General features: G+C 40.2%; 13 protein-coding genes and 1 long non-coding RNA gene across 28 annotated transcripts in view; 7 read left to right on the forward strand and 7 right to left on the reverse strand.

Annotated features, from left to right (window-relative positions):
• Positions 1–382: 382 nt before the first annotated feature.
• On the forward strand, positions 383–14,379 carry dna2 (DNA replication helicase/nuclease 2). Its single transcript, XM_077519968.1, has 25 exons — positions 383–668; positions 885–938; positions 1,521–2,178; positions 2,241–2,349; positions 2,681–2,830; positions 2,930–3,113; positions 4,414–4,562; positions 4,694–4,816; positions 4,942–5,185; positions 5,471–5,585; positions 6,918–7,074; positions 7,168–7,347; positions 8,164–8,400; positions 8,470–8,583; positions 8,658–8,767; positions 9,851–9,960; positions 10,043–10,171; positions 10,261–10,353; positions 10,432–10,625; positions 11,653–11,742; positions 11,883–12,096; positions 12,188–12,277; positions 12,358–12,543; positions 12,633–12,779; positions 13,965–14,379. The coding sequence occupies exons 1-25, from the start codon at positions 639–641 to the stop codon at positions 14,016–14,018; spliced, it is 3,921 nt and encodes a 1,306-aa protein (XP_077376094.1). The 5' UTR covers positions 383–638; the 3' UTR covers positions 14,019–14,379.
• LOC144017956 (phenazine biosynthesis-like domain-containing protein 1) lies at positions 14,083–17,038 on the reverse strand. Of its 2 annotated transcripts, none has more exons than XM_077519969.1 (10): positions 16,837–17,038; positions 16,516–16,615; positions 16,027–16,125; positions 15,803–15,912; positions 15,599–15,628; positions 15,429–15,517; positions 15,161–15,252; positions 14,955–15,038; positions 14,756–14,818; positions 14,083–14,645 (listed from the first exon to the last, which is right to left on the reverse strand). In XM_077519969.1, the coding sequence occupies exons 1-10, from the start codon at positions 16,918–16,920 to the stop codon at positions 14,533–14,535; spliced, it is 864 nt and encodes a 287-aa protein (XP_077376095.1). In that variant the 5' UTR covers positions 16,921–17,038; the 3' UTR covers positions 14,083–14,532. The 2 variants fall into 2 exon arrangements, with proteins under 2 accessions (XP_077376095.1, XP_077376096.1); XM_077519970.1 differs by having other exon boundaries at positions 16,821–16,938.
• A 1,365-nt stretch (positions 17,039–18,403) lies between these two features.
• On the forward strand, positions 18,404–24,418 carry hnrnph3 (heterogeneous nuclear ribonucleoprotein H3 (2H9)). Of its 3 annotated transcripts, none has more exons than XM_077519979.1 (11): positions 18,404–18,496; positions 19,208–19,300; positions 19,699–19,854; positions 20,011–20,154; positions 21,185–21,323; positions 21,727–21,926; positions 22,911–23,009; positions 23,187–23,293; positions 23,376–23,511; positions 23,693–23,746; positions 23,826–24,418. In XM_077519979.1, the coding sequence occupies exons 2-11, from the start codon at positions 19,213–19,215 to the stop codon at positions 23,894–23,896; spliced, it is 1,194 nt and encodes a 397-aa protein (XP_077376105.1). In that variant the 5' UTR covers positions 18,404–18,496; positions 19,208–19,212; the 3' UTR covers positions 23,897–24,418. The 3 variants fall into 3 exon arrangements, with proteins under 3 accessions (XP_077376105.1, XP_077376104.1, XP_077376106.1); XM_077519978.1 differs by lacking the exon at positions 18,404–18,496 and adding an exon at positions 18,503–18,991; XM_077519980.1 differs by lacking the exon at positions 18,404–18,496 and adding an exon at positions 18,978–19,126.
• Positions 24,419–24,463: 45 nt separating this feature from the next.
• rufy2 (RUN and FYVE domain containing 2) lies at positions 24,464–43,029 on the reverse strand. 6 transcript variants are annotated; one of them, XM_077519975.1, is made up of 20 exons: positions 42,881–43,029; positions 40,887–41,056; positions 38,429–38,602; positions 38,208–38,325; positions 37,991–38,092; positions 37,754–37,877; positions 37,550–37,614; positions 37,405–37,470; positions 37,247–37,316; positions 37,059–37,160; positions 35,758–35,874; positions 35,583–35,675; positions 35,423–35,497; positions 35,246–35,343; positions 30,212–30,331; positions 30,000–30,129; positions 29,428–29,522; positions 26,739–26,787; positions 26,595–26,675; positions 24,464–26,515 (listed from the first exon to the last, which is right to left on the reverse strand). In XM_077519975.1, exons 2-20 carry the CDS (start codon positions 40,960–40,962, stop codon positions 26,372–26,374), a joined length of 1,899 nt encoding a protein of 632 aa, XP_077376101.1. In that variant the 5' UTR covers positions 40,963–41,056; positions 42,881–43,029; the 3' UTR covers positions 24,464–26,371. The 6 variants fall into 6 exon arrangements, with proteins under 6 accessions (XP_077376101.1, XP_077376102.1, XP_077376099.1 ...); XM_077519976.1 differs by lacking the exon at positions 42,881–43,029 and adding an exon at positions 41,273–41,433; XM_077519973.1 differs by lacking the exon at positions 42,881–43,029 and adding an exon at positions 39,148–39,528 and having other exon boundaries at positions 40,887–41,037.
• A 4,145-nt stretch (positions 43,030–47,174) lies between these two features.
• Positions 47,175–70,998, reverse strand: fam120b (family with sequence similarity 120 member B). Of its 4 annotated transcripts, XR_013283296.1 has the most exons (16): positions 70,862–70,998; positions 66,350–66,469; positions 65,161–65,351; positions 64,629–64,762; positions 64,433–64,555; positions 63,691–63,882; positions 63,340–63,604; positions 63,064–63,247; positions 62,887–62,988; positions 62,098–62,270; positions 60,711–60,803; positions 57,581–57,787; positions 56,313–56,451; positions 53,966–54,224; positions 53,803–53,896; positions 47,175–47,370 (listed from the first exon to the last, which is right to left on the reverse strand). XR_013283296.1 is itself a non-coding variant. In XM_077519983.1 (15 exons), exons 1-15 carry the CDS (start codon positions 70,989–70,991, stop codon positions 53,866–53,868), a joined length of 2,343 nt encoding a protein of 780 aa, XP_077376109.1. In that variant the 5' UTR covers positions 70,992–70,997; the 3' UTR covers positions 53,085–53,865. The 4 variants fall into 4 exon arrangements, 3 of the variants coding, with proteins under 3 accessions (XP_077376109.1, XP_077376110.1, XP_077376111.1); XM_077519983.1 differs by lacking the exon at positions 47,175–47,370 and having other exon boundaries at positions 53,085–53,896; positions 70,862–70,997; XM_077519984.1 differs by lacking the exons at positions 47,175–47,370; positions 70,862–70,998 and adding an exon at positions 66,711–66,807 and having other exon boundaries at positions 53,085–53,896.
• A 2,736-nt stretch (positions 70,999–73,734) lies between these two features.
• dldh (dihydrolipoamide dehydrogenase) lies at positions 73,735–82,577 on the forward strand. The gene is made up of 12 exons (XM_077519982.1): positions 73,735–74,167; positions 74,325–74,630; positions 75,235–75,295; positions 75,783–76,040; positions 77,276–77,336; positions 77,456–77,586; positions 78,011–78,180; positions 78,263–78,479; positions 78,567–78,743; positions 79,209–79,923; positions 80,014–80,275; positions 81,140–82,577. Exons 1-12 carry the CDS (start codon positions 74,114–74,116, stop codon positions 81,143–81,145), a joined length of 2,418 nt encoding a protein of 805 aa, XP_077376108.1. The 5' UTR covers positions 73,735–74,113; the 3' UTR covers positions 81,146–82,577.
• Positions 80,538–96,145, reverse strand: LOC144017961 (uncharacterized). Its single transcript, XR_013283297.1, has 4 exons — positions 96,012–96,145; positions 95,846–95,884; positions 92,872–92,992; positions 80,538–81,539 (listed from the first exon to the last, which is right to left on the reverse strand). It is a non-coding gene; the product is annotated as an uncharacterized LOC144017961 (long non-coding RNA).
• A 2,168-nt stretch (positions 96,146–98,313) lies between these two features.
• Positions 98,314–99,501, reverse strand: mis12 (MIS12 kinetochore complex component). Its single transcript, XM_077518286.1, has 2 exons — positions 99,065–99,501; positions 98,314–98,717 (listed from the first exon to the last, which is right to left on the reverse strand). Exons 1-2 carry the CDS (start codon positions 99,452–99,454, stop codon positions 98,466–98,468), a joined length of 642 nt encoding a protein of 213 aa, XP_077374412.1. The 5' UTR covers positions 99,455–99,501; the 3' UTR covers positions 98,314–98,465.
• Positions 99,502–100,863: 1,362 nt separating this feature from the next.
• ppm1g (protein phosphatase, Mg2+/Mn2+ dependent, 1G) lies at positions 100,864–108,896 on the forward strand. 2 transcript variants are annotated; one of them, XM_077519986.1, is made up of 14 exons: positions 100,864–101,029; positions 101,313–101,449; positions 101,632–101,701; positions 102,045–102,130; positions 102,768–102,897; positions 103,017–103,128; positions 103,562–103,767; positions 103,858–104,042; positions 104,115–104,246; positions 104,878–104,980; positions 105,732–105,863; positions 106,228–106,357; positions 106,436–106,535; positions 107,601–108,896. In XM_077519986.1, exons 2-14 carry the CDS (start codon positions 101,339–101,341, stop codon positions 107,835–107,837), a joined length of 1,734 nt encoding a protein of 577 aa, XP_077376112.1. In that variant the 5' UTR covers positions 100,864–101,029; positions 101,313–101,338; the 3' UTR covers positions 107,838–108,896. The 2 variants fall into 2 exon arrangements, with proteins under 2 accessions (XP_077376112.1, XP_077376113.1); XM_077519987.1 differs by having other exon boundaries at positions 103,861–104,042.
• Positions 108,897–118,516: 9,620 nt separating this feature from the next.
• On the reverse strand, positions 118,517–125,916 carry rhoua (ras homolog family member Ua). The gene is made up of 4 exons (XM_077519988.1): positions 125,375–125,916; positions 125,042–125,100; positions 124,167–124,355; positions 118,517–122,866 (listed from the first exon to the last, which is right to left on the reverse strand). The coding sequence occupies exons 1-4, from the start codon at positions 125,625–125,627 to the stop codon at positions 122,582–122,584; spliced, it is 786 nt and encodes a 261-aa protein (XP_077376114.1). The 5' UTR covers positions 125,628–125,916; the 3' UTR covers positions 118,517–122,581.
• A 1,038-nt stretch (positions 125,917–126,954) lies between these two features.
• Positions 126,955–129,440, forward strand: pdcd2 (programmed cell death 2). Its single transcript, XM_077518204.1, has 7 exons — positions 126,955–127,251; positions 127,341–127,449; positions 127,529–127,585; positions 127,924–128,259; positions 128,855–128,955; positions 129,048–129,161; positions 129,252–129,440. Exons 1-7 carry the CDS (start codon positions 127,072–127,074, stop codon positions 129,429–129,431), a joined length of 1,077 nt encoding a protein of 358 aa, XP_077374330.1. The 5' UTR covers positions 126,955–127,071; the 3' UTR covers positions 129,432–129,440.
• Positions 129,441–130,115: 675 nt separating this feature from the next.
• Positions 130,116–133,453, reverse strand: tbp (TATA box binding protein). Of its 3 annotated transcripts, none has more exons than XM_077519993.1 (9): positions 133,287–133,453; positions 132,752–132,886; positions 132,469–132,628; positions 132,175–132,349; positions 131,999–132,086; positions 131,736–131,827; positions 131,491–131,658; positions 131,214–131,308; positions 130,116–131,031 (listed from the first exon to the last, which is right to left on the reverse strand). In XM_077519993.1, exons 2-9 carry the CDS (start codon positions 132,800–132,802, stop codon positions 130,952–130,954), a joined length of 909 nt encoding a protein of 302 aa, XP_077376119.1. In that variant the 5' UTR covers positions 132,803–132,886; positions 133,287–133,453; the 3' UTR covers positions 130,116–130,951. The 3 variants fall into 3 exon arrangements, with proteins under 3 accessions (XP_077376119.1, XP_077376117.1, XP_077376118.1); XM_077519991.1 differs by having other exon boundaries at positions 132,752–132,973; positions 133,287–133,451; XM_077519992.1 differs by having other exon boundaries at positions 132,752–132,973; positions 133,163–133,451.
• Positions 133,390–135,514, forward strand: psmc3 (proteasome 26S subunit, ATPase 3). The gene is made up of 2 exons (XM_077519990.1): positions 133,390–134,387; positions 135,060–135,514. Exons 1-2 carry the CDS (start codon positions 133,443–133,445, stop codon positions 135,396–135,398), a joined length of 1,284 nt encoding a protein of 427 aa, XP_077376116.1. The 5' UTR covers positions 133,390–133,442; the 3' UTR covers positions 135,399–135,514.
• Positions 135,515–136,393: 879 nt separating this feature from the next.
• Positions 136,394–138,896, forward strand: part of ddx21 (DEAD (Asp-Glu-Ala-Asp) box helicase 21) — a 7,780-nt gene continuing 5,277 nt past the window's right edge. The window contains exons 1-6 of the mRNA XM_077519994.1: positions 136,394–136,559; positions 137,314–137,544; positions 137,664–137,798; positions 137,974–138,049; positions 138,528–138,706; positions 138,810–138,896. The exon at positions 138,810–138,896 is cut by the window's right edge and continues 31 nt beyond it. Coding sequence (XP_077376120.1) covers positions 136,479–136,559; positions 137,314–137,544; positions 137,664–137,798; positions 137,974–138,049; positions 138,528–138,706; positions 138,810–138,896 — 789 coding nt within the window. The 5' untranslated portion in view covers positions 136,394–136,478. The remainder of the gene's footprint in view (positions 136,560–137,313; positions 137,545–137,663; positions 137,799–137,973; positions 138,050–138,527; positions 138,707–138,809) is intronic.

Raw genomic sequence — 138,896 nt, forward strand, 5'->3', positions numbered from 1 at the left:
ATGATAATAATGATAATAATAATAATAATAATAATAATAATAATAATAATAGTGGGCGACACGGTGTATGTTAGCACGACCGCCTCCCAGTACTGAGGACTCGGGTTTGAGTCCAGGCTCGGGCCTTCCTGGGTGGAGTTTGCATGTTCTCCCCGTGCGTGAGTCTTCTCCGGTCTCCTCCCACATTCCAAAGACATGCATGGCAGGTTGATTGAACACTCTGATATTATTATTATTATTATTATTATTATTATTATTATTATTATTATTATTATTATTATTATTATTATTATTATTACTATTATTATTGTTGTTGTTGTTGTATGTATCATCATCCGTCTTTAAAAATACAGTTGCGGGAAGTTGATGTGACGTAATTTCCGTTGCGCAAAACTTGCAGTATGTGGCGCGCCAAAGCAAACGCAAGATGAAAAATATGGACGTAACACCGAAACTAATTCCCGTTAATAAGATTTAGTTTTGTCGGATTGCGTTGTCAGTAAAAGTACAACTTTCAATCGCGTCGACTAGAGTCAGCGCACGTTCCTGATGTTGGCTAACTTAGCATGGAAATAGCCATTTCTGGTTTATTGCGTACTCACTAGGAAGGCAGCCCGCATTTGACGACTTTGGACAATATGAACAGAACCAAACTGAAGATCTCCAAGGTGAGTTCACGTCGCTGCTATTGACTACAACTCCAAACTTCTAATCGTCCTATTATATTCGTGTTTTTGTAATGAAAGGCGACGTGTTACGAGGCAGTCGCTTGCAAGATGGGTTCTACTGCTACTATCCAGGCTTTTGCGTGTTCTGCTTTAACCTGCTTTAGTGATGGGAAAACAACATGTACAATCGAAAACACAACCTTACTTTTTCCTCAGGTGACACCAGCGGGCCATAGAGACATCTCTACTTTCTTTACGTCTGGAAACAAGGTGCATATACTTGTAGCTGTTTTTATACTGATATATCCTCCCTGGATGCCTCTCTCAATGATTTGACAGATCTGTTTACCATTCACATTCTGTTGACATGTTTTGTGTTTTTTTGTTTTTTGTTTTGCTGAATATCTGTTTGTATTTGGATGTGTGTTAGTTCTGTGTGTCTCATGGTTCATGTTACTTCTGTCAGAAGTCACATCTTTCATAAATACTGGTTAGACTATTAGCAGTTTTACATGTACATTATTTTTTTACACACATGATGTGGTGCACTTTGGATGAAGAACGCTTCCTTTCCTTGTCTCTATGGGGTATATGCCACGGAAGAGGGCGGGACTGTTTTTGCACATCAGTTTGGTTCCGGTTCGGTTTGCGACGTGTGGGCTGCGTCAAAAATACTTGAGCTTCTGACTTTGTGCCACTCGGTTACGCGTTCGCAACCCGGACCGGAACCAAACTGATGTGCAAAAACAGTCCCGTCTCTTCCGTGGCATATACCTCATTCTCCATATTTGAACAGAGACTTTTATTGATTTATTTCATTAGCAATATTAAAATCCATTTGCTTGATTTCAGGTTTTGCCTCCCAAGTCACCAGGAACAAGTTCTGTGCTCTGCAAGAAGGACCTCCAGGTCCAAGATGGCGGTGCCCTCCCAATCGAAGCGTACTCTCCCATAAAGAGGAGCATCCTTGGGGATATTGAGAACTTTCTTCCCTCTTCTTCGGAGGTCCTGCTGGTTCCCGAGACTCCAAGTAGTCAGATGTTACTTTCATCCTTCCAAGGTCACAAAGACCTGAGCCTTGAGCCCAGGGGAGAAACGGCTACTGTGTGGAAACCTGTCCACTTGTCCCCTGTCTGTCCAAGTCCTCGCTCCAAAGGGCAGAGTGTAATGTCAGACAGTGAAAGGGGAAGCTGTGCCTCCTTCAAAAGACTCTTCAGTCCCTCCGAAGAACTCCATGAAGCAAAGAGGCCAAGAACCGATTGCGCATTGGAACACGGTCCTGTGAAAGAACACAAACATGAGGGAGAGACTGTCTTTACAGCCATAATTGAGGAGAAGACGACAGAAAGCAAAAGCGAAGTAGTCCATGTGCACGCACCCGATGGGCAAGCTGATAGACCTGCAGAACAGACGCATGTAGAGCAAAGAGAGGTCGATTTAAAAACAGCCTTGGAATCTTCAGACGGGATTGAACACAAACTTAAATCACCGGATGAAAAGCCCGCAGCAGGTGCTCCCTGTTACTTAAATCATCGGCCGTGTTGTTTTAAGATACTCATTACTTTCTTCTAGGGGATGCTGGGACTACATCAGCACTTCCCGCGGAAGAGGATTTGGAGGCGAGCTGGTTCACAGAGCAGATGGAGCCGAGTGAATGTCTCGTCCCCAAGGAGAAACCCTGGTAATGCTACGTTTACATTTAAGGTCTGTCTGGTTCACCCGAAATGTAGCGCACGGTGAAAATTTAGCCAGTTTTTATCTTTGTTTTCAAGACTTGTTACTGTGTATATATAGAATAATACATATATTATATATACTTACAGGAGAACTACTTTTTCATCAAATAGTGTCCTCTGCCCTAAAAGATTTTATGCCAAAATGATTAAATAAATTAATAAACACAACACCTCAAATAGACAAAATAATATATATATTGTCACTATTCACTAGGTGCTATTTATAAGAAATACATTTAAAAATGCTGTATGTGTTTTGTTTTGTTTTCTCTGCAGTAAGTTACCCGACCACGTGATCCTCAGTGGCGGTCCAAACAACCGCTACTGGGTCTTAAACGTGGAGGAGAGGCCTAATGAAAAAGTCCTGACCATCACACACTTCAGATCTCTGCAAGCCACCGAGACGTGCCTGCTGAAAGACGGATGGTTAGGGCGTCGTCTGCCGTGCTCACACATAAACTTTCATATCTCTTTACCGACATGATGACGATTGTTCCACCCGCCCTGTTTTTTTTTTTTTTTCAGGGAGATGACGCCTGTTGGTCGCGGCGACGTGGTCCATCTGGAGGGCCGCGTTGACGCCGGATCCTGGCTGGTGGACCAAGAACAAGGCCTGCTGGTTTTACTTCCCGACCGTCTGGTTTCAGGCACCAGCATCTCCAGCTCCATCCGCTGTATGAGACGGGCGGTGCTTGGGGAGATGTTTAAGGTCAAAGTTTATTTCACCTTTGGAAGCAAAATTTATAATTGGAAAATATCCTCCCGCAAACTCATATTTTCACGTTTTAGCCAACCGTATATTGATATGGTTGCCCTCAGATGGACAGTGGTTATTTTGATACTGTATTTTGAAATATATTTTTTGTCACTAGATTCTTAATACAGTGTTCCCTTGTTTATCACGGGTGTTACGTTCCAAAAACTTCCCGCAATAATGGAAATCCGCGTTAATTTAATTAATTTTTTAAAATCCTGTTAATTATGTATTTTTTTTCTTTTATTACATGTTTTTTTCGTTTTGGTATGATTTTTTGTTTATTATGAATGCTTTTTATTTCAGCATTTTTTTTTTTAATTTACAGTCATTTTTTTCCATTGAAAATATTTTTTTAATTTACTTACAGCACAGTATATATTTTTTATCTATGGAATACAATGTGGAGACACCGTTGGAGAGGTCTCGTCGAGATGAATCCGTGGATGCCCGTATATTCCCGGTCAGACGTAGGGTTTGGGAGATACGGCCTCGCAAAGACCAACAAAAATGAACAAACCAAAAAGCACGCTGTAAAAAAAAATAAAAATCAAAGCACGCTGTAAATAATCTGCGAAGCAGCGAGGCTGTGAAAGATGAGCCCGCGGAGCCGTGATAAACGAGGGAACACTGTATATAATATTATTAATATTTCCTGATTGCATTTGATTATTCTTGAATTTGGCATTAGTGAATAGATACTTTTGCTATTTATTGGCATTGATGGAAATACACTATTGAGGACATTTGTTTTATAATTTTACCGAAACTTTTAGTACTTTGGATATGTAACATTTTATTTTTACACAGTGACATAAAATTGTGATCTCTCTGACGTAGATTATGATTCGCCGATATATCAAACTGCCACAGTGTAGCGCCATCTACTGCTGAGGAGGACTTGATGTCAGATTTTTATTTTTTTTCGCCTGAAGTTTTTGTGGCTTATATCAACAGCTTTTTCGACTACACTGTACCTTAAAATAAGGCCTGTATTGGCCCTATATTGATACCTGGTATTGGTACTCGACCATTCCTATTAAGTACACTAGACCCCCATTATTTGAGCTGGCCTGTGAATAGCGAAAATCCATGTAAAATCCCATTAAAATGGTTTGGTGCAAAACAAACAAACAAAAAAACGCTTTTTGTTGACTGCATAAAATCATGTCAAATTACGTTGGTGGCCCACAAGTTTGACTTTTTGATTCAACATCACATTCTTTTGCTCTCGACTTCTATTTTCTTCTGGTAGAGTTTTGACGGCGGCTCCAAGCAGATGCTGAACGGCACCATCATCCACGAAGTGTTCCAAAGAGCGGCCACAGCCAAAGATTTCTCTCTGGGCACTTTGTCCAACATGGCAGACGAGGCTCTGCACAGTCCCCAGCACCTTGGGGGCATGTAAGTTATTTTTTTTTATTTTTTTATTTTTTTCTTTTTTTTTCTTTACCCACCTCAGCCAGCAGAAGTGTGAAATTAGATGAAAGAGAAATAGTCTTACTTTGTTGTTTTTTGTGTGCGTGTGTGTCTAGGTACAGTTTGGGTGTAACTCAGGATGAGATGAAGCAGGAGCTGCATGATTATCTGCCCTCGTTGGAGCTCTGGGCAAAGGAATACCTCAGCTCGCCAACATCCAAAGCCATCAGCCTCAAAATGTGATTATGCAACACTGCAGATTCACATTTTCTCTCAGTGTGCATGAATTTTTTAAATGCTTGATTTCCCCTTATTGTAAATGAGAGTCTTGTTTTTTTTTTTTTTTTTTCGGTTGTGATTTCAGCCCGAGCAATGACGGCGTGGCAGACGTGGCGCGGGATTCCGCCACCGCTACCATTGCAGAGCTGGCCGACATCGAAGAGAACGTGTGGTCGCCAAGATTCGGTCTCAAAGGGAAGATCGACTTGACGGCACGGGTTCGAATCCAACGGAGCAGAAATGTCAGCCACAAATCCTCTGAAGTGATGACCATCCCCATGGAGCTGAAAACTGGGAGGGAGTCCAACTCGATAGAACATCGCAGTCAGGTTGGTAAAGTGATGCGTGCCACGTGCTGCAATGGTTGTGGGAAAGAACTTTGCGTATCTGGTAATTGTCTAGTGGCACAGTCGCTGATGAAGACAGAGTAGCCAATAACAATCACCCCTGCTAGGGTTACATACAGTAAGTTATGGTTTGTCTGAGTATTTATTACCTAGAAACGATTACCACTACAAACAGGTGTGACAATACTTTTGTACCGGTGATAGTTGACATGATTGTATTGAGGGTTTCAAACAATAGTGGTTCCACGTTGTCTTGTCTGTGTGAAGGTGATTCTATACACTCTGATGACGTTGGAGAGATACAATCCTGCCGCCGGTTTCTTGCTTTACCTGAAGACTGGAAACCTGCATCCTGTTGTGGCCAGCCACATGGACCGCAGAGGTATGTGATGCTCTACCAAAGTGCCAATTTTGCATACAAGTCGGCATTTATATGAAGTGCCTTTGAGAGTTCCCTATTTTACAAAAAAGTTAAACATTTTTCCTTGATCATATTCATGGGTTAAGTAGCTGTTAGAAATGCAAAATTGGTCCTACACTTTACTTATTTAATCTATTTATTTATTTATTTATTTTTAATTGTAAGCAGATCAGGCGATGTAGAGTACATGCAAACAGCCAAATATGTGAGCCTGTTGACAGGGTGGACATTTTTGGCTAATGTTAGCATTTAATTAGCATATTGTGGACGTTCACTTAACAATGTGACTCATTCAGCAGACTGACTGTCCAGTGCCGTTTAAAATATATATATATTAAACATTTCTGGAATGTTTTTATGTCAATAGTTCGCTAATAGGAATGTTAAGCTTGATGAGATCCAACTGCACATGTAATTTGAGGAAAATTATGAAACATACAGGTAAGTGTAAATATTTAAATTGCAGCTAGTCACTGATTTGGCCTCCATTGAAGAAATAAACAAAATACTGATAGTAATGTGACTGAAAACATCAACGTGTTTCCTAATGGGCAGTTGGCCCATAACGACAGGGTGGACAGCAATTTCAGGGACTGTAAAACCATGTTGAAAAAAATAATTTAGTATTATTTATCTACTTATTATCCACACTGTAGTGAACAGAGCAGTGGTGTGGGCCATGCCAACATCCAATTAATAAAAAGGAATCAAAGAAAAGTCATTTAAAGAGACCCACGAAATGTGTGCAATTGTTAAGACACTTGTAATAAGACCTCATTAGTCCGCTACATGTGATTCTGGTTACTTTATAGTGATATTGATCTATACAGTTTGTTTTTAACTGGACACCTCCTTTGATACTTTGATGCATCTTGTGTTTCAGAGTGACAGAATCATCTTTACTGTTATGAATAGATGCACATACATGATCATTCACCTTAACCCACACATATAGTGTCTTTACTGCTGCTTATAGTATGTTCTGCTCAATGATACCACATCTGTGGGTCTGGGACATGTTGGGGCTGGATGGTCCATTTGCTGCATCCTCCCTAACATTGTCCACACTTGACAAAGCTGACATTTTATGCCCGCATTCTTCTGCCAGTTAATGACTTGAACCGAGATCACTCACTGAGCAAGCGGTACGCATAACCACTTGGCCTTATGGCTGCCTGACTGGGTTGAATGCTTTAGAGTTCTAAAATGTCTGCTGCAGCTAAAATTGCATGATTATATATAGGTAAGCCATTTTTATTTTAGCCATTCTTGAAATGGTTTCATTCACTATAGAACTGCTGAAGCTGAGGAACACCATGGTTCATTACGTCCACAACGCCGTGCACAAGGGCACGGAGGGAAGTCGCCTGACCAGACTTCCTGATATGGTGACGGACAAAAAGACCTGCCATTATTGCCCTCAAAGAAGAAACTGTGCTCTGTATGAAAGGTACTTTACATACTTGCAAAATGATACAATAGTAACAAGTTCCTCTCCGTCAATCTTGGATGGGCTCGTTATCTTCTGTTGTCTGTTCGTCAGGGTGTTGGGCGGCACATCCACAGATATCAGTGATGACTTTTTGCAACTGGAGACGGGTCACTTGACCGCTACTCACTTGGACTATTTTGCACACTGGCTGCTACTCTGCAGCCTCGAGGCCGCCAGCATGGAAGCCAGGAATGGCCGAAAGCGTGTGTGGCTCCAGACGCCTGAGGAAAGGTAACAAGCCTCATGTTGTCAAGCCCAATTTCGAATGGCAATGTTCCATCACTGATGGATGGATGGATGGATGGATGGATATAGATGGATGGATGGATGGATATAGATGGATGGATATAGATGGATGGATATAGATGGATGGATATAGATGGATGGATATGGATGGATGGATGGATGGATGGATGGATAGTCGGATGGATGGATGGATGGATAGTCGGATGGATGGATGGATGGATGGATAGTCGGATGGATGGATGGATGGCTAGTCGGATGGATGGATGGATGGTCAAATGGATGATGGATGGATAGTCAAATGGATGGATGGATGGATGGATAGTCAAATGGATGGATAGACGATAGCCAAATAGCTAGCTAGCTATATAGCCAAATAGCTAGCTAGCTATATAGCCAAATAGCTAGCTAGCTATATAGCCAAATAGCTAGCTAGCTATATAGCCAAATAGCTAGCTAGCTATATAGCCAAATAGCTGGCTAGCTATATAGCCAAATAGCTGGCTAGCTATATAGCCAAATTGCTGGCTAGCCAGATAGCTAGCTAGCCGAATAGCCAGAAGCCCAAATAGCTAGCTAGCTATTTGGCTGGCTAGCTTGATAGATAGATAGATAGATAGATAGATAGATAGCTATCTATCTATGTAGGAAGTTGCAATTAGTAATATCAAAATTCAATCACGTCTCTTAGAGAGAGAGAGAAAAAAAAAGTTGTTCCAAAGAAAGATATATTGCGCCATCTGCTGGATGGCTATGAGTTGACAGTGACTGCCATTTTGGATAAAACTTCTAACTTGCACTTAGCGAGAAGAAAGGAAATTGCGTTGGGAACCTGCGGCTGAAGGGCTCTGTGAGCGCCCAGTCAGAGGGCGTCTTCCTTCATCACTTCCAGAGGACGAATGAGTCACACGATTCAAGCGCTTGCGGCCTAGCCAGCGGGGATCGCATTGTCCTTAGTGACCAGAGAGGTCGTTTCATCGCCCTGGCAACAGGCTACCTCTGTGACGTAAGCAGGACATCCATCAGTTGTACCTTGGACAGGTGAGTATCTATCTAATCTATCTAATCTATCTATCTAATCCATCTAATCTATATAACTATTTATCGTAGGGATGTGTCTAAGCTCAGTGGGGAATTGTTTCGATTGGATGCAGATGACGGAGTGATGGGCCTCAGCTCACACTTTTCTAATCTCTCCAGGCTGATGGAAAGCAGTCAAGACAGGTCGATTTTGCCATTCATACGTTTTGTCCTTCTGACTTGTTTCCTGAAACTCAAACTGTGTTCACTTTGTGCAGCAATCGACTGAGAGAGTTGGTTGTGGATCATCGTTCGCCGGAGTTTATTTCCAATCTCAGTGACGTTCTACCCAGAGAGGCCAAAGACACAGTGGCAAACATCCTCAAAGGTTTTTCTTTTTTCTCCTCATAGCTGGACTCCTCTCATATTCACTTATGCGTGGGCCAATTTCTGGTTTGACGCTTTACCGTGTCTTTAAATTTTTTTTAAAGTTTCAATTATCGCTAAAACTGTCCATATTGCGCTTTTCTTGCCTTTTTTTGCCATAAAATTGGCCGCTCATGGAAATCACTAAACAAGCCACCCCTTTGAATATGATTGGAGAGGCTAGCGCAGAGATGGACAACGTCGGTCCTCGAGGGCCGCAGCCCTGCAGGTTTCCAATCGTTATCAGTCTAATGCAGAGCTTGCTGATGAACGGATCATATATCAGCTGTGTTGGAGAAGGGCAGCATCCTAAACCTGCAGGGCTGTGGCCCTCGAGGACCGAGATTGCCCATCCCTGGGCTAGCGGGTACTAGTTAGCTCCAAGGAAAACATAGGCAGCCTCTGGATCTATTCTAATATAAATAGCTCACCAGTGAATGGGACACTGTGACTTACTAAGAAGAATTAAAACAGAAGGAGAATTTTAACATTTCATTTTTTTTCATTCTTTTTGTTCTTTTTTTGTCTTTTTTTCCTTTTATTTCTTTTTCTTTTTTCTTTCTGTGTTTCTTTCATTGTCTTTCTTTGTGTATTTTTCATTCTTTAAAAATAAAAATAGTGTTCAATGGAAAAAGATTGTTCTGATTTACCCCTATTTATTTTTTTTATTTTTTTTATTTAATACCATGATACCGCAATATTTTTGCTCACGGATATTATACCGTAATAGAATGAATGTCATTGGGCAAAGTTCATAATACGATGCATTATCTCATGACCTGTGAAGTCAACTTTGCAACATAGAGCACAATGCATATAATATTTAACCCTTTAAACATGTCTGCCATAGATATCTAAATAAGGTCATCAGAATGTTCAATATAGGTATCAGTATGGAGTTATGCATTTCTATTCCACTGTAAATCACACTAACAATCATAAACACATTAAATGAAATCTAAGCAGATCATTCAATTTGAACATTTCTGCTACGTTTCCTCTGTATGATGTAATAATGTGATTTTAACCATGCATGTATCTGCAGGTCTCAACAAGCCCCAGAAGCAGGCCATGAAGAAGGTGTTGTTGTCGAAAGACTACACGCTGATTGTTGGCATGCCCGGCACAGGCAAAACCACCACCATCTGCACCCTGGTAAACTTCAGGAACCTACTGAAAAATAAAAACCAACAACGCACAAACGGTGTCACAATCTCGTGACTTCTCTTCCTTGCAGGTTCGCATCTTACATGCGTGTGGCTTCAGCGTGTTGCTGACCAGCTACACGCACTCTGCTGTCGACAACATCCTGTTGAAGCTTAAGCGCTTCAAAGTTGGCTTCCTGCGTCTTGGCCCAGGACAGAAGGTTGGCTAGGCGGCTGTACAAAAAAAAGTCCAAGTCATTGACCAAAATATTTGTCAGAAAAATAAAAACTTTTTTTCCCCTCTCTGCAGGTCCATCCAGACATTCTTCCATACACGGAGGAAAGTGTCAGGAAGAAAGGTGTTCACACACTGTCCGAACTGGAACAGCTTTATAACAAAGAGGTGAGATTTATGCTTCATTCGCACTAGCTGACCTGTTATAAGCTTATATTTTTGTTTTGTGTTTTTTTTCCCTGTTAGCTGGTCGTAGGAACGACGTGCATGGGCATCAAGCATCCCATTTTCACAAGACGGCGCTTCAACTTCTGCATCGTGGATGAAGCGTCGCAGATCAGCCAGCCCGTCTGCCTGGGCCCGCTCTTCTACGCCAACAGATTTGTTCTGGTTGGCGACCACCAACAGTTGCCCCCAATCGTGCATCATCAGGAAGCCAGGTGCCAATTTTACAACAGCCACCTTTGTTTGATGATTTATTCTTAATAAAGTACAAGATAGAAAAGTTAATTTATATCAGTAGTTCGTTTCAAAAAGTAAAGCTCACGCATAGGAATGAATATTTTCAAAACCCGGTGGACAACTTCTTAAACAGGACGTCAACCCCCATTTTTTTTTTTTTTTTTTGTAATATGTTCTCTGCACCCCCCCACAAGTCTAACCACAGTGCAGCAAAATCCAACCATCTCAGGGGGCGGCCATTTTGCTTCTTGCTGTTGACTGAAAATGACATCACAGATGCTCAGATCATAACTTACCTGTTTTCTGCGTTTGGCCATATGATGTTGGCAAGCTGAGCCGTGGTTGTTTGTGAGCCCTGAGCAATTGTGATGTCATTTTCATTTGACAGCAAGTGGCAAAATGGCCGCCCTCTGAAATGGATAAGAAATGGGTGGATTTTGCTGCTTATATGATGAAGTCAATCTAAAACAATTTTTGATGATGTTATATGTGACCTGACTAGTCCAAATACAACCTTCTGATTAATATTACATTTGTGGAATATGAGTTATGCAGCAAAATCCAGCCATTTTTATCCACCTAAGGGGGCGGCCATTTTGCTACTTGCTGTTGACTGAAAATGACATCAGTGTTGGTCAGGCCTGTTTTCTGAAGCTGCGCTGTGATTGATTGTTACCTGAGCGCTGAGCATCTGTGATGTCATCTTCAGTCGACAGCAAGTGGCAAAATGGCCGCCCCCTGAGATGGATTAAAAATGGCTGGATTTTGCTGCATAACTCGTATTCCACTTACGCAATATTAACCAGAATACCATATTTAGACTAGTGGGGCTGCATCAAATTGGGTGGCGTTGACTTCCACTTTACTTCATATTCCACAAACGCACTATTAATCAGAATTTACACCATTAGGGTTGTATAGAACATATAATTGTCATGATATTGGGGTTGACTTCCCCTTTATGATCAGAAAAAGCAGTTTTTAATGATTGAAGTTTTTCAACAGGTCACTTGGGATGGATGAGAGTCTGTTTAAGCGACTAGAGTGCCACAGTGAAGCAGTGGTCCACCTCAACGTCCAGTACCGCATGAACAGGTGCACCTTATCGCTTGCTTGCATTAAAAACTCAGCATTGCTTAGATCTGTTGTCTTCACAGCAGCTCTAAAAACGCAAATGAAATAACCGTTAACAAAGATAAAATGTTCTTCTTCACACTGACTATGTCTCCTTCCAGGCAGATCATGTCCCTGAGCAACTGCCTGATGTATGACGGCCGCTTGGAGTGCGGCTCGGAGAAGACTGCGTCGGCTCTCCTCGCGCTGCCCTCGTTGACGTCTGTCCAGTCGGAGCTCAGTTCCCTCCCTGACTCGGATCCTCAGCAGGATCTGGCGTGGATACAGGCTGTTTTGTTACCAAGCAAACCTGTTTGCTTCCTGGATTGCTCAGTGGTATGTAGCAAGGAAATGCACCTACCATACCAGAAACTACCATTATGTTGTAAACAAGAAGTGCGTTCAAAGATGGCCTCTCTCCCGGAAGGTGCCAGCTTTGGAGTCAGTGGCACAAGGAGGCATAAGCAATCGCACCGAGGCGGCCATCATCCACCTCCTTCTGTCACTGTTGATCAAGGTATGCCTGCGGGTCACGTGACACCAAGGCTCAATTCCTCCTCGTCTCTGCCAAAGCTGGGTTCCATTTCCGTCTCTTAGGCCGGCTGTAAGGCCTCCGACGTCGGCGTCATCGCCCCATACAGACAACAAGTGAAAAGTGTCTCCGCTCTGCTGCAGTCGTCGGCGTTTAGCGGCATGGAGGTGAACACGGTAGACAAATACCAAGGACGGGACAAGAGTGTCATCGTGCTCTCTTTCGTCAGGAGTACCGCAGAAGAAGAAAATGTACGTTTTTTTTAATTTATTTTTATTTTTTTTATGGTTACGCCCCTCGTAGACCTTGCGAGCTGACCTGTTTGTTGCTTGCTTCCCAGCTAGGAGAGCTGTTGAAGGATTGGCGCCGCCTGAATGTTGCCATCACCAGGGCCAAACATAAACTGCTCATGGTGGGCTCCGCGTCCACGCTCAGACGATACACCCCCGTGGAGAAACTTCTCGGTCATCTGGAGCAGGAGAACATGATATCCTTTGGCCTCGCTCTGAGAACATTTCTTGCTTTTAAGTTGTTTGTTTGCGCCATCTGCCAGAGTTGGCAGAACACTTGTCATAGTTTTGTAATTGGACTGAAGATCTCAACATGGGTCCTCAATAATTTATGATCCAAGTCCTGATGAATGTGCTATTGCCGCCCCAAAAAGCATTAGTGTTCTAATTTATATGGGCATAAACGATACCAATAAGAAACATTAGGTTTTTGTATAGTTGCTTTTGTATTAATGGTAATCTTAAGTCCACTTTTTATTTTTTTAGAGACTTAAAATTCCCTCATTTGGCGTTTATAAAAGTACTTGAGATCAAATTTTTCCATTACAATCTGTTAGTAGGGAATTCATTGTTGATTAATAGTGAATCAAAAAAACGTCATTCATTATCATTATCATTATGAAGGGCTCACCCACACTCTGAAAAGAGATCTCTTCAACCCACTTAAGTCTAAATAGAATTGTTGAACAACTTAATTGAAATGCTAACACAATTGAATTACCGTAAATTAACTCATTCAATCCCAAAAACGTATAAAAACGTTTTTTAATACTTTGTCCTTCTCTCCCAAAAATTTGTTTACACGTTTGCTTTTTTTTTTATGCAAAAGCAGACAGAAGGCGTTGATGTAGCTTCTGACATGAAGAGGTGGCTCAAAACAATGGTAGTTGTTACAAAAAAATGACCAGCGGGTGGCAGCAGAGTATAAGAGATCAGCCAGGGCCATGTTGTAACAAGCTCATTTTGCCCGTTTGACCCGGAATGTGAATATTGATTGAACTTGGCTATATTCTAATGCTAATTTTTGCGTAACAGAAAATGCTATAATGGGCTAAATAAGTGAAGTATCCCTTTCAGTTGCCCAACTATTTTCTTTTTAGACTTAAGCTGGTTCAACAATTCTCTTTTTAGAATGCAAGGCACATACACGACTCACAAAAGGTTTACCATTATCAGCTTTCGGGTGAAATTTCAGGATGAATCGAAACTGCACTATAATCTTAATTTGATCTTCTCGAACATTTTGAATGCACATGCTCAACATTTAATGTTTCAGTACTTTGTGCACAACTTGCTCTTCCAAAAAGGACTTGAACTGCAAAATAATAATTGAAAAAACCCCCAAAACAAAACTGTTTCTTACCCTCCTTAACCAGCCTCACATAATCCAGCTCCCACCGTCAGCCCACACAGCCTTACCCATGATGCTCCTGTGATCACGTCAGCAGCGATTGAACGTCGTCTGTCACAGTGCAGTCATCCAGATGTCTTTATCGGCTTCATTTATTAAGTTGAAATGAACACACACTGCTTTAGCAATTACTGTATATTTATCCTCACAATGGTGAATCTTTGTGGGTTTTTAGTCATCTAATTTAAGTGGGTAATTTAATTATTTTTCTTATCTTTAACTAAGCTGTACAGTACATGTTAACATGTCATACATTAATTTCATACTTGATTTGAGTGAGATGTAATCGGGCAATAAGAACTGACACACTTTGGATTCAACTGGAAAGAAAATGAGATGGTAAACTAAGCTGACTGACCAAATATAATTAAACTTGTTTTTGACCATTTTTGTGTTGCTGTGATTTTACAGTATATGTGCTATTTTCCTCTTGTTTCTTTAGCCGATTTGAATAATAAAACTTTGCCATTTGTATGAACTCTGACTGCAGTGTTGTGAATAAACATGCATGGAAGTACAATTCAGTTTAAAAGCGTTCTCTACAGCGTGATTGTTCCCTGCAGTACGGTGACGCTCTTTCCCACGATGTTGATTCTTGAGTCTTCTCTCACCTCCAGCTGCAATTCTCCACCTCGCTCGGAACACTGGAACGCTACACACACACACACACATCAGAAACATCAACATGGTGAGTTGATTGTGACTTTTCTGTGCAGGCAAGAATTGGCGAATATATAAAATAACTTTTGTTAAATGACTGACCATGCATTTTCTTCTTTCCCAGTTCTTTCGACCAGTAGCTAGCAAGGACAGTGTGTGCAGAACCTGCCAGTGCAAAAGTAGGTTACTCGAACAATGTTCATCTTTGTGTTGTGAAATACATATAAAGCCATTACTTTCATAGACGAGCATTTTGGCAATCATCATGACAACTGCACATTATAGTAGTGAGAATCCGAACCAGTGACAGGATCCTCCGAAATTCCATTCCAAGGGGCAAAATATCTGGAGTAGAAGTCATATCCTGGCTGGCAATCAGGAGATCCTTAAATCAAGCATACATGCATTTATTTACAATAGAGAGGATGGCCATGTTATGCTTTGGAGGGGTGTGCATTCCTCTATTCTATTTACATAAGTGGCCAGGTTTTGGGATGTAAAAAATACCTTTCATGGTGACTATCAAGCCTTTGACTCGTCCACTCTTTTCACTGCTTAGCAGGGCTTCAGGGTTGACTCTAAGACTGCTGAGCACTGACCTGGAAGCACATACTCTACTTGGTTGGTGGCTTTTTAATGGACAGTGCCATGTAAACATTGATAGTTCAGTAATACCAGTAGGAGGCGATGTTTGGCCTCTTTGTATTATTTACTCCAAATTCAATTGGTATATTTCAGTGACTGTGCTTGCATGGCTGTGTGTGTGGATTGGAACCTGTCACAGGTGTCTGCCAGTCGGAGCAGTAGTTTCTTCGTGTTGGAGCTAAGATAAACATCCTGGACTGGATGGTCTCCTACTGCGGCCTGGTGTACACATCACGTGACATGAACACACGGGGTTGGAGGAGGGCAACTACACTTGTGAGCTGTGTTTATTTTGCTCACCTTGATGAGGTCTCTAAAATGTTCAGGAGACTAAAGTAAAGAGAAACCATGTTAGTGTTTGTATTAGCATTTTAGTGTTTATGAAAAATCCTGTCAGCTTTTCATAGTGTATGACGTTATGGACTAGTACGTTTTTTGTTTTTGTTTTTCATGTTAATTGCATTGAACATCCATTCTCTAAAATTACCCCCCCTAATAGTGTACCTGCTTGGTGGGCGGGTTGAGGGGAAAATCCATCACCAAATCCTCCCCCTGCTGTACAACAGTCAGATCTCCACTCCTGGTTTCAAACACTACAGCAGAGTTCACATTTTCTGAAAGGTAAAAACAACCTAAATATGAACACATTCATTCTAAAAGAATGAAATGTTGCTGTTATTGGATGTTTGTTTTTTTAAATAACCATTTTTAAGACCAGAAAGTCTTACGCTTGTGTTTGAAGAGCACGGCAGCAGAGGCCAGAGTAGCGTGACCGCACAGGTTGACCTCCGTGGTCGGTGTGAACCAACGCAGACGGAACCTCGAATCTGTCCAAAAAGAAAGGAAATCATTGAATTCAGTAAAAGAGTCTTACTGGTAATAGAATAACACATTTTTGGATTTTTTTTTTTTAATGAATACAAGCCGAACTAATTCATTAAGTTTACATTATAGACTAGATTAATTTATGTGGTCTTTTGACAGTTCATGCACAAATAATACATGTTTTACTATGTTTTATACTGACTGACTTAATTCATAATGCAGAACTGTGCAATTGATTTTACAATGGCTTATTTAACAAAATCACATGGCTAACAGCAATCTTGAATCATGATTCTTACTCGTTTTAATTCTTGTGAAATGCTAACATTTTCCCAGCAGTCATTCATTAGTGTTTTGTTTTTCGAGCGCAATGAAATGATTTTTGCATTGACCTTTTGTAAAATCCTCAGAAGGCTTGACTGTGGTGATGAAGACAGTTTCTGATAAGTTCATCTCCGCCGCTACCTTCTGATACAATTCATCACACAGCTCCTAACAGAAACAAAATGCAGAAATAGCACAATTGTGGCACAAAATCAAAATTCATCATAAACAGTATGCTGGTTTGCTCGCACATGTTCTATGAAAATGAAATTGAAATGAAATTGTCTTTTTATGAAATCAAATTTTGTAGTATCCATTTAACTCAAGCTGAGCTACTGTACAACCTTTAATCACGTGGAAACAACTGTTTTACCAGTATTGCTGCTTACATGTTTTAAAAGACAAACAGCTGCTGGGTTCCCCTTAAATGGTAAATTGGTAAAGGCATCCACTATAAAAATGGGAATCTCCATTGTAAATGTGCAAAGCCGATCCAACAAAGCTTTTATATGCTTTTTGGACTTTGACCCAGGCTGTTTGGTCTCATTAGTCAGGGTGCAATACGCACAAAGTGCACCCGAGCCAAAGACTGACTGAGAACAAAAATAAGCCAGGGAATTATGGAAGCCCAAAAGTGACAAAATTCAATAAATAAAAAGGCCTTTTTGAAATAACTATCAATTAATGTAATCAGACAATTATGTAATATGGCCATTAAATTGTAAAAATGAGGCATTAGTATTATTATGAAAAGTGTTCATACTTTTCGTTAATATGTAAAAAAAAATATTTTATTCGTATTTTATTACAAAGTCGGGTTTTACTTCATAATGTCCTTTTCAACAATGGTCTTCTTTTAGATAATGGTGTTTTACAGCCGAATGACTTGGTCTGGGACCTCCACTGGGCGGCCGCCGACATATGCCAAATTGCTGATTATTATTCATAGACACGAGGTGGAAGCCTTCAGGATACTCCCAATGGCCACCTTACCCTTGATCCTAGCTATTTAATAATTTGATCATGGTCTTGTATGACAGTGTTTCTAAAACTTTGTTTTACATTATTTAAAATCTTGGCCTGTTAAGTTGAACATAAAGCTGGTATACTAGCAGGAAACTTTGACTTATTCTGTTGCATGAACGTCAACGGGTGATTACACAGATTTATTGTCCCTTCTTTCATAAAGTGGAAGAGGATTTGTTCTGCCTGTCACAGTCAAGTCACTGGCATAGACATATGAACAAAGATACATTTTGGACTAAATAACTGGTTAGAAAATTATTAAATTGAAATAGGATCATTTTCCCATGCTACACCTGATGATATCTCATGACAGTCGTGTTCAATTTATGTCTATAGCACTAAAGATCTTTACAGTTAGTACAGCCACACATAAAATACAGAAAAATATTACATTTGAAAAAATAAAAATAAAAAATAGTCAAACAAATGAACTCAAGCTAAATAAATATCAAAACAATCTAGTTTTGCTGGGAATGCCTAACCAATTGAATGTTACAACTCTTTTTTTTAAATACTCTTTTATATTTTTTAAGTTTAATTAGAATTGTTTAAGAGCAAAAATATTCTTTATTTCAGGTATTTATTTTTTGATTTTATTATACATTTCTATGAACATACGCTCGTAGAAGATGCAACGCCTGAACATGGCAACAATATAAAAACAAAAATAAACATGAAATGGAAAAAAAATTAACAAACTGGGGATTCTCACACATCACGTCATTTAAAATAAAAATGGAGCGTATACATAAAAAAAACATCAAGACAATAAATACCGCTTAGTATTGGCACTAATTTTCCTTGCACATTTGTTCCTTTCCCACTTTTTCCATTTGATTTCAGGTATGTGCTCAGTAGTACGCACATAGTCGTCTAGAAGTAACGCGAGAGAAACAGTGGAATAATGTAGTCTTCAAACCCAAGTCTCGCGAGACCATAACGTGAGCTTGTGATTACAGGAAGTGTTACCTGAGGCTTGCTGCTGTTATAAGACGCAAAACACCGGCGGCACAAATCGCGATTGTGAGACAATTTCGCGCTTTTTCAAACTTATACGCGGGCGTGCGGTTCGCATTTTTAGTCAGTGATGATTTGCGATATACAATAACGACGCATTAGTGGGATAACAATATGCTAGCTCGCGTTGTACATTTGACCGCTGTGTTAGCCGAAGCTAATTGCTAACGTTCTCGAGCTAACTAACGTTAGCCCATCAGATAAGCGCAAGCCGAGTGAGCTGACTCCAAATGTTATCAAAGTGTAGTCATCAACTATTAAAGTGACGTTTCGCTTCAGGCGACTGGAGAAGCTTTCTCTACGACGTCAGCCTTACAGAGAAATAAGTGTACTATAGACTTTTAGGCAGTTGGTTTGCTTGTTGTCGAGGTTTCCATAGGAACTATTTGGATTTGCTGGAAATTGACAAGTTTGTCACGAGGAGTAACTCATATCCAATATCTATAACCACCTGCAATTCTTCGCTTATGTGTCAACTTGATCCTACACAGCCAGTTAATAGTTAGGCATTTGGAATGATTATTGTACCTGTCAATGTTAACACATGTTCTACAGTTTACATTTGCTTTTTAAGTACTGTAACTTGAATGTGATTTGTGGTGCTCAAGACGAATTAATAAGTGGCTGCTGTTAATGGTATTTGTTTTTTAAAAAACAAACAAACATAGCAGCAATGTTGAAAATCCAACAACTTGTTACTGTTGTGCTTCCTGCCAGTGAGAATGTCGTCCAGCGAAGAGGGTTACGTGGTCAGAGTAAGAGGCCTTCCTTGGGCCTGCACCCAGAGGGAAGTGGCCAGCTTCTTCGCAGGTGAGAGCGAGCATACACATCTCTCGGCCGGAGACTTGAAAATGCATCCGATTGCAATCCAGTCGAAACTGTATTTAAATAGCACAAATTCCTAACAGAAGTTATGTCAAGGTACTTGTACATATGGAACAGGTCTAGTACTGCACACCTCACGAGGATGATGATGACGGCCAGTTCTTGTTTGTTAAAAAAAAAAAATGCACAAAATTGTGCATTTGTCCTACTGAGGGGTAATAAATTGCTACTAAGTCATTTTTCAAAATGATGCAACATTGATAAAAATTGTTAAATATTTTTTTTAATATTTTTTCTTCTTTTTTTTCAAGAACAGATCTTTTTTTTTTTCTCAAAAAAAATCTAATGAAATAAAATAAAAAATGTAAATGTCTTGTCCGCAGACTGTGACATCACAGGCAAAGTCAACGGAGTGTGTTTCACGTACTCCAAAGAAGGCCGGCCCAGCGGTGAGGCGTTTATTGAGCTCAACACGTCGGAGGGTCTCACCAACGCTCTGAGTAAAGATCGCAAATACATGGGACACCGATACATTGAGGGTAAGGAATAGTTGTGCATGACTTCAGGCTGTTTGAATTCAGATGTTGCACTGTATCGCTGTTTTTTGTTTTTTTTTTGTTCTCAATTATTTCCAGTTATTTCTCTGTTTGAATAACCCTTTGACTTTCTCCTGTGTCTGCCGGTGTGCACGTCAGTGTTCAAGTCGAACCGTAGCGAGATGGACTGGGTGCTGAAGCGTTGCGGCCCTGCTGACTACGACAGCTCCAGCGGCTGCATGCTGAGACTCCGAGGTTTGCCCTTTGGCTGCAGCAAGGAGGAAATTGTTCAGTTCTTTTCAGGTAACGTCAACATCATGCACTCTCATTAGATTATTATTATTCCTCAAACGCGTTCAGATGTTGCTTTATTATTATTTTTTTTCATATATTTTCTACGGAACCAAAGCCCAACGATTCAAATGAAAGATGTATTTTGTAGTCAACTAAATATATTTTCAACTATTGTTCTGTCTGTGATATATTAAGATTCCAGATAACGTTTCAGATAAGCAAGTAGACGTTAACGCATGTTGATTGCATGTCTTCTTATGTCTGTTTGTTCTTGTAGTATGTTGACCTTGTTCTAATATGTTACTATGTTGTTGATAAATGATTGAATGTATTTTTTGTTGTTGTATGATCTATATTAAGGAGGTAAAACAATGGAATAGGCCGGGCTTGTTTGGGTCAGGGGAGAGGAACGATGCATGACATTGACCTGGGGTCAACTCGAGCACTTATATGTGATGTGCTGTAAAGTTAAGACTTTAGTAGTCAGTTGTTTTATGCAACTCGTGTTAAAATAGTCTACAACTGGGAGATTAAGCCACATTGATTCATTTGAGAACTGCCAATGTATTTATATTTTTTTTATAGACATGTGTTATTGGGTCAGGGCTGGGCGATATGGCCCAAAAAATTTATTTATTTATTTATTTATTTATTTATTTATTTATTTATTTATTTTACCATCCCCAGTCATTTAAGACAATTACAATTTGAATGAATTTCAATCTAAAAAACTCAACAAAAGTTTATTATTTGGCCAGGTGTACCTAATGATGTGGCTAGCGAGTATCCGCCAGTCCCACAGCACACCAAATTGTCTCTTTTTGGTATTGGCTGACCTCAGGCCAGTTCTCGTGTCACTCTCCCCTTCCTCTTAGGCCTATTCCATCCAGCACATTCATGTCCAATTCTTGCTTTGAATACGGCCACGTTAAAGCTGCGACGGCTTGTGGCCCCTCATGACTTGTCTTCTTCCACTTGAACGCTCCCAATGGGTGTTTGTCTACCTACCGACTTATGTATTTGTGTGCTTGGGTTGAAGGGTTGAGAATCGTGCCGAATGGGATTACTCTGCCAGTGGACTACCAGGGGAGGAGCACAGGGGAAGCCTTCGTGCAGTTTGCCTCAAAGGAGATAACAGACAAGGCTCGGGGGAAACACAAGGAAAGGATAGGGCACAGGTGGGACGGACGGCAAGACTGGGTTGGGCTTCTTCTACTCTAGTCCATACTATACTTGGGGGGATGTTCTACATTTACTTTCTGTTGCCAATAAGGGGGTGGGGTTTGGGACTGTTAGAATAATGACACTTTTAATTGGCGCTTTCATACAATCAAATGTGTACAAGTAAAAATGTGTGCTGATTGTCTAATTTTCTACATGTAGTGTAATTGGGGGCATTGGGCTTGTAGAGGCTGAGGTAGACCAAGTGCATTTTTTTTTTTTGTCCAGGTTGTTCCCAGCTAGACAAACTGTTAGGCATATCTGTCTTTTCTGTCTGCATCTTTCTGTGTCTGTGTGCTGGCCAAGTCAGCCGTTTCCGACCCTCGCTCAACTCGCCGCGGACGGCCTCTCTCCTCGCAGGTACATCGAGATCTTTCGGACCAGTCGCGAAGAGGTCCGAGACTATCTGGACGAACCCCGGCGGGTGGTCGGGGCCCAGAGACCGGGGCCCTATGACAGACCCGTGATGGAGGGCCCCAGGGGGGGATACTTTGGCTCTGGTCAAAGTCGCAGCGGCGCCCTCATGGATTCCATGAGAGGCGGTGGGGGGTATGGGGGAGGTAAGTAGGTTGGAGGTTGCTCGCTGAGCTGTAGTCGCACAAGATTTGCTGATGAATGGTGGCTTCGACTCACAAGTGTTCAATAAAAACAGGACAATGTAAAGAATAATAACAATAGTTTGAAAGTTAACACTGAACTTCATTATTATCCTGTATTTGATGCAGTGACTCTTGCTCGTTTATCGCGGGTGCATCTTTCGCGGCCTTGCTGTTTTGCAGATTTTTTACAGTGCAAATTATTTTTTAAATATGCCTTTTGGTTTGTTTATTTTTTTTGTCTTTGTGTGGCCGTATCTCTCGAACCCTACGTCCGACCGGAGACATACGGGCATCCGCGTATCCGTCTCGATGAGACCTTTCCAACGGTGTCTGTCCCGTCGTTCCACGGCATTGCATTCCGGAGATAGAAAATATATACTGTGCTGTATAATAAGTACATTTTAAAAACATACTTTTAATGGAAAAAAAATGACTAAATGAAAAAAAAACATAAATGATGAATGAAAAAGAATTCATAATAAACTAAAAATCATACCAAAACATAACAAATGGAAAAAATATATACTGTGCTGTGTACTATAATTAAAAAAAACATACTTTCAATGGAAAAAAAATGAATGTAAATTAAAAAAAAAAAAAAAAAACGAATGAAAAAGCATTTCTAATTAAGTAAAAATTATACCACAAAAAAAAAGAAGAAAAAAATAGGGGATTTTTGTTGTTGTTGTTGTTTTCTTTAATAATAAGTAACGCAGATTTACATTATTGCGGGTAGTTTTTGGAACGTAACATCCGCGATAAACGATAAATGACAAAAAAAAAATACTTTGGCAGTGACCACTAGAGGGAGCTCATGCACAACTAATCATCTGTTGGATTGATAGTGAGGTCTGAGCTTGTCTTTTGTGCTGTGCATGAGGCAAAATAAAAGTTATTTATTTTTATTTTTTTCATTTTTCAAATTGTTGTTCTGCGTGTGTCCAGGTTATGGACATAGTTATGACGGCTACAATGGATTAAGCAACTATGGATTTGGAAACTGCATGTTTGATGAGCGCATAAGAGAAGAGCGAGGAGGAAGAGGTAATTTTTTTTTTTTTTTTTTTTTTTTTTTTTTTTTTTTAAGATGTTTTTCCCTAAAATCGCGGTCAATCATGACCTCAATCACAGATGAGGTTTTTATTTTTTATAAATAAATAGAAGTGGTTGTCAACAGTTTGTATCCTCGTCGTTCTAGTGTATGTTTGTATTTGTCACTAGGCAGCAGTTACAGTCGGCACTCTGACGGAGGCTCAAACTACCACGGCGGCCATTTTGTCCACATGAGGGGTTTGCCTTTTCGCACCAGCGAGATGGACATCACTAAAGTGAGACTACGGCGCCCAAACGCTTCATTGGCGTTGTTTTTGATTGCTGCGTCCCTGACACTTTTTTTTGCTTCCTTTCCAGTTCTTCTCACCTTTGAACCCGCTGAGAGTCCACATCGACGTCGCTCTCAACGGCAAGCTGACAGGAGAGGCTGACGTGGAGTTTCGCTCCCACGAGGACGCCGTGGCCGCTATGTCCAAAGACAAGAACCACATGCGTATGCCGTCGTCTTTTTCTTTTTTTGTATGGCAGATTTTTCCAAGCATCCTCCACATAGTGCCAGTTAAAACTGTGTACCGCTAAATGCCATTGGAATTAAAACCTTGCCTATTTTTGTGATTAAAAATGTTGCAGTGTTATGAGAAAGAGTCATCTTGGATTTTCCATTTTCTCCACAGAACACCGCTACATTGAGCTCTTTCTCAACTCGACAGCCAGCGGAGCCGAATCAAGTGCGTGTTGGTCAAATCTCTTTCTGTTCAGTTGTCATTTAAAAACAAAATATATTTATCGTTTTTGTACATTTCATAGGTCGTGGCGGTGGTTACTATAGCAACTCAGGAGGCGGATCACGGAGCAGTGCAGTGCGAGGCGCATACTGATGATGTCATTACCCGGCTTCCTTTTATTTTCCTCAAGGGCCACGTTTTGTCTCCAAGCTTGATCCGAAACTCTTCTTCCTTTCGCGCATATTTAAAAATGACTAGTACATTGTATTATTCCATTTTGTTGGCCAGACTGAAGGTAGAAGCTGCACGTTTATGGTCACATTTTGTAGGAAACCTTATGTAATTCGTTAGGGGGGTAATCTTAATTGCACAAACAAAAACAAAAAAAAGTTTTCCTTTGTAAGAAATATTTGGCAGGATTTCATACTAGTACCACATGTACCAATGTTAAAAAAAACCAAAAAAAAAAAAAAAAAACCTTAACAACTTCTGAAAGTCTTCTATTACATGATTGGAGGCCCAACCCCACATACATTTTGTTTTAAAATTGAGCAATTGGGAGCTTGTGTGTGTGTTTGAATTTCAGTTCAATATTGTTTGTCCTGTTACAACTGATGTCTACCATTTGCAGCTGTTGTACATTTTTTGCCCAATACATTTTTTTTTATTAGAAAACAGCCTATTGTTTTTTTTGTGTACATTGACATAATGACAACATGATCAGGTTTATAATTCCATTTAATCAAAACTGCTAACAGTCAAGGCAGCATACTGTTGGCAATCAACAATATGATAAAGTTTAAATCTGATAAACAAAAAAAACAGTACACATTCCCTTGAGGACTGGGACTCCTGTACATTATATATAAAATGAGGCCCAGGTGCTAATCTGAATTAGATTGTATGAAGTGTTATTAACACAGGAATAAATTAGAAGGCAAACCAAGACAGTTAACTTCCAGGTTGTCAGCATAAATACAAAACCACAGTGTGCAGATGAGCATGTAGACTTGGAAAAGAATGGTCTGTTGCAAGAGTTTTTTTTGTTGTTTTTTTAAACCAGTCAACAGTTTTATATCTATCAATTTCTGAACTGCTTGTCTCACTAGGACTCATATTCAAGAAAGGGGGAAAAAAATGTTTTAATGACTCGGGAACTTCGAGCAGGTCAGTTACGTGAACAAACAGAACAAAACGTCAGAATACAAACTTCTCGGTCCTTGAAGCAGCATCCACTGCAATTTGTGCCGCGAACCTACAACATGCCGTTCTTACTGTTAACTACAATGAACCTCAAAATGTTAATACTGTACCTGCTTCATTTTGGCAATACCAGTATTTGCACCAACACCGACATGAGCAGCAGCCTGGGCGACACAACATTAAACTTGTTTTTTTGTCTTTGTGCGCATCTTCAGAGACTGTTAGTACTTTCTTGTGGCACTTAACTCCTGATTTTGGTACAAACAATGTTACACAGTCATTTCGTCTTTAGTGCTTTTGTTTACTGTGAAGTCCTGTCTTTTTTTTTTTTTTTTTTTTTTTTTTTACAACCGAGAAGGGGAAGTCCATCTTCTTTTAGTGGCCTAAGTGCCTTTCCATGAGTTCTGAATGCACACTTAACAGGGCACTTGACAAGAGTTTCGAATATTTGAACACAACAGCAGCGACATCCAGTTAAGGAGACGTAAACAAACATCTGTGAACGTTTGACCCTGCGGAGCAGACAAATGTGCACTGCCACAGACGACCACAAGGTGTCATCACACATCATGTGAATTTGTAATGCACAAGTGGATAAAAAGCTCAACGTGTAGCTATCCACCTCGTAGGAAAAATAAATGACATAATTGCCGAAAGTCATTTTTTACATGTTACGACGGCGTATCAAGGCCACGTAGAAATATATATATTTTTTAGAGGGCGGGGGCAATATGATGAGAAAAAAAAAGTGGCAAATTTGCCACTTTTTTTCTCGTCGCGTGGCTGTTTGTGTCAAGTGTAGTGCCGGCAGAAAGGAACCGCTACACAAAGTCACAGTTTGCAAAGTGTCTAATGGTGGAAGAACTCATTAAAATGTACTTTTCGGTCGGGTTTTCAAACAAGGAGATACTAATTTCTTTAGCAGAGATAAACAATATCATTGTTGCCAGTTTATAAAGTGGCAAATTTGACACTTTTTTTTCCTTGTCATATTGCCCCCGCCTTCTAAATAAATATATATTTCTACATGGCCCTAATACGCCGTCGTACATTTTTAACTTAGTCACAGTATCAGTAAAAAATATTATGTGGTTGCTCAAAAAAACAACATATAGATTCTCGATCATAATTGTCAGAGTAATTTGCAAAAGTTTTTCAAAAACCTAAAATGATTTGGGCAATTATGATATTAGATTAATTGTGATAACAGACTAACAAAATATTATACACTACGTATAGCATACAGTATTTCAGGAGCCTGCTGAACAGTTTTCCTAGATTTGAAAGAAGACGATAATGTCACTTTGAACGTCTCAACTTCCAAATCCATCCAGCACAAGCCCAAGCGAGAGCGTCCAATGTGCATGCGAGCTTTAGAGAGATGGATGGACCTTGCGGAGGGACGACGAGGTAGCTGGTCACGCTTCAGGTGGGGTTGGACGAGCATCTCTGGAGGAGCAGCGCGTGGCAGGTGTCGCACACTCGCACCGGTTTGGGGGAGGCGGGCAGCGGAAGCTCGTTGTCCGAGCAGCCGTTGCAGAAGATCTCGCCGCAGTTCCGGCAGTGGTGCTGCACACACGCGACAACGATGCGGCAGACCGACGCGTGCGAAAGCTCCCGTCGGTGATCGCATGAGTCGGAGGCTCACCTTGCGTCTTGAGATGGAGAACTCCTTCTCACACAGCTTGCAGTGGCTGGCTTCCTTGTCTTTTAACCACACCTGCCCACCCTGCGACACACGTGGGAATCTTAATCCACGTCAGTGAAGCGACGCAACAGCGTATAATTTTACCTGAAGTGCTTTGTTGGCTTCTTTGATGTCCTCAATCTTCATTTTGGATCTGGATGTCAAAATGGTGAGGAAATTGTATTACAGTTAGAAAGCAAACTGATGACAAGCGCTACATATTTGTGGTTCAGTATTCAGACTTTATTTTTTTTTTATTTTTTTTTTAGCCTTACTATATACATGGTCGTTATAAAAAACAACAACAACGCCTTACTATAATGGTTGTTTAAAAAAAAAAAGCCTTACTATAGATAGTAATAAAAAAAAAAACCTAAAAAAAAAAAAAACGCCTTACTATAATGGTCGTTTAAAAAAAATTTTTTTTTTTACTATACATAGTAATAAAAAAAACGCCTTACTATAATGGTCGTTTAATAAATAAATACAAAAAAAATAAAGCCTTACTATACATGGTCGTTATAAAAAAACAAAAAACAAAAAAACGCCTTACTATAATGGTCGTTTAAAAAAAAAAAAGCCTTACTATACACGGTCATTACAAAAAAAAAAAGCCTTACTATACATAGTAATTAAAAATAAAAAACACCGCCTTACTATAATGGTCGTTTAAAAAAAAGCCTTACTATACATGGTCGTTTGAAAAAGAAAAAAAACAGCCGTACTATACATGGTCGTTAAAAAAAAAACCCAAAAAAACACACTTTACTATAATGGTCGTTTAAAAAAAAAAGCCTTACTATACATAGTAATTAAAAAAAAAACAAAAAAAAAACGCTTTACGATAATGGTCGTTTAAAAAAAAAAGCCTTACTATACATGGTCGTTAAAAAAAAATAAAAAAGCCTTACTATAGATAGTAATTAATAAAAAAAAAAAAAAAAACGCCTTACTATAATGGTCATTTAAAAAAAAAAAAGCCTTATTATACATGGTCGTTAAAAATTTAAAAAAAAAGCCTTACCATAGATAGTAATAAAAAAAAAACTATTAAAAAAAACGCCTTACTATAATGGTCGTAAAAAAAAAAAAAAAAGCCTTACTATACCTAGTAATAAAAAAAAAAAAAAAAACGCCTTACCATAATGGTCGTTTAAAAAAAAGCCTTACTATACATGGTCGTTTAAAAAAGAAAAAAAAAAAGCCTTACTATACATGGTCGTAAAAAAAAAAAAAAAAAAAAAAAAAAACACACTTTACTATAATGGTCGTTTAAAAAAAAAGCCTTACTATACATAGTAATTAAAAAAACAAACAAACAAAAAACGCTTTACTATAATGGTCGTTTAAAAAAAAAAGCCTTACTATACATGGTTGTTAAAAAAAAATAAAAAAAGCCTTACTATAGATAGTAATTAATAAAAACAAAAACAAAAAACGCCTTACTATAATGGTCGTTTAAAAAAAAAAAAGCCTTACTATACATGGTCGTTAAAAAAAAAAAAAAAAGCCTTACTATAGATAGTAATTAATAAAAAAAACAAAAAAAACGCCTTACTATAATGGTCGTTTAAAAAAAAAAATAGCCTTACTATACATGGTCGTTAACAAAATAAAAAAAAGCCTTACTATAGATAGTAATAAAAAAACAACAACAAAAAAAACACCTTACTATAATGGTCGTTTAAAAAAAAAAGAAGAAAAAGCCTTACTATACATGGTCGTTAAAAAAAAAAGCGCCTTACTATACATAGTAATTAAAAAAAAAACAACGCCTTACTATAATGGTCATTTAAAATTTAAAAAAAAAAGCCTTACTTTATGGTCGTTTAAAAAAAAAAAAAGTCTTACTATACATAGTAATAAAAAAAAAACGCCTTACTATAATGGTCGTTTAATAAATAAATAAATAAAAAATAAAGCCTTACTATACATGGTCGTTCTAAAAAAAAAAAAAAAAAAAAAAAAAAAAAAACGCCTTACTATAATGGTCGTTTAAAAAAAAAAAAGCCTGGTCGTTACAAAAAAAAAAATGCCTTACTATACATAGTAATTAAAAAAATAAAAAAGCCTTACTATAGATAGTAATAAAAAAAAAACCTAAAAAAAAAAAACGCCTTACTATAATGGTCGTAAAAAAAAAAAAAAAAAAAAGCCTTACTATACCTAGTACTAAAAAAAACAAAACGCCTTACTATAATGATCGTTTAAAAAAAAGCCTTACTATACATGGTCGTTAAAAAAACAAAACAAAACAACACACTTTACTATAACGGTCGTTGAAAAAAAAAAAGCCTTAATAGTAATTAAAAAAAAACAACAAAAAAAAAAAACGCTTTACTATAATGGTCGTTTAAAAAAAAAAAAAAGCCTTACTATACATGGTCGTTAAAAAAAAAAAAAAAAAAAAGCCTTACTATAGATAGTAATTAATAAAAAAATAATCAGCCTTACAGGTTTATTATTATTATTATTTTTAAAGGAATACAAAAACAACACACCTGACTCAGTGAATTTGAGATGGTCAATTGTCATTGCTGCACTGCTAATGTGAAGGATATGCGGTTTGTGTCAAATCTGCTGCCCCTGCCTTGCCTAATGGCAAACTATGTTTCTGATTACGTGTCGGCCTATAATAGATTCAAATAAAGATTGTATTTAATAATTTAACTACTGCCTAGTCATTTGTGTGACATGGGTTCATGAGTGATAGACAAATTAACCTCGGCAGAAAAAAAACAAACCTCAAATGTTGGCCTTGAGCTCAAACATATTAATTAAATAGTGCACATACTCGCTCAATTTTGAGCCAAGTTCCTCAAGAGCTTGTTCTTGATCTTCACAGATGCTCTTCAGCTGGAAGTTCTCGTCCTGGAGGCGATGGAACTCCTGGCAAATTTATATAAAATAAAAAAAACATGGTTTGCAATGCATTCAATTACACTCACTTCATTAAGTATACTAACGTGATTAGCAATATTATGTGCGAGACCTACGGCTGTGCTGCAGGAAATTATCTTATTCCAATTTCACCTAATTTGTCTGAAAATTCTTAAAACCTCCATGAGACTTTCTTCAATTGCTGCAAAGATATCGACTTTGAACATAAAGCTAAAACACAAATACACAGGCCCATATTTCCTTCCTTTGGTCCTTCCTCTGGTCTCCTGACAACTTCACGATTCTGGTGGAACTCTGAAGTATCCGGTGAAGGGTCTTGGATTTATAACACGTTTCAGGTGAATTAAAGAGCACAAAATCACACGCGCACAAAAAAAAAAAAAAAAAAAAAAAAAATGCTTCGGTTACCAGTAAATTTCAAACGTACGTGGCAATGACAATTTGAACTGATTTTTTTTTGGTTACCATCTTGAGGCCGTTGATCTGCAGCGCCTGCGTGCTGAGCTGCGCCACCGCTTCCCTCTCCCGGTGCAGATCGTTCTGCAGCGTTTGCCTCCACTCCCGCTCGATCTTCAGGTCCGTCTCCAGCTGTTGCCTGCCAAACGGCACGCCGCACGGACATCAGCGCAAAACATGAAGCAGACGGGGTTTTTTCCCGTGGCGTTTGCTGGGCTTACAGTTGCTTCTCTCTGTGGTCGATCTGCCGCTGCAGGCTGTCGGCCTTGTTGACGAAGTCCATCTTGAAGCGCCTGGTGCCCTCCTCGGCCGTGGTGCGGTGGCTCTCGGCCTCCTGTAATCTGCGCCATTACAACCAGCGACAAACTCAGGACCATGGAGAGGAAAAAAAAAAAAAAAAACTGGCGTAGGAGGTGGGGAGAGGACGATGGCAAAGGAGAAAAGAACCAGGATGCCTTCAACAGATGATGGAAGGGGAAAAACTTCAAACGCGCAACCAAGGCAGAATGAAATGTGGCGAGGATTGTGCGATCAACAAGTGAGCTTCCTACACAGACACTCCCAAGCACTTTCAAAACGTCACATTTTATTGATCAAGATGGTAAAAGACAGTGCTGTTATGGTAAGTTTCTATAAACATGGATTTAGTACATCCCAATCTATCACTACAGTCAATAAATAGCACGCCAAGCCCTGACATTATATAACATTCAGGGTCATCCGTTAAACATTTTAATTTTACAGTGGTGTAACCAGTGGCTATTTTGTATATGAGGGCAAGAGGAGAAGTGATCCACCTGATCCAGCAGATGGCGCTACAGCGGAAATGTGTCTTAAAGGCAGGGTCTTCCGTTTTCACTAAGGAAAATGCACTTTATAAATACAGGATGTATAGCCATTAATTCCTTCTCAATCGACACCTCTGGGCTTCTGTTAATGTGCGGTGGTGATTTTTCCTAAACCCCCACAAGCCTGCGGGAGTGACGTCATGCAGCCGACAAATTCGCCCGGCCCCGTCTGGCGATAGTGAGTGACACACCCCTTGCTCTTCGATTGGCTGGAGGGGTAAACAAATGTCTGTCCACAGAAACGTCCCACTGTTGACAAAACAAAACACGAAATGGCAAAATACAGGCTTTAGGAAAAAATCACCACCACACATTAACAGAAGCCCAGAGGTGTCGATTGAGAAGGAATCCATGGCTATACATCCTGTATTTATAAAGTGCATTTTCCTGAGTGAAAACGGAAGACCCTGCCTTTAACCTTTATGTGACTAAGTTTCCAACTCATTTTCTTTGTGTGTCTGACTGTAGCACAATGAGTATAATGGGATTACATCACTTTTTGTTGGTTGAAGGTGTGGGAACAAAAAATAGATCCCAATATGTAAAGATGAAAGAAACAAAATTGATTTATCAATTAATATAACAAGCAAAATGCTCACCGGATAGTCAACATGGTGCACGTCACAACAAACAAACTGAAATATTTTGGGAACACAACAAATCCTATGGACCTTTTCTATCCAGGGATTAATAAATAACAGAATTAAAATATACCTGTAGTTTCATTTAATAGTGTAAATACGGATCTTACAATTATTTGAAAAGTATTACGTAGTCAAACGGTAACAAAACAATAGCAAAGAAGAAAATCATCAATTCAAGACCAATAATCATTAAACATTTCTTTTCTTTTTTTTTTTTTTTTAAATGCACCATATATTTTTCTTCATGTGACTACAAGATAGCATTTTTTTGTTGATGGTTTAAATGTACACTACCAGGAATAATAATAACTCGAATTACACAATTAAAAAAAAAATTATATGTTCATATATGTAGCCTACCTATTGTAAGTGTTTGGTGCCCCACCATTTTGTGTTGTGTAAGTTTATTGCTCTGAGATGGGAGCTCTTCCGTATACATCAGAGCCTCAACTTTAATATCAGCGTCAATCGTCTTAAATTCAGCACGCTTGCCTGTTGACAATTTTGCTAACTTCCCTCTTTGCACCGACAGCTTCTCTCTAAGGTCTTCACGACATGCTACAATGACAAAAGGTGACGTGACGATAATGAGAGAAAAAATGACATCACAATCCTGATCATCACAAATGAATTTCCCCAAACTGCACAGTCCACAACAACATGTGGGAAAAGGAGTAAAATATTAAAGTCAATCTGGGTTAATTGATCCCGTCAGTTCCCGTGTGATAACGTTTGTGCTCAGAAGGAGATGTCCTTGACGAGCTTGTACTGGTGCTCGGTGTCTGTGCTGGCGCACTTGACAAACGACATGGCCAGAGTTCTGGTCTGGCTTAACAGATCTTTATCGCTGCGCGCAGGAAGAGGAACCAATTGCAAAGCAATGTGGGTAGAAAAAATAATCAATGGATGATTTCATGGCATAAAAGAGATAAACAGGCGGGAAGAAGGAAAAAGGAAAAAGAAGATCAGAAAGAAAAGGAAGGAAGAAAGGATGTCAATACATCAATATCGTAATTGGCGCCCCGTTACACTCAAGGACGTCATCAGTCAGGCAAAAAGTGACATTTTCATTGTGGTTCTTTTTTTTCACTGTATGAGCAATGCGAAGCAGGAAAATGAATACAATTACAGCACAGTTTGATGCCTGCACAATACATAAAGGCATTCATGAAAACTAGCAAAAATAAGCATGTCAGTGCAAAGGAACCATTCACAGAGAGGATGGAGCACATTTAAATAGATGGGTGGGTGACTTGGTTTTGGGGGAGGAGTTATGGGAGGTTCTCACTGGTGCAGTGAGGATGATTCGTCAGGAATCATCTTAGACAGGATGCATCAATAACTCAACTTGTCATGCGTGGAACCTTAACTACACATTGGTGGATATCTCCCAGGATAATGTTAAGATTACTAAGAATTCTCAATGAATATTAATCCAATTAGTATTTTATGTGTTCATAACAACTTTTGGTTGTTATGTTATGGTTGTTATGTTGCTTTTGGCCAGTTGATTTTCGGACAAGAAACACAGGCGAGCGACTGAGGGAGTGTATTCGCATGAGGCAAAACTTGTTAACTGACTCGCTATTTTACCATAAATATACTTAAAAGACGTAATATGGTTACAACAAACCTCTGCTGCTTTGGTGTCTGCCTCTATATGATTGGCGATGGTGTAACCGGGATCGAATGAAGGGTGTTTCCAGAGGGATGTCTATGTACGAATAAACGGCAGTGATTTACGGGAAAAATGTCACCGATGTGCTCTCTACATTTCGACGTCCGAAATGGGCCAGCAGCTGAAAATCCAGACCCACAATATGAGCGACTGCAGGTATGTTTATCGTCTGCTTTCTCAGCGTTAGCCTTGCTAGCTGCCTGCTACAACATGCTAGCTACTAAATATACAAATACATCATGATGAATTATAAATACACCAAAAATACCCTGAGGCCACTGCTGTTTTGATGTGAAAATTAATATGGAGTATCAGCGCTATAGAACCCTATGCCTACAAAAACATGCGATTTGATCAGTGTCACTCAGATGTGAGCGGTCACTGTGTCACCACGCCAAAGCAACGAGACAGAAGTAACCAAAGGTAAGCTTAAAATCTTCAAATGAAAATCATGACTTCAATGCATTTCGTATTTGTGAAAATTATCGACCACACCGGAGTGCCAGCAACGATCATACAATAAATCTGACCTTTCTACGAAAACTGGTTTATTTACGCCTACTTTTGAGGTCTCCACATGTCAACCACCGTTTACGCTGTTCCAAAGTGTGTTTGTCGATTGAACCATGTTGGAATTTCATGCCTGGGACGTCGCTCTCTTCCAAAATGGTGTGTACGCACGTCCTACTCTATTTTGTCCGACTCCTGCATAGCAATGAGGAAAATATGACGTCAATTGAGATCAACCCTATTGTTGCATTTTGTAGAACTGCACTGCATTAGAGTGAGAGCTGGTTTTAATCTATACTGACCTTATTTGACTACATAAATGAATGAGAATCAATATTTTCTATGACATACTATACTTTAAATTAGGGGTGTTAAAAAAAATCGATTCGGCGATATATCGCGATACTACATCGCGCGATTCTCGAATCGATTCAATAATCAGCAAAATCGATTTTTTTTTTTATTTTTTTTTTTTATTTTTTTTTTTTTTTTAGGATTCACACCTTGAGCATGGAAGAATGTTATATGAACGGCACATTAAGCCTTAATATTTTTATTTTAATGCTGTTCAAACATGAAACAGATTACAACCTCTATAAGACTGAAATTTCAGATAAATAAATAATACATTTTCATATAAATCTTACACTCTACAAGCTTACTGATTAGTATTTTCTAAATATGAATGAAAAAAAATCGCAACAATCGACTTATAAATTCGTATTGGGATTAATCGGTATCGAATCGTGACCATTCGTATCGGGATTAATCGGTATCGAATCGAATCGTGACCTGTGAATCGTGATACGAATCGAATCGTCAGGTACTAGGCAATTCACACCCCTACTTTAAATATACTCTCGCATAAGTGTGTAATGATTTTTTTTCTCATTCACAAAAATTCAACCACAGGTTAGTTATTTATTTAAGTTAGTTATTCAATAATTGTCCTCAAAATTCAGAACATTATTCTTTTTTTTTTTCTTTTTTTTTAATCATTTTGTTACATAAAGGCACCAGGCAACTAACAAAATTCTTCTCAACTCACTGTTTTCGCACATGACAAAGTTCATATAATTAATCATTAACTGGATATCTCCAGTCATAACTTTCAGTAGAGAGTAAAGAGATGACGAAACTGGAGATGCCATCGGGTTCTGCATCACTTTGAAGACAAGACTTAATTGTGCATCATGTTGCCATGACAATGAGTTTAATGGCGGGGAATGTTCTGTTGAAGGCTAATGACTGATTTCCTTGGGAGAAACCTTGACACTCGTGACTGGAGTGAACAACAAAATCATTTTCCTCTATTACTCCTCTGCAAGGTTGCAGTCAGGGGTTCCATCACTTCAGACTTTTTAAAGTAACACTAAATGTGATAAATGTAGTGTCATCAACTAATCGCCGATGATGTTGTTTATATTTTTGCACTACAGTAATATAAAAAAAATAAACAAAAATGTAACTACGGCACATCGGACTTGCATGACTTGAGGAGATCAAAGAGGAAAAATGATTTTCTTGTGCTTCTTTAGTTTGTGTTAGTCGACCGAGACATTCTGCGTTGCTCACCTCTGCTCCAGCTGCTTCATGGTGGCAGTGATCTGATTGGTCTTCTCCTCAAGACGACTGATCATGTTGTTCTTCTTCTTCATTTCGTCATCAGATGACTACAAGACGAGAATGTGGGGCTCAACAGCTGTTGGCTATTATCGATCATAATAACAAGCAGTGCGTGTTTGCGTTTACCTGCATCTTCTGGTACATCTCGACATTGATGGCTTTGACTTCATCCAGTTGATGTCTGAGACCGATCAATGTGTCCTGTTTGTAGATAACAGTTGCACAAATTAGTGAGGATTTATGTGGTGTATACTATAATGGACTTTTTGCCGGACATATTTTGCACCTGTTTTTCATGAATGTCTTTTTCGAGAAGTTTCATGGCCAGCTCCATTTCCTGCTTCATTGACACTTGGACCACCAACTCGTTCTCCACATCCTGATCACAAGGCATGCAATGTGCGCTGGTGTCGTCACACGTCACAAGACGGTGCATGTGTAAAACGGAGTTGCTGTCTCACCTGTCTGAGCTGACACTCCTCCTTCAGCTGTCTTTGCGCCTCGTTGTACATTTCATCCAAGCCTTGACGAGACTGCTTGTATGTGTCCCTCTCCACTGACATGTCACCTTGAGACACCTGCAGAAACAATTAACAAGAATTGTGTTGTGTTGTTTTGGTCAATAATGGAATGGAATTCCATTGCTGTTGTAATTTTGTGGTCTATTAACTACTTCTCAGGCATTAAAAGTCATAGGGGGATTGCATTGCAGTACATTTGAATAGTTGTGAAAAAACTTTAAAAAGGCAAAAGGTGAAACTCCTCCTGCACAGAGTAAATATTTTAAGATTTTTATTTTGTGATTTAAAAAATAATAATTTTATGATAATTGCACGCAAAATCCCAAAATTCACCAGCTCAAGAAATATGATTACATAATTAATCAAAAATGATTTTTATATAGAAGACTAAAAATGTATTTTGTCTTACTTATTTTTTAGGGATGCACGATAATGCTATTGCCCTGTGATTGGCTGGCAACCAGTTCAGGGTGTCCCTCGCCTGCTGCCCAAAGCCAGCTGAGATAGGCTCCAGCACCCCCCGCGAGGTCAAGAAAATGGCTGGATCGATAATGCTATTTTAATTTAGAAGTGCCGATGTCGATAACTGATAAGTAAGCCGATAATTGTTTGCAAAATTAACTTGAATACAAATATACTTTTGAGTCCTACTATAAGTCTAACAAATACAATGAATCATTGTTTGCTCCCAAAAATGTATAAATTTTTTTAGTTTTTTTTATGCTTTGATTCAGCCTCTCAACTGCAAAGAACGGTTGAAGAAATGGCAGTTATAACACAAACGGCCAGCAGGTGGCAGCAGAGTATGAGATCAACTCGAGCCATGTTGAAAAAAAAGCTCAATTACTCACAATTCTAAATAGATTTGTAAATTTTGTAAATAATTATTAAACTTAGTTATATTCTAATGCTAAGTGCCGCAAAACTGAAACAGATAGAAATATACTTTTTTTTTTCCTGATGAAAGAAGAGACTTTAATCTTTCTCTCGGTAGGTTCAATTTTTTTATAGCAATATTCTGTGGGCCTTGCAAAATCAGTGAAAATCCAGTAAAACAGCCGGGAGTGAAGGGGGTTGCTTCTGTGAAAATAGCTGGGAGTCAATTAGGTAAATGTGATCCAAATAAAAAGATCACTTGTGCAAAATAAAAAAAAAAAAAAAAAAATCTGCAGCAGATTCCGACAGTGAGGCCAACAATAATAATAATAAGCATATTGTGCAGCGCCAGTGTGTGTAAGTACCTCTAAATGTTGCTGTGCCTTGAGAAGACTGAGGCTGTTTTCACTCCGTAGTTGCTGGTTCTCTTCCTGCAGTTTGATGATGTTGTTTTTGGCTATAGCTAACTATACAAAATGTTGACAGAGACGGACAAAGTTAAGTGGGGTCTTTTTTATTTTCACAATTACCACCAACGATTTCCAAATCTCACCTCCTCTATGAGTTTCGAGTTGGACTTTTCCAGAGAGTCCACTCTGCCCTGAAGTCCATGAACTGTAGAACTGGACGCAACATTGCGTTAAAACAAAAGCATAATCTTCTTGAATATCTATAAAATTCCATACTTGAAGGTCAAAAGTAAAATCTTACTTCAGTTGCCGATTAAGCTCCTCTACGTAGTTTTTCTGATCCAAGATGGTTGCTATCTGGCTGTTTCTGTTGTCATGGAAACAAACATTCACATTGAAATGGTACTGTGTGGAAAAAAATGGAATAAACAATAAGGAAAACTCACCTTTCTTCGCTCCTGTAATCATCAATGTCATTCTTTAAGTACATGGAGAAATCAATCACCCCCACCTAAAAACAGATCAAACAAGATGATATGCAGCGAGTGACCTCTAGTGTTAGCAGAAAATAGTAAGCCCTTTTATAAATGTATACAGACAAGTTAGCAATGTGTGGAGAGGAGTGGGTGTGTGTCTGAGGTTGCGGTTACCTGAGAGTCCAGGTCTTCACCTTTGACACACAGGTTGGCGTCAATCACGTTCAGGCCGACCAGCAGGCCCACGATCACGGCGCCTTCCTCCTCCAGCATCAGCGCCGAATTCTCATAGAAATCACTGCACATGAATAAAAAAAAAAAAAGGCCTCTCATAAGCAGCCCAACTAATTCCGCCTTCACTCACATACGCTTTGGACAACCAATTGTAATATTTATTATGAAAACTATTACCTTAGTAAGTCTTTTCTGGTGATGAGAAGTCGCAGATAGTCGGCCAGCCGCTTCTGCATCAGGGCCAGTCGCAACCACGCTCTGGCCCGACCTAAAGGAGTCCTAGATGCAAAGAAAAGGTTACTTGATTATTTCATCAGACTTTATTCATTAAGTAAATGAAAATATATTTATTTTTTGGTTGAATTTCTCATCATGGGCTGAGTTTACTCCTTACTTGAGTCCCGGCAGATCTCGTACAGAGGCTGAGATCTCTCCTGCTTCCGGACACAGTTTTTCCACGAGCTCCAGAGGACCCCAAAGAGACTTGTTAAATCCCAGAAAGGACTTCTTCACTGGAAAATTTATTATGAGAGACAAGAAGACACTTTCAGACACACAGAATGTAATGGACGGAAGTTGCGACATGTACAGTACACGAAGCTGCAGTTATCTGACCTCGTAGCCCATGTTTGAGGCAGTGCTCCATGACAACGAAGAACTGCTGCAGAGGCGGGTAGTCCGAGTCCAGAGTTCTTCCAAAGCTCAGTGCTGACTCGATTAGGCCTTTAATACTCAACTTGGCCATGTTGAGCAGGTTGGCTCGCTCCATGGACATGGGATCCCGTAAAGCTGCCAGACACACATACACAAATGGCATCATTAAAATTTTTAGGCAACGACTTTTAGTGAAGTTAAGACAATTCAAATAGATCTAATCGGCATATTTCCCCTCCATTATCACCAGTGCAACATGTGATGCTTCAGTCTGTCAACTGTTATACCAGCAAAAGACAGCAGATGCTACAGCACCCAGATGTGAACAATTAATTTGCTGCACATTTGAGGATATGAGGTCATGTCAGCCATGATAAAAGGAGGGCAGGACATCCTCATAACCATGCGAGTTGTGTTGTGTAGAAAATGGTCACCTGGGTGATACACCCTGCATCTCATGATCACAATACAATATTTAATCTTTTATGAATTTCATGATTCTCTGCCCGACAGTTCAGTGGCATAGTTCTCCATACTCCAGAAACATACATGGTAGGTTAATTGAAAGATCTAAATTTAACATACAGTATGCGACCGTTCTATGTATCCTCCGACTGCCTGACAGCCAGTCTCGGTTGTACGAAGCTGAGCACAAAAACGTACGGATGGAGACACTCTACCTTGAGCGGTCCACTCGCCTGGCACGGATGCTCTGTTCTCCGACACTTTAGGCAGGACGTGAATGCTCCCTGAAATGGTTTCGGAGGCTTTCCTGGCGAACGCGAAGATGGGAGCCTGCCATCGTCCGTCTCCTCCTCCTCCACCCCCGCCTCCCCTCACGGTGGGGATACATTTCTCGCCGACGTTACATTTCTCCTCTTGTAACCTCAATATCCCGAACAAATGAGATTTGTCCTTGCTGCTGTCGGCCTCGGAAAGAGCCAGGTCGTGCTCGGCGGCCGATGCCATGTTTGGCTACGTCTCTGGACCTCAGCAACCGCTGGCCTGGCCCCGTACGCTCGGTGGCGGTGGGTTAGCTTGACGCTTAGATACCCAGAGACCTTTAATAACCGTAGTTTAGAAACAACAGCAATTGTATCAGGGAAACAATGGCAATAATGGCAGGTGCAGTACGAATTCACAATAAACGAGGAGGTGACGTGAGGCTCGCCGACCGTCGCTAGGCGTCGTTCGCTCGTCTACATGCTGAACGTCCGTAACACCGGCGGATGCATAAAACAGAGGTGCCGCTCCTCGGAGACGCTTTCATTTCCGTACATGGTGTCGCCGTGGAGATTATTTACAGCGAGCAGAAGTGAGCCGCAGTCGGCTTGTGATAGTGCCGCCAGTCTTGCGCCCTCTCTCCAGAGGGGCGGTGTCAACAACACACTCACGAGACACACAAAAGGAAACACTACGTCATTGCTGTCGCTCTGCCGCCCCCTGTAGGCTAGGCGCGAGAACTGCAAAAAAAAGCCAGTTGTCGCGAGAATGTACGAGGACGAAAAACAATGCTGTAATTATTACACATATTACGTAATTTCAGGGATAATAAAATAATTAATGGATTTAGAATACTATTTTAGCAATAATAATTTCATTTATTTTTATTTATTTGTAATGTTTTTTATTTTTTTTTATTTCAAGATTGGCTATTGACATTCACCCATCCATTTTCTTGACCGCTTATTCCTCACAAGGGTCGCGGGGGGTGCTGGCGCCTATCTCAGCTGGCTCTGGGCAGTAGGCGGGGGACACCCTGGACTGGTTGCCAGCCAATCGCAGTATTGACATTCAATACATTTAAAAAAAGTATTTTATTTTGTCCTGATTTTTCATAATACATTTCTGCTGCAGGGCAGCACGGTGGAGAAGGTTAATGGTTAAGCACATCCGCATCAACAGTTTGTGGTTCCTCCCACACTCCAAAATATGCACGCTATATTAAATTAAAACTAACATTTAAAGCAATGAATATCAATGTAGTGTAATGAATGTAGCAATTATGAAGCCACACAATTTCCAGCATGCTTGTAAAAATAGTTGTATATTGTCGTATTAGGTTAAAAGCTCTTTTATTTGCTTTGTCATAAGTGTGTCTATGGTATCTTTGAGGTGGAACACCAAAGGAAGAAAGGATGAAAGGAACATTTCAGACACAGTCAGTATGTGGTGTGACTCAACACCTATAGAAAGATTTTCTAGGATCTCCGTTTTCCAATGCCGCACAGAAAGAACGTGCAAAATTGATGATAAACACTGAGGCTGTGATAGTTATTGTGATGATTTCATTAGATTATACAGGTGTAGCTAACATGGTTGTGAATCTATAATGTGGGTCAATGAATAGACTGTATGAATTGAAGTAGTGTATATTGTTGTCAGGTAATAGTGAGAGCTCATTGCAGTGGCCGCTTACCTTGGCTGTACGCTAGCCGCTCCATACTCTCGCTGTGAGTGATGCCCCAGCGATGGAGGCTCTGAGGGGAATACATGGCCGGAGGGAGCCTGCTTGACCTGGTGCCTCGGTGCCAATGTGATACTGAGTCACGCCGATTCCAGAGTCTCCGAATGGCTCACAGTGGTGTGCTTGAGAAAAGAATGTGCAGATTTTATCAGCAGAATGTAAGACCAACATATTCGGAGGTGTGTGCTTAAGAACCTACATTGCAACATATCACAGCATTTCATCAAAAATGACATCAGATGTAAAACAATATTCTCTCGCAGACCTTCACTTATCACACAAGACCTTTTGGACTCATGAAAAATCTGTAAGATATTCCTTATCAAATCAAAGTTTACCTTGAAGCTGCAGCTTTGGCATCCATGAGCAGAATATGGAAGCTAACACCCTATTACATCCGTTACAACACAATCTATGACCGGAGGCAATAGTAAACAATGTATTGACCTTTTCCTCCTCATTTGAGTTTTTAACTGTGCACTAAGCGCTCTCTCCCTTCTCCCTCTCTCGCCCTAATAGCTTATGGCTGACCGCAGATCATATGACTGGTTTACTTCCAGATCCTTTTTCAATGTGTTAAGCAAAGAAAAACGTTCCTCATGACTCAATGTTGACTCCCTGTGGTCCTTTGGCTACTTCTGCTTCTTACCGTCTAAAATCCTCCTGCTTGTTTTGGGCTGGATTTTTTTTTTTTTTTTTTTAACTTCTTTTTGTCATGTAGGTAATATAAGAGTCAAAATGTGAGCTGAGCAGTTTAGTGTGTGTATTGTCTTGACAAATTGTCAATCTTCTTGTCAACAGACAGTATATCAAAGAAAAAAATAGTACGTACGAAAGACTATTGTATGTTTGGGCATTTATGTTACAGTTAGTTCATATTATACAGCAGTTTCTGCCACAGTAGGCCAAATAGGAAGACAAGTGCACTGATAACCAAAGAGCAAAGAACTAGCACTTACTGCGACATAGCACGGTTGCTCAGCATAAAATGAGCAATACAACTGAGTAGTTATCAATTATGTATAGTAAAAAACAACAACAACAACATACAACTACTTCAACATCTAATTTGTAACAACAAAACCCAAGATTTGTTCTTGTACTCATATAATTACCACAAAACCAAGATGTGTTCTTGTGGACACATTTTTTTTTTTTTAAATAAGACAAATCATTACTTTGTTATTTATTTAATTTCTCAATTGATGGATGGTGCGGTGCGCCACGCCAGAGACCCAATCCTTTGCATACAAAGAATTTCCCATATTATGTTAAGTGTCTATCAGCAGTCTTCAAAGGGCGTATTATCTTTACATTATTGTAGTTCTCTTTAATGTGACATTGCCTGTACATTTGCCTAAGGTTTTATGGTGACAACATTTGGACCTGAAATTAATTACTTCACTTTACATCTGATTTAAGTGTGAGGAAAAAAACAAAACAAAACTGAACGTGAACCGCCCATTGGACAGTGTTCGACTTTGTAGATTCCACTGTATTTATTTTTGGTCAATACAGTAGTTGTCAAAAGCATTGTCATCTTCACCACCACCATTCTCCACCTCAAAGCTCATCTTCACCGAAACCCTCCTGAACCCTACATGTACAAGAATGTGCTAGTACCCATGAGCATGACACAGCCTTCAACAACACGTGGCTCAACCAGCCGATCAATACTGCTAACATTGCTCAGTGAAAGCTCTGTTCTCCAACAGGGACAGGAAGCTGTTTTTATAGCCTGCCTTTCTGCAGCACTGATGGGATGCAACTTAACTGTATGTTGTGGACAAATATTGAAAAAAAAAAAAAAAAACTGAAGGATAATGTGTATATTTGTATAAGCACAACTTGAACAGCTGTATTGACAGTACACATGCAAAAAATAGAGGCTACACTATGTATCATGCCATCATCCCATACAAAATATCACGTTACATTTATCTTACCTCAGCTCAGCAGTTATCTCTGTGTTCCACTCCTGCAATGTGGAAAATCTATCTATCTATCTATCTATCTAGTTGTTTTAGGGCAGTCCTTCCACGCTGTGGCAGAGACATCACGGACAGAATCCACAACCATCACCCCACACAGCACCCAATGAGAGAGGGGGGTGGGGTCAGTCAGGGAGGGATGCGACAGGATGCGAGAGGATGGAGGGAGGGAGACCACAAGATCCATCCACTCAAGGAGGCAAGGGGTGGATAGGTTTACTTTGCATGTGCTATAAATACATGAAGATGTGAATGAGTGCATAATGCATGTTGCTGAACGGTACTTGAGTAGTGCTGAATCCGATCCCCGACTGATTGGACAGAAAGGAAAATGCTTGTATGAATGACTTGCTGCTTGCAAAATGCCAAAATAAAGGATGCCGTACAGGGATGTTGTTTATATAATTTAGCTACAAATATATTTGAACTAGTGCTCACAGTGCAGTTGTACACCACAATTCATTACATAACGTTTCAGTCCCAACCATGTTACACGAAAACATTAAAGTACATATTTGATCATCAAAATAAAAAGTTTGCCACTACCTTTAGTCAGGAAATATAGTGACAACTCACTAATTATGAACTTGTTTACTTAATTAGCTGATGGCATTCGGAGGTATGATCCATTGATAAATGAATTGCTACCGCAAATCAATGTGGGGTTTCTGCAAAACAAACGCTAGATGGCAGACTTACTCTATTTGTCAACGCTGTACACTGGCAGTACTGCAGTATTGAAAAGTGGTGTAAAGCACACATTGGGGACTTGATACAACTCAAATTGCCGTATACGCGTTAGCGTTTGTTTGTTTTCTTTTGTTTTTTTTCCCCTTTATGTATTATGCCATTAAATGGAAGAGAAAAAAAGAAGATACAATTGCGTTCCAATGTGCAACTGTGACAAACATGATACAACATTTAAAACTGGGATGGCATAATCAAAGGCGAGTACTGTATTGAAATGTGGAGTGATTTGAATAGTTTCTAAAATTGTGACCACAAAAAGACTCCAAACGGGTGTGAAGAGTGCATGAAACAATTTACATGTGAAGGCCGAGGCCCAAGGTGACACATCAAACGCCGTTTTGTGGTGGAGGTACTCGCGGATGCTCCCCCTGTTTGGGACAAAACATACACGGAGGGCAGACGAGGACAACTTTTATCAGCTCTCATCATGAGGACGTGACGTGCACCTTCAGCTATAGCTACAAAATTACAATTATATGTGGTAAAAAAAACAAAACAAAAAAACACTTTTTTTCTGGTTTCCAAAGGCTTAAGACATCAATTAAGAGGCAATTAAGATTATATTGACAAGTGATTCTCAAAATGTGGCACACGGTCTTTCCTTTAGTGGTAGAATCACTGAATGGCCCCGAAGAACGGCAACAAATTATGCATTTCTGGTGGAAAGGTGTGGATGCTTACTGTATATTTCTGGTGTGTTTTTTTTGTTTGTTTTGTTTTTAAACTACTGGGATAGCATCTGGAAGAAAAATAACCTCACTCTTTAAATATGTGATATCTTGGGCTTGTATGTCCAATCATATGGGGCTGGTACTTTTCAAGGTGGAAATGTCATCAAAGGTTGTGACTTTTTAAAACGAAGAGATAAAATTAATTTTCACTTTATACATAAGTACATTTCAGAATATTTAAGTACTTATTTTACTTTCACTAAAGTAAAGGTTTCTACACAATACCTCTTGTTAAACACAAGGATATGTACGTAAGTATGGAGTGTCAGTACTTTTGACACTCGTGCAAGCTTTTGAAGTTTCACGTCAAAATGGCAACGTTGTCAATGCAATGCTCATTCACACAGATCTGCAAAAACAAAAACGACTGAAATCTCAGCCCTTAAAAGTCAATTTGGGGCCTTGATAGAACCAGATGTTTGCGCTAACGTGGGTAACCCAAGATCCCCCACCACACACAGACAAACACATATCTCTAGTGTGGGTGACATATTTATCTGTAAAGGGAAATGAGGAGGAAGAGCAGGGCAAGACACGCTTCCTAAAAACAGACACCCATTAGCTAGTGATAAATGCTCAGTGAATGTATGAATCTCAGTTCAGAACTACCGCAAATCAGATTATTAGTAGGTGCTAAAAGTGATGATGTGTTAGAAGACATCTTTAGTTATTTCTTACTTTCTGTACAAGTTTTTTTTATTTTTTTAAATTTAAATCAGATACGAGAAGAGGAGACATTTCCCAGCAGACTCATCATTTGCTATTTGTGTGTGTGCGTGCACTCGCACGTTGCTGCAGGGAATCTCTTTCTCACCCCAGTGAAAAGTGTCACCTCAGTGGGGGCTTTGACACCTGCTCTGGTGTAAAAAGGGGAGTTGGGAGGGGTGGAGGAGGACATGAAAAATCCAGGCTTCACACCTCAATGACAGTAGGAGATGATCCTTTCACTAACCTTCTAATACACACGCAAACACACCGTCTCGAGGGAAATAATGGCTACTTGGATTAACAATACTGAATGTTATTCCTTTTGAAGAGTTCAATATCAATGAGGTCACCCCAAAAGATTTCCTTTCCTTTCAGAATCAATATTTTTGATGCACACTAGAGAACAAAATACTCCCACAAATGTGTGCTGTTCATTTCTAATTATAACTATAGTGTGTCACATGACTATTTACTGTATTGTTAAGGTTACCAAATATGGATCAAAATTCAAATTATTTTTATTCTTCTAACAATTGTCAGCTCAACACTCAAATTGGAAATTTGGTTCATCTCTTGTAAACTAAATGTACTAAAATATATACAGTACCTTTGGCAATTGGCAAGCAAATAAATTTGACCTTTTGTGTGCCAACCCTACGTTGGGGAAACATTGTCTCAAATGCACTTAGACACTCAGCATTGTAGTGCAGCAAATATTTAATATTTTACTAAACCATTGCTTTTTGATATACTTGCTTTTTATGCATGCACATTTTAAATGAATATTTTCTGTAGGTACAGTATAGGAGTCAATGAAGTCTGAATTGTGAGCTCCCTCTTCTCATGCATCCTGTTCCTTTTTTGACAGTTACATGCTAAATAGACACCAGGACTCATTTGTACTATTTAAGGCTTCTGTGTCAAGTCCTGCTTCCTCCTGTGAATATCTTAATTGATCGACTTCAGGACGTTTATACGATTACAAATCCCCAAACTATGTTGCCTTCTTTCTCCTGTGTGGTCGCTGATTCCAAACCAAACGCCATCTAATCTGGCATTTCAATCACGCTATTTCAAGCCTGACTTGTTACAAACACAAGTTATTTTACGAAAGCACCAAAGAGAACGCGGCTTTTGTGTGTGTATTTGTCGGTCCTATGCTAAAGGGAAGTGTCTGTGCAAATCAAAGAGCAGGATGAGGTGACATGTACCTGCTGAAGTACTATCACCTCTTTTACAAGGATGTGACCCCCTACCTTGCACTAATGTGTGTGGAGGTCAAATAACTTACCAGGCTCTGCAGAAGAATTTCCCCGGGCCCTCACAGAAATCAGTTGGCGGAGGCCTGTCTAAGGTCGTAAAAGAACCAACAAGTTAATGTTTCCATCTGCTTCCTTATGAAAACATACACTCTCAGTGGCCACACCTGCATCTAGCCCCAGACAACCTCATGATGTGGCGACTTAGTATTTTAAAGTACTTGAGGATGTTTAATAACAAAAGAGCTGCTCACAATAAGGAATTGTGGGTATATAATGTAAAAAGTCTGTGGTCCAATAGATGGAAATACCAACCTGAGGTGCTCCTCATAAATGAAACGTCTTTCATTTTTCTGTCCTCGGTGATCAAAGCATTTCAGTCAGACATTTATAGCCGTGACACTGATTTATTTACAACCATGCAGAAGAAGATGCCACCGTTTTGCGATTGAACTCACACTGGCTATTTTTCCAATTATGCACTTCAAAGTGATTTATGGAGACCAGTCTCTCGAACACTGCACACACACGATTGTGGCATGCCTCAGGAGGCGCTGCTGTTTTGATTAGCAACATAATTAAAATGGGCTAAGATGTCTTGTAAAATTGAAAGTAACAGAAACTGATTCGTGCAAATGTGAAAGGCCTGATTTGAGGAAATATAGTGAATGAGGCCAATCATGAGTAAGTGGAATTTCAGTCAGCAGACAACATAAAGATGTTCATGTGGACAAGATCCAAATAGCTCCTCAAAAAAAAAAAAAAAAAAAAAAAAAAAAAAAAAAAAAAAGTCACCTCATAAGGAAGATAAGTGGCTCCATGCGTCCAGCTCTGGGATTTCCCTATTATCCCGACCTTTGACCATGACCCTCTTTAACCACCTCCCCAATCTGTCTGTCTGTTAACCTGGATCTTCATGCATGTGACACATCGAGCACTTCAGAGACAGAAGCAGCAGAAACACATCTGCGCAGCCTTAAGAGACATGAACCGGGGCCTGAAGGAGAGGAAGAAAGAGACACACACAAAAGTGTCATGATTCATGCATTAACACAGGAATGCCGGTGAGAGGTGGCACGCAGGCAGCACTATCGTCTGGGCGTGTGCAACTGATGATCTGGTCAAAAGGAAGAATCCATAGGAAAACATGATCCACGTGTGTCGTCCTTATAGAAACGTCTATTCTATACTTTGTGGCGCCCACTCAACAAATCAAGATGGCGATCATGGGCGGCACACTTCTTACGGTGGCTGCTTATTTGTGATGACACTTTAGTACAAGTTTGTATTTCACTAGCCTATTGTCTTCGGTGACTTGCATATATATTGAAAGTCACGTTTACAATACATGGTATCATTTGTTTTTAATACGAGAGGCTGTCAAACACATTTCAAAGGCCACAGTGCCAACAAATTGGTGTTCTCTTACTAGAGTCGAATGCAGATCACTTTCACACGTTTACGCATGACCACAGTGGGAGCTTAAACTCAAAGACATCTGTGAGGATGCCGCTGGACGCTTGTTTGTTTACTTGAAAGGAAGAGCACACATTTGTGGCAAATGGCAAATGTTTGTGTGCATGCAAACTGTGGTTGTTTACACAACATCCACCCCACAAAAAAAAAAAAAGATGGAGTGGCTGCTTAAGTGAAATCAAAGATGTGGAAAGAATGAGGATTAGAAAAAGGCGTGTTATGCGGGGTCAGGGCCATATTGGTGTCTACCAAACCGCACACGAAACAGAAAAAAAAAATTAAACAACACCTCTTAACCTGGACTTTCCTCTTTGCTTAAGACAATTTGGAAAATTCTTCCAGCTTTGTGGGAGCAGCTTGCAAAAAGCCATTTTCAATTCCCAGTGTAAAAAAGCAAGGTCACCAAAAGGCATGTGTTCTTTAATGAGTTTGGTTAGGAAGAAGTCCAACACAAATTTGAAATGATTTATAACAGTGATTGGGGGCTTTAAGGTGAGGTCCAACATGAGAGGCCTCACAGATGTTGTATAAATATGATCAAAAACTTTCCCAGAAGAATAGAATTTTGACACCATCTTATGTTGGAGAAACTCCATACTTAAATTGTAATGGTCAGGTTTCTCAATATTTTTGTCTATATGATCTTTTAAAACTGTTGCAGTGCAGCGCTTGCATATTTTCCGATGCATTCAACTAAATCACACTTCAAAGCAAGGTCCATAAAATGTCCAAAAACCTTCATGATGAGGCTAGCAGAAGTTTTTAATGCAGCCTAGAGGCATTAAAAAAAAGGCAAGTCACTCAATTTTCAACAGCAAGTTAGATGTCAATAAAATAACAACAAATGTGCACTTTCGGGCCAAATCTGTGTGCGATCTGCCGGTCTGTGTTGCCAGATAGTGGAGACAGTGGTGAGAAAGGCTGACAAAATGGGAAAGAATTTAACTTGGTTGACCCTAAAACCAAGATCATAACAGGACTTGAAAACAAAACACCACAATATGGAATGGGCCGCTGTCTGCCAAGCACTGGGGATGATCCAATCAGAACTCTCTATTCTTCACAAGGACATACAGGAAAGTTCTCTTGGAGTGACAATTTAATACAAATTTTCATTTAATACTGTGGATTACTGGTCCGTATGTCTGCATTAACAGCTTCGTATCCGCCTGACTACCAGCAATTCAAATTTGTCCTCGGTAGTGGACCTTTTTAAACCTGAATATCTCCCACCCAGCGCATACGATTGAATTAACGACTAATCACAGCTCACCTATTTTCTGAAGCTGAGCTGTGATTGGTTGTTACCTACCTGAGACCTGAGCAACTGTGATGTCATTATCACTCAACAGAAAATGGCAAAATGGCCGCCTTCTGATTTTGATAAAAACTGCTCGATATTGCTGCTTAACTCATATTCCACTAATGTAATATTAAACAGAATATCGTATAGAATAGTGGGGCTGCATAGAACATATTGTCAACAATTTTTTGGCTTCCCTTTTAACATTACCTGTGCAGTTAAATGTTTTATGAAGTTGACAGTTTTACAGTGTTTGGAAGTGATTAATCATATTTAAATGATTCTTTATAGGAAAACTGTATCCACATGTGAATTCATTAGAGGTCAGCCAGCATCCTGGAACCAATTATGTTCAACATTTGAAATACTACCATATTTTACTGATAACCCTGCAAGGTCGACCAACACATCTGAACACCGGTAAATAGTGTTCATCCTGTTTGGCAATTAGACAAGTATTGGTTGTATGCAGATGTGGTGCGGTCAGTTGCACGCAAACACTTGGTAGATGACAGCGGTTTGGTTTTCGAGATGGATCGCGAGCAAAGATGGCAAACACATTAGTGCTCGCATGCACGCACACATGCACGCACACAAAAGAGGGCTCGGGGTCTCAGGAGAGGTGTCTCACAAGAGATGGGCTGACATATGGCCAGCAGACCCCGGACCACTGGGTGGAGCAGGGTGTGTGTGTGTGTGTGTGTGTCGTGTGTAATGGGTAAAAGCGGGGCTTGTGTGTGTAAGGGTGGGGCCGCTGAATGGTCTGAGGGTGCAGATGAATAGACCAGCGATTTGAGACAGTTGAAACTCAATATTCATTTCATTGTTGCACTGATGCTGTTTGTTTCTTTATTGACAAATGATTAGTATCATAATTGAGCTATACTTCAAATATTTTTATTAAATCGTATGACCATTTAACAAGTCAATTTAACACAATTTTTTTTCTACTAAAGGTTTAAACTGACAAGAGATGAAATGACAGAAGAATGTAAACACACTCCTATTAAAAGGGAAGTCAACCCCCAAATTTTATTTACAATATGTTGTATGTGCTCCCACTAGTCTAAAGATGGTATTCTGATTAATATTACATTTATGAAATAAGAGTTAAGCGGTAAAATCCACCCGCTTTTGTCCATCTCAAGGGGAAGCCATTTTGTCACTTGCAGTTGACACAAAATGACATCACAGCTACTCAGGGCTCAGGTACCGACCAATCACGGCTCAGCTTCAGAGCACAGGTGAGCGATGATTCGTCAATACCTGAGCAACTGCCATATCATTTTCAGGTGGCAGCCAGTGGCAAAATGGCCGCCACTTGATATGGATCCTTTTTTTTTTTTTTAGATGGATACCTTTTGCTTTAATGACATCATCAGTGTTTTGGGGGAGGAGTTTATCAGACATCTTGACTTGCCCAATCTGCCTTACAAAAGAACTCAAGCCCCCCTTTTCAACCCCACCCACAAAAAAGGAACACAGGTATTTTCACTTTCTATTATGGTAAAATCAACAACAGCTGATTAATTAAACGAACAAAATATGGCTGAAAGTTCTCAGCGAACAAAGTTGCTAGTAGGTTAGTAGTAAACAATCTAGTGGCGTTCCAACACGCGTCCTTAGCCTGCTTTCACCAACACGTGGGAATTCCTCCACTCGGCCAGTCAATTCCATTCCTCAACATAAACATAAATACACACAAACACACAAAACAGCCAGGGGTGGCTTGATGGTGCCATTTGACTGAATGGCCTATCTCCATGGTTACAGCAGTACTCCATCAGTCCATTCAAGGAACAGATGGCCGATGTGCAACAGGAGGCACGTTTCAATGAACACGCACACGCACACACACACACACACCAATCGTTCCCTCTCTCTCTCTTGCTCGCTCACACACGCACACCCATGGATGTGCTCCTGCTCAGAGGGAGGGTATTGAACAACCAGCAGCATATGTTCCACTAGTCAAAGTGCATTCATTCAAAGACACAGGGAGGAGGAAAAAAAGGGAGAGGGGGTAGAATGGACACAGGTAAGAGAAGAGGCGTTCGTTATTCAACACACGTCAGCAATCCATCACAAGCTGACTTATTTATTTTTGACATATTCGTGCATTATATATTATATAAGGCTGTAGGGATTAGATCACGTCAATTCCACGCATACCATGGGAGTCGCTCCCTCAGTTTTGGCCTGTGCAAAAGAAAGAACTTTGTACTTATGCTGTAAATACAGAAGGGTTCTGCTTGGTCACTTAACCTCTGCACATTTTTAGATGCCTGTGTCACTGTTGTGCATGTGTCTGAAGAAGAATCAATGATGTTTATACGCGTTTGTAATGTTTTGAATAGGTTGTCTTGGCTCTAAAATCTTTGGAATATTTAGACAACAGTGAGAATGTGTTCATATGATGCACAGTAGCTGAAACTAATTGAATAGCCCCCGAAGGAGGGGAAACAGTCAAATTAAGCAATCCCAGAGAGACCGGAGGAGTCGAATTGGGTTTGACTGCGTGTTTGTGTCCCCCGCTGCTGGAGGAACCACACCCACTCATACACATATAGAAAGAGGAAGCCAACAGGGTTTTCCTGTGGTTGAAACAACACAACAGACCATCAACTCAAAACCTGTCACTTTTCTCCTCCCAACTTGGCCTCTTTTCTTCCATCGCTTCCTGTTTTTTGTTAGTCTGACTCTGTCTATTCTTAGTACAGTAGTTTCTCCAATTCCACCTTCTCCCCATACCTAAAACTTGACCCCTCTCCGACAGGCCTAAATTTCCTTTCCTCTGTTGTTTTTTCCCCCCCTTCTTCTTGGTTCAGCCTTCTCTCATTTACTTCACCACAGAATACATCCTGCCTCTTCGTATTAGTGTCTAAACATGGCCACTTTGCTTTAGTTATGTAGCCTACCCCACCCAAAGACCCCTCCTCTGTCTCTCTCACGAAGTCACTTTTTGCATAAGTATTGTATTTATGTTAAGAAGAAACACCACATTTACGCCATCACACTGACCTACATTTGCCTTTTTTTTTTTTTTTTTTTATCTATTTTTGCTTTGATGGACTTCTGCCTTGGTTGCTGTCACATGACTCTAATTCACCAATCCAACAAAAACTAGTGACATTGGACTCCATCCCACTATTCAAACAGAGCCAGGCAGTCACATGGCTGTACACAAAGTCTCCGCAGCCCCACAAGAAGCGTTTTTTGTTTCTATTTACTTCCACCTGAAGAGACAACACTCCTCGACCTTGTAGTTAATCTATAATTACCTTACAGACTATGAAAAAGAATAGCTATGTCTGCCTTATTATTTTATGCAATCTTTAGGCCCATTGAGCCGAATGTACTTTCACCCATGTCAACAAAGAAAGTTATTTTTAATATAATTTCTTGGGGTTGAATTTGCCTGAATTTATGTTAATTTTATTAAGATGCAATGTATTATTGGTTGGCAATATCTAAATTTGCACATTCCAATTTGATATTTTTGCCAATTTGATGGCCGTGCTGATTGAAAAAAATTATACATCCGAAGTTAATCACCAGTTGAGTAGCTTCTTCGCTGAATACTTTAATTATTTGGAGGACTACTTTTTACTTTTACTTGAGTCACATTATTGTACATTAATAATCTTATTTGAGCACAATTCATGTTCATTCGACGCAATTCTGCTCATGAAGATGCAGCAGAAAAACATCAAAAGTTACATATACCGAGTTCATAAGTTGACCAATCATCAGCATCATTGCTCCCACTTGAAAACAAAGTCAAGTCCTACAAACCTCACAAACGGGAAGACATGGTGGGCTATAGTCTATATACTGTATTGTAGTACAAAACAATCCTACAATCATGGAAAACCCTCACAAAACACATATCAATCATTGCCAACGCAAAGAACTGAGCTCCAGAATGCCCGTAAGGTTCAGTTACTGTATTTCTATTTCCAATGTTTTATTATTTCACATACAAAAGATGATTCGAAATTTAAATAAGTTGTCAATTTAACAAGAAGGATTTTGTTTACACCTTAGGTTCCATGGTTATGCCAAACTAGAGCAGTTTTGTAATTCTATCGCATTTTTACATGACATCAATCTTTGCAAAAGAACATCATTGTTTATTTTTTTTGACTATCAATTCACTACACAAGTGATGTATTTTCCCTTCAGCGACAACATGACATTTTTCAAGTCTTTATATAGTATGAATTTAAAGCTGTGTGTGTTTCAGACTTGGAAATAGGGAACATAGTAGGACAGTGGAAGTTAGTGGATTGTATATATATATGCCACAAAAAGTAAAAAATCGGTTTGAGAATTAAGAACTAATCCTCTTTTCAGCGTATGTTTAAAAATAATCTTAAAATTGGGAAAAAAATAATCAAATGGCTGTATTTGCTGCCTTGAGATGTTATTTTTTGTCACAGCTAGTTTAAATCGTGGCAGAAGATACCACTGGATATGTTTCTTCTTCTTCAAAAAGAGACAAATTTCAGTGTTCTTAACCTCTCAATTCTTCTCTGCTTAATCCCCCTATTTTCTACTACTGCAGCCTTTAGGCAAACATTCTTGACAGCTAATCAGTTTGTTCAGAGAAACTCAATTCTGTGATTCCTTTCATCAGCTCTTTCCTACCCTCTTAACTCTTCAAGTCCTGCCCTCTAATCCTCTGCTCCTCTCCTCTCTGTCAGGGTGGAGTTACGTTCCAGGAGCAGGAGGCTGACGCCATCTGAGAGGAAGAATTCCAAATGAGGGACCGTTTCCAATTCTTCCATTAAAACACCTTTGACGATGTTACCTGGGAGCCAGCTGGTATCGCCCTCTACTGGGACGCCACCGACTCTGAGGGTGTTCTGGCCGAGAGGACATGTTCTGAGCACCTCCATCCATAGAGGGAGGATGAAAACGAGGCTGGAAATGTTGGCCTTCGCCTCTTCCTCTCTGTGCAGGTCTCTCCTGCAGTTTGGCTCTGCTCTTTCCACCACTTCGCTGCCCACTCCCCCTCCTCCATCCTCCTATTGATGTGTCGCCCCTCTCCCGCCAGTTGTCACCACCTTCTGAAAGTATGAGTACAAAAATAGAAACTGTTGTCTTGACTCACATCTTTTAAATTCTTCAATGGTAAAGTGAACATAATCTTTAACAATGCAACAATGACGTGCGTGAATCACCTACCACCGAAAATCCATATTTCAGTAAATGCACCTTCCTCTTTCTTCTTGGTCATTGGCTCTTGTGTTGTCTCATCAATGGGCCTTTTCAGCATTGCAAAGAAACTATGCCTTTTTTTTAAATTATTATTATTATTATTTTGTGGATTTAGTATCAGTGCTACGTGACCGAGATAATTACCATCTTGACATGCATCAAAAGTATGTCATAGAGAGAATCTGGTGTGCTTAGATGAGTTTGGTGTAATTTGGGATGCCGAGATATATTTGCTGAGGAGGCTAAATTTCTGGCCTGATTGCAAAAACGAGCCAAGCCAGGCTTGCAACAACACCACATTGCGCCAGCACAACTCTCACTCGCATACATGCACAAACAAATCTAAATTAATGATGGGAATCGCGACTAGGGAGGGCACACAGTCCTCCCTCTTGTGCAAGCAGAAACATCCTCCTGAGACCCACAGGGCTTGACTTGAGTAAAAAGCAGACAATTTGGGGTAAACCAGCTTGGCACACGCTGCTGCTTAAAAAAATAAATAAAAATAAATCACCAAAAGTCACAGGGGTTGCATGAAAACGACGGGTTCATATTTCATGAGGCTGCTGCTGAGTCGTGCCCGATGACTGACCACCAAGTGGCGGAGAGTTCAAGTCTATTCATAAAAATGTTTTTTTTTCTTTTTTGACAACAAACTTAATTTATTTGGAATGCACCAATTACTTCACTGTAGTATAAAAGGAGCAATCAAACCTTCAGTTCTGTTGCCCTTAAAAAACTCAAAACATCTGACAGCAGTTTTTGTGTACTCAACACGGTTCACAGTTTTCTTTGACTTGTGAAAGTTTTTCATTTATTTTCCCACTTACTTTCATTCCAGCTTCACTCTAGCTTGTAGGTGGAGTAATGTGCATTTTCGGGCGGGACTTGGTGCAGGATTAAAATACAAAAATGAAAACTTTCTCACCTTATTGGTGAAAACTGATAATCTTTTATGGCTTACTGTACTGCTCGTATATACAGTGGTCAAATGAGGGCTACTATACCTCTACTGCAAAATCTGCCAATATGCACACAAAAATTTTACTTTTCCAAAAATACAGTATTTGATGTTTCCTCAATGAGTATAAGGCACACCATTGAGGCTAAAGCATTACTACATTTTATTATTTAAAAAATGTAATTCAAAAGAATTTAACCAAAGGTAAGGCTAATCATCATTAAAATTCTGAACAATGTTCATGTGTTTACTGAGAAAATATTTCTTACTAATTATTTATGTTGAGCACTGTACATATACAGTATACAAATGGAGGGAGGCGCCAAATTAACAGTTTACGTCATTTTGAGGGTTTAAAACCATTCTGTGTTTTTTTTTTTTTTGTGGTTCATAAAGCTATTTATTTAAATTATACAGAAAGAAGGTAAAAGACGGTGAGGTGTGAAAATGCTGCAAAAATGAGGAGGTAACGAAAGGCCAGACAAGATAAAACACAATGTATGGGAACAAGTGAGGTACAAGGGAGCCGAGGGCCAAGTGGGGGTTGATGGGGGGGCTGTTGACACACAGACAGAAGCCTGTAATCATTGTTATTGTCTTAAAATAGAGTCCTCCCAACCTATAAACAGAAACATGCTATTACTAGTGCACTGACAAAGCATGTGTTGGATTCAGGCGTGCACATGTGTGTGTGCGTGTGTAAAAGACCACAGCACACATGGAGCTGGTTACAGCAAGGCCCTCTGGGTAATGTGGTTCACTGAGGGCTACCAGAGAACTATTACCACTGATCAATGGTCAGATTAAAATGCTATTCTCCATTTGGTGCCATGAGTATTTTCAGCCCCAGTGTGCATTTTTCATTCTAATTTTCAGGCCTTTTCAAAATAAAATACGGAATCAAACTCACAGATATTACAAAGCAAAATTCCAACAGTGCTAATAGAGAAAATATGTGACATATTGCTTAAGTCACCTGTGTGTCCGTCTCTGTATCGGGTATGACTTTGTTCCGGAGCGCTAACTTTGGGTTGAGACTGCAAGACTCTGTTTCTCTTCTTGCAAACTTCGACATGTTTCTCTCTCAGATGGACAAACAAGGCAAGACTGGACGGCTAGAAGGGATGCAGAAAAATGCTGTCAATTGGGCCCGATTCACTACACACGTGAACAATATAAAATATATTCTTATATTAGAAATAGTGGCAGAAAGAGCTGTACATTTATCCATTTTCTGGTTTATAACCAGGAGGTTTATAATTTATGAAATTTCACCTAAATTTGCTTATTTTGCCTTGACAAGTTATTTTTACTTAAAATGAAATTGTCAGACATAATCATTGTGCTTATTTTTAGATACTTTTTAATTAATCATCTTATTTTGATCAAGCAGTCTTAGCCTTGAGTGTTAACCGCCAGTTTTAAGTACCGTGAGGCTTAAAATAAGCATTTTCCACATTTTAAGATGACAACTAAACAACATCAAAGGCCCTTTTTTTATTTTAAGATGTTGCATAATCTAGAAATAAGATAAATGGAAAATTTACAAGTATGAAAACAATCAGAAAAAAGTGCAAGTTTGGTTTTGTTATATTTACTAAGCTAATTTTTCGTTTTTCCAGTATTCCGACATTCAAATTCAGTGGTCGAGTGTTAGTGTGCCTACCCTTAGGCTAGGAGGTTGTGGGTTCAATCCCAGCCTGGGTCAAGTCAATTGAACTTTATTTATAAAGCACCAAAGACAATAAAAATGTGACTGACCTGTTACTTCCCCGCTTGTCACTCAGGCAAAGTTATCCAAGAGTAAAAAAGTACTTTTGTATTTTAAGAAAATAGTTCTATTTATTGCAGCTTCGAAAAAGTCAATATAACTTGTTTTTTTCTGGATAAAAATACTGTTTTCAAGACCCCTGTGGTTGATATGGGAATAATATTATTTTCTTATTTTTTTTTTTAATCTTAAAGGTAAATTTAAGTAAAATTTTCTTGTTTTGTTGGCAGATAATTTTGCTTAATTGAAGTAATAATTGTTTTATTTTACTATATTTTTTTACTTAAATTTTCTACTGTCCTTTTCGCAGAGACCATATATGGTTACGGACAAGGTTACAGGGTCCATCAAAACTGGACATACATTTTGCACAGACGGAATTTTGAGTTGTGGATGTCTTTTGACTGTGTAGTGTGAAAAAGCAAATGAATGTATTCAAATTTCCATCTATTCGTCTCCCTGTTTCCACTCACATTGTTATCCAGCAGCTCTATTTGTTCAGTGCCGCTATGCGCCAGCAGGTACTTGGAGTGGAAGAGCTGCCCATCGAAGCTCTGCCAAGGCATGAGGGCAGCGTTGGGCAGCGGGCAGCCACTGGCACAGTTGGCCCCCAGCATGTAGCTCAGTCCTCGGACGTAGAGAGAGCCCAGTTGGACTGCTCGGCTGCAGAGGAATGGCAGCTGAGGGGGGGAAAAAAAACAAAGAAGTTTGGAATTATTTGCTTGGTCACACACATCACATCTTTAGTTGCAGACGCCTGATGCTTCGTTTGATCATCTGTCGCAGCACTTGGACAAGAAGCAGCGTGAGTTTGCTACATGTCACTTTTCATTCTTGCAACACACCACTCAGTCTAGCACAACGGGCCTCTTCTGGGTTTTTCTTAGGAACTTCTCTTTCTTTTCCTATCAAAGCGAGATGTCACGGAAGAATTATTTTTTAATTGAGAACCTGAGATGCTATTTAAAAATTATTATTCGTATACCCTCACACAAGCCAAAATCTTCCTGCTATTTATATTGTTATAATGTACATCAACCAAAGGAATGTGAAGATACCAATAATGAATATGTGCAATTAGTATCACCACACAGAACACGTTCTCTATACTTTTATTGAGGTGAAAAACAGCTTAGAAGTCTTAACAGCCTATCAAAGTTATTATAAATCCAGCGAACAAATGTGATTTGTAACAATTTCCTATGTTCTGACAGACTGTTGCATTACGTTGTAAATAACCATTGGAAGCAAAAAGCAGAGTCAATGACAGCAGGCAGATGTTCGCTGTGTGCACATTTAAAGCTCTCACCTGTCCCTTGGCAGATAGCACTGATAACTGTGATTATGTAGACACACGCACACACACGCGCAGCCCTGCCTGTCACCTGCTTCCAGTCAAACACAGCTTCACACACTGAAAACAATGAAGCACTGGACAGATGCACAAAAAGCCTGAAGCGCACAAACAAACTGACACAAAGAAGGAAAAGGAGACTGAAAGAGTAAAAAGAATAAGAATATGAGAACACAACGTAGGACAAAGGACAGAATATTGTGCGTGTGTGTGTGGGCTGTCCATTGAGGTGTGTGTGTTTGACGTAAATAGCTCCATGTGGTGAGCGTCAGGCAGGACAGACGGGTGACTGTCGCCAGAACACAGTGTCTCTCTCACACACACACAGGCAAGCATTGAACTCCATGGGGAGGAATGCTGCAACAAAACCAAGACATCCTAAAACCCACCCGCCGCAAACCCTTTCCCTTAAAAACAAACACAAAATGCTTGGTCTCATTTTACATTAACGTAAACACACATAACATGATACTAGCGTCTCTAAATATACATTTCCTAGCATAATGTGCAAGATAGACATAATGATGGACCCATACACATATGTGCGTATATACACACACACATATCTGCCACAATGGAGAGCCTACACAAGTCTGTTCGTCTTGTTGTGCAGGTAAATCCAAACTGATCATTTTCAGGCCTACACCCTCCAAGAGTCTCCAACCTCTCCCAGAGATCATCGAGTACACACACTGAAAGACACTGCTCTAAATTACTGTGGAGCTAAAAAGATGAAGAGGCAAAACACAAAATAAGTACGGTAATTAAGCCGTGAAAATAAAAGGGTCAACAACAAGGCAGTGACTGGTTTGGGGAACAGCTGGTCAGACACTTTAAGCTCCCTCTTTGGGGAAAATTGTGACTTTTGAAACAACTGTAAATATCTTTAATCTCGACAACAGATGAGGAGAAATCCACAGACTTTATATATTAATTGAGTTATCTGGGATAGGCTCCAGCACAACTCTGAAACGAGTGAGGATAAGCGGTCCAGAAAATGGATGGTTGGCATTAGCTTTTCAAGAAAGTCAACAGGAAGGATCACTAATAGTACTGCCACAAACGATTATTTTGCTAGTTACCAATAGAAGTCGCGATTAGTCGCATGCAAATCGCAGCATATCGCATCAGCAAGAGGTTGCTCTTATAACAGCCATTATTGTTACATCCATCCATCCATTTTCTTGACCGCTTATTCCTCACAAGGGTCGCGGGGGGTACTGGAGCCTATCTCAGCTGGCTTTGGGCAGTAGGCGGGGTACACCCTGGACTGGTTGCCAGCCAATCGCAGTTACTGTTACATTACAGTTTGAATTCTTTTAGGTAAGCATACATTAAAAATAACAATAACACAGATGTGCATTCAACTTTTATTACTTTTTCAAGCTTGTTTGTGCCAGCATTCTGAGTAACTAAACATGACATTACAACGTTATATCAAACATACACACCATACGCGTGTGCCAACGCTAGCTTCAAGACGCGACTGTCCCTGTCAGCAAATGGAATCAGGCATCAGCCATAACATGTTTCATGTTTAAATGATAGTTTATCATCGCTGTGCTGCCATGACAGGCAGGTTTGCATTGCATTATGGAACTGCAATGATGGTGAAATGTTCCATAACTTTCTGATTCTGTTGCTAACCCGTTAGCCATGACACCGCATTGACCCACAGTGCTTCTGCTTACATCACAGATGATCCCGATTACCACTATTGACCATATGCGTCACAGGCAGGTAGATGGGCAACAGGAGACCAGGCAGTTTTGAGAAAAAACAAAAACAAAAAAAACTAACAAATGTCAAATAAACAACACATAGACTACTAAATTAATTGTCAAGTCTTTGCAAAGATAATACTCAGTTTTGATTGGCAATGACTTCATTAGAGTATCACATATACAATATCACGGCTGTAGTTGAACTACACTTCAACAAAGTAAGAGCTGTTTGTATTAGTCTAGAGTCTGGACAGACAGACACATACAGAGACGATAGACAAAAAAGAAAAAGAAAAATACAAACAAGCCCATTTACATGACAAGCCTGTGCTGTTTGTTTTCTCGACGAGATCGCCATTCAAGAGCCTATTTGGGTTTTCTCTTTGTATTTTTTTCCCCCCATTTTCATTTTTACTTTCCCTGACTGGGAGCAAGTTTACTGTAAAGTATACAGGGCCATTGTTCTCATACATTTGGAAACGCATCACAAATTGAGCGAGTTGCAATAAGTGAGTACTTGCTGACCTTGATCCGTTGAAGCTCTTCCAGAGATGTCAGCCTCAGACACACAGCCTGACTCAGGTAAGCATCCACGTCCTCTGAACATAAAGATGGTACCTACGAAGAAAGCGATAGGAAGAAAGAAAAATATATGCTTACGTATAATAATAAATGGCTTTCAAATGATATCCCATCCCCGGTGTGTCGTCTGAGTGTGTCTGTTTGTTTGGTCTGTCCTCAACAGGGAAAGCAACAATGCTGAATGCAGCCGGTGTGTGCGTGGCGTGTTCAAAACAAACAAACCCCGAAGCTATTTAAACAGACGAGTGGTGAGCGATTGTGAATGCAGCGGCCCCCAGACAACAACAGCCACTGTTGTCTGTTGGCCCGTCCGCTCATCATTGCTTGTCTACTCGTCTAACAGACGCTCAAACATGCTGCCCTTCTGTTGCGATGCTTTTTTTTTTTTGTTTTAAAGACCAATTCAGTCACAGATGCAAACCATATATTTGATAGTTGTGTAAAAAAAAAAAAATACTTGGATAAGTTTTCAATGTCTGCCTCGGTGACTTTTAATAAAAGTAGAACTAACATGGCGGGAAAATAGAATACTGTATAGTGTATACTAACTTCTGTTCATTAGTGTTTTTCTGTCCTTTGAATGAACCTTGTTTTAATTCCTAAATGATAAAGTCCACAATTTTTGAGAACTGTCCTAATTTACAGATGAAGTCATATTGACAGTTTTTTTTTCAAATCCACTGTGTTAGGCGTATAAAGCCAAAATTTTAATATAAAAAACTTATTGTCCAAATACTTCTTGAGTTAACTGTATGTAAATTATTGAGGGGAAAAATATGAACTGGATTTTACCCTTGTCAAACATTAAAAGTTTGCTATCTTGTTACCGCTTAATTTGTTTTAAGGCAAAGTTGTACTGAATAGTATGCTTTAAAAAAAAAAAAAACATCTTTGGTGGCCTACGGGTGAGGTCAAACAAACACACATTATAAAGCACACTGTAAAGAAACAACATAGTGCGGAAAATGAAAGAATGAAGCTCCTGGGTGGTTATCAGAGTGGCTGCTGACGTGTCTATGGCTAAACTGGTCACTAGGTGATAATGGTGGACTGGCCATCAAACCAGTCACAACACTGCTGAACACACCATCAACGACAACTGTTTAACGTCACATCACATTGACCAAAGGGCGGAATGACTGCAGCATGTATTGTTGATCATAGCCCACTTTAGTGTAATACCAGATCGGCACTTTTGTTTCTTTTAGTGTGGCCCTCGTGCTCCTTGGTAAAATGATATATGATATGAAAGCAAATTATTCTTAAACAACTAATGAAAGTATCATTAATCATTGCTAAATAATAATTAAGATCTTCTCCTATGTACTACCTGGAGGGCAATATAGGTGACCAGACACAGAGCAGCCAGAAGAAAGTCTTCAACAACTCCGTACAATTCCGCAAACTCTTGGCAGTCAAATATTGAAAAAAAGCTCATCAGACGAAGGGCTGAAACGTCAGGCCCAGAACCAAACCACAGCAGGTCCAGACTGGGCTGCTCACCTACAAAACCAGACAGAAACAAAAATGATTTAAATGAGGCTGAAAAATCATGAAAAAAATCAATCCCTTCTCTCGCTGTCAGATGCTGTGACCACGTGAGCTGAACTGTCAACTGTTACTCAAACCTGGAAAAATGGATACTACTTCATTTAGCATCTTTCTTATGACTCCACATACTGGAAGATATTTCACCGGGATGCCAGCTGGGCTTGTCTACACCGGCGAACAACGAGGCGCTCTAAAGTGGCCATGCCGGCATGAAGCCTTGGTCCATACGCAGGTTGTCAAGTCATATTTTTTTTTCCACCTTCCCTGCTACCTCCCCGTGTCATGCATGCAGTGACAGCCAACAATGAGGCACTCTAAAGTAGACTATTTGATGGGAAGGTGCATTTTCAGGGTGTGCCAGATAACAGTTGATGTGGATAAAGACACTTAAGGACTTATATAGTAGTGTAGGGATGACTTATGCTGAACAAGTGTGACATTGTGCGCCATTTCAGCTGTTTCAAGTATTTAGAAGCAAATTTCTGAATTCACTTTAAAGGGTCTTTCATGAGTATAATAGCCGAGGACATAACTATTTTCCACGACGACTATAGGCACTGTACTGTACATGGGATGCAGATTGGGACGGGGAGGACCATATCGGGCTCCTTCAAAGGGTTGCCTGGATAGACAAGCCACTCTCTGATAGCTGGAGGTTCCACGGTGCTGTCTGAAAACGCACAAGATTCAGAGAATGACTTTGCATGCGGGAGTCCATGGGTGAGAGGCTACTCTGCTAATTTACCATCATGTCTGTTGAGTAGGAGCAGACCATAGATGTGTTGTCTGGAAGACTTAAAGACAACAGCCTGAGGCAACAGTTCATGATCTTCCTCATCCTCCAGACTATTACTACATTCAATCACTCCTTCGCACAGGACATTATAGACCATGAAACCCTCTGCCGATACATGCTTTTCTCTACAAGCCTACAGAAGAACCAAAGAGACAAGCACGGTTTTAGACTCAGCAAAGTGGCAAATTTGAGTGGTTACACATGTTGGCATGGTACAAAACAGACCTTTACTATTTCTGGACTGACATATTTCTCAAATGTAGCGGTTGTAGGAGGTCGGGCATCCTGCTGAGGAACTTTCGGTCCAGTCAGTAAATAGGAGCAAATTCCTTTTTCCAGAAGCATTCTGTCTGCAGCTGGTAATTTCAGAGCCTGAGGGATAAGCTCAGACTCTTCCTCCTCCCCGTCCCACAAAGAGTTGATAAACTGGGATACGGCTAACACCATCTGCCCCTGAGGAGCACCAGAGTGGTATGCTTCATATGGCTTCCTAAGAAAAAGTATATTGTACTCTTTTATTATATTAACATTTTAATGATGACAATTACATATAAAGAGAGACAACCAGCCTCACACCTGTATGCCGCCACAGCATTGCTCCTGATAGACTGCATGCGTTCTTCCGGCACCACATCATTACCCAGGAGACAAGCCAGTAGCGGTAACTGAGAAACATCCAATCCAATGGCTCGGCAAAGCATCTCTCGGTCATATAGGATAGTGGTGAGGCGGTCTAAGTGCAGTTTTGCCACTGATAAGTAAGGAACGCTTGAAAAAGACCAAAAATTATATATTTAAATCTGGCATCTTATCTGCATTTTCTTCCATTTTCTGCAGTCAATTTGACTGGTCGGTGGCACAAGGGATGAATCTGTGACCATAGATAGTTAAGATGCAAGTCAAACTAAAGGCACATTTGTGCAAGGCTCAATAAAATCTTGAAATTCGTATTTCATGTTTTTCTCATTACGAATTTGTGTTTGAAATTATGTGGTTCGATGGCTGACTTTTTAAAATTCATTCATATCGTCACTGTTGAAATAAACACGTTTCGCCATTTTTTTTTTTTTTAAGAAATTTCTTCCTTTTCTTCATTAATCTGAACCACAAATAAACTTTCTTATTTTTTCATGGATAAAAACAAAAATATATTTCTCATATGTGACATATACAAAAGCATTTGCTTGCATATTTTTGTTACACTAAACATTTTGGGACAACAGAATAATAACCAAGGCATACATTTTCATCTAAAAATATACATTCTTGCAAATACATCATGTTAAAATGTAACTAAAAAAGCCTCAAGTTAACCAACCTGTTAAATATGATGAAGTCCGAGTCCTGTCCCAAAATGCCCATGCAGCCATGGCGGCGGGCGTAACAGGCAATCTCATAGTCAGCCTCCTGTACTGAGCAAAAGACATCCTGACCTAATGTCCTGCCAAAAAAAAAATCAAATCAATATAGCCATTATTATTACTATTAGAATGTTATCATCACACATTGCAAACCTGAGGGCAAAACGTGTGAATGTTGCCAAGCCAGAGGGCAGACTGAAGAGATCTTTTCCTGGTTGCTCTCCATGTAACTTAATGTAACGGAAAATCTTACACACCTCCCCATTCACTCTTCGCCTTCGCTTCACCTGTAAGCAGCAATCAGACAATAGTTTTATACACAATGATGAACAGGGAGCATATTCTTGTGGGGGGTATCCAGCAGACACAACACATTATAGTTGAATATCAAGGTGTCAAAATCCTATTAAAGTAACAACTCTGTCTATCGCTGGAGTCGGGGCAAAACCGAAGTTACAATTTGGAACATTTCATATTTTTTCAAAAATCTATATTTTGGTCAGTCCACGTGTGTGGGTGTTATTTTTACAAATTCTAAGTGAAACCAATCTAAGGTGTTGAAAATGGATTGCTCTCTTTGATGATGCAATGTTAACGAACATGTCGTTTATGGGGGGCTCCTGAAAAGTGACAATTTTGGAGGTACAAGTTTTCGGCACAATGCCAGCAAGGTTGTGTTCCTCACCCACTGTTGTCTCTTCTTCTCCTCAACAACGCCATCGAAGAAGAAGACGAGACGAATTCCTGCAGAGGTGAACGTCTCCACCCAGCTCTTCAGGATGCTCATGTACTCCCTCCACTGACCCCCGCACACCCAGTCTTTACACAGGTACCAGTGGCACAGGCAGGCCATACCATCCACAACGAGCGTGGGACCTGAAAGAAATGGAAATAGAAATGAAAAACATTTTTATGGTAGCATCGCATGCACTAGTATAGTAAATAATGAGACGATCATCGGGCAGACCTCAAACGCCAAACCAACGAGCATTTAAAACTTTCTTCTTCTTTCTTTTTTTAAATCTCACCTCTGTCCTGGTTGCTAAGTAGTACATAACTGTACAGTATGCCTAAACTGCCAATTAAGTCTAGACACATCTGTTCAAATGCCAGATTTTTGTGATATACATAAAGGAGACTAAGAAAACAATCATTTTAAAACTTTTCCACTCTTAATGTGAACTATTATTTTTACAACTTTATTGAAAAATAACTACAATATTTTCAATGTGATACATTTTAAAAAAGGGGTTAATGTGGTTGCACATCTTGTGGCTGTGTTCAGAATTAGCCAATCACATTCAAACTTGTGTTTTAAGCAGAGGTTCTCAAACTTTTTGTGTCCAGGGACCTTACAGGGGAGAAATGTTTTCAAGGACCAATGTAATGTTACAACTTACAATAACGAATTATGTTTATGTTTATTAGAGAAAAAAACATTGCAATGTTATGGGAATGAGACTTAAATCATATTTTTCAATAAGTTTACATTTTTACAATAACAAAAATGTGATTAACTTTGTCAAGATAAAAAGTTGTAATATGAAAATTTAGTTACATTTTCAAATTGTAACATCAGGGAGATGCTTCGCTACTTTCTGGCTAAAGGTGCCATTGAGGAAAGCCACTAAACTCAAGCGGCGCATTGTGCCTGCTCCTTTCTTACACATGGGCTTTTGCATCGTATTCACATGAATTTACCAAAGCATATCAACCTCAATTTGTATCACAAATGCTGGAAATAATATTGAAAATACTATTTGTTAATATAGTAACTGAAACAAATGTTGAAAATGTTTCTTAAACATTTTTGCTTTCCTCCCGACTTTAAGGACTTCTTGCATAAGTACACGAGCCTTATGGATGCACTCAACTGGAAGACTTGTCGCTTGTTTTGGAAACATGTTGCTTGGCCATCTCTCTCAGGTTGACTGTCACGCAGGATTCAGGACAGCAGCGCTCCATGAAATACTGGAGACCTTTAACTCCCATTTCTACAGGAGAAGAGCAGAAAAAAAACTTTCATTTGGTGCTACCAACAACGCGTCTATTATGGTTTGGTGTAATTGTCAAGTTATAAATTCATCTCTTATTGATGCTAACGTTTAGCTTAGTCTCCATCTGCAAGTTTTATTAGTTACGGTACACCCGCTGCCCTTGCAGTTCTAAACTAACTCAAGACATGTTGTACGTTTCACCGCTACTCATTTAAATCACGTTCAGCAAACTACTTACTTCAAAATATTACGTATGATACAGCAGCACGTCCTCGTTGTTTTGGTACACTACTACTTCCTGAGTCGCGCTTATGACGTCATTACGCTGCAAAACAAAACACACGTGCTTGGCGCACGCGGCCACGCTACTCAGTTTAAACGGGTGATCTGAATCGGCGATGCCCATCCACAGATAACACCATACAAATCTAAATACAAACACTTAATATAAAAGAGAATGGCTGCTGATGCAATAGATTACACGTGGAAAAAAAATACAAACTTCTCAACGTTGCATGAATATGAATAGACCATTGTGGTCCAGTGGCCTCAGTCCACTCTTCAGGCTGGGATCAGAGACAGACTAATTGCTCTTCAGGAGAATAGAGACTCTTTTCTGAAGTCACAAGCTATTAGGTCTACCTTCCATACAATGCACCCCCCGCCCTCTCCATTCTATTGTCTGAACTTAGCAGAAATAAAGAAAGCGACATATGCTGGCTGTCAGTCCAGCTGTCAGCATCTGTCGTTCCCCAGCCAGATGCTCAGTGGACAAGGAGGGCAATCCACCTCTCACACAGTCAACTGATCTTCAAGTAAGGCGGGGCTCAGTTGTAAATCTGCCCTGCATGTGTGCACTCAAAAGTTACGGCCATGCTGACATATCGTGAAAACATTTTTGTGTCAATCATAGAATATGTGTTTTTGGTCTAGTTAAGAATCAGTTTTGCAAACTACAAGACACCAATACTGTACACTAAAGAAGAGAATTAACATGACTGAGGAAACCAAATTAGTCACACTTTTGAACTCTTAACAATACAAGACAAAAGAAGAACATTAGGGGGTCAGAACAGATGCTGATGATCAGGAGTGATGAGGTTTCACGTCATCAATCAGTTCTAACTTTTCAATCTTGCTCATTGCTGCAAGTGGAACTGTTAAATCAAGTGAAACATGATCATCTGTAATTCAGCTTTCAGTTCTACTTAACTTTTTTATTTTATTTATTTTTTTAGGAAACCTTAACTGAATAGATCACGGTATTTTTTTTTTTTTTTTTTTACCTGTGAGAGATTATCTCAGTGGCACACACATTTTTTTTCTGCAAGCTGAACTGCACATAAATTATTTTGTTATTTATTTGATAACCACATTTATTTATTTGAAGAAATCCTACACCTACAATGCTTGTGTTCGCCGTCGTGGTTTTAACTGATGGTTTGTTGTGTTGCCACAACTCCTTACCATTTTTTTTCACACGGACATCACAAAACAGTGTCTTGGATGTTTGTTGAGGTGAAATAGCTTCACACATCACTCTCTTTAAACTGCGCCATTGTTTCTACTGACTGAATTCCTGAGCAACATATGCCACTGCAACTACACATTACGCACTTTAAGACGGTTCCCATCAACGGTGTATCATATAGATAACATCACAATAGTTTACATACTTTCCATTGTGCTACTGTTAATCATACCTCAAATGACTCAACTATCAATCATATAGATAATTGGATTTGAGCAAAAAGATGTTTCAGAGGTAACAATGTTTCAGTATCAATCAGCACTGTTGTTTTGTTGACTTTAATAATGTATCCAATAAAGTATTCATTCATGTAAACATGCACAGACAAATATTCAACTGTACATTTGACGGTTTTGGATGATGTGGGTGGACAAGCAATTGGTGTAACTTTACAAAGCGAAGTCACCAACTACTAGCCTGGCATGCAAATCACCATTTTCCATCTTCAGGTAAATGGAGAATTTCAGTACTGTATATGATTTTTTTTTTTCATAAAACCCAGTTTTATTTGATAGTTAAAAACATATCCAAATTTGTCCAAGAAAAATGTATAAATATGACAAAATCCAATAACCACGGTGTGTAGTTTTTTTGTTTTTTTTTGATTGGACAAATGTGTTTTTCCAATTTTGTTGATTCGGAGCCAGCGTACAAATGCCCTCGTGGTGAAGGTGAACACATGTACTAGTGGGAGGGGGCATGCACACAGACAGCTCATTGGATATTGTCATCTTCCTCCTCCTACAACTTCTCAGTTCACCCCCTCCGTGTGCACCCCCTTCCTCTCTCTTGACCATAGCTTGACTCAGGAGAAACGGAGGCAGATGTTCCAGGAGCACACGACAGACCAACCCCCCACCACCCCTCCCATTTGTACTGGATCAGCAGTTAACCCCCGGAAAGAATTGACCATACAAGCAACGCACACACATACAAAGACCACCACTGCCCAAATCTGCGCTGGCTCAACAGTTGTCCAACTCAATGAACAACACACATACATACACACCGAGAGCTGTCCAAATCCCCCTCAGGGTCCCTGATAGTAGCCACCCTGGGGTCAGGCCTTGTGTCAGCGTCCAAGGCCCGGGGTCTCTCTGGGCAGCTGGCCTGGCTAATCCTGCTGCTGGAGGCCACTGGTTCTCAAACTAAAGGCCAAAGGACCCCCAGGGGGCCGCAGGGGCACGGATCGCAGGGAGCAAGGGAGTGTGCGATTTGTTTCCCAATGCAGGGGGCTTTGTTTGTTTTTGGCTTGTTTTGGATTCAAATCAAACATCATATCCGAGGTTATGCTGCGAAATGATGTCTCGTGGGAGTTGTAAATTCAACCATTGAGTTTTAAACCATCGTTAAAAGCAGATTGATATACACTTGTGGTGATAATAGTCTAAACTTGTAGAATAATAACAATGAAAACAAAGCCTGTAGCATTATAAAGCACTAACTCTCATTTTATTAGTAAATGAGGCAAATTTTTCTCTAGAGAAAAAGAAAAAAAAAAAAAAAGTAAATGAGGCAAATGATGTAATCAATGAAATCTAAAATAAAATACCCCCCTGATTTTAAAGGCTAGGGATACTAGCCTGTTTTGGTGATCATGTTATGCAACAGATTGATGATATTCATCTATGTGAAGAAACGTACATTTTTTTTTATTAAAGTTCCTTTGCAATAACATATGGGCCCCTACTAGTCTAAACACAGCATTCAGATTAATATTGCGTTTGTGGAATTAATAAGTAAAATCCACCTGTTTTCATCCATCTCTGGGGGTGGCCATTTTGCCACTTGCTGCCAAAAATGACATCACATTGCCTAAGGGCTCAGGTAACGACCAATCATGGCTCACCTGCTTTTTCGTTTTGGTCATGTGACATTCGCAAGCTGAGCCCTTATGTTGCATTTGAGGAAAGTGGGAAGTCGGATTTATACCACTTGGATCATCCCGGTTCAAAAGGGGCGTTCCCGTGCACACTTCCCAGTATGAAGTCGGAATTGTCCGACTTCTCACCTTCCTTGAATGCAGCATTAGGCATTGTGATGTCATTTTTGGTTAATGGTTCGTGGCAAAATGGCCGCCCCCGATTTCACTTCTCCGCCTGGGAGACCACGTATCTTACACGATGTAAGCTTGTGTGAGCGAATGAGTGAGTGAAAAAACATTTTTAATTATTATTATTTTTTTTTAAATGGCCGCCCCCTGAGGTGGACCCAAAAAAATAAATAAAAAATAAACGGTGGATTTTGCTGCTTTATTCATATATACCACATTCAGAATACCATATTTAGACTAATTAAACATATTATTGTAAAGGATTTTATTTTTTGCTTGACCTCCCATTTAATGATTTCTTACAATAATTAGGAAACAAATAATCATTATGCAACACTATTTCTATAAATCTCTGCCTGTGTTTATCTTTCAAATCAACACTTCTACAACATTCTGAGAAAATCGCCATCATTTCCAATCACTGAAAAGCTATTTTTAGAACAGGCTCATGGCCTACTCATTGGGGTTACCTTCAAAATTATAAAAACAAAAAAACAAACAAAAAAAAACCCCAAAAAACAATTGCATAGAAATATTAAATAAGATAATGCTCACTTTTGTCTGTTTTTTTTCTCTCCACACAATAACAATCACAATAAACATGCTAAATAAATACCTCTCTGACCATTTGATTCCAAATTGAGCATTATCATCTTTGCAAGACTTGGCTTGGATCGCATCAGTTTGTGCCGAATGTCCCGTGAGCGTATGTATCGAGCCCTGCTGCCCACCCATTCAAAAGTAACAAAACAATTCAAGTGAGTCACAGTCCATCATCACCACGGTCATGTGATAATGGCCTTACTTTGATTTCCGCAGGCTGCCTGCATGCGAGGCGCAAAACAGTGTGTGTGATGGCGATGATGCAGTGTTTCCCACGACAGCCATCCATCCATTTCTTGGCACGCACACACACTGACGCACACACGAGCCATATGTCCACTCCATAGCCACTGCATGCCTCCACTGTGACCTGCCCAACATGCAACTGGTTGCTTGTTGCTTCCTGTGCAGAATGAGTTCAATCAAAGTGGAGGAAAATAAAATACATGAGACAGTAAACAGGGATTCAGAGAGGTGAGTTGAAAGAGAGGAATTTTTTTTTTGTACAGAGATGATGGGAGGAGGTGGGGCGGGATGTGTGTGTGTGTGGGGGGGGTACCATTTGGTAGTTGATGTTGTGGTGTTTGGGGGAGCAGATGGCCGGGCTCGAGGAGGGGCGTGTCTTGTCCTTGCGACCCTTCACAAATCACACAGTTCTCCCCCGAGGGGCTCGCGACTCGTCCTTCAATAAGAATCAATGGGAATTACTTGGCCAGAGAAAGGGATGAATGGGCGGCGGGGCGCGAGACCTCTTCCTTTGTTGTACTGGTGCGTGTCACAGAACCCCCCTGCTCCACACACACACACACATACGCACATACGCGCGCGCGTGCGCACGAAAGCTACACGCGCACACAAGCGACTAATGTGCAATGCACTCCAGTTAAACAATCGATATCCAGTTAAACAATTTCTCAAACTCGCGCACGCGCGTCGCAGGGAGAGAAGTGGGTGGAGCTACACGGAGTACACGACTCCAAAAAAAAAAATAATGTGGCGCTGGTGGAGAAACGTGGTCGTACGACTTTCCAATTCTCTCCATACGTCAGTCACGCTTTGCAGTGGTAATTGCAAAATGCGTGCCACGTCATAGTGATGAATGACTGATGGCGGCAGAGGTGCACAGGGCACCTCCGATATTCGCGATGAGATGAAATAATAAAAGGCCTCCGAAGGGGGATTTGACGACACGCCACATATAGGAGCTTTATAAACCTTTGAGGCGTTCCACAATGCTTGCAGGCCGAAATCAACTGGTTAAATGCAATCAGCGTCCTAAACACACACTGGAATCTGCAATGGAAGCACCATGTCAGGCAAGGATAATGATGTTAAAGCTCAAGGTCAAAGGCCCCTGGAGTAGCATGAAGCTAGGAAATACAAGAATAAAAAATATTGAATGATAGTAATAATATTAATAATAATAATAAACATCGAAATTATGTTATCTTGTGATTTTCTTAATGCAAAAACATGCATGGGTCCATTTGGGAGTGAATGTGAGTTGCATTTTTGTTTGTCAACATGTGCTCTGTGATTAGCTGGTGACCAGTTCAGGGGCTTCAGCACACCTATAGAAACCGCGGTAAGCACAAGACATCACTAATTTTTTTTAATGGGGGGAAAAAAAATAACATAAGATACCCATTTAATACTGATAATTTTTGCATTGTCAAGTCAAAGCTGAGTTTTTTCTTCTTCTTGCTTAGCATTTGTTGACCTACAGCATACTGAATTATAGTTAAATCTCATTTCATAAACTAATTTTTTTAATGTATTTGGTCCCAAATGGAAAAAATAAAACATTATGTTCAGTCATGCATAGAGCGTCACAACTGTTTCTATGATGCACTGTAAGTGTGACACCACTTTAAATTACAATAAAAAACACATTGGTAAAGTGTTACATTTCTGACAGTTGTAAACTAAAATGTGTTGAAGCAGAATTTATGATACAGTACACCTAGATGATCCAAAAAAAGTGACAGCTCATGAAATGAAGTCTTCAGTGGAAACATGGCCGCCGTAAGCTCTTATTAACATCATGCAAACACGTGCAAATTCTCCGAGGAAACACAACGCGCACACATCTCAATGCTGTGATGTGATTGCATGCAGAAACGGTGATATTATCAAACCTGATCAGACCCTCTCTCTGGTGTTGTATTATTGTGGGAGAGCAGGTGCTGCTGGCCCAATTACCATACAGCTGAAAGCACAAAGAGAAAAACTTTACTCCCTGTATGTGCCCTCTCACACACGCACCCCCCCCCCCCCCCCCCCCTCTCTCTTTCTCCCCCCCCAAAGTCCCTTAATGACGGCCACGCGAGTGACACACCACTAAGTCTCTTTTTACTGCCTGCACCAAAAGAGATGCAGTCCAACACAGAAGAGGACTTGCCTGCTTGTTTGGATATGTGCGCACTTTTTTTTTTGTTTTTTTTTTGCTATCGTTCATTAGTTTGCGGAAATCCTAAAATGGTGGCATCATCACCAGTGGAGTGAATGCGCTTGACGAGGTGTAAAGTTGTGCATCGAGCGGCCACAAACGAAAGATAAGCCCATTAAAATAGACCTTGTGGAGTGTGAACATGTGAAAGACGCGCCAGGGCTTACACTATAGGAATGTGGCCCGGCAGATGGTCCGAGCCGGGTGAACGCTTTGGACCATGCATGAGCTTGGCCCCCGAAGGGGTGTACCGGGCTGGCTTCACGTTAACCCAAATTCGGGGGTCGACGTTCGTCCCATCCCGCGTGGTCCAGGTTAAAAAATTTGTCGGAATGTAAATGGAAAAGGTGGGGGTACATCAGGAGGGGTTGTTGTACATTTAACAGCCCTCTATAGCCATTTGGTGTGTCCCTTTGAGAGAAAGAGCGAAAAGCGAGGAGGGGGTGGGCCTAGAAAAAAAAAAAAAAAAGTTGTGGGCACCTCCTCAGCCCCCCCTTTTTTTGCGATGGCCCCGGGGCGGACTTGTGGTGGTTGAGGGAGGGGAAGAAGAGGAGCAGAGGGGCTTATTTGCATCTTATTACCCTGCGTATACTGGTCTGATATAAAAGCCTGTACAGGATCGTCGAGCCATCAGACACACGCACTGTTTACCCGAGTGAGACCAAGAGAGGCTTGTTTTCCTCGCTCGGGACAGCATTTTATCAATCAAGTTGGGGGGGGGGGGAAGAAAAAAAAAACAAGGACTCACAACTTTTTGCGCAAGATCATTTGGAATTATTTCAAACAGGGATTTCCACCAAGGACCATTCTGTTGCGGATTATTTATTGGCCAAAGAAAATACAAAATTATACAACAGAGGCTCGTATGGGAAAATAGACAATCATAAGGAAAGTGAATTTTGACTTAAACGGAAGAACCCATCCAAGTTTCTCCATGTTTTTTTGACTTGAGCTGCAACAACTTGTGGAGTTTTGAGCGATTGTTTTGAACGGGCTGTCAACACAATGGGACGCTTGTGTCTGCCCTTGTTTGTCACTCTCTCCCTTTTCACCTGCCAGGTATTGTAGCAATTATTTAACGGCATCGCGCGCATTTGGCCGCGCTTTTACGCACCGATTTTCTCCTTTTTTCTGCAGATTTGAAATGTTAACGCGCCTAAATGACAGCTTAGCCTACTTCTGACTGTTTGCCTGCTTGTTTGTAATATCACTTTAGGTTTTGTGCTCGGGAGTGTTTGAGCTGAAGCTGCAGGAGTTTCTAAACAAGAAAGGGGTGGCGGGGAACGCCAACTGTTGCCCCGGCGGCGGCTCGACGCAGCAGCCGAGCCACCAGCAGTGCGAGTGCAAGACTTTCTTTCGGATCTGTCTGAAGCACTACCAGGCCAACGTGTCTCCCGAGCCCCCCTGCACATACGGCGGAGCGGTGACCCCAGTTCTGGGTTCCAACTCCTTCCAGGTGCCCGAGACCAACGCGGACACCTTCACCAACCCGATCCGCTTCAATTTTGGCTTCACATGGCCGGTGAGTGACTCAGGCAATATTGATGTGTCTTTTTTTTTTTTTGTTTTTTTTTTTTGTGCGTGTTACTGTTCAGAATTAAAATAGAGCGATTTATGGTCTAATTCCATCGCAGCACATTTGCTCTAAATGGCGTTAAAACGCAGCAGATGCTCCCAAAATTGTGAGGGTCTTTGTCAGTAGTGTGAGAAGGTCTATTGTAGTAGAGTGTGTGTGTTTGTGGGGTAGGGGGTTTTGGGGGGGGGGGGGGGGGGGGGGGGTCGCGGGGCGGCGGGGTTGATGTTTTCACCAAACGCCTCACTCCGACCAAGCGTGGTGGGAAATTTAACATCCTCCGAGTTTGGCACATCATTGGCAGCGCAGCGTGAAATTCCGCCTCGTTTGCTTCACGACGGAGTCCTAATGTAATAGCAGCAGGGCCGTGAAAGGGAAGCAGGTAGTCGTGAGCCTTATTAGGCCCCTAATCAAGACTGTTCAATGAGGCTATGAAGTTTATTGAGAGGCGTCCCTTTGCAACCCCCCCACCCCTCTTCTTCATGTGGCTCTGCAGGCTGAGCAGCTGTTGACTCTCCTTGTCTCTCTCTCTTTTTTTTTTTCTCTCCCCCAGGGGACGTTTTCACTGATCATTGAGGCACTGCACACAGACTCCCTGGACGACCTGGCAACAGGTGGGTGACAGCCAGAGAAGCGGCTCGTGTAACCTGAAGACACGCCAGCAGGCTAATTGTGACATTGTTTTCCTCCTTAATGGCAGTTCATTGACGCTGAAAAGAACAACATAGAACTTGTCACTCGTGATAATAACATCTGAATTAATACCTTAATTTTGCGTACAAAGAATTAAGGGTGGGGATTTATAATAATCTTAACGGCACCCTCACTGTGTTGCATTAGTAAAGGCAAACAAGAAGGTGGCTTTAACAAGATGTGAGATAAAAGACACACTTTGGGCAGGTGTCACCTGCTACTCTTATCTTATCACCTAACGCTGATGGTGATAAAGTAACCACAGCTCAGAAGAGTGGTGATAAAAGAAAATGTGCTGGTCACTGTGTAAAACCGATATGCAGCCAACTGTTGCTGATTTTGTCATTCTCTGGAGAATACAGTGCATTCAAACTGACCAACGAGTTGCCGTGTGGTCGGCTTTTACAGACAACCCAGAGCACCTCATCAGCCGCATCACCACTCAGCGTCACTTGACAGTGGGGGAGGAATGGTCCAAAGACATGCAGACAGCCGGCAGGACGGAGCTACGTTACTCGTACCGCTTCCTGTGTGACGAGCATTATTACGGCGACGGCTGCTCCGTGTTCTGTCGACCCCGAGACGACGCCTTCGGACACTTCACCTGTGGAGAGCGTGGCGAGATCATTTGCAACTCTGGCTGGAAGGGGCAGTACTGCACCGAACGTAAGTCCCGATTAGTTTGTTTACATCCAACCTGCATGGGATATAACCGGTGCGGTGATGCTGCTCCTGTTAAGTATTACTAAATTTAAATTCACTAATCGTCTGAGTAGCGCAAATGCATCATATTCAGTCATGCCTCAAAAGTTGACTTATGATAATATCATCAAACGGCATCCAGTCGTTTCATTTATAAAGTTCGTTCCTCCAACAGTCACTTGGCCGTCGCTACTGTTCAAGGACCCCCAAACCCCCACTCTCTCCCTGTGTCCTAATGCAGGGCCCGTGTGCAACAGGCGTCAGTTAGTTATCCCCAAGCACCAGAGGCCTCCATTCTAATGAGCCGCAATGGCTCCTCAGTAATTCACACGCCGCGTGCCTTCCATTAGACCACTGGGGCCTCCTCACCCCCCAAAACCTCCTCCCCGATTGGCCAAGTGGGGGTCCTGCATTGTTGTGGCCCGAGCCGGTGATTGGCCAAGCGGGGCTATGTATTGTTGTTCAGGGGGCAGCTGCTCGGTGCGAGGAGACAATAGAGCAGCTGTCTGGTGGTTAGCTCCACACAGACCAGCTGGCCCTGGGAGAGAGGTGGTTGGAAAGGGGGTGTGGGTTGGGGGGGTGAGAGGAGAGACGGGAGGAGGAAAGGAGGGATGCTGAAGGCGAGAGGGAAAGAAGCAGAAATAGGGCGGAATGACGGCAGAGGGAGAAGAAGCAGATTGGCGAGGGCGCTATAGGTGTACAGTTGCGTAGGTCGGTTGGAAGGGGGCGGTGGGCAAGGCTGAGAAAAACGAGACTTAAGGCCCACAGTCAAGAGGGAGAAAGGCGTCTTTGTGTGGGGTGCTTTTGTGTTGGAGAGCAACCATGTTAATAGAGAGGGCCTGTTGGCTGCTATGGTGGCTTTGGACACCAAAGGAAGGGGGGGGGGGTCTCCAAAGCCACCATAGCAGCTAAGTCCTGAAGGTAAACAGTCCAGCAAATTGTGCAGCACAGTCTAAATACTCTGCACTGAGTGGTCTTTATCAAGAATGGCCTCCTGACCCCAATTTCTTCCGCTGTTTGACTGTTTTGCACTGTGGCACCTGCGTTTTTATTGGTCTCCTATCAGAGTGTAAGACTAAGAGACAGGTGGACAGGTAAAGGAAAGTCGCTAAACAGCCAACAGAACAATCGCACAGATTAGGCCGCTGAGGTGATGAATGCATTTTGCTTTACTCACCTTTGTTGTTTTTCCTCTGCAGCAATTTGTCTTCCTGGCTGTGATGAAGATCATGGCTTTTGTGAGAAACCTGGAGAATGCAAGTAAGTTGAGACATGACTTGTTGTCCCCCCCCCCCCCCCTCCATTTTAAACAGACACACACTTGGGTGGGTTTGTCCTGGCTTTGTTACTAACAGCATTTGATTCATGGTGGGTTCCAGGTGCCGAGTGGGATTCAGTGGTCGTTACTGTGATGACTGTATCCGTTACCCGGGCTGCCTCCATGGTACGTGCCAACAACCCTGGCAGTGCAACTGCCAGGAGGGATGGGGCGGCCTCTTCTGCAACCAGGGTGAGTCTCTTGGATGTCTGCCTTTAGTTACAATTACAGTTCCAAGCATGTTAAAAGATTAAACTTTCAGCAAAACTGTGCTGTGAAATATTTGATATATTTTTAATAAAAATAATAAATAATTTTTTTTTAACAAAATTGTAATCACAAAATGTTTCCATAATTAATCTTGATTAATCATATTTTTCTACTTTTGCTTCTACTTATTTCTTCAAAGCTTGTAAAAGATATTTACTTGAGTAAAATCTTGGAATTACTGTAAAATCATCAAATGTTTATTCATATTCCCACCAGAGACTCCAAGTTTGGCTGCACACTCAGTTTAACTGAGTTATTTTTTTTAATGATTTAATGACATTTAAATGAATCTCCAGAGTTAACGCTTTAATTTTGACAGCCCTATTTTTTTTATTGCCGTTTCCAGATCTGAACTACTGCACACACCACAAGCCATGTCTCAATGGTGCCACGTGTACGAACACAGGCCAGGGTAGCTACACTTGCTCCTGTCCGCCTGGCTATACAGGTGCCAGCTGTGAGATTGAAGTCAATGAATGTTCTGGAAACCCATGCCGCAACGGTGGCAGCTGCACCGTAAGTATCAATCTGAGTGGGTTGTCAATAAAAATGTTAATCGAAACAAAAGAAAGTACGTAATGTTTTCTTTTTAATATAGGACCTAGATGGTAGCTATAAGTGCACCTGCCCACCTGGTTTCTATGGAAACAACTGTGAATTGAGTGCCACTAGCTGTGCGGACGGGCCTTGCTTCAATGACGGACGCTGTGTCGACAACCCAGAGGGGGGTTACTTCTGTCAGTGCCCCATGGGATACGCTGGATTCAACTGTGAAAAAAAAATTGACCACTGTTCATCCAACCCCTGCTTGAATGGTAGGTAGTCCTCTGCTTACTTGCTACACTGACAAGTGAAATATCCGTGATTTTGACGCTGACTTCTTACTACGTTTCCCTCTGCAGGAGCAGAATGTGTGGATTTAGTCAACTCATACCTCTGTCAGTGTACAGAAGGGTTTTATGGTACCAACTGCGAGGACAGTAGCAGCAGCCTCCCTGGACACTGTCTGTCTTTTCCATGTCAAAATGGTGGGACATGCCAAGAAGGAGTCAATGGCTACACATGCACCTGCCCTCCAGGTATGAAGTCATATTCAAAATGCAGAGGTGGCAAATCTAGGTCCAGAAAGTAAATACCCTGCCACAGTTTGGCTTTAGCCCCAGGTGCTAGCTAGCTAGCTCCCATGGTGCTCATTTTACCTGCTACGGACGGAGCAAGCTAGCTAGCTATAGCTAGCATCAGGGGCTAAAGCCAAACTGTGGCAGAGTTTTTACTTTCTGGACCTGAATTTGCCACCTCTGTCAAAATGACTTTATTGTGTTATTTGAGAGCAAACCAAATCAGAGTTGTCAAATCCCGGTCCAGATAGTAAAAACGATGCCACAGATGCTTCTACCCAAGCGGCAGGTAAACAAACTCCCGGGTAGCTCATTTACCTAAAGCACTGTGGCTATAGCCAAACTGTGTCCCGGTTTTTACTTTCTCGACCTGGATTTGACACCACTGTACAATAAGCAGACTCCTAAAACTGGGTTCTTGTGCAGGGTACACCGGCAAAAACTGCAGTTCCCCCATCTCCCGCTGTGCTCACAATCCCTGCCACAATGGAGCCACTTGCCACGAGCGTGGCGGACGCTACGTGTGCGCCTGTGTGCCAGGCTACGGCGGGCACAACTGCCAGTTCCTCTTACCAGAGGTTCCCCAAGGTCACCCAGTGGTGGACGGACCGGACAGACGTTATTCCTCACTGGAAAGCGAAAGCTTCGATGATGATGACGACAATGACGACAGCGGCTTCCCCTGGACGGCCGTGTGCGCCGGCGTATTCCTGGTTCTGGTGATGCTCATCGGTTGCTCCCTGCTGGTGGTCTACGCTCGGGTCAAACTCCAATTGCGGCACAGTCATCGCAGCGACAGCGTCCGTAGCGACAGCCACGAAACAATGAACAACCTGACGACCACCAACAATTGCCTCCGCAGTGACAAGGAGCTGGTCACTGCGATGACGACATCCATTAAAAATACCAACAAAAAGGTAGATTACCATTCCGAGTTGGCTGGTTCACTTGGTGGTCTGAGTGGGCTTAATGGACTCGGTGGATCGGAGAAGCAAGGCTTTAAGACTCGCTACTCCAGTGTGGAGTACAACCTCGTCCATGAGCTGCGGCCTGAGGAGGTGTCACTGTGCAAACAAGAGGAGCATGACTGCACAGGAGAGGAGTCTGATACCGAGGAAATATGCAGGAAAAGACAAAACAGGTAAATTGTGGTCAAACATACCCGAAAATGAAGCATAGATGGATAAAATACTTCAATTCCTAATGTACCGTCATTTCTTCTGTCTTATAGTGAAACATCAGAAGAGAAACAAGTGGAAGAGTCGCCAAGCTGCAGCGAAACCATGAATCAATCAACCATCGATCTGAACCAACACGCCACCAGTGACCTTAAATACCAATCATCAAGTGATGTCAAATACCAGTCAAGCTGTGACGTTGAATATCACTGCAGTGCCAGCGGCGAGAGCAAGTACCATAGCGCTACAGACACCAAATACCAGTCTGTCTACGTCATATCGGACCAGAAAGACGAGTGTTTAATCGCTACAGAGGTGAGACAATTTGTTGCAAATCAAGTAAACTTGAATTAGACTGTCAGTAAGGTATTGCAAGTTGGGTTGGAAATGATTGATTCATCTTGATTGCCTTCAGTAAAATGAAACAAATAAGCAGTTATATACAGAATTTTACAGGACATATGGTGAAGCCTATGCTTTTTCTTTTTTTTTTTTTTTTTTTTTTTTACAAAAAAATTGGGGTGTCGAAATTACTGAGATAATTTTGAGTTAATTTAAAGTTCCACCAATTCTTTACTTGGAAAGACTGTACTGGGGGAATTCCAGTCGCAATGCAGCAGACACATCCACGTCAAAATTTAGCAGTAGTAAATTTAATAATCATGCATAAAATTGTGCTGATTCGGATCAAGTTGCATTTTACAATTTAAAAAATGTGCAGAATTTCACAAGTTACTTCATGTTAACGATTATATAGCTCTTAATATGAAGCGAAAAATGCACTGAGCTGTCACCGTCTTCCAAATGCAATTATGCCATCTAGTGGCAGAAAAATGACTTCAACACAAATCAATATCACACTCGTTTTTTTTTTTTACAGTCCAGTACATCTTTTTAATTTAAACAAAATTTTATGAATTATTATGAAATGACTGTATCAATGACTAAAAGAAGCAGTCTTTTTTTTCCACTTTTATGTTAACAAGAGTATGAAAGTAGAATATTTTTATTGTACATTTAGAACAGATTTAAAATTTGCGATTAATCATGAGTTAACTATTGAAGCCATGCAATTAATTACACTAAAATAAATGTAACCTTCTGACACCCCCACAAAAACTGTTTTGCAAAGTGATGCTTCACATTCATAATAAAAAAAAAATGCTATTCGTCTTTCAGGTATGATACCCATCTGGACCAAGTTCCTCTGGACGATGGTGGTCCTCGCTAACCCTGAGCAGTACAGCTCAGCTTGTCTCCGGGAGGTTTTACTCCTGCGGTTTGCTGCTGTTCCCTGGAATTTACTGAAGGATCTTGGAGCCAAGGTGCCACTGAACCAAGTGCAGAGTCAGTGAATTTTGGACAATGCTGACCTCAAATGAGGACATCAGGCTCATACTTGGTGCGCAGCGATATGATGTACCTCCAAAGCACCCGAAGCAGTGCGGGCCTTGTTCAAAGTCGAAGCAACTCGTGCTATCCAGTGACTTTTGCTGAAGAACGATGGAAGAGCTTCATATAATATCGGCATCGAGGTGGATTCCATTCATTTGCTGTCGATGAACAAGGCAGCACTGACCTGGATGATGAAATAGTAGTACCATGGAGTACTGATTAATGAACAGAGTAGTACCTTTGGAGTACTGAGAACTTATCTTGTAGTACTGTGCTATGTGCTATGGTTATTAAAGATGACAGTGCGTGTTCTGTGCAGTGCCGCAGAGGACAGAGTGTAGACATGGCAAGGGTGCGAGTCTTTTCCACGGCGCAGTATTCTCAACTGTAGCCAATTTCTTAAAAGATAACAGCAAATTTTTAAGTGGTCCGACTGCGCATCTTTAAGTCTGCAGCACTGGCAGACCGTGTCGGCTGAGCTGGTTCTCAGCAGAACATACAGAACCTGAAGACTCCAGTAGGGACTGCAAATCGATCCAACGTGGATCCTGTTGGGCCATACTGGCCCCTGACCCTGAAGGTTTGGATACACAGGGCAATGTTTTTAGCGAAATATGAATTAATATTACAAAAAAAAAAAAAAGTCACTGAAAGTAATCAAACACAGTTCATGGAATGTTTTATTACCACTATAGAAATGACGATGTTGTGTTTTTATGTCAAACCATGAAGGGAGTCGTCCGAACTGCCAAGACCTCCTTACACTGCGCGGGTGTCATGTGTGTCACGTGTGTTTATGAGATGTGTAAGCACAGACAAGGTCACCTGTGTCTTAACTGTTAGCCGGTCATCATTTAGCCACCATTGCCCTTGCCTGCTCACCATTGGCTAGCATCGTGCGATTCATGTTTTTAATCTTATTTTTTATTATTGAAACAAAGACGTTGTTTTAATTTAATTATTGTTATTTGTGTTCCAATTTTGTGTGATGTTTTGTGTTATAATTTATGTTTGATTGTTTTTTTTTTATTTGACAGATAATGTATGTATGTAATGTATGTATGTATGCGTGTATGTATGTGTGTATGTATGTATGTATGTTTGTATGTAAGTATGTATGTTAGGCACTTGAGACCACTGTGACTGTTGTATTTAAAAGAGAAGTTGTATGTACAGAGCCTGTCGTTTTTATTACTGGAAAACAGCGCAATATTTTTCCAAAATAAAAGAGGAAATATTAGTACACGTGTTTTGAAATGCTTGCATTCCCGTTTGGTAATCGCACGACGTCGCGTGAAGTCAGGCCTGTTGATATGCGTGGAGAAAAACATCCAGTACGAGAAATGGAAACAATTTATTTCCCACGAGATATTTTCGTCTCCAGTCAAGACAATCCAACAAATAGTAGAGGGATTTTTTTTTTTGTTGCCAAGTGATAGTGTCGTGGTATGTGTTTGCGTGTGTGCGCGCGTGTTTGTGTGTGTAACAGGGCAGAAGACTGTCTCCTTGTGGAACCGCTAAATGAGACAAAGATACACCCCATAATCATAGACCAATTTGCAAGACCAGAGTCATCTCTTTATGCGTGCGTGTGCGCATGTGTGTGAATGTGTATGCATATGACACAGACATCGCTTTATGATGCTATTAGTTAGGTGTTTGACAGATTTGTCAAAGAAAGTTTTGTCCGAAGAATGTGTTGAGAATCAGTGTCTGTGTCTGAGCAATTGTGTGCGTGCGGCTGCGTGAGTGTACAGTATGTGTGTGAGCTCTTGTTTAAAGCGGAGGGATATTTTTAGCTCGAGAGCGAAACCACAGTCTGGATTTAGTCCCGGTGGCCCCTGTCTGACTATGATGTGCGTATGTGTACGCGTCCCTGTGTATATACATGTCATTTGGTGACCACTGGGTGTGTAGAATAAGTCATCAAAGAAACTAATTTGACTCAAAGTCTTATAAATACTTGAACAAAATGTACACACTCAAAAGTATTTGGAGAGTTATTGCCTCTGTGCATCCCCATGATGGCTGGCTTTAATTTAAGAGGTTTCGCAAATACATGACACTGACCATTTTGAAATTACAGACATTTTATGTAGCGTGTTTTCATTGGCTTAAAAGTGTTTGGACCTTTGGCATAATTATAAATACAGTGTCATATTTTTCACTTGGGTGAAAATCCTTTGTAATCAATGGTTGCTTGTTAGAGATTTAAGTATTCGTTCTCTTTTGACATGAGTGAAAAACGAGCCATTACTTTGCCATCAAAAAGTCAAGAGACGACGTTTGTCGTCAAAACTGGCACATTTTGATTTTCGTGCCAGGGCATGCTTAGTTTGGGTATTTGGCAGACCGTGTACTCTGCCTTTCTGGGCGTTCCAGTGGACCAATTGCGTTTTATTTACACCTGACGATTTGGTGACTGGAAGCCGTTTAGACTTTCAACCACCTCGGAGCAGGTCTAAGTTGTGGCACTGGTGAATTTGCGACTTTGATGGATTTGATCGCGGTGCAGGGATTCATTAATATGATAACAGTGTGCATCAAACCCTGTAAATCATTGTAGAAATGAATGAATTGAACAACTCATTATTATCATTATCTTGAACAATCTGGGTGGAAGGCAGACGACAAGTTCCTTATAAACACACTTTGTGTGCTTTGATCTTCTCCTTCTCCTCATTTCTCCCACACTGAATTTAAAGGAAATGAGGGGACTACCACAACGATGCGAACACGACTTTCTAACTTGCTTTCTAACTTATGAAAATACCAAAAGAAAGAAAACTCCACCCATGCACACAATTAGACCGCGCTTTGTGCTAGACTGCCTCTGGGCACGGAAATAGGGCCCATCATGTTTTTGGATCACAAGCTGTTGCTTTCTTTCACCATTCTGATACAAGAATACAAGAAAAATCTGATTCCAGAAGAGAAAAAAAAGTAGCTTAAAAAAATATGTTCACATCAAACATTACTGACAAAATAGTTCCTCCAGTACTGTTCATGCAATCCTCATTTCATGGTGACAGTTTTTCCAAAAGTCAGCATAAAACTTAGTTTCCATGTAGCCAGTAAGGCCAAACGCAAAGAAAACAACTTGTGTTTGGGATGAGCTGGACTATCACAGCATTCCGAATGACGTGACGCCCGCGACACGCTCAAATGACCATGCGCGGCGGGCAGGCGGAAGCGGTCACTGGGCCGGCGCTTATGGGCAACAGTGGGATGTTTTGCCTCGCAAAGACTGCGACTGTGACCGCTCAAAAAGTATTTGCTTGTATTACACAAGCGGCGGGCGGTTGTTAGCACATACCATGGTAAGCTTTTTAACTTAACTTTTTTTTCACTGCCACAATAGCTTTTTCGCTGAGTTGGAAAATCGCAGGAGACAGGCTTAGGGCCTGTCCTTTGTTGCCGCCAGGCTGTCCTGCGGCCACGAACAGCCGCACACACTCGCATCGTCCCTCTGGTGTCAATAGTCGCACAAAGCACTGGTCACTGGATGCCATATGCTCAGAGAGAGGAGTCCTCTTTGAACTTCCGAGGGACATAGGCTCAGTCCTTCATGCTAAAATGCACACAGAAGGCCATAGTGGATGTGTGTTTTACAGAGAGGTAAAAAAAAATGGCAGGCGAATTACGGTACCCATCATGGTGGATATTAAAAGTACGCAAACCTCTGTTCAAATACCAGGTTTTTGTAATATAAATAAAATGAGACCATAATAAATCATTTAAAACATTCTCACCCTTTAATGTGACCTTTAGTGTGTAGAACTCAGTTTTTATTAAAAATAAACTAAAATAGTTCTCAGTTAATCTAACACTAGCCATTTTGCTGCGTATGCTAACCTTCTTGTAACTGGGATGTTGCTGAATTCAGAATGAATAAGATCACATTTGGGTTAAGTGAGAGTCAGCACACACCTGTCACCATTTAAAGTGCCTTTGATCAACCCCAAATAAATTTCAGATGTTACAGTAATTTTTCCCTGATGTTTTATTTTTACTTTCAAGCCGCATTGGATAGTCTCAAAATCTCCCAAACACGTGGGGAAATGTGTCATTGCCAATGAAATTAAGATTGAACTTTTGCCGTAATTCCAAAGCACAGACACAACACTGATCTTCACCAGAAGAACACCATGTCTACACTAAAGCGTGGTGATGGCAGCATTAACATTATGATAGGGTCAAGACAAGGTCGAAGGAATTACGAACAATTTGAAATAGAAGTCAGTGGAAGCACAAAATCATCAGCGTACTGCAAGAAAGCAAAAAAAAACAAAAAACAAAAACAAAACAAAAAAAAAAACAGGAATGAAGTTATTTGGGGTTAATCAGGGGCAATTCAAATGGTGGTAGATGTGTGATGACTGTTTAACATAAGTGTGCATGTGATTTGGTTAATTCTAAAAACAGCCACATCCCAGTTTTTGGAGGGTGTGCACACTTGTGCAACCACATTATTTCAGTTGCTTATTTTTAACTTCCTTCTCAACTTCCCTGTTCATGTTATAGAACACAATGGTAGAGACTGTTTTGGAATGATTTATCATGGTCCGATTTTGTGATACACAAAAACTTCGTATTTGAATAGGGGTGTGCAGACTTTTTATATCCACTGCAGGTACCAGAAAAAGTAGAGTGAAAGTACTGTACAACTTTCTATGATTCCAATGTCCCTTTTGACAAATCACTGTTAGCGTATGTTTTTCGTTAAAATCTATCAAAAATATTCAAAACGTTAATTTCTAAGCATCAGAAATCAAACAAAAAGTACTGTATGATAAAAACATTTTTTTGTCTGTATTAGACCCTCTCTTGCACGTTCACTCAATCCACACACGCCTTTTATTGTGGAGGGTAGTAGGCAGGACCGTATCCAATTCAGAGAACAGGCTGTTAAAGTGTGTCTCTGCTATAATCTGATTAAACTGTCCATTCATGTGTCTCTCCTCCAAGAAAATCTTAAATGACTTTTTTTTTTTTTTTTTTTTGAATTTGCATGACACTGTGATTCTTACTTTCAGTGAAAATGGAACCACAAAGTGTGTGTAACATATCGAAGAACTCCTCCCATGGACAATGCAACAGATTTGGCCTTTTTCGAACAATGCACTGAAATTGTGTTAAAAAAAAAAAAAATGCGATGTAGACCTTATTTATATGACGTCAAAACAAAAACCAATGAAAAATATGCCATGTTAAAAGGTGGCTCTATTAGATTTTGTTTTTTTTAAAGGTTTGTGATTAGAGTTTTGCATTCAGTATCGCTGATGTGACATGATTAATTTAAAAAATAATAAAAGGTAAAATTGCTACATTTATTTTTGCATGAATATATAAAATGAACGGCCTACGATAGTACAGTGTTCCCTCACTTTTCGCGGGTGATATGTTCCACGCCCACCCGCGATAGGTGAATTTCTGTGAAGTACAGTAGAGGTTAAAAAAAAAAAAAAAAAAAAGGATAGTTCCAAGAACAACAACAACAAAAAAACAAAACAAATAAATAAATAATAAAAAAAATGATTATGGTGTATTATGAGTTGATGTGATGGAGTACATTGTCACCAGGTTTTTTTTCCCTGACAAGCAGCAGGTCTCCTTAGAAGCTTCAGTGGAGAGGGCTACATTATTGTTGACATTGTTAATAAGTACTAGATAATTAAGCACACAATGGATATGATCAAAAAGAGGAAACTTGAGCCCATCTGGTTAAGGTGACCTACTTTTTCGGATGTATTAGAGGGCTGGATAGTCCCAGAAACAAGTGGCTGCTAACATGTTTTCATTCTTAACTGTTCATAGCAGGCCAGGAGCTCCTTTTTGGCAGGAAGGAAACCAATGAAAGTTAGTTCTTCGAAGGGGCTGCAAACAATTCAAAAACTATAAATAGTTGTCCAACCAAGGAGGTGCAGACAGGAACTGCAAGGGCATTAGGAGCATTACAATTACAACTTATATGGAACTGCTTTAAATTATTTTCAGGAGACTTTTCAAATCAGATTTTAGCTTCTATGCATTGCCATGTCAGTGGAATCTACCCAAGGCCTTCAGAATCACAAGTGCTGACACATGACACATACACACGTTAGCCGTGTTTGGTTGTCATATTAGTGTTCCTGATGGTCTTTATTTTGATTGTATTAATTGTCGAGGCAATTCCATTCGTGTAATCCTAAATTTTCTTTTTTGAGGTTCTTTTTTGCTTTCATTTCCTGTTTGCCATTCGGGTCACCAGAAAAGATGACTCAAATGCAGAATCACACCGATCGGGCACCTCTCTCCACTATATACTATTTTATTAGCATCACAATTTGTCATCAGGTCAAATCCCCATGCAGAGCGTCAATGACTCCAGATTTTTAGTGCTAAATCTTGTGGGAAAATAGAGATTTCTCTCTCAGCCGTGCCCCATTGTTGCTCGTGAACAAACGAAGTGACCACAGCAGCCCGAGTCGCACAATGACAGACAGCTTATTCAGCGACTTCATCTGTCGCCATTCCCCTGGGACTCGACTCTGATCTTTTCCCAGAGCTCCATCTCTCTTGTTGACTTACTGATTCTGGATCTGCCCCTCCTCCTTTACTTTTTCTTGTACTCAAACTCAACTAATATCTGCAGAATATTACTCTATTAAATGTTTCTGTTCCATTCTGCACTTGACCTTATGGCGAGTCGGTCCGCATCAGAGGTGATTCGATTTCTTATTTTTTGTTTGTTTTTTGGTCCCCCCCAAGTGTTGTTTATTGTCATCTCTCCCTGGGGGATTAAAGTGGTTGTAAAGACAGTCATTCCTTCAGAGACACCAGCTTCCATCAGCGCCTTCTGGCCATTAGTGGTGCATCGTGGGAACAGCTTGGCAAAGGACAATGATTGGCTAGAACAATGAGGCTGCACAAGGCAACACAAAGGGCACGCCCACTGCATGATGGGAACGAGTAGTTGAGGAAGCAGATGTTACCATAGAGGACACACAGGAGGGAAGAGTGAGTGAGAGAGGAGAGAGAGAGAGAGAGAGAGAGAGAGAGAGAGAGAGAGAGAGAGAGAGAGAGAGCAATCGATCCAGTCATATCACAATAAATTGGTCGAGCACATGACAAGGTAATGTTTAATATCTATATGATGAATGTATCCAGACACACTTGTTAATCACTTAAAAAACCTACTCGGAATTGGATTATACGAGTTTGATTAGGAATAATCTTGGCATATAGGTGGTCTGTGAAAGACTGTATCAGTGTATCTTCCAAAAAAACTATAAGAAAGACTCATTTTCATTGGGTGTTATAATATCACCTGCCATCAAATGCATCCCCAGCCTAAAAAAAAAGGAAAGCAAAATCCACCCTTATTTGAGATGCCAAAACGATATGTGGCTTCCGTGGTTTCTTTTTTCCAAGTGGCTCTTTAGTTGCCGAAAGTAATGTAGTATGTACCTCCTTACTTGCCGTACGCTGGTCGTGTGCGCCAGCGTCCTCGGAACTGCATATTTCCAACTATGTACATGTTATACAGACATGCCATTGCCACAGTACACAATACCAAACAAAACAACTTGCAACTTCACTTTGACAACTGTACATGACTGTCGCACGCCAATATTGATTCGTCATGTATAAGCCAGCGTATCTATCCATTATTTTCAGTAAGGCCATGATGGCTGTTGCAGATAAGACTAGCCATTAATCAAACAAAATCACACCACTGTTTGTGATAAACAACTCATTATTAGTATTTGAAAACACAAAATTAGCTACTATGAAAAATTTCATAATAAAAGAGTTTATTTGGGGGTGGGGGGTGGGGGTGGGGGGGGGGGGGGGGTTGGCACAATCATCTTGGTGGCCGGGCACGGACCCCTATGTCCCGCCCATGGCGAAGGGTGTGCATTATAAATCATTTTGTGAAGTAACGATAGAGGCAGGGAACTCCGCGGTTCGTTTTTGAGCAGGTGCCTGGGTTTGTGCTAGTTAGCAGCGCGGCTTACATGCCAAAGAAATAATTACAGGAAAATTACTCCTCTAAAATATAAAATGAGAAACATTTAAAATGAGCATGGTCTTCATTTAGAAGCATAAGGGAAGAGGGCATAAAAAAGTACTTTGACTCAGGACTTTGAGATGACCAGGTACTAACCAACAAACTACTGTACAAAACCTCATACAGTAGAAGTAGTAAAAAAGTTTCTGCCTGTTTTTTTTTTTTTTTAAACATTTAACATTCCCAATACATTGACCACAAATAAGAGAAAATATGGTAACTTAAACATGTATATGTATGTATACGTATACTTGCACTTTTTAAAAAAAATATATATATATATATGTTTTGTATTCTTATGATGATTATGCGAGTGGTTTTAGAACGATGGTGTCATTAAAATGATGGGTTACTGGAATAATGACTAAACATGAATAAAATGACTTTACATAATGTATATAGGTGACGCTTTGAATTCTGCAATAATACCTTTGTATGGGTTAAGCGTTGAAAAGAAGCCCTAAAAGTCCAGAACATTAGATGTCACAGTCAAATTGAACTTTGAACTTTAGGATATACAATGTCCTATCACCTCATCATTTTACCTTATTGGGTATTAATGTGAAATGCGGCCATAATCAGTGTATGAATTTGGCGGTTATGGCCAAAAACATGTTTTTTTGCCAGTCCACAGTGACTTTGACCTTTGGACTTTGACCACTGAACACATCCCCACGTCTAAATGGAGGTTAGTGTCACATCTAAATATGGACCCTCAAGGCCCGAATCTAGCTCGGTGGAGTGGGCGGAGTCATGGCTGAGTGGAGTGGTCGAGCCGTGACAAAAGCGCCGGCGCGATTTATGGCCATGGGGTTCGAGACGGAATATATTTATTTTGTGAGAATGTCTGATAATGAAGACCCAGACTTCTAAGGCCTACCACACACCGAGCGAGTGGCCGAATGAGACTGAATGGACAATTACGAAGAAATACAGTCGGAGACTCACACACATACACGCCAATCAGTGAGAGTGAACTGGCAAGTACTAAAACGAGGAAGTGTGGATATTTAACGGGCTGTTGGAAATGACTGCCCCTTTTGTTGACTGTACTCGTGCAATCTTGCAACAGACTCTCCAAACTTCGCTTTTTCATCCAGGAGTATAATATAGTTAATACAGTAAAGTATTATGCTAAGACATATCTATCCTGTAAATATAATGTATCAGTTGTGAAACTCAAGGCCCGGGTCCCAGGTCCAGCTCACCACATAATTCTATGGGGCCCGCAAAAGCAAATTCTGCTAACTTCCATGATTCTTCTCAAAATCTGTGAACCTACCAAAATGTCAAATTGTGATATCCGTGATATATCGCTGGCATCAGGCCAAAATCATAATTTTCCAGGAGATCCCAAAAACAGTATATTTATTTGTTCATTGCATCATCAAAGAGAGCAAGCCATTTTCAATATTCTGAATTGGTCAATAATAGGGGTGTCAAAATTAATGTTAATTTTGAGTTAATTTAAAGTTACTTTAACGGCACAAATTTTTTTTAAACTCGTGATTAATGACCACCATTTACTAGAAAAGCCTGCATTGGGGGTAATTCCAGTCACAACGCTGCAGACACGTCCATGTCAAACTTTAGCAGTAATAAATTTAATAATAGTGCATATATTTCTGGAGACTGGAGTCAAGTTGTATCTTACAATTTTAAAAATGTGCAGAATTTCACAAGTTATTTCATGTTAAAGATTATATAGCTCTTAATATGAAAAGAAAAATGCACTAAGCTGTCAAATGCAATTATGCCATCTAGTGGCAGAAAAATGATCTCAACACAAATCAATAATTTTTTTTACAGCACAGTACAGTTTATCTATCTATCTAGTATCTATCTATCTATCTTTTTTAATATAAAATTTGCCAAATTGTGACTTATGAGGTTTCAGTCTGACACCAGCGATATATATGATGCCATCTGCATTTTTATTAATGTGCCCATTCATGAAGTCGCAACCAACCAACCAACCAACTAGACACCACATTCAGACAATAATAATAATAAAAACAGGCTAAACAGCTGATGAGAACAAATCCCCTTGTGTTTGCGACAGTGCCGCGAGGGAACAGTTGTCCCAGACTAAGTAAGTAAATTGGGTTGGCCAGGTCGGCTCTATTGAAAGAAGAGGTGTGGTCACGATGGAGTAAAGTGTGCACTGGGATGTTTCTGTGATTAGATGCTTGCGTCCGTGTGTACGCTCTTTGTCTTCATCTGTGTGGTGTGTACGTGTGGGAATGGACTTAGGGTCTGACTCCTTGATTAATAGCCAGTGTGTGTATGTGTGAAAATGCTCCGAGTCCTGTTTCCATGCTAATGGGTGGCAGCAGATGGGAGAGAGGTGGTTGCACCAACAATGAACAAACGCACCAGCAGCCTTACTACAGACACTCCTGCTGGATGATTACAGGGCTCGGCTTGACCACTCTCAACTATACTTGACTTGCATGTTGGGGGTATGCTAATAGCAAACAGTGAGGGAAATAATAGAAAATGAGTGGGAAAATGCCTATTCCACGTAGATCTATCCAATCACAGCTGACTTTGGGCGAGAGACAATGCATGCTCTGGATTGGTTGCCTGCCAATCAAACGAAACTTACTATATACAAAAAGCAATTTGCGCTCACATCTAAGGTCAACTTTGAGTTTTCAAGGAACCTAACGTAAGTTTTCTGGAATTGAGGAATCCGGAGCAAAGCCACGCAAGCACAGTGAGAACATGCTAACTCCTCACTCGTCCACAGCGCTGCTACTGAGTTTATGACTGATATGAACTAAACAGCCACTATATTAGGTACACCTTAAAAATCTAATGAGATCCACACCAAGAAATGAATGACAAGAAATCAATAATAATGTTCAAAGAGATACTGTGGAAGGTCTTGTTAGGGAAAATAATTATTTAGTACGTATTTGCATAACATGTTGAAATCTAAAATTTAAAAATTCCACAACAGTCTAAATTAAAACCACACTATTTAAAAATGTCAAGTTCATTCGGTATACTGTCTTCAGTCTCTTCTGTGTGAGTATGTGTCAGTGGGTTAGTGCAACCCTCTGAATAAGCACAAATACCTCACTGATAACACGCCACTGATTAGAAGCAAGACTACTGTGTGTGTACATAATGTTATGTAGCCTGGCTGTGTTAACGCTAAAGGAAACTGTGCCTGTTTCCTGACGGGTTTGCTTTTTATTTTGCTCTCTTTCTTTATACATCATTCTCATTGAAGTTTTGGTTTTCTTGTTTCCCATAGGGTCCTTTTATTGTAATGTAACTGTTCAATTAAACTTACACATAATTTCACTAAATTGGTAGATTGTGTCTACCCAAAGCTATCTCCAATTAAGAAACTATACTGTCTAGCATTTTCTGCATTTCAGATGCAAACATTATAAATTACTTATATATTTACTAATATACCAGTACTTGTATTAAGAATGGAGACACTCACCGACGTCACGAGGAATGCTAAAAGTGCTGTTGTAGTGAGAGCGAACAGGAAGTCGATTCCCAGAGACAGGAAGTAACTTCATGGAAAGAGGAAGTGTTTGCCTGCATCCGCCTTCTGTCTACTGGATGTGGAAGAAAGCAGAGAGGGGAGGGAGTCAGTTGTCAATTCATGAGGGAATTCAGTTGTCAATTCAAGTGTCATTTTTTTTTATATCAAATTTATCATCGTAGGTCAAAAAGTGTGTCTATTTTATTATATATATTTTTTTTAATAAAACCAATCTTTATTCTTAAATGTTAATGATAAAAATGCACGTCTTCCAATTAAGTGGCAAAACCGGGTGTCATTTTTATATTCAGCAGGGTTGTCGGTATCTACTTAATGTAACTATTAAAGTAAATTAGAATCTAAGTTAGTTACTTTTTAAATCAAATAATCAGTAAGTAACTAAGTTACTTTTTAAAGGTAATGTCCATCCAAATCTTTTGAACATTTCTAAGCATATTTAGTGAAAATGCGCAAAACTAACATGTGACTTATGCCCATTTCCTTTTGGTATTATTTTGCAAATATTGTATTGAGAAGAGGAGCCTGCGCCATGTGATGACATCATACAAATGTGTGTCACTCTGCCATAAAACACTGTCAACAAAAGATTGTTTGCTTCTTTAAGTAATTCGAAAACATACCTAACTTTATCGTCCGCCACCATTGATTGTGTTTTCCTTTTAGCAATATGCTAAAAAATCCACCCACTCAAAAGAGTAAAAAACTTTCACGGATTTAACGCTGTGTGTTTCCATTCAGGTTTATTCGAGCAATTCTTGAACATTTAAATAAAAAGAAATGAATTGAAACGTACTTTGTGGCAACACACCACTTTCTTGAACGCATCGCTCTAAAGTTTGTTTTTCCTGTGCAATGGCTCAACTCAGACTTGCTTTATTGTCATGTGAACAGCATTTAACCCCATTAAAACTTCTGAAAGGGCTTTTAGCTGACCCCCACCACCACCCGACCATCCCCCCCACCCCACCCTACCCTTCACCACACTGTCCATGCTGCTTGCATGGATGTTGGACATCCAGGCAGCGCTCGCGATCATACAAACTCCCCAGGGAGTGGGCTTAAGGTGAAATGTCAGGGGTCAACACAGTGTGTGTGTCGGTATCGGTTAGTAGTTGAGGAAGTTTTAGGAGTTCACAGCAAGCGTTACATGCCATACACACACGCTACCATAGAGGACAATCAGGTGTAGATTTGTTCCAGACTGGAACTCACACTTGTATTTTACTGCCACAGGAAGAAGTAAGTTATAGTGGATGTGTGCTTGTGTATGTCTTTATGTGCAAATGTGCGTATATATGGAGATGGCACTCGATGGACAGATGGTCCTTTGTGCCTCCAGACACCTGCCAGCTGTTGCTCTGCTCCTCTTCACCTCCTTTTTTCTTTTAACCTATCCTCTCCTTATCTCCTTCTTTGCACCCTCGATGTTCAACTTACTGTTTTTGTACACTTCAGGGCTAAAGGTATGTGGAAGGATCCCTTTCAACCTAGAGGAGGAATCGGTGTGACTTTGAAAGAGTGAGCCGAAAGGTGTCCAGGTGTTAACGCACACATCTATGATTCTAAATAATTTAAATACTTTTTTTTTTTTTCTTAAGGAAAGTGCATTTTCCAAATGTGTTTGATGAACTATGAGGACATATAATTATTATATTATATTATATAATAGGGGTGTCAAAACTTGTGTGTTAATTTTGAGTTCATTTAAAATTCCTTTAACGCTCTATTTTATTTTATTTTTTACGCGCGATTAATGACCGCCCCTTACTTGGAAAGCCTGTACTAGGGTAATGCAGCAGACACGTCCACGTCAAAATTGAGCTGTAATCAATTTAATAATAATGCAAATATTTGTGGAGACAGGAATCAAGTTGTATTTTACAATTTTAAAAATGTGCAGAATTTCACACGTTACTTCATGTTAAAGATTAGATAGCTCTTAATATGAAAAGAAAACTGCACTGGGCGGCCACCAATGTCTTACAAATGCAACTATGCCATCTAGTGGCAGAAAAATGACCTCAACACAAATCAATATCACACTCGTTTTTTACAGTACAGTATATCTTTTTAATTTTAACTCAATTTCATGAATTATTATGAAACTATTTTCAGTGACAAAAAGATGCAGCCATATTTCTATTAGTTGAATATTTTTCCACACTTTTATGTTAACAAGAGTATAAAAACGTTTATTGTATATTTAGAAAGGACAAAATTTGCGATGCAAGTTAACTTTTGAAGTTGTGCGATTAATTAAAATTTTTAATCGCCTGACACCCCTAATATATATATTATTTTAAATAAATTATATATTGATTACATTTAAATTTCAAACGTGTTATTTAATGTGGGGTTGGTCTGGAACGGTATGTTTGTATCATCACAAAGATTAAGAAACCTATCAACTTAAGAACTTTAGAGGATCACTAAGATATTGAAATGGTACGAGTCCCCCACACTTGCTTTTAGTGACACGTCCGATCCTCCTGAGGGAGAAATCAGTTGGAAAAGATGATCGAAACAGGAAGAGAGCTCTGCCGCGTGCGTGTCGCTTTCCCTGCTGGGCGACACGTGGGTTTAAAAGAATCCGAGGCAATTCCAGACTCATTCATGCAGCCTGAGAAAACAATCGCGTCTGCTTTGCTGGGTGTCACTCTCACTCCTCGCTGTCTCTATCCTGGATTGCAGCTGAGAGTGGACAGCTGGCTGGCCAGTATACATGTGTCGGTATCTAGCTTTCTATGTGCATCTCTCTTTCTTTGTGTATGTGTGATCCTATGAGGTCATGGGTCAAGCGGCAGTTCACAGACAGCCAGGTTGTTCCCCTCCTAACAGGAAGGGAGGGCACTGTCCATATGCTGTCTTCACTCACACATATTCGCACACTCTTGAGTGCACTCACATATTCAAACAGGTACACGCCACAGTCTTCACCAGCACACTGTCAGGGCAGCCAGATGTTGAATGGGATGTCAAGTTTTGCCAATGGACAGAGCAGATAAAGGGGTATGATTAGACATAACACTCGATTTAAAAATGTCTTTACATTCTTTAAAACTTTCACTTACAGGTCGTCGACACATGCAGTACAACAATGACTGAAAGGTGCATGCCAGACCAGTAGATGTCACTCTAGTCTGTAAGGAAAGAGAGCCAACACTTAACACTAATACTGCATTCAATGAAGGTGGGATGTCGTAGCTCCGTCCTCAAACTGTTCAAAGTGAAAAGTAAACAACAAAGATTGCTGATTCTGATAAATTGTTTGTTGTTCTGGTTAACAGTCAGTCGAAATCACATTGGGTTACGTAAAGTTGCTTTTATAAAAAAATGTTTATAATTGTGTAAATTATGTTTTTCCTTTCTGTCTCTGTCTCTAGGTTCGCCATTGTCAAGTGACGTCAGATTTAAACCGGTCGGTGAAGTCAGGGTCCTTTTTTTTTTTTTTTTTTTTTTTTTTTTTTTAATTTGTAAAGGGGCGTTTCCGTGCACACTTCCTGGTATGAAGTCAGAAAAGTCCAACTTCCTATCTTCCTCGAATGCAGCATAATCTCTCACAGACTCAACTTCCTGTTTGACATCCATTTTAGGACTCCTAAACACTTAAACACCCTCCCTTTGTGATGAAAGTCATTAAAGGCCTATTTCTTTGAATGTCTCTGAAAGTTTATCCTGAGTGATTTTATAATGTGGTGCGGGGCATTTAAAACTATTATGACTCCCAAATTTGCTCAGAAAACGGCCAGAGGTGGCAATCAAAAATGTTAAACATGTTGAATGTGTGTGCTTGCCAATCCTTGCGTTCGACTGTGCAAGGGACTCAGTGTTTGTGTAATGTAAATGTGACAGTAGCCAATTTGGAAAACGTTGTTCAAAAATATTAAGACATTTTTCATTTAATTTCAGGACAGTGGTGTGAACATTTGCAACGTGTCAAAACGTTCCTTTTTGTGCCGTCTGTTTCCAAGTGTCACCTCAATTACCAACACTTTTGAACACATAGCAGGGTCGCTTTATTTGCTCAGTCCACGAGCTGGCGTTGGCCAGAAGACAGCTGCATACAGCTGTGAGATCGTCATACACACACAAGAAAAGCAGCTGTGTTCACTTTAAAAAAAAAAAAAAATGATATAAAGATAAAGAAATTTGAACACATGTTGCTACTGGGACTCTTTCAAACAGTTCCATAAAATAAAAACACCAACAACCTGTCACTAGAATGTTTTAAAAGTAGCACAGTCGCGCCTTCAAATATAAATTTAAGTAGTTCCAAGACCATGCTCATAAAACAAAACACTTCTATCGCAAATCAACTTTCCCCATTTGAATGGTTAAAATGCCATGAACCTGTTCAGGTATTCTGATTAATATTGTGTTTGTGGCATACAAATTAAGCAGCATCCGCCCATTTTTATCAAAGTAATGGGTCAGCTATATATAATTAGTAAGTCTTATGTATTGATATTGTTTCCTAATTTTTGTGAAAACATGTCGGGATTTTTGTCTTCACATAAATGTATATTACTCAATAACATCGTTGAAAGTAATTTGAGCATATTTGTTAATTCAGAAGTGTGTATGAAATTGACAGCCCTTCGCAGTACCTTTGGAGCTGTTTTTCTTCAGCTAGGACTACTTCTGCTAGGAATCAAAACAAAATGTCAGGAACAGCCAACTACAAAATCAAAAATGTATTTGGTGTTAAAGGTACTTGAGGGGTGTGGTCATTGCTTCACTCCCCCTAACATGACTTTAAATGTGATTAATTTAGAATAATTCCATGAATGTTGTAGTTAAAACGTTTTGTTGACCGGTTATGCATTGTTCTCGCTCCAACTGTGGCTATATGTGTGTGTGTATATATATATATAACACTTTCTGGTTGTCACATTGATTCTCTTTGAAAAACTGAACTTGTTTAATCTTCAGGTCATGCATATGGACTCTCAATTAAGTTACGCTTAAAGAGAGGCTGCCCTCTAGTGTCGTGAAAGGGATATACGAGTCAATTATAAAAAATGTGATTTCTTTTAAGAAAACAAAAAAAGTAATGTTTTTAATCTATAGTTACTGTTAGAGAATGCTTGGAATTTAACAATTGTTGCAATTAAATTGGCCCTGAGATAAAACTGAGATGAGTTTATTTAGTATTATTTAGTTCAGGAATGGGTTTAGCATGCCCTGCTCTCCTATTAAAACTGGTACATCAAGCATTTTATCAAGATAAACGTTTTTTTCTAATTAAACCTAATTAGACCTAATTAAATCATTTAGTTCAACTCTTGTAAATAAAATTAGTAAACAATTTCACACGAGTTTAACATTTGTCAAAGGTGTGAATGTGACTGGTTGACTACACACGCCCTCTGCTGGTGATCACACATCTTTTTATTGAGTACTTTTAGAAGACAGTAATTGGTTATTTCTGATGTACAAACATAAGACAAAAGGTGAAAATCTCAAATATCCATCAGGGGGGCAAGAGTCTCAATGTAATAATCAAACTAAAGTATACATTCAGTTTAGTGATGATCCGGTGCCTCGTTGCAAACCTCCACAATGATTTGCTGCAGTTTCTTTACAGATGCTACCACTGGTTGGAAATTTTCCTGATGACTACAATTCTCCTTTGTGAGCCTGGCCAGGAGGCCATCCAGCTGCTTCTGGACCTCCTCTTGTTCCTCAAGCTCGGCCTGCAGCGCTCGTCTAGCATACACCTCGGCCTCATACGCCCTGCGCAGCTCCGTCAACTCCGACTCCAGTCGGAGCATCTTCTAGATGTGGAGAAAGTGCATTAGGTTATAATGGGAGGTCATTAAAGTATCAGTGGAGAAATTAATTCACATCTATTATGATACACATCGGTGCTTTATTAAAATCTGATTAATTCCTTATATTCTCTTTTGTTATGTTTTACAGTACTAATTTTCTATATTAAAAAAACGAGATTTCAGTCAAGTGATCAGTTTTTGTTTGTGGTTCATGTTAGAGGTTGGTCAACCCCCAACGTGCTGTGAGTGACGTCACCGGATAACTATCTAGACAAAACCATTTTAAAAAATGATTATAAAAGAAGAGACATATATACTCTAGAGTCTTTCGTTAACCTGGTATGACTCACCTGTGTGTCCGGAGGATGATTTTTGTGACACTGGTCCTCCTCCAGCAGGACGTTGGGCGGAATGGAGAAACAACGGCTGAGTAGCAGCGCCTCCATCAGCTCCGACAGCTGCTTGAAGCGCTCTCCCATAAACTCTTGCTGTTTGCTACTACACTCTCTGGCCTGGACGCGGAGCTGCTCCTCGGACGTCGCGTCCGACTCACCCTTACTCAGTTGTCGCACGCATACTTCCTCCACGACGTTCAAAAAGTCGCGCAGATTATCCAGGAAGGCGCTGGAGAGACGAAACATGAAGGTCTGCGGCGTGAAGCCGAAAAACTGCGACTCGTATAACTCTAAAGACGACGCGGAGAGGTTGTCAGCCTCCTCACACCCATCTTTGACGTCCATCTTTGTTTTTATGTTTCCCGCCGGTTAAAAGTCGTTTCTTCTTCTAGGCCAATTTGGCAGTTAGGTGCACAACAATATTGCGCTCTCCTGCCACCAAGCGACAACGAATGGCATAGTAACTGGGAGAGGAACGTGCTAGACAGTTACCACCAACTCCAAGTACCAGCACACTACAGTAAATTTGCCATCTACTATATCCCACTCACCGAATACAACAGAATTAACTCATTTTGTATTCTGTTCAAGCAATTTAGGCCATTTCAATTACAGTAAACCAAATGTGAAGGGGTGGGGCTTTGGTACCTTTGATGACACCATAAAGGAAAATGGCTTCTCTCAGTGCAAGCACATTTTATGGGAAGATGAAAAGTAAGTATTAGATGAGAGAAAAGATAATTGCTTTTTATAGCATTGTACCAAATAAGCACACAAAAAAGCTAAACAATACAAAAGACATGATTGACCCTTATGCTGATGTTGAACTGATTTTGAAAATCACTTGTTGACTCTAATATTTTCTGTTGGGCTAAATGATTACCATCAACATACAGTTTCACCTGTATGGAGGTCCGATGTCCACTATAGTGGACACATGATCAAATCAATTCACTTTATGTATCTGCTATAAGAACTTAACTTGCAGACACAAACCACACAACCAGTCATGTAATTCATGTCATAATTAGAACAGTTAAAAAAAAAGGATTTAAAAGTAGGCCTAAAATAGGATAATTGTCCAAGCAATACAATGTAGTGACTCAGACCTTTAACAAGTGGGTTAATATATATATATATATATATATATATATATATATATATATATATATATATATATATATATATATATATATATATATATATATATATATATATGGCAGGTTAATTGGGCGCTCCGAATTGTCCCTAGGTGTGCGTGTGAGTGTGTATGGTTGTTTGTCTCTGTGTGCCCTGCGATTGGTTGGCAACCAGTCCAGGGTGTCCCCCGCCTACTGCCCAGAGCCAGCTGAGATAGGCGCCAGCAGCCCCCGCGACCCTTGTGAGGAATAAGCGGTCAAGAAAATGGATGGATGGATATATATATATATATATATATATATATATATATATATATATATATATATATATATATATATATATATATATATATATATATATATATATATATATATATATGTATATATACACACACTTTTTTTTTTTAACCAAAAACAAAACAAAAAAATATATCGGTATTCCTCTTACTTTGAAAAGGTTGGGATATTTTTTTATTTTATTTTTTGGCGGGGGGCGGGTAAATAAATGTGATTGGACTATTTCTACTCCCCCTGTCGAGAGAAAAAAGGGCTTTCCTGACAAGGTTACGCTGCCTCCTAGCGGCAAGCGTTTTTACGTGTCACGCATGACGTAAACGTCAGACACGCCCCCTATCTTCTGTGTGGGGAAAAGGGACATGCGCGGTGTCACTTCGTACACCTTCCGTGCTCCTTTTCTCGGCTTGTCTCTTCTTAGCGGCTTTTCGCTTCCACACGTGTACTTTTCCTATGTGAATCTCATCTCCCTCTCCTGAATCCACGTGTAAGACACCCCGTTACCAGAACATGCGATTCCATGTCATCATCAGTTCTTCCGTGCGTAGTGCGTAGCTGCTTGTATAACGGGTGGCAAAGATTGCGCTGTAGAAGTTTAGCCGGCTCTTGTTAGCATATTGATGTTAGCTAGCCGACGAGCATCCACTTTTTGTTGCTGTGTTGCTAACGCTAGCTAGCTAGCAACCGTAAAAAGGGCAAGATCGAATGTACCGAGTCGGACTTGTGAAGCTAAATGAAAAAAAAAATATTGCGTGCCGCCCTCTTTCCAGGTGTGAAGCCAGAGAAACCGGCAACCATGGGGGCTTATCTGTCGCAACCGAACACGACCAAGACCTCCTCAGATGGCGGCAACAGCACCATGAGCTATGGCTTCTCCGCTATGCAGGGCTGGCGGGTTTCCATGGAGGTGAGTCTCCTGCGAAAATGAAATGAAAAGCGATCAAGTTGTCAATAGCGGCTTAAATCGAGAAAAATATAGATGGTTGACTTTATTGGATTATGATCAGATTGCAAAGTCTTGTCGTTATCCAACACTGTACAGCATTCAAGTCTGGTTTAATATAATTTTTGTGTGTGTGTGTGGAACAGGATGCTCATAATTGTATTCCAGAGTTTGACGAGGAGACCGCCATGTTTTCTGTGTATGATGGACATGGAGGTAAGTGTTGTTGAACACGCTGTTCTTTTACATTTAAACATAATCTAATGTTACAAACACCACTGTAAATAATTCAATGCAGTTTCACACCACAGTCATAATGATATTGAGTTATGCCACTAGTACTCGACAGTTGAAGAAGAAAATACTTTCACTTAAAATCTTTGCTTTGTTCTTGTTTTTCTTATTCTTTACGCACAACCGATTTCTTTTCCATGTACGGCACTTTGTATACAGCAATGGTTGTTTTAAAGTGCTTTATAAATAAAGTTGAGTTGAGTTGTTTTCTTGTCCTGCTTCTATCACCATTCCTGAGAATTTATTACCTGCTCTTCCCTTTTAGGAGAAGAGGTGGCTCTATACTGTTCAAAGTACCTTCCTGATATCATTAAGGAGCAGAAGACCTACAAAGACGGCAAATTACAGAAGGTTGGGCTTTTTTTTTTTTTTTTTTTTTCTGAAAAGTAAATATTTTAAGAGGGTGGCACTTCACTTGAGATCACTCATAGTACGTTTACATGCGTTTAAAAACCCGTTTAAATGGCAATATTCAGGTTTTGAAAGGCTATGTAAACTTACACAGAAACCCAAATATGCTCTTATTTGTGTTTTTAAAAACCAGAGTAAGACCCTTGGGTTACCGCTTTTTGTGTTCATATAAACATATTCAGAATACCTCGATTGAACAGGGCATTGGTTTGTCTTGTGCGTTTTGTGTATGCTGTATTCTTCTACCTCATCATTACCTATCTCTATTCATAAGGAATCCTATTCTTTGTTGTACAAGAACAAATCCACACTTTTAGAGTCAGGAAGAATCAGACTCGTTTATTTGGCATGGTGAGTGACACAAATATGTCTTATTGAGTGTAGAAAAATGGAAAATCCGTGAGTTTTCGTAATGACGTCCATGCGTTATGCTTTTGAACAGGATATTTAATTCGGCACACTGACCATGTATATGGGAGTACGGTAGTTCTGCTCAAGCATGTAAACGGGTGGTCCCGAATGTTGCACAAACCGTAAACATAGTCATCGAATTTGTTTGTGTGTATTTTCTTTCCAGGCACTGGAGGATGCTTTCTTGGCCATCGACTGCAGAATCACCACAGAGGATGTCATCAAGGAGCTGGTGCAGATCGCTGGGCGTCCTATCAAGGAGCCGCCCACTAAAAATGTGGCAGACGAGGATGATGGTGAGTGCACACTCAATGACGGTGGTAATCTTAGGTGGGGGTTCAGCTCTCTGATTATTAGTGCGTCGTGCTGCTAATGATGACATTTCTCTCTCTGCCCTCTTCTGCTCTCTGTCCAGTGGACACAGAGGAGGCGGCTTTACTCCACGAGGAGGCCACTATGACCATTGAGGAGCTGCTTGTGCGCTACGGACAGAATAAGAACGCTAGCAAGCAAGCCACTGCTAGCAGGTAAAATCGATGTCTTGGTCTTTGGAATATTCAATTTATTACTTTTGAGCCAATCTGTATCCATTCCAGAAGTTAAACTATATGTTTGATATACATAGAGGATGATAGACAACCACTAATGTTCAACACATTAACCATGTGATGCATGTCCAATTACATCATTCTCCCACACCAGGAAATATGGAAATAATCCCCATCAGGGTGATTCCTTGCCAAAATAAAAGCTTTATTTACTTTTCTTGGTCCAACTGTAAAATTAATTTTACCACCCAAGTGTTGAAAATGGCTTGCTCTCATTGTCAATGCATATTCTTATTTTAAATGTGTCCATCAAGAAGCCTACATACAAGGTTAAACTTTTTTCTTATTATTATTTTTTAATCCACTAATTTCCTCGTACTCTTTCTTCTTTTTTTTTTTTTCTTCTCTCCAGTGCAACCACGAAGAAGGCATCAGGCCAGTGTCCGGATGCCCCTGGACACAAAGGGGAAGGTGAGGAAGGACCAAAGAAGGAGGAGGCTCTGAACGGAGAGGTGCAGGAGGAGAGCAACGGAACAAAGAAGGATAGCGCTGGAGCGGAATGCGAGTCCAAGATGCGGGTGTGCCGCAGAACGACTGGCGACGAAGGCTGCGGATCGGGTAGGTTGGCCTGATCCCGATCGTCGCTTTGGGTCTCGTTTAAACGCAGTTTCAGTCTTGATGACTTACGTGCTCGTTTCATCTCCGCAGCAGCAGATGGCGGCGGCTCAGGAGGCTCCAATGGAGAAGAAAAGGCCGCTAAAGCTGAGGTAGACGCAGGCCCCTCATGTTCTTCATCCTCCAAAATTGAAGGCGATTCCAAGTCCAGATTCTTCGATGACAGTGAGGAGTCTGAAGCGGAGGGGGAAGAGGAGGAAGAGGGCAGTGATGAAGAGGTGAGGGAGCAAAGTCCACTTGTTGGGTTGGTCAAGACAGTAGAAGCACATGCTGATGTTGTTCTTGTTCAGGATGGCAGTGAAGAGGGGGAGGAGGCGGACAGCAGTGAGGTGGAAGAGGAGGATACTGAAGAGGGGGAGGAAGACTCTGAGGATGAAGATGAGGAGGAAATGAGTCTACCTGGGATGGACGGCAAGGAGGAGGTGTGTACTGGAGGAAAAATTTCATTCGTCTTTTTAACTGTTTGACACCTTTTGTCTTTTCTGTCTAATTGCGATGTATTTAGGTTGTTTGAATTAAATAGTGTTCCTAAATAGACCCCACCAAGCCTCAACAAAATATGATACACAATGGAAAAGAAATACAAACATTTTTGTAAGATTGAATGCAATTCTTTTGGGGAGGCTTGTCAACCTCGGATTTGTTTACATTTAGATTTCCTCATGGAAAACAACATAATTATGTTTTATTCATAAAACTCATCTCACGGAGAGAACCGAAAGTCCTTTACAATGCTATCACGAAGATTACGGTTGATACAAAAATCAAAACAAACAAGTCCTACAGGAATGCCTGCCTAAAACAAATGGTAACTGGGTTTTTAAAAATATCTAGTGAAGAGGAAGATCCTAGCTTAAATGGGACTGCATTCCATAATTTGCAAATAAAAGTAAACATAATTTAGTTAAATTTAAGTAAAACACAATTCTTATGAGTGTCAAAAAGTAACAGTCAAGAAAGAAATAAAACTCTTGAAATTTTTTATGTCCTTTTAGTTCAGTAAGCGTCTTTTAAAGTGTTAATTAAGCTCTTGTGTTTTTTGGTGGATTCCAGCCTGGCTCAGACAGCGGCACCACTGCTGTTGTGGCCCTGATCCGAGGCAAGCAGCTGATTGTGGCCAACGCAGGAGACTCCCGCTGTGTGGTCTCCGAGCGAGGTAATGATCACGTATTTCACTTAGTAGTTGTTTAAGGTAACTTGATGCCACAAATATGTGCCTTTCTGTTATTAACGCATTCAAACCGAAAAACGTAAAAATGTTTTTAATACTTTGTCCTTCACTCCCAAAAACTTTATACTTTTTTTGTGTGTGTGTGTGTGTGTGTTTTTTTTTTTTTTTTTTTTATGCTAGAGTTGTAGCTTTGATACAGCTTCTGACATGAAGAGGTCACTTAAAGCAATGGTACTTATTACAAAAAAAAAAAAAAAAAACAGCCAGCAGGTGTCAGCAGAGTATAAGAGATCAACTACGGCCATGTTGCAACAAGCTCTTTTTGCCAGTGTTTTCAAGTTATGTGAATAATGATGAAACTTAGCTATGTTCTAATGCTAATTGCTGCAAAACGGAAACAGATACAAATGTACTTTTTTTTTTTTTTTTTTTTTTTTTTTTTTTTTTTTTAATCCTGATGGAAGTAGAGGGTCTAATCTTTCTTTTGGTAGGTTCCATGTTTTTATAGCAATAGAACAGAATATTGAGTGGATCATGTAAAATCTGTCAAAATTCAGGAAAACAGCCTGGAGCGAAGGGGGTTGCTTCAGTCAAAATGGCTGGGAGTGAATGAGTTAAACACCCAAATGTGTCTCTCTTCTGGTGTTTCAACGCGTTAAGAACAAGCTTTTGTCTGAATTTGATGTTCAATGGCTGTGGAGTGTGAAATATAAGACAACTTGTGGTTTTGCTGCAGGGAAAGCTGTGGACATGTCTTATGACCACAAACCTGAGGATGAGCTAGAGCTGTCTCGCATTAAAAAGGCTGGAGGCAAAGTGACCGTGGACGGACGAGTCAACGGGGGACTGAACCTCTCCAGAGCCATTGGTATGTATGAACACGTTGGTCAATAGCACCAGTGTACCCATTCACCAGCCACAGAATTTGTTTATTTATTTATTTATTTGTTTGCTATAGTTGATACTTACTTGAGTATTTATTTTCTACCTACATTTACTTCCTAATTTCTACTACTTACCTTGTCAAACGATGTTACTTTTTTTCAATTTCATGTACTTAAGAGGGGCAATGTACTCCCTTAGAAAAAAAAAGAAAAGAAAAAAAAGGGGGGGGGGCGATGTACATTTTCTCAACCTCTGCAGATGACATGTTTAAAAAAAGAAAAAAAAAGGATGAAACAAAATAATCAGTGAATAATATTACTGTTCTGCACTGCCCTCCACAATCTCAGGTGATCATTTCTACAAGAGGAACAAAGTTCTGCCCCCAGAGGAACAGATGATTTCGGCCATGCCCGACGTGAAGGTTCTGACGCTCAACGATGACCACGACTTCATGGTCATCGCCTGCGATGGCATCTGGTGGGAAGCTTTAGTTTTGAAACGCTCGCGTTGCTTTTCGCCCGTCGCTGAGCCTCGTTTTCTCATATGCACGCGCAGGAATGTGTTGAGCAGTCAGGAGGTGGTCGACTTCATCAGCGAGAGGATCAAGTCAGACCCGAGCGGCGGCGCAAGACCGCTTTCGTCCATCGTGGAGGAGGTGACGCAAACACATCGCACAAGCACGCCCGACATAAGCGCCAGCCGATAAATGTGGACCCTGTCAAAGAGATATTCATTGAACAGTGTACTTGGTTATTGTGGTTGTAGTTTGTAGTGGTGTAAGATTGGACTATCATGGTTCCTCGACTCACGAGTGACCAGACTCAAAAGTTTTTCGAGATGCGAGCCGTCACGCAAGCAACTTTATTTTGTTGTTGGCTTGACTTGCAAGCAAAAAAATTGCAGCAAACTTCACAAGCACAACTTTGGCAGCAAAAAAAAAAAAAAAAGGTCAGCTTCAGGCTGTTTATTACGACAGTGTATAAGGGCCACCTATTTTTTTTTTAGAGGGTGGGAGCAATATTCAGAGAAAAAAACCCTCAAATTTGCTAGTTTAGAAAGTGGCAAATTTGCAAGTTTATAAAGTGACAAATTTGTGAGGGGAAAAAAAGTCAAACTTGTACATATGTTTTTTTTTGGGGTTTTTTTGTACAAGTATCTAAGTTGATGTGTCGAATCTGCTGCTCTCCGTCCTTCACTTGCATTTACCTAAAGTATGCTAGCTTCTGATTGGTTAGCGCTAGTCACCTGATAGGGGATCAGGAAGTGTAGTCTCTCTAGTTGTTGTGTATGACGACTCGAGTAAAGTTTAAATTAAAAATGAATCCGTCTCCATCCTGCCTTTCCATTTTATGAACAATCCCATTAACCACCAACGAATACTCAAATAATTAGACAATAGCTATGCTACGTGTATTTCTCGTAAGTTTTTGAGTTTTTTTGTCACAAATCTGCCATTTTATAAACTTGCAAATTTGCCGCTTTAGAAAGTCGCAAATTTGCGAGTTTTTTTTTCTCTGAATATTATCCCGGCCCTCTAAAAAATATATATATATTTATACGTGGCCCTAATACACTGTATTGCCACTCCTGGTTAAAGCGTACTGGAAAACTAAACATACAACAAGAATTACAGGTTGGGTTACTATTTAACCAAACCACATAACTTTAACATTCCAACGCATTTGTGAGTGAATGAGGTCCATTGTGTTTCCCTCCTCAGCTTTTGGACCATTGTTTGGCCCCAGACACATCTGGAGACGGCACAGGATGTGACAACATGACCTGCATGATCGTCACCTTCCGACCACACCCCTGCCTCGCTCAGACCCTGTCAGACGATACGAAGAAGAGGAAGCACCCTGAGGAGGAGGAGGAAGAGGTGAAGGCAGCGGATGGTGGAGGCGAGCCCGAGAACAACGGGAATGACAGCAAAAAGCCCAAAAGTGACCAAAGCTAAAGAGGAACTGCTGGGGCACGGAGCGGCTGGTCACCAGAAATAAAGTTCTGACCTCACACGATGCTCACTTGACCCTAAAACGGAATCTTTTCTGTTTTAGGTGGATCCTCACTTTAAACTGACCCCTTCCAGGTCTTTCTGTCCTCTCCAATTGAAAACACCCCCACACCCCCTTTGCCATTCACTGGCACCTAGAGCAGCTCGTCTTTTCCCAAGCTACATACACTTTTGGTGAATTCATTACTTTGTTCCAATCCGCCCCAAACACTTTCATTTTTTTACTTCCCATTTCGGTTCACAACTTTAAATTTCCCCAACACCCACACAACGCTCCTCGGGTGGGTGTTGCGAAGCAGTCGACGCCTCTGCCAAGTGCCATAAAAGTTGTGATTTGTGTCTATTTGTACATCTTTCGCCCGTTTGGAGGCAGAGCGCAGAGGCCACGTTTGCTGTCACAGGCAGTGATGAGACCAAGTGCGCGTTTTGAGTTCAGTGCTGCGTTGGCAGAATTTTCTTCAATTTTTGTCAACATAACTCAGCCCCTGCTCCCCTCGTTGTTTTCTTCATTCCTATGGCTTCAATGTTTAAAATGAAGCAAATATATATATTTTTTTGTCTCTCAAAACCAGAGACATTCATGATATTACTGTTTATATATATATATATATATATATATATATATATATATATATATATATATATATATATATATATATATATATATATATATATATATATACATTTTAGATGTCAGATCTTTGTGATCTGTGGAGAGGAAGCGCCAAGTTTTTTTTTTTTTTAGTGGTGCAATTAGAATTCAAGACTATTAAAGTTTTGATGGTACTTTGTTTCCCCACCATGAATTAACTCATTGTGACTGTAAGTTAGGGTCTCACGTGTTTATTTTGCCCTCATGTACATAGTTCCCCCCCCCCCCCCCCCCCCCCAGTCCTTGTACGTGAAGATAAAAATCCAATTTTCTTTATAATTGTCAGTGTAACATTTTTGGTGCGTTCTCTTTTGACACCAATATGTAAGTACAGTCAAATAAAAAAATTTTAAGTAAGAAAATGTCTGTTTCTCAACCAATGTATATTATCGAACATGATGGTAAAACTGATCAAAACCTTGAATTCATCATGTCAATTTCCACACAAATGTACATAGTATACATATATTACGTATACATTGTTTCATTAATCACGAGTAAATGTAGAATATGCATAAGACTAATTTGCAATGACTCACGATCAGTACTGGGATTGGCTCCAGTGGACAAATGCAATAGAAAATAAATCGCTGAATGACCCCAGGTTTTCAAATACGAGTATAATACAAGTATCGGTACGCAATGGTTCATGTCTGATCTTTCCGGGTCATTCTGAGTGAGGAATAAACCCAGCAGAGGGCAGCAAAGATGCTTCAGTGACTGAAAGGTGAATGACCTCCCAAAGCACTCGAGGGAGTGTTGAAGAAACTCTCACCTTGGTAGAAAGTATTTTTAAGTGTTTTGTTTTGTTTTGTTTTTAAATATGGATATAGTAGGCCTGACCCATCCATCCATTTTGAAACTCGACGTGGCCCTTGAGGACAAAATGTTTATGTTGCCAAGTGTGAAGCATGCTTTTCTCAAGTCTTCTTATTGGCTGCTGCCCCGGATCATTCTTGCTGCAGGAACAATAGAAAGCGTGAGAGGAAACGTACTGTCCTTGGATTCTAAAAATGTCAGTGTGGACACTCTTCCGCTTGCTTGACTTAAGACAGGATGTATTTTCCTCACAGTGTGCTGGTCAGTATAGTAATTAATTATCCATCCATTTTTTTCTATACAGTTTCCTCATTAGTGCTGCAGGTGAAATGAAGCCTATCTCAGCTGACTTGGGGCGGGAACGTGCAAACTCCACGCAGGAAGGCCAGATGTGCTAACCACTAGTACACACCATGCTGCCATCATACACAGAGACCAAAGTAAATTTAAACTCTGAAGCGGTCCAGAAGTATCTTGAAAACCGCAAAAATGTTGAAGATGTACTAGACAGTGAAATATTGAGTGTGCTTTGAAGCTGTCTGTCCGGTTTTTAATGCAAAAGGCTGTCAAAATGGTTCTACAAAAGGCTACTTGGAACTCACTGGACCTCACCTTTGTGCAGCTGTGAAGCTCCTAAACTTGACTGATGGCTACTAAAAGTACATATCTGTGTGTGGTACAGTCCAATGTAGCGTGCAAGAGAGACCGCAATAGCAGGTTGTAGTTAGACAGTGGGAACGTTCATCAAAATTCCCCCAAAAAATCTTTTTTAGTCGCCGGCTCTCGTTTGTCAAACTCTGCCGGCCTCATTGCCCTCACATTGCACACGCATAGACACAGTCCCAGACGCACACACGCACATTCCAGCAGTCGAAGACCTGCAGTCAAAATACCAACTGTGAATGAAAATAGACTTACCATACCGTGTGTTTTTCAAAACCACACGAATCTGCACTCCTGCTATGTTATAATACAGTATATGCAGATGAGACACATTTTTAAAGTGGATTGTTAAAGTGATGTCGATAAAGTGATTAAATGATTAATTAATTACACAAGAAAAAGCCAGAAAATGGACAGGTCATTGAAACTTGATTTTATTAGCTGTTTTGTATTTGTTTTCACTGTTGCCTGTTACCAGTTGTGCAAACCACTTTGTGTTGCTGTTTTAGTATGAAACGTGGTATAAAAACAAAGCACTGACCGCATTGCACTTATGCACACACGCACACAAACATGCCAATGTCAGCTGTTGTGGGCAGGATGTCGCAACATGTCAGCCCCAGACACATCCCTTGTGTATGCTTGTATGCTTGTGTGTGTCTCATTCACTGATATAAAACAGGAAACCGACCTCTTCCTTTTTTCCTCTCCACTTCCTCTCTTCTTCCTCCCATTTCCGGGACGTACTTGTGTCCTCTGGTGTTCTCCATCCTGAGTGATGCCTTTGTCTGTTCTCATTGTGTCACTTCCTCTCATTCTTATGTATGGATGAGCAACAAGTTAAGTCAGCACACGTTATTTTGTCCTCTGGCTAAAGTGTAAATAAACCCAATGATATGGGAACAGGCACAATTGTTTACTTACTGTGTGCCTGGGCAACAACACTGGTTTATGATTTAAATTCTTTCTGTGACAATTCCAAACTATAAGAGAATTAGGGATCATGTTAACCTTGGGACCAATCACAGAGCCACATTGTGTTTGGGGGCGGGATATGCAACTGTGACGAAACCAGGAAGCCAGTGCCGACGCAGGGGCTAACAAAACAAACCCAACATGGACGCTACAATTAATTCTGTTCTCGCAGAATTGCTCACTGTTTCCTTGTTGAATGTTGAACAGCGAGAGGCACATGGTGTATTTCTAGCTGGTAAGATGTTCGTGCTTTTCTCCCCTTCGACAAGAATGATGACGAAATTTTCACCCGTGGCCGTGATTGGTTAAAACAAACGTGTAGAATGTCGCATTGTCCAATCAGCACGAATTGAAGTTCTAGACTTAGGGGGAGGAGGGCGGAAGGACAAAGTTGTGTGTGCAGGTACAAATGCAAACACACACTTGCCTTTTCACTCACACAGACATAACAAGCAGTTGTTTGATGTACTGCTAAAAGATTACATCACTTCACTTTTTTGCTTTCTTTGTCACAGTAAATCACAGTAGAACATTTCTGTTTAATCTGGCACGGTATGCGCCATTAGCAAAATGTTTCATCTTTAGTGTGGGAAACAAATAGTGGCACATGTACAAAAAGTATGAAACAAAAAAAAGCACTGCTCTGAAAGTGTGCTAAAAAAAAAAAAAAAAAAAGTGGATTATGTCACATGAGGGGATGTGTTTCATTGCAAGACAAGAACATTTGATTAAAAACATTTTCTCTCCCTTTTACACTTGTAATCATTTGCACATGATGTTGTCATGGCTTTCCCCCCTTCTTTATCTCATTTATTTAGTTAGTCACGGAGTAGATTTGAAACCAATTGGGGAAAAAAAATATTCTTTTGCTGACAATATGGGTTCACTCAAACTTCTCTTACTCACTCCAGCGTGGGCTGATAAGATAAGAGAACATGCTTTTCAAGTAAAATATATTGCTGCGCCAGTGGCAATTTTGCATTTGTGGCAAGTGACACCAGAGGCAGCAGTTTTTACTGTGATGAAAAAAAAATGTAGTTTTTCCATGTATCCATCCAGTTTCTTGACCGCTTTTGCTCATCAGGGTTGTAGCTGAATGACAGCTGATGCAGCTCGTAGGCAGTTAGTATAAGGCCAGAGGCAGGGTCGGTGTTTTGTGCCATTTTTTTTTTTTCCTTATTAAAAAAAATAGTGAACACCCCCCCACCCTGCCTCCGGCCTTATACTAACTGCCTACGAGCTGTATATGTTTCATCTGTACGTATACCGTATAGTTTATAGAGTAGTCTGCTGGCGACCTGGGAGTAACAAGATGGCCGCCCTGTAGCTTCAACAGCTCGCACTGGCGTGCGTGTATGGGCTATCGGCTATCCAGTTATATATTTAGGTTAGCGGTCTGCAACAAGTCATTTGGAGTTCAGAGCTAAAAAAAAAACAAACAAAAAAAAAAAACTCTAAAAACCAGAAGTTGGTGCTCTGTTTTTTGGAATAATTTTTTTTTTGACTATTTTTTTCCGCCTATTTTTTTTGAGTATTTTTTATTTATTTATTTATTCTGTTTTTCGTAATATTGTTTTTTTTTTTTATGACAGCAAAAAATATTCAGTAAAACAGAAAAACGAAAAAAAACAAAAAAACAAAAAAAACAAAGTGCCCCCCAAAAATTAGTCAGAAAAACTTTTCTTTTTTTTTCCCAAGTGAATGCAATACGCTTCCGTAAAAAGATAATTAAAATGTATAAAACAAAAATGGAAAAATCCCAAACTTTTATAACCCTGCTAAAACGGTCATGTGCAATGTTAGCTGAGTAGTGTCAAAAGGTGAGGACATTGACAGTCAACGCTCAGGATGTGGAATGTGCAGCTGACAGCTTCAGGCCAGATATTGTAAGGCTTACGGTACTTGAACACATCGCTTAGGCTCAGGAACCAATCTTTCAGTACTAGTGTACTGATTCATGTTTTCGATGTGAATTATTTTTTTCATAATCAACATCTTCAAAACAGAACGTCAGCCATTAATTGCGTTGCTAATTGCTTTCTATAATGACAGATTGGCACTTATTGGTATGTCCAAACAAAACATCCGCTGTTTTGGTGCTTCCATTCTGAGGAACATTAATAAGTGTACAGGATTTGGTTCCTAAGCAAAATGTGACCAACACATGTACATTGTACTAGTGAAAGAGCATCTGATTCACAGTCACACGTAACCGTGGCACACATAATCCAGTGTTGTCTTCAACTAGCACCGAAACAAGTATTAGCTTTGCAACACTGAGGCCATGAATAGAAACATGGTTTGGAAATTGATTGTTTGGAAAAGATCTTGTGATTGGGTGAGATCGTCTTGTGACGTGATGAGTAGAGAAGATTAGAATGTAAAAAGCAAACAATAGTCCCGAACAGTATTTCTATGCATTAGAGAGTTTTAGGTTGGCATAGTGACATAGTGGTCAGCACAACAGTCTCACAGTTGGAAGGTTGAAGGTTTGAATCTCTGCTCTGGCTTTCCTGTGTTTGCATGTTCTTCATGTGCTTGCATGTTTTTTGTTTGTTTTTTTTCGACAGATCCTGCGGCTTTCTCCCACATTCCAAAAACATGCCATAACACATTTTCCCACATGCGTTTGCAAGATTTTGTTATGACACGACGAAGCCAACGATGAACTATTTGGATAAAATTTCACAAGATATATTTGGTTTTGTTAATTCTTTTGCTAATTCTTAAAATTAACCACAACCCATATGTGGGTGAGCACACTTATGCAACAGATTTATTTCAATTGTTTATTCTTAAATCCCATTTTGAAAATGTTATTTAATTTTTTTTAATAAGTTGTACAGATTATTATATTATTATTATTATTATTTTTTAATTATTTTTAGATTTTTTTAAATCATTTACATTGGTCTGTATTTTTTATTTTTTTTAAATCACAAAAACCCCATCAGGGGTGTGTAGACTTTTTAAAACTACTGTACTAATTAAATGTTGATTCATGCTGAGGAACTGAGGAAAAAGATTCTTGTAAAAATGTAATTTTTTCTCTCATGAGTATCAGTGGGCGGCACGGTAGTCGAGTGGTTAGCACGTCCGCTTCCCAGTTCTGAGGTCTCCGGTTCGAGTCCAGGCTCGGACCTTCCTGGGTGGAGTTTGCATGTTCTCCCCGTGCCCGCGTGGGTCTTCTCCGGGTACTCCGGTCTCCTCCCACATTCCAAAGACATGCATGGCAGGTTAATTGGGCGCTCCGAATTGTCCCTAGGTGTGCTTGTGAGTGTGGTTGGTTGTTCGTCTCTGTGTGCCCTGCGATTGGCTGGCAACCAGTCCAGGGTGTCCCCCGCCTACTGCCCAGAGCCAGCTGAGATAGGCGCCAGCAGCCCCCGTGACCCTTGTGAGGAATAAGCGGTCAAGAAAATGGATGGATGGATGAGTATCAGTTTCACAGAAACAAGCACACATGTTTATTCGGGGAAGGGGTCAGCTGAGTAATGTCATTTATGATCTTCCAATCACAGCTGAGTCCACTCGCAGAGAGCGTCTTTACTGAAACTTTTCATCTTCTCTGCTATGGAGAGGCTGGTTCAATCAGATACACTTAAGACCCGAGACAAACACCCTATCACTGTTCTCTTCTCCCTGCTGGGAACGCTCAGTTGTTCCAAATGTGTTTTTCAAGGCGCCTTGTTGGTCAAATCATCACATGTGGGTCATGTGAATCAACATTTCACTAAATTGCAATCGTCTGGGTCCAAGTAAATCTATACTGACTGATATAGCATTGTAAAGATCACAAATACTGTATTTGTGAAGCACAGGAAGCAAGCATAAAACATAACAACAAACCATACGAGCTAAACTATACAAAGACTAAACAAGATGAGACAGGACAAGGGAGGAGAGAGGAAGCTGATTGGCGATAAATCAAGGCTATCTAATCAAAGTTCAAATTAGGTTGTGTTCTCCTGCTATAATGCAGCTTAACGTTCACGACCCAGCTAAATAGCGGATTTTTAGGCAATCAGTTTTGATGGTTTTTTTTATAGCAGAGCCCACAAGCAAACCCAAATTTAGAGTTGTGTGGCTTCAGTGTAGTGTGCCATGTCAAGCTAGAGACAAACGTGAAAGCAAGAGCGCTGTTACTCCAGTAGTAGCTAGGCCTACCACATTTTACAGTTTAATATTTGTTGTTCCTACAGAGCAGAGAAAATATGCCTCTGAGTATTGTTCTATGCTATGTTTGTATGTGTGTGTAAAGTAGCAATTGTTTGATGATGTATAATTAGCATTAGCATTAAGCTAGCGGATGCTCACTGGGTGAAATTATGCGGTTTAGAAGTGAAATTATACGATTTAGTTGAACATTTTGTTATTTAAATACAGTATGTTAACTTGCCTGTTATTTTATTGGGCAGTTTTACAGGAAAAATTCAATTAGGGCTGACACAAGCACACGCTGCCTGCTGTTTGTAGCCTAGAGCTGTCTGAGCGTGAGAGTGAGAACACTTTGAAAAGTGAGTTTAAGTTTACAGTAATTTTTTTGTTGCTGTTGGTTTTTAAGATCATATAATCTCTCTATATTTTATCTTTTCACTTACTGGGCCTGAAATGATAAAAGGGGGTTCAATGCACAAATGTTTTGGTAAGATAAATAACACTCTGGATAAATGTTTGCTACATTCTGTTTATGCATATGTACAGGCAGGGTTGTGGTCATCAGCAGAATGAAGTGGATTTTGACCCTGGCAGCATGTCTACAGTGCTATGTGCTTCACTAACGTGCTTATGTAAACACAGTGGTCAGCTGTCGTGAGGCGTCCGCAGGGAGGAAATGTGTCGGGAGACGAGACAGAGGAGGAGGTAGGGGGAGGGATGGTTCAAGTGTACGCCTTACACTGTTTCCCGACTGTGTAAATGTCACATGGAACGCTGGGTGAACTTTGAACACACATGCAAACATTGGATGAGATCACACGTAAAAGTCAGACATGCACACGCAGAGCAGTCATTGGGTGAGGGGTGAGGTGATGGTCTGCCGAGACGGGAGAGTATCATGGGAACATGCTGGAATTGCAACAGTGATAAGAAAAAGAAGGTTAGGAGGGATGACGTTTGTGGGATTGCGGTTTTGAGGGAGAGCCTCTGGCAAATACAGTACATGCGCCAATATGTATCAGGAGTGGGCAAACTAGGGCTGGGTATTGCCGCCAACCTCACGATACGATACGTATCACGATACACGGGCCACGATACGATACGTATCGCGATACATATGTATCCCAAATATTTTATTTTTAAACAAAATATAGGAAAATTGGTACACTGAGACACGTGCCATGTTAAGTTTATCAATAAATAAATGTTGACATTCTTCCTCTGCTTTCATTTTTCTTAGCAAGACACAGTGTCCAATCACCGGTGAGCTATTTTTGCATTAATTGAAGGCAATTAACTTCAAAGAAGCTGATGGTTTTTATTTTTTTAGGTACAACGCAAGCCGCAAAGGCAAACATGAACGTCCGATTTAAAGTTAACGAGCAATATCAATTCTGACGCCTGCGTATCGATACGTGTATTGTGATGAGTCCCGCAACGATATATTGCCGTATCGATTTTTTGAGCACACCTTAAGCACCATATTCGATTCTTCATGTTGTTTATTTCAATAATGAAATAATACTAATATTTTTTCAAAACGGACTTATATTTCTGTATTTTTTTAAATCTCATAATACACATATTGAATTATACAAAATGTGTATTGGCCCAATTTAGGTAGCTAAAAAAATGTTGACTAAATTGACTAGCAAATACATGCAATATTGTCCCCACACCATCTCGCCCACAGTTATAGTTATCATCAAAAATATGGACAAATAAATGAGTGAATTTTGGCCTCCCAAGGCCTGCAGAGGATTTCAGCGATCCCATTAAGATATATGCTCTCAAATGGTACATGTGTGTTTGTTACATAATAGTTTTCCTTTGATTTGTTGTTTTATTGAGTTATTACTTCTTCCACATTGTCAGAGGCAGGTTGTGTGTAGTTAAACCTTTAAAACCTTTTTTTTTTAAACCCCGTCAACTTTTTGATGTTTTGCCACATTTCAGGCTTCAAACGTAAAGATATTAAATTTGATTTTTCGTTGTTTTTTTTTTTTTGGGGGGGGGGGGGGGTGATTAATCAACATCGAATGAGACACAATCATGAAGGGAATAAAATTTATGCAATATTTTAAACTTTATTATTATTATTATTATTATTATTGTTGTTATTATTATTTGTAAGCCCACCCTAAAAAAAAGCCTGAAAAATAGGACATGTGAAATTATTCACCCCCTTTTCTCTCAGTGCAGCCAACTGACTCCAGAAGTTCCCTGAATGATCCAATGTTGACCTAAATAACTGATTTAAATTATTTTTATTTCATGCCTATTTTTAGAAAGTGGGTACAGGCAATAGCTAATCCTCTTCCATGTATTTGTCATTGTTCAAGGTAGTTTAAAGTAATCTTGTCTATGTAATCAAATTAATGTGCAGGAGACATTTGCTTAATGAAAAAATTATTGCACAATTATTTTTATTGTAAATTTATACATTTTATTCCTGGGGATGCAAAGGGAACAGATTTGATGGAATGACTCATATAAATCAACATTGTGATCACGTGGAAATCTTATAAGACTAAAAAATAAAATAAAATAAAATAAAAAATAGCAGTTAAAATGATAACGCTAACATACACACGCAAACGCATAGATATGTAAACTAGGCCCGTTTATAGTTTGCCTAAAAAGTTGCCATTGAATCACTTCTTCTGAACTGTTGTCACTGTTTGCAATAGACACAGGCTACACTAACATGTTTCCTTTTTGTGTGTTTGTGCACAAGTGACATCTTGCAGCAATGAACACCAAAACAAAAATGTAAATTTCTGACATGCATGTGTTTCTTGTTTCTCTGTGGAAATGAAATAGTTTTGTGTTGTTTGGATAGCTCGCAGTTTTCCACAGTTTGATGTCCAAAAGAACAACACGCAATTGATAAACTAAGTCGTGAAGTATTCAAGATGTTGGCACATTAGCCAGTGTCCTCATATATGGGCACTTTTTTTTTGCAGTGACATAACTGATGAAAAGTCTTTTACAATTCTATAATGATCATATGGAACAAGATTGTTGTCAGGGGGGGCAATTACGGTTATTATGATTGCTAGGGGTGAAACAATGCTGCATTTTCCCCTGCCATGATCCTCTTCTCAACAGACTTGTGCTAAAATTGGTTTTGCATTGTTTGTGTGAAACTGTTTGTGCTATTTTATTATGTCAAAATGACCACTGGGAGGTCATTAAAAACAAAACCCAGTGGTGACATATGGAGACGTTTGCACAGCATTACTGTCAAACTTTAATCCTGCCATAAAGGCACGATACAATTATGAAACATAACGTGAGTAATCCATGACTATTGAGCTATATTTGTAAATAATATTCCAGTCAGAGTCCACAAATGTCACAGCTGCAGGATTTATTGTTGGCGAACGGTGGTTTTCCCAGCTTGAATCTTGTGACTTAAGATGTGAAACAGCCTAATTGTCCAGCTTCAAAGCGCAACATCTTATCTAACCAGAACAACGTCACTGCAAAGCCAAGGGGCCGGTTTGAATCCCAGACCCACAATTCATTTGCAGCTCGTTGACACACCGCACCCAAGGAAAGAGCCACTAAGCGAGTGTCACATGACATCTTTTGAAATAAAGCGCTTGCATAACTCGCTGAGGGCTCTGGCAGCAGCCAGTGTTTACAATGATCTGGCGGGGAGATGGAGAAATTGTGCGTATGCTCCACAAAAAAAACAAAAAAACAAAAACGTCTGCTTTCCTGATGTGCATCAGCTGAGTACATCATGGCTGTTGTTCTGCTTAGTTATCGCAAAGCCTAAACCAAAACATTACCTCAGTCACGTGTACAGGTTCAGCTTTGAGTTAAGATTTGGGAGGGAAAAAAAACAAAACTGTTTGCGTCACACTCCTGTTTTATTTTCCATACGAGTAAACTCGTAAATTAAAATAATCACAGAAGTAAAGAAGCCTTGAACTGGTAAATCATTCCCAGTGCATACTTATATGTGCAACACACACATACAGTACATGAACGGAGCCTCTAAACCAAGCATATATTGTAGCAAATGTCCAAGTATAAAACTTTTGTACAAACATCCTATTTGATTGGAGCCCAGACACAGCCTATCTAGCCGGCCTGCTTCTGTATTAATAAGCTTAAGGGATTTTATTTATTTATTTGGTATTTTAATTAAAATAAAACAACAACAACAAAAAAGGGACATCATCGTGTTCAAGTTTATGAGTCATAATCCATATTATGAGTCAGAGAGCAATCACACATAGTTCAAGTGGATCACACAGCCCGTCAAATAACTTTGTGAGGAACATGAACTATGGTTTTCAAACGTAAAATGGAAGTCAACCTTAAACATTTCTTGACAATTATATGTTATACTCACTACAAGTCTAAACATGACATTCTGATTAATATTACATTTGTGGAATATGAGTTATGAACCAAAATCCAGCCATTTTTATCCATCTCAGGGGGTGGCCATTTTGCCACTTGCTGTCGACTGAAGATGACATCACACTTGCTCAGGTCTCAGGTAACAACCAATCACAGTGCAGCTTCAGAAAAATAATGAGCTGTGATTTGCCATTGCCTGAGCACTGAGTAGTAACATTGATGTCATCTTCTGTCAACAGCAAGTGGCAAAATGGCCGCCCTCTGAGATGGATAAAAATGGCTGGATTTTGCTGCTTAACTCATATTCTACCAACTCAATATTAAACAGAATAACATATTTAGATTATAGTGGGACTGCATAGAACGTATTATTGTAAAAAAAATAAAAAAAAATAAAAAAAATTGGGTTGACTTGACACCAGTCAATCTGGCTACCAGTGGCTGTTTTATTGCTCTAGCTAATGCTAATGCTAAATGCTATCTTGGTTGACAGTTCAACAGCGCTAAACAAGACAATGCCCTCACCATTATCCAACTTTTTCATCTTGGTCCTGGCAGCTGTTAAAAGCTGGCTGGGCCGTTTACTTCGCGCCGGTCCTACATTTTAAGATCGGAAATATGCCGCCAGAAAAGCTTAGCTTGCGTTGACACAGAAGCAGGAAGTAGTTCTCGTTCTGACATGATGAAAACATGCCTGTTAGCGAGGATATGTGATTAGATTAGTCGTATGAATCGCTATGACTGTGTGATTGACATACACATGGCCCAAACAATTGGCTTGCTGACAGGACTTAAAAATTACCCGGGAGTTGGGACAGGACCTGTTGAAAAAACAATGGCGCACGACTGTCTCGTTTAAATCATGACATTTGGTCACCCTAACATGAACAGTACTCTTTGTTTGCTTGATTACAGTACATGCCAAAAATCATCAAGTATAAACAATCGTAAAACGACCACAGAATCCATATGAATGATTACAGATCTTTCTCTCATCTTGAAATCATCAACATAAACAGAGTAACGCTGGAAAAAGCTGACAAGGAAAACCGTCAACCAACATGAGGGTCTGTGTGACCTTTGGCCTACTTCCGTGTGCCGTCACCCTGCGACTCTGCACATAAACTGCAAGACAGGCCTCTTTTTTTGTGCGCCCTTTCCCCGCCGACAAACAATGTATCGCTATCAGGATGGACACAGAGGAGCCATTCATTGGCAGCTGGAACATCTGAATGACCAAACAATTCCAATGACACAATCACAGCTTGATACTAAAATCGAAACTTGGTTTTGTCAATATTGATTCACATCTTGGGGCCAAACTTGTTGGCTTGTTACATAAAACGTTTAATACGCACCTTTTTTTTTTTTTTTTTTTTTTTTTTTTTTTTTTTAATATCGTTGATAAAACCTAATTCATAATCATTGGGTTTTTGAACAAGGAAATACAAACAAACTGTTTCACTGTATCTTAATATATTATCTTAATTTCTGCAGATGGACACATTAACAATATTCCGAGGTCGTCACGCTTGCCTTCTTACATGTGTTTTCAATAACACTCACTTCTAAATCTTTCCATAATACAAACTTGCTCACGCCCTTATCCCTTCTGATGCTGACACACTAAACACAAAGACCCGTTTTTACAAATAGACCTTAGAGAAAAGACACAATTATAGACTTTTGACCTGACTTTGGTAACAACAACGCACAAAAGAAGGTGTGGATGATGCACACTTAATGTTTCAGTCTGTCTTTGGCTAAAACATGGAGCTGAATGGGCTGTAAAAGAAGTTAGAGGGAAGTAGTCACCTCTGTTGTAGACATGGATGATGGCACCCTCTACAAACAAGAGTATTTATTTATGCACATTTCTTAATCAATTTGCCAATCCCGGATTCAGAAGACACTTTGGATAATTCTATGCTTCCCGTTTAAGAAAAGACCCTTTTCGGTTTCAATTGCACAATCAAACCCAATCAAACCTCTCTCTCAAGGGCCAAAATCGCTGATCTCACAGCTGGATGAATAGACAGAAAAATCCCAGAGACACACTCCAACATCTTGTAAACGTCTTTCAGATGAGTGCAAGCTGTTATAGTTATAAAAACGGACTAACTCCATATTTTCATTCATATTCACTTCCTGTCTGTGGAATGTCCGCATACTTTTTGTTCATACAGTGTGCCGCAATACAACAGATAAGCCTCAACAATCTGCACCTGGCAACCGGAGTGGTGATCTCATGATAATACAAACGTCTAAACAGGGAAATGGATGAGAGTCACGGTCAAGCGCGTGCCAACAAACAGAAGATTTACGGTTATTTTCACTTAGTGTGAAGATCCTCGATACAGATGCAACTAAACAACTAACTTCCTGTTACGGGATAAGACTTCTTTTCTTTTCTTGACCCTCTTCAACACTCGATTCAGCACGGCCACTTTTAGTATCTTAATATTGTTTGTTTTTTTCCAAACGACCTGGTCAACCGTCTTCATGTTGTCAACAGAAGTTGTACGTCAGTTGTAGTCTCTGGTCTCTTTTTCTTTTTACATGCTGCGACTTCCAGAATTTACATTTGGTACGATCACCGCCAGACATGTCCAGTTTCAGTTTGATTAACCAAATAACTGGATTGAGCTCTAACACCACATAAACATACGGTGCAACTCGGTGCGCTAAAAGAGGTCCGAAAGAGACTTCATCTCTTCACATTCAAATCGAGGAAGACATTTTTCAACAATATTTCTTTTTTTTTTTTGTTTAATTCACCCTTGTCCACCATCTGTCTGCTGCTCCAGCAGGTCAAGATAGACATCCCAACAAAAAGTTCATGCTGCAGTTAGATCAACCCATTGACGAGGTTAGTTCTAGGTCCTGTTGTTTTTAGAGTGCATGTAGAAAGAGACTGGAGTTCGATCATAAATATCTCATGTATGTAACTTTGGTTTCCATCAACACTCCTCGGACTCGGTTAAAGGAGACAAAAGAGTTCAGGTTTGTCTCGGAGTGTTCCAGGATAGCAACTTGAAGTGCGTCACGCCACACAGCAGTACCTTCTCCACCACGACTTGGACAAACTTCTCATCTTGTCAGGCGTCTGCATTTGCTTTGTTTGCCGTTTCTGTTTGCCTCTCGAGCGCTTCTGGGAGCTGTGGCTCTGCAGGCTGGCCAGTATGGCCGTGTCAAACACTTCTTTCAAGTTCTTCTGGGTCAGCGACGAGCATTCCACGTAGGCCACTGCGCCGATCTCAGCCGCGCATTCCCGAGCGTCCGCTGGGTCCACCGGCCTCTCTCGGTACTTCGCCAGGTCTATCAAGATCTGGAGACAAAAATAGGGATCATCGACTGGGCCAATTATTGATATTTTTTTTCCTTGACCGTGAAGGCCGATAAAGCTGGTACATCACTGAACGGCGAATGCTTGCGAATGTAGCAAAATTGGGGTTTTCATTAGGATTTCTAAGATGTTCACAGTTTTTACTTGTCACAAAAAAAATTTGAACATGTGAAGACAATTTTTCACTGTCAGTGAAGATCTTTTGAAACCTTTTATGAACCCTAACGAAAACCCAGAATTACCTCAATCATTTATCTATTTACTTAAATTTCCTCTTTACGTTATAAAAGATGACACTGGGAACTCCCTACACTTTTTATTTATTTATGTATTTATTTAAATTAAGAAATTATGTTGAAATTTTGGAAATCTTTATTTTCAGTAAAAAAAAATAAAATATATATATATATATCGAGGTATTTACCTGCTTATAGGTTAATTTTGCTTAACAGATGATCCTGGAATTTTGGTTAAAATTTTTAAACGAAGCTGTCTATTCTATATATATGTTTAAAAGTAGGGATGTAACAATATCCAAATATCACAATAAGATATTATTACGATATGATAATTATCATGATATTGTGGGGAGGTTGGCCAGATCTAAAAAAATATTGTAAAAAAAATTTCTCATTCTAAAAAAAAGCAGCTTTTGTACATAACAGCAATACATATAAACCGCCAATCTCTAATTACACTTAATATTGAAACACTTACTCACCTAATACAAGCACACATTGAGTTCCTCCACATATTGACTCGCTTCACAAGCATATTACAATCCCCTTCATCTGACAATTACAGTGATTTCAAACATAGAAGGCCCAAAACATCCCTCATGAAAATTAAACTGCACTAAAAAACTAGCCACCAGAGGGTGCTACAACTGCACAAATGAAAATCAACCTGACTTTTAACAGATGAGTAGCTTTTAAATATCGTGAACATGACGACGATGATTTTGTGGCAGTTTTAATATCACGATATCGCCATTATCGTTACATCCCTATATAAAAGTCAAAGAAAAACCTTCAAAGTGTTGAAAATTTGAAAAGCTGTTTTAACAAACATGCTTAAAGACATTTATACAGTATTTTTTATTTTTATTTTGACATCAATATTTTCTCTTTTACTGCAAATGAATATCAGCTTGAAATATCAGTTCTCAGTGACTATTACAGACAATAATCGGTTTTGGCCCGGTCTATCACTAGAGAAAAACACTGTCAAAACCAATTTCACTTCCCAATTTCACCAATTGGAGTTAAATGAAGAGCCCAACCTTGACATCTTCTCTGAGGTCACACTGAGTCCCAACAAGAACGAGCGGCGCAAAGGGGGCGTGCCGCCGTATCTCGGCGATCCACTTCTCGGGAACGTTCTGGAAGGAGACCGGGCTGACCACGCTGAAGCACAGCAGGAAGACGTCCGCGCTGGTGTAACAGAGCGGACGCAGCCTGTCAAACTCGTCCTGCAGAGGAGGGGACACCCACACAACATCACTCAAAGGAGACACATGAGTGCAATTGTACTTTTGGGGGTGTTTTGACAAGGAGAGGAAGACGTGGGAACAGATGGAGGAAATGACGACGATGATGAGCTTCCTCCTTTGGTATTTGAGAAAGAAGTGTGGTCTATTTGCTACTCATGATCAAGAATGTTGACATAATCATTGCTAAAAATGTATTTTCTCCTCGCTTTTTTTTGTCCATTCAGTGGTCACAGTGGATCCCATTGATAGGGTGGATAATGAAGATTAGCGTAGCTCCTCTCTGAACTAATCACGATGGATACTTGGCATGCTACGATGCCATTTGATACTTGATGTCAGGCAAACAGCTGCAAACGCCAAGCCAGGGAATTATTTCCGAGCAAAAGCACACATTATCAGCTGGTGTCCTGAGAAAAGACCAACCCTCAAATCTTGACTTTGAACATCATGTTAAAACCTTTATTTAAAGCATGTGCAATTGTGCAGTATTTTGTGTTATGTTCACACAAATTCAGAAGACGACAGAAAAATAGATGATAATGTAAGAGTTTAGAATGGCTTTGGAGCAAAGGAGACGGATTAAGATTTTCCTCTCACTGTCAAGGCATTGTCTTGATAACAAATAAAGCTACAGGAAGTATGTGTATGTGTGTGAGATCCTTTACCTGCCCAGCTGTGTCACAGAGTTGGAGTTTGACTGGCTGCCCATCCACTGATACCACCGCTACACACACAAACATACACAGCATGAAACACCAAATAGTATTCACACTGCACCTTCAAAATATTTCCACGCTGAGGGGAAAATAGTTCAGTGATGTGTGGTGAGGAATGAGGATCATGGGTGAGGCACTGACATGAAGAGTGTTTCTTAACAATTAAGCTACCTACTGAAACTGACCACAAGTGTACAAATAAGACACATTATAAACAAGGACAGTAAAAACTTTTTTTCTTTTGTGAAGAAGGTTAAAGACGAACTGCCATCATGAACTTACCCGAGAAGTTGTCAAAGGCAGTGGGGACATATTCGGTGGGGTAACCGTTGGTTGTGTAGCTGACCACCAGGCTGGTTTTACCCACAGCTCCGTCTCCCACAAGGACACACTTCACCCGCCTCTCCGCACCTCCGGCTCGCCGCGTCCTACCCGAACCCCCATCCCGACCACGGAGCCTCCTCGGCGGGACGGGCGGAGCAGGAGACACGGGCGCTGTCTTCGGAGGCATCTGGCACGGGGAGGAGGGGGACATGGAGCCGCCCTACGAAGAAGTGCCGGGGCGACGGCCACCTTTCGCTTCGCCCATTTTTCCTGCTATCTTCCGGGCGAGGACGCGTTCGCTACTTTTGTTTAACTTTCCATGACTAGGCGAGCCCGGCTTTAACTACTCCTGGTCGCGAAATGACAGCGTGTCCATTTTAAGCTACATGGTGTCTTCTTGAAAAATCAGCGTCAATTTGAAAGAGAAGAGGTTCAATGAAAGTGTTGATCCGATCCACATCCACAACCCCAAACTCCCCTTCAAATGACATCACTGTAATGTGTCTTGTGCCTGCGTGTGTGTGTGTGTGAGAGAGAGAGAGAGAGAGAGAGAGAGAGAGAGAGAGAGAGAGAGAGAGAGAGAGAGAATTTAGAATTTAACTTTTAACTTAAGAAGTTTTACTTCTTTCTGTCCCTTTTCATTTCTTTTTTTTAAGGAAGGAAATAAATTTAATTGAATTGAACTGTCAGCTGATGTGTATTCGCATTGCAGGTATATTAACACTCGTGGGTTGTTAAATACGTGTTAATAGTGTCTGTATTGCATTTAAACTACTTTATTTAATTTGGTTTAAGAGTTTAGTGGGGAGTTTTACAGCGTTATGGCAAATTTTACTTACTGTAACTTGTGAAACCACATAGCACAGTATTGCTAGTATAAATTAAAATAATAATTATATATATATATATATATATATATATATATATATATATATATATATATATATATCAAGGCTACAGGACCCCCCCCCCCCATCCATTGTTAAAGGGGGGCTTGAGAATACTGAACTCAACTTTATTTATAGAGTACATTAAAGCAACCAAAATTCTAATTATATTATTAATTATAAATTAATTAGACAGTATTTATAGAATACCAAATAAAATGCTGGAGTTGCTTAACTGGGGCTGCACATATTTTTGAGGGGTCTTCAAAATCCCCTAGCCCTGGTGTAGCGCCACCCCTGGAGACAAGTTATCCGACCATTGGAAAAATATATGCTTGAAAGCACAGATCAAAAGTTTTCTAAAATACATTAAATCACCGTTTTTGCAATGTAAGAATGGGCATTATGCCACTGGCAATGTTCAGCGTCTTCGTGTGAATGAATAAAAAGGTCATGAATATTGAAGTTTAAACGTTAACAAGAAATGTAAAAAAAAAAAAAATGAAAAAAAAAAAAGTTCGAAAACTCCTGGTTTAGCGGATTGTCAAACATCGTAGCTATCATCATGACACATCTTACAGGTATACATTTATTGTATGCATCAGCATAATAAATCAAGAGGTAGCGAGATCATTGAGAGCGGAACCGAAACAATGCAGACTAGTATTTCTACACGGACGCATTTCCAAAAGGCCACACATGTGTTGACAAGTCCCGTGTTTCCGGTATAGCGCCACCGTACAGTTTTTATTATAGCAGATAGACACCATGTCTTCAACGGAGGTCGTTTTGGGTTTCTTGGATGACGCGGAACCTTGGAGGCTTCGCTCCCCGCAGTTCCCCAGTAAAGTCGGCGGCAAACCAGCGTGGCTTTGCCAGCGAGACCCGCCCTCGCTGGACAAACTGGAGTGCGAGACATGCCGTCTGCCGATGGCCTTTCTGTTGCAGGTTAGTAACCCTGAGGCGGCGGTCGACCATCTGATGGTGATCCTCCCCTCTTCTCACTCACATTTCTCGTGTGATTGTAATGTCCTCAGGTGTACGCTCCAATCTCCGGTCAGGACAGAAGTTTCCACAGAACCCTCTTTGTGTTTTGCTGTAAAACGTCAGAGTGCTACATTAACAATGACAACCGCAGTGTGAAAGGTATGTACACGGTCGTGATCATGCTGTCATTATGATCACCTCACAGAGTATTGACTATGTCCTCTCTAAAAACTTGTAGTTTTTAGAAGTCAGCTGCCTCGCAGGAATGAGTTCTATTCATACGACCCACCACCAGGTTTGTGGATTGATGGAAAGTTGCCGACTTTGGAATATTGGCTTGTTAAATATGTATTATTAGTGGCCTTCTGATATAAATGTTATAATAAATGTTCATTTGTTTGAAGCACATTTTCTTTGTCAGAATATAATACCATGATTTTCTGCAAATAGTGTTTATGAGCAATTCCTCAATTGGAGATGTTGGGAATCATTTATCTGTAAAACCATTTTTATGTGGAAAGATTTTAAACAATGTTACAATTTGTCAAATAAAATACCAAAATTACTGTAAAAGGACTATTATAGATAAATTCATCGAGATGTAACAAGAGTCTAACACCCTCTTCTCCTCAGAGGATGAACCCCCCAGTGACTTGGGTCCGGACCAGAACGTGCTGCCTGCATCTGGAGTGAAATTGTGTTGGGTGTGCGGTTGCCCCGGCAACAAAGCCTGCTCCCGCTGCCATGCCGTCACATACTGCGGGAAGCATCACCAGACGCTCCACTGGAAGCACACGCACAAGAAGGAGTGCGGCGGCCGTACAGAACCGGCGGCTTCTCCATTTCTCTTCCCAGAGTTTGAGCTTTTAACTGAGCCGGAGGAAGAGGAGGTTAAAGACGAGGGCGGCGAAGGAGATGATGAGATGGCCGCCACTCAGACCAGTGCAGACGGTCCCTCCTTGGCAGAAAGTAAACACTTCTATACTCTTGCGTAACAAATGTGGCATAGATCATGTTTCAGATGTTTGTGTTTCTCAACATATGTATATATTTTACACGATAAAAATCTCATGGCATGCTACCAAACAAAAATACTTAAAAAATTATACAGTATATTAAATAATGATAATCTCATCTATATTTACTTTACAATTTTACTTAATAGTATGAAATCTGGGCATGCTTAGTTGAAAATAGCACTTTATTATTTTGCATGATTGGCAACTGGTGGATACACATACACGTTAACTATCTTCCGCCATCTAGTGGAAGAGCATTTAATTGTTCTGTCTGAGACAGAACTTGAAATGGTGCAGATTTCAAATTTAGCCTATGAATTTACAATGGATGTTCAGACAGTGATTTTTTTATTTTATTTTTATTATATTTTTTACAACTGTAAAAGCAAAACCAGTTGACTATATTCCAGACACTCATTGGTTTCCTTCGCACTAAGCCCAACTAAGTAACCATTTTGCATCACAAGCTGTTGACTGTTCAGTAGTGGAAATAAAGCAAAAATATTTTTAACACTCCACAATGATGCACCTGCGTTTCATTTTAGTGCTAGCAGAGACGGACCTGGAGGAGATGGCTATGCATGAGACTGAGGACAACAAAGTGTTCCAGCGCTTTAAAAAGAAGATTGCACCCGAGCCGCAGCAGGTTTAAAACTCATTGCAATGACAGCAGTTATGTTAGTAAAACGGCTACACTTGTTTGATAATTAATTTTATTTTTTTTTGCTGTCCATACAGGTGTTGCGCTACAGTCGGGGCGGCTCACCTTTGTGGGTTTCTTCGCAGCACATCCCTTCAGTTATAGATATCCCAGCATGCACCTGTGGCGCCAAGAGGACTTTTGAATTTCAGGTTTTTTTCTTTTAATTTTTTTTTTTTTAAATAAAGTTGTTCATTGACCCCTTCAAATTCTCATCTTTGGTTTTGTGTGCACTTTTCAAGGTGATGCCCCAGCTGCTGAACAGTCTGCGCGTGGACTCCACCGGTGCCAGTATTGACTGGGGGACTCTGGCTATATACACCTGCTCCGTCAGCTGTAATCAAGGCGATCAATACTGTCTTGAGTTTATTTGGAAGCAGGACTTCAGCACAGACCAGCAAAGTCAAATTAAACAATCATAATTTGTCTGACTTTGGCTAAATATTCATTTAATTATACTGGCACCTTATTTTCCCACACAGCTAGTAGCAGCATACACTTTCAAAAGTTATGAACTGCATGTAACAAAATAGTTTGTGTTCATAATATGTGGTCACATGACACAAAAATGCAAGTTCAATTACCACTAATATTTTGATTTATGGCATTTTTTTTTTTTTCTATTCAAGTATTTACCATGCATTTTGACCCAACTGCTATATTAATGCTAGACGACTGCACTTTCCAGCTTGAGTATAAATTGTTACATCACTACCGTAGGAAGAAAACTCGCTTAAACTAATGGCCACCTGTGTATCTCTGACTTGGGCATAATCACAGTCTTGTAAGCATCATTAGTGCCTTTTTTACTGCTTTAAATGTGTTACACCCAGTCTGTCCACATCCTCCGCAGGTACCTTTACTGTGTGTACAGCTTACAGAGTTAATGATTAGTGAAAAGAACATAACTTGTGTCTTATCTTCCCGTACGACTTTACCTGCATTTTCCACAAGTCCCAAACAGAAGATGCACAAACACCCTAGTTAAAATGTTTGCTGGGTTAAAGAGAGAGGCCCGCATTCTGAGAGTTAAAATAAAGCCAATTGTAGAAAACTGTCCATCAGAAGTGTTCATTTAAAACATAAAAAGGAAGCTTTCACAAGAGTCATTATGTACAGATTTATTGTACATAGGCAGATTTATATGCTGCATTTTTATGTCAAATAATGCATCTAACTGTTGGAAATGCGTTAAGAGCAAATTGGTAAGGTTAAAAAAACAAAAAAAAAACAAAAACAGCTGCTGTTATTTCAAGAGCGGGTGCTCATGTCAAGTGCAGGCATACATTCAAAGTATAATATAATTGAGAGCATGTGAGAGGTTGCCGTACAACGCTTCTTTCTGTAGAGCAATAGGTGATTTTCAAGTATTCAGTTAGTCTACAGGCCAACTGCAAATATTCCTAGACATCACCCGAAGATCACTCAAAAGAACTTTAACAGTTCAAACCATTTAAATTGTAATTTGTCAAGGTTGGGTTGAAACAATATTTTGATACAGAAACCTTAAAGAATGATTTGATGTGTGTTTTCCATAGTAACTCACAAATCCAGCATCTGCCAGCTACAATAAATCATAAACTGCAACATAACAAAAAATATTCAAAGAAACTACTTCAACTGTATAACTGATCAGAAAGTGATTTAAAACAAAAATGCAATGTATAAAAACTCTTTAAAACCGCTTGAAGACAATTTAAACAAAAAAACATTTTCTTTCACACTTATGTACAAGGGCTTGAACACTTTAAACTGGTGGAAACAAGTGTGGACACAAAAATAATGAAGTGGAAACGGTCATAAGAACATCTTTCAATAGTATTATCAATATAAAAAAAAAAAAAAAGCCACACCTGCACAATGGCCCAAACTGCAGTTCACTGGTAAAACATGTCAGAAAACGTTTTTTTTTTTTTTTAAAGTCACATTGGCTAAGAAGGGTCTACGTCGTCTTGCGGAAACCTTTCAGGATGGGGTAGATGTTCTCAAACGCTTCATAGATTTCACCTCTCACCTTTGCACCTTGCCGCAAATGCAGAGGAAACAATTTGATGAAACTGAATATTTGAATACTTATATGACTGATGAGAACAGCGAAACACAATGACCATCTCTCAAAACTGCATATTTCTCAATCTCCAGAGGAGTGACATTGAGCTCAGATTAGTGAGATGACGGATGACCGGTAAAGATACGATCTTTACCTGTTAACACCACCTTCCCGGAAACAAAGATGAGCAAGACGATTCTGGGTTTGATCATTCTATAAATCAACCCTGGAAACAGCTCAGGTTCATAGCTGCAAGAAAATAAAGCAACTTAGTTTGAATATTAAAAAAAAAATAAGTTCAATGGAAATGAAATTGCAATAAATATAAATAATGAACCAGTTTTAATCCAATATAGAGGTCATAAACACTTTTTTGTCCAGGAGGCTTTGCCGGCTCATTTTGTCATGCACTATGTTCCAGTTAAACGCACCTGCTGAACTGTTGATGCGTGAGTACCAAGCCTTCCAGGCGGATAGGAAACTTCACGTCGCAGCTGCCCACCATATTCTGAATCTTGAAGTCCAAAAACTTGGCCGGAAAACCGAGCTTTTGCACCACACGAGCGTATTTCCTGGCCGCTAACCGCGACTGTTCCTCACTAGGGAATACGGCACAAGATTCCGTGCAAGTTTCACATCAACGAATACGAAATATATGAACTGAATCTCTTCTTACCTCTTTGCTCCTGTGCACACCATCTTCCCAGAGCTAAAAATAAGAGCTGTGGTGCGGGGTTCTCGTATTCTCATGATGACTGCAGCAAAACGCTAAAAGGGAACAAGCAATGCGACTATGTTGAGAAAACTGTAAAATAATATAGACATTTATATTTGGTGTAATGCCGTGAGGTTTTTAAATGTAAATATCTTGAAATTTGCCAGGCTCATTAATGGTTGGGAAGCACTGTTCTACGACAATAAAGTTGAAATCACATTTACCTTGGGGTTATACTCTGCATTCCTGGCTCTCAGTGCAATAGTCTTCAAGTCCAGTTTACACCCTAGGTTGACAGTCGACACAATGTTTCTGATGGTGACAAAAGAAAAAAAATGTTTGAGGAGCTCTTCAAGAACAGACAAAATAGTTGGTCATAGATTTTGTGACAGAAACATACTGTAGCTGCGGCACAATTCCAGAGCTCTCTGAGGCCGGTGTGGCCGGTGTGATGGGGGTCATGGGGGTCAGTGGGTTGTACAGTGGCGTGTTCCCTGGAAGCGCTGTGGTAGTTGAACCTGTGACTGCCTGGGAATGGAAGAGCTGAGGAGTCTGCCCCGATGTTCCTGGAAGGCCTGGAAAACGGTTTATCCTCTCAGCATTATGAACTTCTTTAACCACAATAGGCAGCGAAAACATTTGTATTCGTCATGTTCAAATACGCATCTGCAAAAATGATCATGTGGCATTTTACCCGCGCTGGCCTGCTGTGCTTGTTGCGCCTGCTGCTGCTGTTGTCGCTGGTGTTCCTCCAGTATTGATAAAGTGTTTGTGTTCTGAACAGGTTGAGGTGTCAGACCTGAGCCATATGGCATCATGGGACTGAAGATGGGCATTCCTGGTGTCATGGCGCCCTGCAAAATAAATAAATAGATGGAAAATAGGCCAGCACAAGTACGCAATTTAATATTTATCACTAACACAATGCTGTATGTGAGAGAAAGTAACATTATATTGTCTCTTGGAACTGATGTTACCTGAGGGGAGGCCAGGCCCTGAAAGGCTGGCATGCTGTTGTTCTGATCCATCCTCTTAACGATGTCACCCCAGGGAACAGAAACGCACACACCGGCTCGGTTGCTTGTGTTGCAAACACTTAACAGTTGCGTGTCCTGTCCAATTGTTTGATCAGCAGGAAAAATACTTTTCTGGGTCAAGTTGGCCAAGAGGACTTTCTCTTAGCTCTTGTCTATTTGACCCTGCGTGAAAACGTTTAATAGGACCAATTACAACCAGTGGCGGTAAGTAACAATGAGCAAATGTTTCGTTACTGTACTGTGCAAATTCTTCAGTTTATGTGTGTATTCATTTTTCTGACGACTCTTTACTGTTACTCCCTACATTTGAAAACAGATAGCTATACTTTCTACACAGGTGACGGCGGCTACCTTCGGAGCTACTGTTAGCAACAGGAGCTAACGCCAATCACTGCATTAAACGTGCTGCAGCCCCAACCTACAGAAAACGAACATGAGCCTTAAAATAAGCCAAATATACGCCTGCGCAACTTACGCGGAGTCGACACACAAACGTCTTCAGCTAGCAGTTGGTGTCATCTTCAAAGTAGCTCCCCACAGATGTATACGTTAACTGCAGTGATGGTACGACTTCCGGAAGAGCAAGCTTTAGCTTCCGGTGTCAGAGCAAATCGCGACAGACAGAATCAAGATGGCGTCGCTGAGTGACAAATCAGTTTGGGACGAAGTGGAAGATGGAATCGGTGAAGAAGTGTTAAAAATGTCTACGGAGGAAATAGTTCAGCGAACTCGACTCCTCGACAGCGAGATTAAGATAATGAAGAGCGAAGTTCTGAGGGTGACTCACGAACTGCAAGCTATGAAAGATAAAATTAAGGAAAACACTGAGAAGATCAAGGTGAACAAAACCCTGCCGTATCTGGTGTCGAACGTGATCGAGCTCCTTGATGTGGACCCCAACGACCAAGAGGAAGACGGGGCTAATGTCGACCTGGATTCCCAGAGAAAGGGAAAATGCGCTGTCATCAAGACGTCCACCCGGCAGACTTACTTCCTGCCGGTGATTGGGCTGGTGGACGCCGAGAAGCTGAAGCCCGGAGACCTGGTGGGTGTCAACAAAGACTCCTACTTGATCCTGGAGACCTTACCCACCGAGTATGACTCCAGAGTCAAAGCTATGGAGGTTGACGAGCGCCCCACAGAGCAGTACAGCGACATCGGAGGGTTGGACAAGCAGATCCAGGAGCTAGTGGAGGCGATCGTTCTGCCCATGAACCACAAGGAAAAGTTTGAAAACCTGGGCATCCAGCCACCCAAAGGAGTCCTGATGTATGGACCACCAGGAACGGGGAAGACCCTCCTAGCTAGGGCTTGTGCGGCTCAGACAAAAGCAACCTTCCTGAAGTTGGCTGGCCCACAGCTGGTGCAGATGTTCATCGGAGATGGAGCCAAGTTGGTGAGGGATGCCTTCGCCCTGGCCAAGGAGAAGGCCCCGTCCATCATCTTCATCGATGAGCTGGACGCTATTGGTACCAAGAGATTTGACAGTGAGAAGGCAGGAGACAGAGAGGTGCAGAGGACCATGCTGGAGCTTCTGAATCAGCTGGATGGATTCCAACCCAACATGCAAGTCAAGGTAATGCTTCTCAGAACAGAGAAACACACTGCAAGACTATTCAGAAACAGCACAAAAACACCTAATGCAGTGGATATCAAGTCTACACACCCCTGTTCAAATCCCAGGTTTTTGTAAAATAAAATAAAATGAGACCAAGATAAATAATTTCAAAACTTTTATCAGCCTTTTTAATGAGAAAAGTAGTAAAAATAAACTGAAATATTCAGGTTGCACAAGTGTGCAACCCTCTTCTTATAAGTGCTTTTACGGTAGTAGTCTGAAGGTTTTCTGCTAACACTGACTTGCATTTTGAACTGTTCATAATTCCTTCTACTTTGGTTCCATCTGAAGAAAAATAGTCTCAAGCATAATGCACATGTTCCCACATATTTGGAGGATTTTGTTATGGTCCAATGAAATTCTGTTCTCAATTTCTGTACATTCAAGAAAGCCAGGCATTTGAACAGGATTGTGTAGACTTTTTATATCCACTGCACACCTGGCCAAGATTTTCTGTATAGTTTTTTGGATGAATTGCTGTACTACTTTCCTATTTATAAAGGCAGTAATGTACACTATATATAAATATTAAAACACGTACCAGCTTGAATGCCCTGAAAGCATTTAGCTGTAGAAATGTATTACAATAGTGATAGAACAATAATTCTATCATCTTGTCGACCCTTGCAGGTGATTGCCGCCACCAACAGAGTGGATATCTTGGACCCGGCACTGCTGCGTTCAGGCCGTCTGGACAGGAAGATTGAGTTCCCCATGCCGAACGAGGAAGCCAGAGCCCGAATCATGCAGATTCACTCCCGCAAGATGAACGTCAGTCCCGACGTCAACTACGAAGAGCTGGCGCGCTGTACCGACGACTTCAACGGCGCCCAGTGCAAAGCCGTGTGCGTGGAGGCGGGTATGATCGCATTGCGGCGTGGCGCCACAGAGCTGAACCACGAGGATTACATGGAGGGAATCCTGGAGGTGCAAGCCAAGAAGAAGGCCAACTTGCAGTACTACGCTTAAGGGCACTGTGGGTTCATGCTTGTGAGGGAATCGTTGATTTGAAAAAAATGTTGTGACATTCTCTACACTTGTTACAGCAGATTTACGTTGAGCTAATAAAAAGACATGAAAACTAACGATTTGGTTCCTTTTTATAGTGCACTATTCCAGTTGTGAAACAAGTACTGCATTCACATACTTGGTCTCCCTCTATGGAAGTACTTTCACAAATAAAAGTAAATCATAACTGTATACATAAAATGTAGTGTAAAATATTCTGTGTATCCACGTTTACACCACATAATGTGCATTTAAGTGGAGTGTGAATGAATATATCCTACTTAATGTCCACTAAAGAAAAACCTGAATGGGAATAATACGTCACATTTTTATATCAGCTAAGCACCCTTTGTGTAGTGCTTGAAGTCTGAAATCTAATAATAATATACCTAATAATATTTCCCCAATGAGATGACAGGCCATAATTTTCATCTTCAGTAAGTGAAAACGCATGCCATAAAAATATTAATTGTAGTTACTTGTGTTTATTACAGTGAACTATTTCAGTTACTGTAGTATCGGTGTGGGAGCCGATCTAGGGGGAAATTTGAACGACTTTATGGGGGGTGGGGAGGCCCAAGCAGGTTGGAAGCCACCTTTAACAACCCCACCCCCGTTCAAAGCATAAATTTTAATGTCACTTTTTTTCCCCACCATCAATAAAATGTCAGTCTGTCAGCATCCCATTTTACATGAAAAATAAAGTGGCCCAGATTATTTTTTTGGAATCGTGATTCGTGATGAATCTGTCATGTCATCATAAATATTTTATACAATATTAAGCCTATATTTAAAAATCCCTATAAATATTTTATATTCTATAGGCTACGTAATTATAGTGTATGTGGTATGTACAATGTAGTACAATATGTACAATGCTTCACGGTACAATCACTTCTCCAGGAAACAGTGTCCAATCTATCACGTCTATTTCTATGCTCGGCTGTCTTCCGATGCGCGCGCATCATGCACGTTCCTTTCTATACGCGTGGCTAAGAGATTGCCCGTGTGTTCACAAAGAAGGATTCCATCCGGGAGAAAATGCCCTCTAAAAGCATCGTTAAAGTTGTCAAAGCCATGGAAGAAGAGATTGACACCGCCGCGAACATTAAGGCGTCAAAGGTGAGTAGAACGTGCCTCGGACTGACTTTTAAATCCAAATAGCTCGCGAAGTGCATCGTGCTTACGACTGCTTCCATACTTGACATGTGGCATCATGATATGCTACATCGAATTGTGGATTAGCAGCTTGACAAAATGTGACACCATTGTCGAAATTCGCTTTATCTAAGTTAACTGTCTGACGAAATGTTATGACCATTGCGTATAACAACAACATACAGTCAAAAACCGCTGATTTTGGATTGTACGTTAGCGTTATAGCCTAGCAGTGTGATCACGTTGAAAGGCCATGTGAGGGAGCTCGGCTCTTTAACCATGTGGACACCGGAAGTTGGGTGCGGTAAGCAACAAACACAAGCACGAGAAGATCTATGTTTAAAATAAATAAATAAATCTTTTCATCACAACTTTGTGAAGTTGTTAGCAGTTACCTTTTAAAACAAAATAGATAGGACACCATGTATTTGTATTTATTATTCCTATATTGACAATGCACAAAGAAAAATTGTTTATTCGGATGTACTTATCACGTAACCACCGTTTTGTATGTAAAATAAATAACTACTGATTTGCAATTTATAGGCAGCCACACAAAACCCTTTTATTTTTATTTATTTTTTTGTAACGGTGGATTCTATTATATATGATATAAAATAACCCAATGTGTTTTTGCTTTGAAGTCAAACCTTAAGTGTCTCTGTTAAAAAAAAACAAAAAACTGCAACAACTCATGTTTTCTTTCCTAAACATGAAGGTCAAATCTAAGGATGGCAAGAAACTAAAGAAGAAGAAGATGATGCAGGAGGAAGAAGATGAGCCGGACCGTGAATGTCCTGTACCAAAAAAGAAAAAGAAAAAAAACAAGCTGGCAGAGGACCAAGTCAATGGCCAGATGGAGGAAGCCACAGACCTGAACGGTAACACTGATATTTCTGAGCCACCGAAGAAGAAGAAGAAAAAGAGCACAGAAGCAGTCAAGGAGGAGGTTAGCACTGGTGTAGTCTTTTATTTATTTTATTTATTTATTTATTTATTTTTTTACAGTGCTACGAGTACTAACTCAGCTACAGTGTAATCATGTTTGAATCAATTCCCCTCTTTTAGGTGAAAAAGAAGCCAACAAAGGCAATTGTTAAAGCTGAAATTAATGGACATTCCATGCCAGACACACCAACTCCAACTCCCAGTCAGACACCATCTCAGTCAGACGACTCAACCAGTGAGAGTGAAAAAGAAACTGTAAGACTGCTAAATTATGTAAACAATTGTGCGTGTCATAATGTTATAGTGTCACAGCTTTTGGGTTCTCCTAAATATGTAATATAAATTTCACATTTACCGTCACATGTATATGTATTTTTTTCTTTATTTTTTGAAAACTTTCATGTTTGATTCACTGTTACCAATTGCTTAGGAGGAAACACCGGAGCAGAAAGAAGGAGCCTTTTCCAACTTCAGAATCTCTCAAGGCACCATTCAAAAACTCAAAGGTACTGATCACGTTTCCGTCACAGTCACACACACCGCACTATACTGCTTCAATTGCTAATTTGAGTTGTTGCACAACTGAATGTCGCCAGTATTTGAACTAGAATTTAGTTGTTTAAGAAAGGACTCAAAAGTCCGGCAAGAAAATATGGAACAATCCTGTACCTTGATTAGTGCCAGCAACAATTGATACCACTAGATGGCGGTACTCTATTTGTTAATGTGGTTGATTCTGTGTTTTTCTTAATAACTTCTTAAACAGTATTTATTTTATATTCCTGTAGAAACATTTACCGTCATAGTATTAATAATATAGCAAATGGAAGAGATCTATCTTTTAGTAAAAATGATTTTTAATATAAATATATATAATGACACAATACTGCTTATGTGTCTGTTATGGTCACTTTATCTCTTTATGATCTCTGCCTTCTCATATTTGTCTCGGCGCTCACGCTGTCGCTTCTCTCGCTCTTTCAGCTCGAGGAGTCTCCTACCTGTTTGACATTCAGGTCCAGACGTTTGATCACGTATACGATGGGCATGACGTACTTGCCCAAGCCCGCACGGGAACAGGAAAAACTTTCTCCTTTGCCATCCCACTGGTGGAGAAGCTCCAGTTGGATGGATTGGAACGGCCAAGAGGCCGTCCCCCTAAGGTGTGCGCTGTCGTTCAACCCATAATATTGTTGTTGCCGTGTCCTCATCACACCAGAGCCAGTTCCAAGATTATTAATTTTTTTTCATTTCTCCTATCTTCAGGTGTTAGTGTTGGCTCCCACTAGAGAGTTGGCTATCCAGGTCGCTAGGGACTTTAAAGATATCGGCAGGAAAGTGAGCATCTTCTGT

Source organism: Festucalex cinctus, chromosome 4 (assembly GCF_051991245.1).
Source record: "Festucalex cinctus isolate MCC-2025b chromosome 4, RoL_Fcin_1.0, whole genome shotgun sequence".
Taxonomy (NCBI): domain Eukaryota; kingdom Metazoa; phylum Chordata; class Actinopteri; order Syngnathiformes; family Syngnathidae; genus Festucalex; species Festucalex cinctus.

Excerpts from the sequence above, each read along its gene's own strand:
- dldh (XM_077519982.1), top strand. The coding sequence starts at position 74,114 with ATGGGACGCTTGTGTCTGCCCTTGTTTGTCACTCTCTCCCTTTTCACC. Across the intron at positions 75,296-75,782 it reads CCTGGACGACCTGGCAACAG|ACAACCCAGAGCACCTCATC; the intron begins GTGGGTGACAGC and ends CGGCTTTTACAG. Across the intron at positions 77,337-77,455 it reads GAGAAACCTGGAGAATGCAA|GTGCCGAGTGGGATTCAGTG; the intron begins GTAAGTTGAGAC and ends GGTGGGTTCCAG.
- fam120b (XM_077519983.1), bottom strand. The coding sequence starts at position 70,991 with ATGGCTCGTGTGTGCGTCAGTGTGTGTGCGTGCCAAGAAATGGATGGA. Across the intron at positions 66,470-70,861 it reads GGCAGCCTGCGGAAATCAAA|AAATGGGAGTTAAAGGTCTC; the intron begins GTAAGGCCATTA and ends CTTCTCCTGTAG. Across the intron at positions 54,225-56,312 it reads ATACAGAGACGGACACACAG|AAGGTGGTGACAACTGGCGG; the intron begins GTGACTTAAGCA and ends TCATACTTTCAG.
- psmc3 (XM_077519990.1), top strand. The coding sequence starts at position 133,443 with ATGGCGTCGCTGAGTGACAAATCAGTTTGGGACGAAGTGGAAGATGGA. Across the intron at positions 134,388-135,059 it reads AACCCAACATGCAAGTCAAG|GTGATTGCCGCCACCAACAG; the intron begins GTAATGCTTCTC and ends CGACCCTTGCAG.
- ppm1g (XM_077519986.1), top strand. The coding sequence starts at position 101,339 with ATGGGGGCTTATCTGTCGCAACCGAACACGACCAAGACCTCCTCAGAT. Across the intron at positions 101,450-101,631 it reads GCTGGCGGGTTTCCATGGAG|GATGCTCATAATTGTATTCC; the intron begins GTGAGTCTCCTG and ends TGTGTGGAACAG. Across the intron at positions 105,864-106,227 it reads GAACCTCTCCAGAGCCATTG|GTGATCATTTCTACAAGAGG; the intron begins GTATGTATGAAC and ends CCACAATCTCAG.
- tbp (XM_077519993.1), bottom strand. The coding sequence starts at position 132,802 with ATGGATCAGAACAACAGCATGCCAGCCTTTCAGGGCCTGGCCTCCCCT. Across the intron at positions 132,087-132,174 it reads GGAATTGTGCCGCAGCTACA|AAACATTGTGTCGACTGTCA; the intron begins GTATGTTTCTGT and ends TGTCACCATCAG. Across the intron at positions 131,659-131,735 it reads GTGTGCACAGGAGCAAAGAG|TGAGGAACAGTCGCGGTTAG; the intron begins GTAAGAAGAGAT and ends CGTATTCCCTAG.
- mis12 (XM_077518286.1), bottom strand. The coding sequence starts at position 99,454 with ATGGACGTCAAAGATGGGTGTGAGGAGGCTGACAACCTCTCCGCGTCG. Across the intron at positions 98,718-99,064 it reads ATCATCCTCCGGACACACAG|AAGATGCTCCGACTGGAGTC; the intron begins GTGAGTCATACC and ends CTCCACATCTAG.
- pdcd2 (XM_077518204.1), top strand. The coding sequence starts at position 127,072 with ATGTCTTCAACGGAGGTCGTTTTGGGTTTCTTGGATGACGCGGAACCT. Across the intron at positions 127,450-127,528 it reads TGACAACCGCAGTGTGAAAG|TTTTTAGAAGTCAGCTGCCT; the intron begins GTATGTACACGG and ends AAAAACTTGTAG. Across the intron at positions 128,260-128,854 it reads CGGTCCCTCCTTGGCAGAAA|TGCTAGCAGAGACGGACCTG; the intron begins GTAAACACTTCT and ends GTTTCATTTTAG.
- rhoua (XM_077519988.1), bottom strand. The coding sequence starts at position 125,627 with ATGTCCCCCTCCTCCCCGTGCCAGATGCCTCCGAAGACAGCGCCCGTG. Across the intron at positions 125,101-125,374 it reads TGCCTTTGACAACTTCTCGG|CGGTGGTATCAGTGGATGGG; the intron begins GTAAGTTCATGA and ends TTGTGTGTGTAG. Across the intron at positions 122,867-124,166 it reads ACCTCAGAGAAGATGTCAAG|ATCTTGATAGACCTGGCGAA; the intron begins GTTGGGCTCTTC and ends TTTTGTCTCCAG.
- dna2 (XM_077519968.1), top strand. The coding sequence starts at position 639 with ATGAACAGAACCAAACTGAAGATCTCCAAG. Across the intron at positions 4,563-4,693 it reads CCCCAGCACCTTGGGGGCAT|GTACAGTTTGGGTGTAACTC; the intron begins GTAAGTTATTTT and ends GTGTGTGTCTAG. Across the intron at positions 11,743-11,882 it reads GTCCAGTACCGCATGAACAG|GCAGATCATGTCCCTGAGCA; the intron begins GTGCACCTTATC and ends GTCTCCTTCCAG.
- hnrnph3 (XM_077519978.1), top strand. The coding sequence starts at position 18,958 with ATGTGTCAACTTGATCCTACACAGCCAGTTAATA. Across the intron at positions 19,301-19,698 it reads AGTGGCCAGCTTCTTCGCAG|ACTGTGACATCACAGGCAAA; the intron begins GTGAGAGCGAGC and ends TCTTGTCCGCAG. Across the intron at positions 19,855-20,010 it reads GGGACACCGATACATTGAGG|TGTTCAAGTCGAACCGTAGC; the intron begins GTAAGGAATAGT and ends TGTGCACGTCAG.
- LOC144017956 (XM_077519969.1), bottom strand. The coding sequence starts at position 16,920 with ATGGAGATTCCCATTTTTATAGTGGATGCCTTTACCAATTTACCATTT. Across the intron at positions 14,819-14,954 it reads TTCGGAGGATCCTGTCACTG|GTTCTGCACACACTGTCCTT; the intron begins GTTCGGATTCTC and ends TTGCACTGGCAG. Across the intron at positions 14,646-14,755 it reads GGGAAAGAAGAAAATGCATG|CGTTCCAGTGTTCCGAGCGA; the intron begins GTCAGTCATTTA and ends GTGTGTGTGTAG.
- rufy2 (XM_077519973.1), bottom strand. The coding sequence starts at position 39,436 with ATGGCATCGGCCGCCGAGCACGACCTGGCTCTTTCCGAGGCCGACAGC. Across the intron at positions 37,317-37,404 it reads GAGCTTAATCGGCAACTGAA|TTCTACAGTTCATGGACTTC; the intron begins GTAAGATTTTAC and ends TGTTGCGTCCAG. Across the intron at positions 37,161-37,246 it reads ACTCGAAACTCATAGAGGAG|TTAGCTATAGCCAAAAACAA; the intron begins GTGAGATTTGGA and ends CATTTTGTATAG.